The following is a 144,179-nucleotide window of genomic DNA, read 5'->3' as shown; positions in this document are numbered from 1 at the left end:
CTCACTAAACCCTAAGCTAACCTAGTTCTTGGCCTCAAAGAGTTAGTGTCCATCAGCAATAATACAAATAGGCTCCAGTGCTAGCTACTCATCTGACTCCACCAACAAAGCATTCTAATCTATAATTTCAGACTTGTCATAAATGTATCCTCTAAGTACAAAAACATGAAACACATCGTGGATGCATGACAGGCTAGGTCACAAAGCTAGACTGTATGCAACAAGTCCTATCCTCTCTAGGATCTCGAATGGTCCAATGAACTAAGGTGCCAACTTAGAGCCCTTTCCAAATTGAATCAAACTCTTGTACAGTCACATCCTCAAGAAGATTCTATCTCCAATTTGATATTCTTGATCTATCCTCTTCGCATTAGCATACTTCATCTGCCTATCTTGTGCTTCTTTCAGGCACTATCTAATCAAGGTCACCTGTTGTTCCATCTTTTTGACTATCTAAGGGCTAATAGATACTCAACCCTTGATTCTATCCCAACTCAAGGGCATTCTGCAAGGTCTCCCATACAAAGCCTCATAAGGAAACATACCTATGGATGAATGGTGCCCACTATTATAGGCAACTCAATAAGATGCAAGTATTCCTCCCATTTGACTTGATGGTACATTATGTACATATGCAACATGTCCTCCAATACCTGATTCACTTACTTGGTTTGACCATTGGTCTAAGGATGGTATGCTTTACTAAAATTGAGCCTAGTGCCCAATGTTTCCTACAACTCTCTCCAAAAGGATGAAGTGAACAACGAGTCCCTATCTAAGATAATCTTTCAGGGAATGCCATGAAGTCTGAAAATGTCTTAAAAAAACATCTCGACTATGTCTCATGTTGTGTAAGTAGTATGCATGAGTGAGAAGTGGGCAACCTTGGTCAACATGTCAACCATCACTAAAATAGCATCATGGTGGTGAGAAGACATGGAAAGACTAGTAATAAAATCCATAGATATAGCATCTCACTTCTACTCTACAATCTCACGAGGCTGAAGAAGCCCACTAGGATAATGGTGCTCTGCCTTCACCCTCTGACACTTGAGGCATCTCGCAATAATGCTAGCAATCTGCACTCTCATGCCTAGCCAATGATATAATTTCCTCCAATCTACATGTAACTTCTTAATACTAAGGTGCGCTGCATAAGGTTCTCTATGAGCCTCAAGTATAATGAGCTCATGCAAACCCCCAATGGAAGGTACATACATACATCCTCTATGATACAAGAGTCCATTGGACTCTAGGGAATACTTTGAAAACTTCCCTTCTAAGGGTCTCTAAGAGTGCACCGACTAACTTCTGCATAAAGCTCATCTGCTAGCAAATGTTGTAGAATGTTCTCTCTCAAATCGGTGCAAGTAGTCACAAATGAAAGCTCATGGTGCGTTCTACTTAAGGAATCTACAACCACATTCTCCTTTCCCTTGATGTAATGAATATCAAAATCATACTCATAGAGGAACTCCATCCACCTTCTTTGCCTTAAATTAAAGTTTGACTAAGTAAATATGTACTGCAAGCTCTAGTGGTAAGAATGAAGTTCAAATCTGTGACCTAGAAGGAAGTGTTTCCACCTCACTAAAGCATGAACAACTACTACAAGCTCTAGGTCATGAGTAGGGTAATTGAGTTCATGATTCTTCAACTTTCTAGACTCGAAGGAAATAGGTTGTCCATCTTTTATAAGGACTGACCCTATACCATCCAAAGAATCATCTGTGCACACCACAAAATCCATAGAAGGATCTGGCAGTACAAAAATTAGTGTGTTCATGAGGGCTCTCTTGAGCTCTTGAAAAGCTCTATCACACTTCTCTATCTACTCATATTTCTTCCTCTTTTTTTGAAGAGATGTGATTGGGTGTGCCAATTTAGAGAATCTCACAATAAAGTGTCAGTAATATCATGCTAATCCCATAAAGCTCCTCACTTCAGTGACACTAGTGGGTGTTGGCCAATCCATGATGGCCTTAGTCTTCGATGAATCTATTGAGACTCCATCACCTAATATAACATGACTCAAATAATGTATCTCAAGTCTATAGAACACACACTTCAACAAGCTGTTATGCAACTAATTCTCTCTCAACTTCTGAACACTGGTCTCAGGTGCTCTTCATGCTCCTTCTTGTTAGGAGAATAAATTAGAATATCATCAAGGAATATGACAAAAAACTTATCCAAAAAGGTACAGAATACTCCATTCATGAAGCTCATGAATATAGCTAGAGCATTTGTGAGGCCAAATGGTACTAGAGTGAACTTGTAGTGACCATATCTCATACGGAATGCAGTCTTGTGGATATCACTATCCACACTCCTCAACTGATGATAACCCAACTTTAAATCTAACTTCAAAAATACTTGAGCACCCTATAATTGATCAAAGAGATCATCAATCCTAGGAAACAAATATTAGTTCTTAGTGGTTACTTTGTTCAACTATTGATAATCAATACACAACCTAAGTGATTCATCCTTCTTCTTAATGAAGATTACTAGTGCACCCCAAGGTGACACACTATGTCGAATATTCCCTTTCTCTAAGAGTTCCTCCAACTGAGTCTTTAACTCACTGAGCTCATAAGTAGTCATCTTGTATGATGCTCTTGATAATGGCTTGGCTCCTGGTGCAAGATCTATGTGAAAATCCACTACTCTAGGTGGAGGCATACCAAGAAGCTCTGAAGGAAATACATCTGAAAACTTCTATAGGATTGAAAAATCATTGAGGGATGGCTCACCCTCTTAATCTTCCTCTCTATCACTAATGGTGATAATGAACAACTGACATCCCTTTTGCATGCACTATCTAAGTTGCATAACAGAAATCATATGAAGGGATACTGGTCTCTTCACTCTAAAGATCACTCTAGAGATCGAATATTCATCCACACATTCTACCCTCTTTTGTCAAAAAATCCATCTTGGAGCTATGGGCATAAATCCAATCCATGCCAAGGACAACATCATAAGAACCTAAAGGAATAATGCATAGATCAAATATCATGGTCATGTCTCCAATTTGAATCTAGCAATTATGCACCATGGAACTTGTTGGTTTGATTTTTTATAAAATAAATTTTGAAAAGTTCTAGCTGAAAATCAAATTTAATTTGGTGTCTTTCCTACTAGGGTTTTGGTTTTTTGCCTTTGCAAAAAAAAATTTTAAAAACCTTTGAAAAACCCTATCAAACCCTAAGTCTGGTGTTCCTTTTATATTGAATCGGGTGTGAAGCTTTTGAAATTTTGAATATTCCTTGACCCGTTTAAATTTTTTTCTATACCAAGTTCCTTTTACTCAATTGATTCCCACTATCTGATCTTTATAACATCTACAGCTATTGCGTCATCGCTATGGAGAAATGCAAGGTTTTTAATGATAGCGACATCACAACTATCATAAAATGGATTGGCGGTGTCGTAAATTGGAAGGTCGGTGCCAAAAAATTGCATTATTTTGAAAAGTTTGGTCATGTGCTTCATGTCAGAATTGTTAGTGTCAGAAAAGAAACCACTTGGAATGAGTTTGCAGTTGGTGTCACCGAAGTCTAATTTTTTCTGACAAGTCACTATGTCGTGATCAAAAAAAGAATGCGCCCTACCAATAGCAACATGGCAACTTAATAGAGAATAGAAGACAATGGTTTTTGAAAAAGATAGTGACAGTGAATTTCCCAAGTGGTATTATGGATGTGAACCTTTATTATTTTGTCTGAGGTATTAATTATGGTAATCATGATTGAAAAGAAGGTATCTTCTAGCACTGGATTTTAACAGTATTCATGAGGTCACCATGTCACGATCGAAAAAATAATAGATCTCACTGATAATGACAAAGAAACTTGACAGGAAGTGATTTTTGTGGTAGCAATTTTAGAAGGTGGGTCCCAATAACTGTCTCATCATAAATAAGCCACGTGATCTCCTGGACACAGTGGTATCCTGCTAGGAAACATGTATGCACCAAAAGTTTAAATAACACGAGAGGTCACTATGTCACAACCAAAAAATCCTTGTGCCTTATTGGTAGCAACATAGTGCCTAGCCTAAAAATGTGAAATGCGATGAGGTCCAAATTACATGATGTCACAATAGGGCTTAGGATATTAAATTATCTACCAGTTAGAAAGGACATTTCCACATAATTAGTAACATGGACCCACACCCAAGTCATAACTCAAATGAGAGATTGTGATCATCGAATTAAATCAGATTAACAATCATTGCCAAGCCATTATGGAAAATTGTAGGCTATTTACTCAATGCAACATGGTGACTAAGGGCCCCACTACAATTGCATGACTCTAATGCAATTTTCTCACCTTTAGATCAAGCTTAGATCTATAGTTGTCTTTTTGTCACTACAAAGAATTGCTCGAGTTTTAAGGATAGCGACATAGCGAGTAACACAAATGAATAGGGGGCCCACCATATTTGTATTAAATAATGAATCAAATGCCCATCATTCGATCAAGATGGAATCAATGGTTATCACTATATCGCATAGGTAACATGCTCTCTTTTTATGTATATCGATGTAGCAACTCAGTGACACGTGTCCTCAAGGACTAGTGGGTCTAATTAGTAACATCGGCATTGAAGGAGAAGCACAGGTAGAGAAATTTCATTGGATTGACTCCCAAAATGTCAAGTGGAAAATGAGTCATCCCTTTTTTCACTCCTGGATTGTCAGATTTTTTGAGATCAACAGCATGAAATTAAACATAGAAGGTGGTGCCACTCTGTTTCCCTTACAATTCATTTATGAGGAATGAAAGCTTCACATGTGAGCAAAAAATAGAGTATATTGCAAAAGATCTTGCCATTTCCACCCCACGTGAATAAGATTTCAAGCTTCCAAAGAAGAAAACATTAGCAAGAATTTGTGCTAGGCTTGATTGAAATGTGAAGCAATTTTGCTTTGTTCGCAAGACATTACAGAGCTACAGAGAAGAAAAAGTAACAAATCAAGTAATTCCTCATGTTTTATACCCTCTGTAATATTTTAGTTTTCTGCAAATTATATTCAATATGCCTCCCAAGAAATTTTTCTCTAGGTAGAAAGATTATTTGGCTACGAATATCCATGATGACCTTGAATTGCTCCCTAAGTCTACAAATGAAACTCTGAAAGTGAAAAAGTTAACCTCGTTAAACCCTAGGCTCAAAATCATAGATGGGTTATATGATAAGGGGAATTGGGTCAGGGATGCCAAACTTCTCAAACTGGTCTTTCTTTGTTTAAGAAATGGTTTTCAAAAAGGAATTTATTTTCCTTACATGCCAATATCTGGAACTTTGACTTAGGGAAGCTAGTAGTTCCAACTATTTTTATGGATTTTGACCTTTTGGAAGCTATTGCAAAAAATTATGATCAACCAATCAGAGTAGTAAGGAGAGTTGACGGTGTGTCTCTAGTCACAATTAGCCCTAAAGAGATTTGAGAGGTATTTGGTTTAGAGCCTCTAATAGACTATCATGTGCCTATTAACCTATAAGAATTAGAAAAAGAATATATGTCAAAGAAGGATGCAATTAGGCAAGGTGCAATAAGGGAACACATAGGCACAATTGGAAATTTTCCAATGATTACAACATCCTCTAGGGAACCCTTCAAAAAGGAATATTTCACTTCCTAGGCTGTAGAGGCATACAGGACTTTATGTTGAGTTTTTGGTGAAGATGAGTAGAATATTATGCCCATCATTTTTATGTACATGATCACTCAGATTGCCTCTTTTGGTGTGGATGTTATTTTTGATTTAGCCTCCTATATAGCAGAGGAAATTCATACTGGTCTAGTAGGAATTGCAAAAGGAAATGTAGAAAAAAAAATTGGTCATTATTCTTTGCTAATGCATATGTTTCTATTTAAAGGAGTAGCATATTTTGGTAAGGAAATGAAATTGAATAGAGAACAAGATGGAGAGGCACTACCAGTCTAGTTATGGAATGTAGATATGACCTGGGATGCTAAAAATGCTAGTTTTGTTAAGTTTGATAGTTACTTTGCCTCAAAATTGAGGTGCCTTTTATTAAGTGACAATCCCAAATTGCATAGGGAACTGATAAGTCTCATTAGGCCCATGGATAATCCTATTGGTTTGAAAGTTTCACATAATTGGGGAGACATAATCCCATACTTCATTTCTACTGTTATTAGGATTTATGGTTTTAAAGGAACCCCTAATGTATTGCCCTATTAGGTGCCATTAAAGGTAGGGGTAGCTGAATTTGTGTGGCTGTTAGAATGACTAGAGGAAAATTATCTGGTGAAAAGGGGTAGAGGCTCAATTTTTCCAACTTGTACTTTAGCTCACCAATTTGTGATGACAAAAGGGGGTTGGCTTTTTCTACATAAAATTTTAGACCAGTACAAGATGGTTGTCTCTCATCCCCATTTTTGTGACACTAAGGGATTCTATAACTTAGCCTTTACGCACAGAATCAAGCTTGGTAAACTAAAACATGAGTCATACTTTCCTGAAGACATAATAAGAAATGAGTTCTCCTTGCAAGAATAGGAAACCAAGAAAGGGAAATGGAGAGTGTTCTCAAGGATTTTGGATTGTATTCATTACTTTGATGAAGATTATAGTCCTCTAGGCAATGCCATCACAAAGGTAGATAGGATAAATAAGCTCATGATTACTTTCCCTGAAACAATGGAAATGTGAATGAGAAAAAATAATTGTTTATTAATACTTATCCAAATAAGGCCAAAGAGGTAATGAGGAGATTGGGATTTACTCCCAATCTAGGGGTAGGACAATTGATTTTCTAGAAAAGGCCAGGATATAATATAATTCAAAATAAGAAGGCGATTGTGGATAAGGGAAAATAAATAATCACATCCACTAATGTTGCCCTAGGGGAAAGACCTAATGAGCCCTCTCCTAAGAAGCAAAAATTAATGAAAGAACAAGGTCCTCATATTGAGGAGTATTCACCTACAAAATCCCCTTTGTGGATTAGAGAGGAACAATTTTTTGGAGAACAAATTGAACAACTGGGGTCCCAAGTTGGAATTTTTATCACCCAAGCAGAATTAGATGAGGGAAACCCCCAAGAGCCCCCTATGCCAAGCCTTGAGTTGACAGTTGAAAATTTCAAGGGAAAGGAATTGGACCCTATGATGGAGTAGGCCAGTCATCAATTTTTGTCAGATGACAATTTTGTTAATTCCAAAGCCTTCCACCAATTTGCATGGAGGAAAAACATAGGAAAATATGAGGAAAGATGCAATAAATTGAAGGTTGAGCATTCAAAGATTGAAGATGTAGCCATTTAGACACAAATAAAAGAGGAAATGACAAAGGAATTTTGAAGCTTGACCCCTGAGGAAGGGAGAGAAATGGTAAGAGCATTAGGTGTTTTATTGCTTCCCAATTGGGATATAGTAGATGCTCTAATTTTTAATTATGTTTCCAATAAATTAGAGATATTGGACCAAGATAAAAAGGAGATCTTAGGTGCTAAGTTTGGTATAGAACAAGCTGATTTGGTTATCTGGACCATTAGAAAGGCATCCAAAACAATGTCTCTACAATCAGATAATACTGGGTTGATTGGAAATTTTATTGTAAAAAGAGTAGAGGATACAACTTCTATAGAGGCAGCACATTTAAATGTTGAGAGATCTCAATTAACTTTGGCTTCTATGGAGAAAGGTGAGAATAAAATATTGGAATTGCAAGCCAAGTATGAGAATGTTTTGGAGGCATATAATAAAGAAGTTAAAAAAAGAATTGAACTTGAAACTAAGGTAATGGGGAGATCTTCTAGGCCAAGAATCACATATCCCCACCCTCTTGTGGAGCCTTTTAAATCCACTCCTCTCATTGAAATACTAGAGACTCCACAAAGGCCACAATACTATACGGTAGAAGATTTTGAGGAAGAAAAGAGAAAACTATGGACATTGCATGTAGAGTTGAATGTGCAATACGAAGAAAAATTAAGAAAGGCTCTCATGTATATGGTAGAAAAAATTGAATGGCTAGTGTTCTATGAGAAATTAGCTAGAGTTGTAAGCATATGGGGAGAAATTAAGGCCAATGAAGAGACTTTGAAACCCATTGTTAATAAGTGGGGTAAAAGAAGAAAAGAATTTACTTTTTCATGTTACTCTTGTAGACACCCAAAAATTGGAAAAGACTTAAATCATGCAATTCTGATCAGTCAAGTCCAAATTAAAGAGAAAATCAAAAGAAACACAACAGACTTTCAAATCAAATATCACATTAGGTCATTAATCACCTATCAAATTGACAAGACCTAAATCAACTTTAAAAGAGGAAGAAGAAAATTCAAATTCATAAAATAAAATTCAAAAAGGGAGGAAGGAAAAAGACAAAGTGTTGAAAATAAATCATTTATTAAATCAATAAAATCATTTTATCCTCACAAGATTGAAAATCTCCCTTTTACCATTTAAAAGAATTTGAAAAATTCTCATATTATCCTCAAAACCAAGTCTATTGGACTCTTCCTCCTAGCCTCTTATTGGATATTTTTACTTTCACTTTCACCCCCAGTCAAAAGTGAAAATCTTGGTTCTTACCCCAACCCCTTCCGAAATCCTATAAATAGGAGAGAAATCCAAGAGGCAAGGGACCAAAGTTTTTATGCATCTACACTATAGGCATATTTAGACTCATTGTTTTAGCATTTTCATTATAGCAAGTTCATAGCATTTTTAGCATCATTTTGTATCATTTAGTTTCATTTATTGCATATTTAGTTTGTAGCAGGATCATTTCAAGAGCATTTCTAGGAGTTGTATTTCACATATAATCCACATTTTAGTCATAGATCTTGCATTTTCATTGTAGATCTGCATTTTTAGCACAATCCCATTCTAGAACTGTCACTGAGATGTTGGTTTGAGAGCTATTTTAGCAGTTGTAGTTAGGGAGACATGAGACACTTGTACAGATTATATTCTAATGATGATATCTTGGATCTAGTATAGTTTTTCATCAATCCATTTGCCTTCTATGCTAAAGTTTCATGAATATGAATTCATACCATGTACAAAATGGCACCCACCATGGAGCTGAACTAATAGCCTCTCTATTTTCAAGTTTTTCAGTCTAATCTTTCATTTCTAATATAGATTTGTATTTTTTTTGGTTATTCTCTTGTGTAGATCTGATCAAATACAAGTTCTAGTACGTCTGGGAGACCTCATATCAGTAAGAATAGTATTCCAAAGTCTTCCCTGAGCATAGAAGGGGCGGATCCAAATCTTCTGACACTTTTGCACTCTGTTTCAACACTTCCAAGAGATATTATAATGCTTATGATTTATTTTTTTAATGCATTTAATCTTACTATAGTGCATACACATTATTCTTTAATGCATTTGCATAGTTCAGTAACTCATTTGGACAGTCTTGTAATGCATTTACATTGTTCTGTAACGCATTTGCATTGTCCTGTAAAGCATCTGCATATTCTTACAGTGCTTCTGAATATTTTTGTAATGCATTTAAAGCATCTTACAATGCATCTTATTTTCTTATAGCACTTTTGCATGATAGAATAGCACATTTGAGGTTTTCTGTGATGCATATGAGCATTTTTGTAGTGCATCTGATAAAAGTTGTAGTTTCCTGAATCTAACTTCCAAATCTGAATATCTTTTTCTTATAGGTCCCGTTTGCATTAATGAAAAAGCCTTCAGATTGGAAGTAGCATGCAACAAGAATGAAGACCCTTATAAATGTGCCTAGCCTTTGCTAGCTCTGAATCAGGTAGGTGGACCTCGGCTCTTGTTAATTAAAAGTGTGGCATTTCTAAGTTTTCAAACATAGCTTAATAAGAATGTTCAATCTCACTGATCTGATAAAGAATTAGGTCTATGCTCTCAACTCCTTTGAGTTGATTAGAATGCTTGACCTTCTATAAAGATCGGTCACAATTGAACGAGGAAAGAACCCACACATAGTTTAATTAGGAGCCCCCTTGTTTTCAGTAGCATAAGGGCTAGGAATTAAACCTTTGTCTCTGTCATGCTTGGGGAGCCAAAATAGCAGGGATATACTCTCACTCTTCTCAAGTGATCAAATTCCTAGACCTTTTTGTGACTTCCATTTCTCACTTTTCACTAGGTAGGATAATCTAGCCATAGAAGGGCTACCTCCCAAGTTTCCTTAGCAGGGCTAGTGAGAGGGATTGCCCCCCGATCTTGTATTTCTAATTGAATACAAGCCACCTATGTTTAGAACATAGTCTTCTTCTATTATTCCTACAAGGGATTTCACCAAACCTCCCTGGCATTGGTGGGAAGCTCTCTACCATAGGAGAGGTAAATCTGAACATGGTTGGAACACTAAGACCTACTAATCACTGACCTTAGATAACCTTAATAGGAAGCCATTTTTTTCATTTTCTAGGTGTGTGTGATTTTTCATTTTATTTTGATCTCACTACTATTGTGCTTGGAAGTGCTTTAAAATTTAATAATGAACACTAGTGCAGATCACAAACCTTCCAAAATGACAAACCTCAAACCAATATCCAAAAACCAAGTCTAAAATTAAGACATTGCTAAAAAAATCTTTAAAGTATCGCATATACTGCATAAAATAGCACTTTTGAACATTACTATAATGTTGTTGATCTCTATTATGATGCATACACCTATAGAACAGTGCATTTAGTGCATATGAAAGTTAAAATAGTGCATCTGAGCATTTAAATAGTGCATATGCAAAAAGAAACAGCACATTTGACCATTCCTGTGACTCATCTGAGAAAAAATACAAAATAGAGGCTATCTACAAACATGGTACTTGCAAACAAATAATAAATTTGGATATCGTTTTCCTTGCTGGTACTTTACAAAGTCTGAGAATTTTTGTGTCTAATCAAAAGTATCTTTTAAAACAAGAAAAGCTACATCATCATCAACCCAACAGTTACCATTACCTCACTTTACACATCAAACTAAGAACATTTAGAGACACACATCTATTCCTTTACCTAACTTTGTGAAAGTGAACCTTATCCTATCAACATTGGCAAACACCTTGTCCAATCTAGCTTGTTGCTACAAATAAATCATGGTCAACTAAAACTTTCACTTTTCAAAAAATGCCTAAAAACTAAAAGAATCCAACTCACCTTTCATGCCACCGTGCAAAATAGGTGTACCAAAAAAACCAAAATGGTCACCCATACAAGTGAGTGCTAGGATAGCAAGTAGAACCATCAAACGCACAGATCCTCTAAACCTCCTCAAATCTACTATAGCAACAGATTGTGCACAGAACTTAGTTACTCTAGAGTCACCCATATTCAATAAAAACTCAGAATCCTTGGCCACAATGGGCTTATTTCATACATGGGATGACAAAAGTATTGAATCTAAAATCGAATATTTTCAGAAAATTCCTAAACTTGTCGATATCATGGACAAGATACTGGAAAAACACAAAGAACACTACATACTCGCATTAGCACAACAAGGTGATAAATTTCCATCTAATTTTGATGTGACCAATCTGAAACAAGATGAAGAAGAGTCACCTTTAGATGTATTCACATAAAAATTACAAGACTTACAACTAGAAATAGAAAAGATGAAAAGAGGAAAAACACAACCTGCAAAGCTTAGCCTCGAAAAGGTGTGTCCCCTACCATTTGATAAAAACATTACCTTCGTACCTTTTCCTCGAAATGTGAAAATATAAAAATTTGATAAACATTTTAGCATGTCGGATCCACAAGATCACCTAAGGAAATTCTATATGTTAAGTATGGAATTTTTCCATAACACAACATACCTAATGCATCTATTTCCTAGGAGCCTAGAGGGGCAAGCCATGGAGTGGTTCTCCAAATTACCCTCCAATATTAAAACCTTTGATCAATTTTCCTCTGTCTTTATCATCCAATACTCTTATAACATTGAAAGAGAGGTTACAATGATTGATCTATGCAACACAAAACAACTCCCAGGTGAATCATTCAAGGCCTTCCTACAATAGTGGAGGCACATATTTGGTAAATATCAAAGAGACATACCGGATAAAGAGAAGATAGATATCCTCATCAACGGTCTCTCAAAACTAATGAATTATTGGCTCTAACTCCAAAGGCCTAAAGATTTTAAAACCACCTTAGAAAACACAACTAAGGTGGAAGAGAACTTGATAGACAATGACATAATTAAATTATCCAAAGATGGTAAAGGTTTCTCCAACAGTTCCACACAAATGCACAATTCATCTAATTGGTGTTCTGACAAATAGAAATTGTGGTAGAAAAGCAATAACAGAAACACCACAAATGATGGGGTAGTTGAAGACAATCATGTGAAAACCCAAACTCAACCTCCTTTAAATCAATCGGGTCCCATTGTCACACCTCAACAAAATAATGTCTTCCCATTTTATCAACATAACACAAAGACTCCCTCTACATCTAATCAACAAGTTGCTTACAATCAAGCTCTTTTTCCATGAAGATATCAGTCTTTTGATGTACCTAAGGAGTATACACCCATAGGGGTGTCCTATGAGAGTGCTTTACAAACACTCTTGGTTGATGACCTCATCATGTTACCCAAGGCTAAACCATATGAACCCCGAGTCAAGCTGAAATAGTGGAATGAGAAACACATTTGTGCCTATCATTGAAATCGGGGGCACTTAACAAACAATTGTTTTGCCCTCAAGGGGGTCATCCAAAAATTAATAAATGATGGAACCATTGAAGTAAACAATCTTAGTAATAATGAAGACCATACATCCTTCAAGAACCCCTTCCTGAGTCAAGAAAAGGGAGAGTCTTCCAAGGCCAATCAAAATGCACCTCCACAAACAATGGTTAATTATGTGCACCACTACAATAATACCATTGGCATGATTTATGGATTTAATGACACTGTAAATGTAATCATAATTAAAGATAAAAGAAAAAAATATTCCTCAAACAATGTCACCTGAGGTCAAGCCTCCAAAATTATCCTACCAGGACCTGTGACAAATCCTAACTGAGTAGTTCCAAGTTCCTTCATGCCCAAGTACAACCTAATTAACCAATTACTCAAGACTTTGGCCCACATCTCCATTTTTGAACTATTACAAATCTCCTTAGAGCATAAGGAGATACTCACCAAAGCCTTAGTGCCAAATGACCTAGATATGAGTAGATTTCAGAACATGGTTAGCAATTTAGTTGCCCGTCACTGCATGTCTTTTTTAGCTCAAGATGACATGTCTGTCATGCAACCACAAAATTCTCCTATGCACATAGAAGTATTCATCCATAGGAACCAAGTTAAGAGAGCATTGGTCGATGGTGGGGTTGGTCTCAATATTTTCTCACCTAGTTTAGTGAAAGCCCTTAGGTACGCAAAGGATGTTGTTGACCCAAGAAAAAAGATTACCATCAAGGCTTATGATGATGAAGAAAGATCCTCCAAAGGCATTGTCATATTACCAATCAAAGTAGGGTCGGTCATTAAAGAAACTATATGTTAGGTCTTAGACCTACAATTAACTTATAACATCCTTTTGGGAAGACAATGGATTCATGACATGCAAGCCATTCCCTCCACCTACCACTAGTGCCTTAAATTTCCATACATGGGTCAAGAGGTAACCATACCCAGAGATCAACACTTTGCCAAGTATTGTAACTCACTTGTCCCTCATAACTGAGAAGAAGCTAACACACTAACAAATGAAATCAGTCAGTCCATAGCTATAGGAACTTCACACTCCACTAACCAAATGAGCAACCACTTATCAACATCAACTAAGGGAAAAGAGAAATTGGTTTGTTTGGGTCCTTCCACTCCTTCACCGCCATCATCATCAAAAGATCCTAAACAACTACACTATGAGGAAATGGATAAACTAATTAAAGAATTTGATAGAAAGTGTAAGTTTCACCATAAAGGGGTAGGCAAGTACTCAGTCTCCCTATTTGATCCCCCACTTTCTCCGAGGTCTAATGGAAAACTGACTTCCACCAAACCATATCATGCACATTTTATCAAAGAAAGTGGCACACCTTTGAACCCAGTGGAAGACATCAGTCAATAGAACATTGACATCTCCTCCCACCTACATGGGAAAGGCTTTGACTTAATGAAAGAAATGGGATACACGAGAGATAGTCCCTTAGGGAAAGGGAAAGGAATCATCAAACCTTTGATGGCATAGTTCAAGTCCAATAAATCTAAAACAGGGGTAAGGTATGATGGACAAGACAAGGCACAAACCTCATCCGAAGCTTGCCCAAAGCATAATGATTCTTCCTCTTCTACCTTCGTGTGGGTACCCAAACAAAATGATAGTTATTCCCTGGCAACACCCGATATCATAAATGTGAATTTTTCTCTCTCAAATTCACATTCTATAGAAGAACCACCCATAAATACCTCCAATAATAAAGATGATGATGATTTCACTAAATGGGAATTTGAGTCATTATCTGAGGAATCTCTCCATGATAAAGAATGTGATGTTACCCACATACCCACCCCTGACAATTTGGCTATACCAAGAGCAACTCATGGTTCAAGATCCACTAGGGTGGTTTAGAAGATGAACATATTAAAGGGTTTTAATTTTAAACCTTATTCCATGACTTCTTTCCAGTAGAAGTTGAATATGATTACTACAAGCCTCTCACAAACTCTACTTTCCCTAACACTCTAGAAGAAGTCCATGTGACAGATCTGATGGATACATCGTATGAGCCATCTAATGAAGTTATGTCTTTAAACCCCGCTAAACCTTTCCCACACTATGAATCACTTTCCCTAGTCCATCCCAAACTCATTAACTAGGATACAACCGAACCCCATCACATCCCTCATTTTGACACTAACCATGAATTTTTCATCTACCTTAATGTGGTTGAGCCATCTCATCAATGAAGAATGGAAGAAGAGCATATAGTTAGGTTAAGTATCAATCATCTCAGTCACACTAGAATAGGGAAAACATCCCACAACCTTATTGACTGCCTCCAACTTGTGACTAATCTTGATTAAAAAAAAGGGAAACAAATAGAAGTGACGTATCCCAAGGTGAAAACCCAACTATGGCACCTGTAGATGGGGTAATTGATACCTTGCCTTAACATTTCAAATAGCAATCTTCTATCTTGATTGAGCAAACAAAACCGGTCAACATTGGCACAGAAAAAGAACCAAAGGTCATTTATTTGGCACAATCCTTGAGTCCAGAAGAAAGGAAGGAATTCATTGAATTCTTCAAAGAAAGATAAACTTTGCATGGTCTTATGTGAACATGCTTGGCTTAGACCCGACCTTAATCCTCCACCATCTTAACATCTCTCTAGAGGTCAAGCCAGTAAAACAAAAACTCAAATAGGATGCATTCCCATATAGCCCTAATAGTCAAGGCAGAATTGAAAAAATTAATCAGTACTAATTTCATCACACCATCATGGATCTCCAACATTGTCCCCATATCAAAGAAGAATGGTAGTATACACATCTATATCGACTTTCAGGATTTAAACAAAGCATGTCCTAAGGATGACTTTCCCCTCCCTAATATCGACACCATTGTCGATCTCATAGCAGGTCATTCCATGTTTTCACTCATGGATGGGTTTTTCGGGTATACTCAAATTAGAATAACACCAAAAGATCAAGAGAAAATAGCTTTTACTTGTACATGGGGCACATTTTGTTGGAATGTAATGCCCTTTGGGTTAATGAATGTTGGGGCTACCTATCAACGGGCCATGACCACTATCTTTCATGATATGATGCATATCTTCATGGAAGATTATGTTGATGACATTCTTGCCAAATCCCATAGTCAACAAGAACATTTTCCCATATTGGCCAAAATATTCACCCACTTAGAAGCGTTCAAGGTCAGGTTCAATCCCAAGAAATGTATTTTTGGCATCAAATCAAGCAAGCTCCTAGGATACATTGTCTCGGCCAAAGGGATATAAGTTGATCCTGAGAAGGTACAAACCATAATTAGTATGCAACCTCCAAAGAACCTGAATCAATTACACTCTCTTCAAGGTAGCCTTCAATTAGTTCACTAATTAATTTCTCACTTGGCAGAAAAGGGTATACCTTTCACACACTTTCTACATAAAGACATAAATTTTAAGCGAGATGATTAGTGTTAGAAGGCTTTTGAAACACTTAAAACCTATTTGATGAATCCACCAGTGTTGGTACCTCCAGTATCACACAAACCATTACTATTATATATTTCTATAACTAATAAGTCAATCGGAGGCCTCCTGGTGCAAGAAAATGACCAAGGAAAAGAACGAGTCATTTACTACATCAATCGTACCTTAGTCAACTATGAGCTTAATTACTCTTTCGTTGAAAAGGCTTTCCTAGCCATAGTTTTTTCTTCCCAAAAATTATGTCGTTATCTCCTAACACAAAAGTCAAGCTCATCTCCAAAATTAATCCTCTCAAATACTTTCTCAGCAAGATAGCATTAATGAGTAGACTGGTTAAATGGGTGATAATATTAAGTGAATTTGACATTGAGTATGTTGATAGGAAGGTGATTAAAGGACAGGTCATTGGTGATCAATTGGCAGATGTGCCTATAGAAAGTTCCAATCCTATCTTAGTTGACTTCCCTGATATGCACATCCTTCAAACAGAGCCAGTAACATGGAAATTTTATTTTGATGGTTCTTACACACACCATGGGTCGGGTGTTAGTATTTTGTTCATCATGCCACTTGGTATTACCATCCCTAAATCTTACAAACTACTCTCCCCTTGCACCAACAACATGGCCAAATATGAAGCTTTGGTCTTGGGTCTCAAGATGGCTTTGGAATGGAAAATGACAACCCTAGAAGTTTATGGAGACTCTCAGTTAATCACCAATCAAGTTATTGATACTTATCAGACAAAAGATGAAAAATTGTTGCCTTATAAACATATAGTTGATACACTCAAAGCATGTTTTATTTGCATAACTTTCGAACAAGTTCCCAAAGAAAGGAATAAAGTAGCATACACTATGGCCACCTCGGCCTCCTTACTTCAGTTCCCATGCATGAGCGGTATGAGTTCCTAGTGGAAGAGGTGGTTCAACCCACATTTACTCAACCCAATTCCCTTATCATTTGCCACCTAAATGCTCCTAATTCCCTTTGGTATAGTCCCATTATCACTTACCTCCATGATAACACCATTCTGTCTGACCTCTCACATAACCAAAAATGAAATTTCATTCGCCAAGTCTCTCGCTACACTTTGGTGGCTGATACGCTATATAGGAAAGGTCTTGATGGTACTTTATTTAGATGTCTTGAAAAGGATGAGTCTAGAATCACTATGTAAGAAGCCCATGCAGGGATTTGTGGGTCACACTCTAGTGGGTTCACATTAGCAAAGAAAATTCTTAGAATGGGCTATTTTTGGCCAACCATGGAAAAGGATTCTATTGATTTTGTCAAAACCTGCAAAAAATGTTAAATCCATGGTAACCTTGTTCACACACCAACCCAAGAGCTAAATCCTTTAGCCATGCCATGGCCTTTTTATCAGTGGGGTTTTGATTTGATTGGAGTCATCCATCCACCCTCCTCTAGTGGGCATAAATGGATTATCACTACCACCAAATACTTCACCAAGTGGGTCGAAGCAGAGCCACTTGCCGACTCTATGGGAAAACGGATCTCTTCTTTTATTCTCAACCATATCATTTGTCAATTTCGCATACCTCATGCCATTCTCACAGATAAAACCTTGTACTTTAAAAATCAAATAATTGATGAATTATGTGACAAATTTCACATTATACACCATTCTTTATCAATTTATTATCCCCAAGGCAATGGCCAAGTAGAGGCTACTAACAAAACTATCATCAACATCCTCAAAAGAACTATCAATGATACTGGTAAGGATTGGCATTTATAGTTAAACCCCACCCTTTGGGCCTACAGAATGAGTGTTAGGATGCCTACAGGTGTGACACCCTTCTCTTTGGTTTATGGTTGTGAAGTCATTCTCCCTTTAGAGGTTGAGATCCCATCCTTGAGAGTTACTCTTCAAGACGTCCTATCAGATGAGGACTACATAGTGGCCCATCTAGAATAGCTAAATTTGTTAGAAGAACATCAGCGTACATCACATGAACATCTCAAAGTGTATCAAAATAGATTATTAAGGCATTACAACAAAAAGATCAAACCTCAAGTCTTTCAGATTGGTGACCTAGTGCTCAGAGAAAACCCTAAGAACCAAGCAAAAGGGAAAAGAAAGGGAAATGGGAGGCCAACTAGATTGGTCCTTACCTTATCATAGAATCTTTTAGGACTGGTACCTACTGACTTTCAGATTGTGATGGTACAGAATTAGCAGAACCTATCAATAGCATCCATCTCAAACAATTTTATGTCTAAAAGCTTTGAGAAAAACATCAAAAATACCAAAAAAAATCAGAAAAAAAGAAACAAATTGGTACAAAAGAAGAGGGAACACCACCTCTGGTTTGAAAAGGGGCAAGAGATAGTGCTTTTGGACTTCCCTAAATATCACAAGTCCTTCAATGCTGAAAAATAGTCAAGACGGTCCTCAAGCAACTATCTTTGGACATATTTTTCTTGTTTCAAGTACCGCTGAATTGATTTCACACATACCCAATTGAGAAACACTTGTGGGTTACAGTTCTGAGGTCTTTGCCATCAAATTTGAATCATAGCCAGTATGATAGCAACAGTAGAGCAAGGGAAAGAAAGCTCATAATAGCAATAACAATAACAATAACAAGACCAAATCAAAGCCCTTTTCCTTGATCGAATGTGCATAGTAGTGGACACAGCTAATATGATAGCAACAATGGGGAGTACAACAAATTCAGCAAAATAGGGAGTTTGATTATGTATTGAGATACCATAGACATGAATTGCAGGAAAATCAATGCACATCCCTGCTATCCACCTTGGCCAATGATTTCCAATATTTATTTTAGCCCTCAATCAACCCACTTGGCATCATAAACTCTCTTCATTGCCTCTTTAGGTACCTCACATGGCCCTAGTTACCCCTGTCTTCCACCAAATCTCACTCACATCCTTTGTTTCACCCCCGCAAACCATAAAATCATCCAAAACTACTAAAAAAAATTAAAAATCATCCAAAACTATGAAAAAATTCAAATATCCCCCAAAAATGCCAAAAAAAATTCAAAAATTGCTTAAAATTACCAAAAAAATTCAAATATCCTCCAAAAAAATCAAAAAAAATTCAAAAATTACTTAAAATTATCAAAAAAATTCAAATATCCTCCAAAAATGCCAAAAAAATTCAAAAATGGCTTAAAACTATCAAAAAATTCAAAAATTGTCCAAAAATGCCAAAAAGAAAAAAAAAATGTCCAAAATTATCAAAAAAAAATCAAAAATCATCTAAAAATAGCAAAAAAATTCACGACTAGCCCAAAGCATTCAAAAAGGGGTCAATAATTGCTAAATATGGTCGAGAAAGCTTGAAATATTAACAACACCCCAAAATTCCTGTTAATTCTTACCTCATTTTAGCTTTAATTAGGCTATACAACAAGACATCAGATATTTGAACCCAACACACCCCGTTAATATTATGAAGAAGCATGGTAATGTCCTAAAACATTTCATGGGACTTTGGAAAATTTGGCACAACAAAGATGGTGTAAGAGGTGCCCCTGTTTCCCTCCTCTTGTCAAGAGCAACAATTCCCCATGGATCATTAGTCTTATTTAAGTTGCAATGGCCACAATTAGTCTAGCCCCCTTCAACAAATATTTCAATGCTATCTTGAAAGCCCATATATCTATCGGACTCTTTCATCCTCACTCAACTAGAGGTATAGAATAAGTAAGCATAAGCATGCGAGCTTGGCTCCCCCTTTTAGCGCCTTTTTAGGCCCCTCTAACACCTTTTTTAAGACCCACGTGTCCTTTTTGGACCCCTTTAGTGCCTTTTTAGGCCCAAAGCACCTTCTTAGGCACTTGTAGTGCCATTTTCAAGGCCCACACTTCCTTTTTGGACCCCTTTAGCACCTTTTTAGGCCCCTCTAGTGCCATTTTCAAGGCCCACACATCTTGTTTGGACCCCTCCAATGCCTTTTTAGGCCCCTCTAGTGCCTTTTTTAAGGCCCAAGTGTCCTTTTTGGACCCCTCCAATGCCTTTTTAGGCCCAAAGCACCTTTTTTAGGCCCCTCAAACGCCTTTTTTGGCCTGAATGCCTATTTATAAGCCCCATTTTCCCATTTTCCAAGACCCCTGATGTCTTTCGGGTCCCCAACATGCCTTTCTCGAGTTAAAGCACCTTTTCAAGGCCCTATTTTTCCTATTTGAGACCCAAGTATCCTCTTTTGGGCCCCAAACGCCTTTTCATAGGCCTTGAGAATGCCCATCTCATCACACACCTAGAGAAATGTCCCCACGTTGGCCTTATTATTGTCTATAATAGTTCTTCATATACACAAAGAAATTTTTGCTTACCAGTCACGGTTATGCTCACTCTACAGATGGTATTGTTACCATTTTTACAAGAGTCAAACCGTTCCAACATTTATCACAAAAACACAAAAACATTCAAATATTTACCAAACATTCCAAAAACATTTAAATACTTGACAAAACCAAAAAAAATCCAAATCTATTTTGAAAATACCAAAAATACGCATGACAATGCATTCCAATCAAACATTAGTTGCCACAATAGCAAACACAAACTTTTATTCTCCTATAACAGCATTAACTACATTACTTCCCAATAGTATCTAGAGGATTATTTATTCTAGCCTCCTGGGGGAGGTGGCACAATAGGGTGTCTGATTAATGGTGTCTCTTCTGGCCTAGCTCCAGACAAAGAAGCTCCTGGCGTCAACCCGCTACGTGTTCATACCACATCCATAGGAATTGGAAACCTTTTGTCACGTAATTGCATGTTTAACAAATGTGTAAATTCTTTATCTATAAACTGTGTCTCTCACTAGTCCTCATGCAGGAATACCTAATAATAACACCCCATCCAATAAGTGGCTTCTCAATGTACCTTTGTCATCCGGTGCATTTCCACAAACACATTCTCCACCAACTTGCTTACCCCATGTGCAATGATCATTCATTGGGCCACATCCTCCTCCTGTTGCATTTGATTAGTCATCATTCACCAATGCTCCATGTCTACTTTTGCCTCACCCAAATGCTGTTGCACATGCCTCACCTTCCCCTCACTTAATGTTAACTGCTCTTGCAACTTCAATGCCAAGGAGTTTGCCTTCACAATTGCTTCCCTAAATGACTCAGACTGTGACTGTAATAACACTAGCTCATTATGTACGCTCTCCAAGCCCACCTATGCCATCTTCATTGATTCTTCTAACCACTAAGATCTTGATCATTTGGCCCACATTCCTACATCGCTTCCCTCCACTCGTGCATGTTCCACATGCAACTACATCTCTAATGATTGCACTCATGCTCGTTTTGCATCTACCACCACCTATAGCCTTTTGCCTATGTTTATGCCCCATCCTCCTAAGCCTTCTCCATCAATCCTAGCAAAAATGTGACCTCATGTTCTACATTCTCCACTTGCACTCTCTCTATAGCCAACAGTTTATGTAATCCTTCCACATCCCATCATGATTGATTGCTATCTCCCACCTCTAGTTGTGGCTCCCCCACATTTAAAATTCTCGTTCTCCCTTCTGTTGAACCTCATCCCAGCATCCTGAGGCTAATCCACTATCGCCTCCTACTCATTACTTCACCACCATTAACACCCCATACATCCTTCACAATTTCTCCCACCGACTTTTCAGAAGACTTTATTTCCCCTGCTTCCTCCTCTACTCCTGACATGCTCTTCGTCTTCTCAAATAGACTATCCTCCACCTGTGTCATTGGCCTGTCATCTGCTACCCCCTGTAATGCCTATTGTGCTGCAATTCTAGATAACATCACTAAAGCTGACAAGGGCATTTCTTCTACCTCCATCCCCACCTCTTCGGGTTGCACTGGCCTTTGTCCTAGTAGGCTTGTCTCACCTAAACCCGTAGCTAATGCTTGGAGTTCTAATTGATCCACCCACTCCTTGAAATTTTGCCTAATTTTTTTCGCTCTCCACCCTTGCCTCATCCACCTTCCCTGGTTAGCATCACCCTCTCGTTGCGACTGATCTGGTGAGCCCAACATACTTTCACTTGCACAATTTTCACAACTTCTCACTGTCTCCAATAATCACGTTCTACTCCTCACTTCACCTTGATTCATTATCATACTATTCATCACCTTATAGCCATCATTCACCCAAGCCTCATTCTATACTAGTCTTCCACATATCCACTCTTTGCATCTTGTCGCATTGGTACCCAATACACTTGACCCTCGGCTTTGACATTCAATCACCCAAAATTTTGTTGATGCACACCGACCACCAAATTCTATTGTTAAATCACCGCTGACACATCCCATGCCTTCCCATCTTCCTAGTACAACAAGTTACTCCCTGGAAAACCTAAATAATAATTAAAGCACACAACTAGAAGCACGCCTAGTTCACACATAATGGTTTTCTATGCTATCATGCACTTTTAGTACCTCGATGATGTGCTTGACTAGAGGAATCGGGATGAAGTCATGATATTTTGTTGGTTTTTCACTTTTTAACTCATGTGATCCTTTAGTTTCACACATTACTGGTGTCCATTTATAAGAGCCTCCTCTCGGATGGAACACCATGTGTACCTCAACCAATTTTGTGCACTGCCTTAGGTGAGGTCTTTTATGTGACATGTGATGTGTTGGCGTGTCTATTTTATTATTATGTGGCTATAGCTTCTATTTCTTAGTGATTGTCATGTTTTTCTTGTACATTGTTCCTCTTTGCTGGTACTTCTCGATGTGACAAAGTATTCATATCACTATAGCTGAGCTAGTGGTGGTTTTACTTAGTCACCTTTATCACATGCTCTATGATGATAGATAGTTTGCATCTCTTTGAAAAATTGATAGTTAGTTGCACTCATCTAGTTTGCATTTTTCATCTTGGGTTCCTTGTGAAATAAATGGTTGGCACATAATTAGGGTATAATTCATCGACATTAATCAGAAATTTCACGACTAGTTATAAACAAACCAAACAACAACATCAACATCAACCTCAAAGCGAGCTTCTGAGCAATCAATTATCATGGACTTTTTTTCTTCATCCCATCCACATCAGCATTACATGTCATAAATTCACCATTTCATTCCCCTCATTGTGTTATGTGGTCTTTGACCCTTTGACGCTTTTTCGTCACTACCAGATTGCACCACCTCATGTGCTACCTTGAATGGCTTTTGAATCGCAAATAATTTCATCTAACCACCTTCAATTTCATCTAATTCATTGCATCATCTTTTCTCATCTTCCATCTCCTGCATTTCACCATTTCATCCATTCATTTCGTGGCTTTTGAATCTCAAAAGTTGGCTCTCCACCTCAAAGCCTTTGAATCTCAAACAATTTCCTTTCCTTCCATTTTTCACCTTCATTCACACCTCATGTGTCACATTCCTTTTTATCACATTTCCATTTATCTTTTCATCCCCTTTCATCCCACCCCCACACGTCGACATTTCTTTCCATTTCATCATTCCATGTTATAGTATTATATATCATTTTTTCCCTTGGACACTCCATTCCCTTTCATTGCCCATCTTGTTGCACTACATGTCCTATCATTTCATTTTCATCCTGATTACCTGTTTCAATCCATTACATATCATACTTCATTTCATTCTCTATTTCAATCCATCACTTCCCACTTATCATTCCATTTCATTTCATATCATATCATTTTGTTTCATTACATTTCCACTCATCATTACATTTTATTTCATCTTATATCATTTCATTACATTTTCTTATATCATTTCATTTCATTACATTTTCACTTATCATTCCATTTCATTACATTTTCACTCCATTTCACTACATTTCATATTGTTTCATTCCATTACTTTTTCATTTATCATTACATTTCATATCATTTCATTCCATTACATTTTCATTTTCATTTCATTTTATATTCCATTTCATTTTCTTTTCACATTTTCATTGTATTTCATTACATAATCCATTTCATTTTCCTTCCATATTCCATATCATTTCATTTTCATTTCATATTCCATATCATTTCATAATCCATTACATGTTCGTTTCATTCCTCATTCCATTACATAATCCATTTTATTTTCATTTCATTCCACTTCATTTCATTTAATTAACTATCATGTCCCTACTTATTATCTAATTTCATTTTATTTTCATCTGATTTCATTTCATTTCATATTCCATTGCATTTTCATTTCATTACATAATCCATTTTATTTTCATTTCATATTCCCTATCATTTCATTTTCATTTCATATTTCATATCATTTCATTTCATATTACATTTTATTTCACCTCATTACCCATTTCAGTTCATTTCGTTACATATTACATTTCATTTCACCTCATTACTCATTTCAATTCATTCTGTCACATATTACATTTCATTTCATTACATATTACATTTTAATTCATCTCATTTCTTTCATTTTTTTATATATTCCATTTTATTTCATTTCTCACTTTATTTCATTTTCATTACTCATTTCATTGTATTTTCATTACATTCCCTATTGCATTTTATTAAATCATGATTCACACATTTTTATCACATTTCATTCCATTACCATGACACTCACCTCATTACAATTCATTTCCCATCTCGTTCCATTGCATTGCATTACAAATCATTTTCATTACCTCATGTTATATCTCATCATATCACATTCTATTATTCCTTTTCATTTAATCTCATTACATCTCATTTCACTATTCATTTTGTTGCATTATATTACACATCATGTTATCACATCTTGTTTCATTTCATGTCATTACATTCATATTACCACATCACATTTTTATTGCATCATCAGTAACCTACCATATATTCTAAATTGTGATCTATCTAAATTAATCATTCACATATATATACACATCTACATCCACTACCACCATAATCATCAAACCCAACAATCACATGACAGCATAAGTCCATGATATAACAAGTGCGCACATCTAAAACATCAATAAGCTTGGATATCTCATAAAGAAACATGACAATCAGACAATCGATCAAAAGGCTAAAATCACATGAACAACAGATAAAATGCATCAACATGCACATCACATGATCATATTACATGAAAGAACATAAATTAAGGATCAACTAAGTACATCAATATAAATGTCCAGTTAACATCATGTGAATAATCATACATAATGAAGAAGGAGGCCATAGTACAATAATAAGCACTCATCCCTATGAGGGTGCCTGATCTGACAGTCCCTGCTCAATAGGGGCACATGTATCCTCTTGTCGTGCCTACTCTATCACATCTGTCAATGGTGCAACCAATCCAATCATAGCCATCTAACTCAAAGATGCCCCATCTGTCCTTGGTGGTGGTGGTGGTAGTGGTGGTCCTGGTGTCATCACTACTATGAATGTCTACAAGGTACTCAGCACCTCACCCATCTAAGCCTCTATGGCACTCATCCAAGCCTCCAAATTAGTTGATCCTCTAGACCTCTCTGGCAACTGTGCCTCTGGCAGTACTTGTGGCTATGCACCTAGTGGATCTTTGATAGGCCCATGCACTCATGGCCTCTGTCGATAGACAAACCGTACATCCTCTAGCAATCTTGCCCTCATCTACTCTACTCCATCACACTTCCCAACCATCCCTCCTCTCACCCGTGCACCACCTCGACCGCAAATACCTCTGACTCTCCCTACACCCATTGGTCCCTACACTGGGCCTCGTAACACTCCCCCTTGTGGTAACACCACGGCTACTCGACCTCGTCTCCCCTGTGCTCTGCCCACTCTAACCTTGGTGTGTCATCTCCCTTTGCCTCTACCTAGACCACCTTCATCATCATCCTCTCGCCCACTTGATGGCTCATCAATACCAGGCATCGGCTCGGTTAGATCTATGTATCTAGGGAAAGGATGATCCTGAAACCACCATGCATAATCCCTCTCCATCCCTGCATCTACTACCCCATCTCACAAGGTCCAAGATTGTGGTGTGTCTATCATCTATAAAAAGGCCTCTAGATAGGCCTCATACTCCAAGGTCGGCCCCCACACTGCTCTCTCTGACTAAACCCAGGCATAATGTGCAGTCCCCTATGGCATACCCTACTGCTGACCAAACTGCCTCACCACTCGCCTAAAGAAAAATTTCTCTATCACAATAGGAATCTGACCAAGAAAATACCTCGGGTTGAAGAAATACACCATCTCATCATTGTCCTCTGCCCATGGCTATGTAAACCTATAAGGTCTCCATATGACCTCATCAATATCATCTAGAATCTGGTGCCAGTACTCTATCTTGCCCAAATGGGGCTGCATGATTAGACCAGAATAAGTATACATATATGGCATGCCCTGAGGCCATTTTCATACACACTGGATGTGTAATGGATAGATGCTCCCATGTCCATACTTATAACAAAATGACCCCTGCTGATAATGAAGAGGCCCCAAAATATACAACCTAATGTAAATCATGATACAAATGGGCCAATATATAGCTACCCCATGCAAATCTCTGTGGCTCATCGATCATCTCCTAAATCAGTTGACCCCATCCAACCGAACACCCTCACCCTTGGCGATCTGACAACAAGAACCCTCCTAGCAATCTGGCCAATACTGTTGGTAATGCATCATACTACAACATCTGAAACCAGGACACACTATCATCACCAATATTGTCATCTCCAAACAAGTCTCAAAATGCAACCACACCCATAGTCTGATCATAATAAACCAAATCCCCTACAGTCAAGATCCAAAAAATCATGTACACATCCTTGGGAGTCACTATCATCTCCCCCATCAACAAATGGAATGTGTTGTGGTCTGAGTGCTACTGCTCAGCCACAACTATCAATAATCCCCTGTTCACTTGGAACTAGGGCATTTGTAACAAATATTTGAAGCCACACCTGTCTATCACCTACCTATCTGCGTTGGACAATCAGCCCACTGACTCTAATGGCCACGGATAGAGTCCTCGTACCATGAGCTTTCACCCATGCACTTGTTATTCATCAAACAAACACAATGCGTCAATTTTTCATCACAAAGTGATCATCAAAAATCAATCCCATAATTACACCTAGCCATCTAGCTACTAGTTCTATCTTGGACCTATTGTTCGTCTTTCTCTATCCTGAGTCAAACTGGCTTGTCTTCCCTACTCTATATCTTGGGTTGGGGCATTGCTTATCTTTTATCAGATTGATCCTACAAACATCACTTCACGAATACCAAACTACCAATGTTTACTTTTTATGCCCATCCCTGGTTGACAGACCAAGAATCTAATCTTTGGCATTATCTTATGCTCAACAGAGGACCTACACCCAGTTTTCAACCTTTGATAATCTTTTGTGCCATTTCCTCAGCCGCATACGCTAACTACTCTGTCAAATAAGTTACAAAATTCAAATGCCCTGCTACAACATTATGCCATCAGATCCCATATGCGCCATTACATTGTGCGGATGCACTATTTTATTCAAATGTGCTACAACATTATCTACATGTGGAAAAATAGCTCATGTATGCGCTATTTAATATATGCACTACAACATTGCTTATATGCGTTGTTCAATTCTCTAGATGTGCTATTATATTCAAATGTGCTAATACATTATGTGTATGCGCTATAGAATTATTGAATTGCACTATTTGGTTCATATGCGGTATTTTATTCCTCATATGCACTACAAGACTATCCAATGCACTACTATACCTGAAATCCAGGTTTTTCAAATGCACTAAAACTCCCTACGAATGTGCTAAATCACTACTCGCATGCACTAAATAAATGCAAATGCGCTAAAAAAGCCTTTAAATGTGTTGAATTACTAAAATCATCACATTCACCCTACAAATCCATGCAAAACTTTAAAAATATAGGTAAAAAGGCTAAATTGCAAACATAGAAGATCTCAATGACTTACCAGGGCACTGTAGTCTGCTAGACGCTCATACCGACAACCCCTTTTGAATCTATGCTTGCATAATGGAACCACCATCCTCGCTAAATTAGAGCTCCAAATCACCAAATGCAAAAGGAAAAAGTGAAAATGACAAGGGTAAAAGGTCTTTTGACCTATTTAACCCACACTCCCCCCCCCCCCCCCCCCCCACAAAGTGGCATTTATATCACCTTTTCAAATTATTTACCTCCCTATTGGCACCTTTTTGCTCACCACAGCTGACATGGGTATTGTATTAAACCAATCTAACTATATTTTCCACCAATCTCCCACCATGTCAAAAATTCAATTGGAGCCTACTCAACTTTTGCATTTTCATACTTTCTTCCAATTTTATTTCTGAGGGGGCAGTATATATGTATCAAATCAGGGTATCCAAGCTGGGGCATCAAATCAAATCAAAAGAAACACAATAGACTTTCAAATCAAAAATCATATCAGGTCATTAATCACCTATCAAATTGATAAGACCTAAATCAACTTTAAAAGAGGAAGAAAACAATTAAAATTCATAAAATGAAATTCAAAAAGGGAGGAAGGAAAAAGAAAAAGTGGTGAAAATAAATCATTTATTAAATCAATAAAATCATTTTATCCTCACAAGATTGAAAATCTCTCTTTTACCATTTAAAAGAATTTAAAAAATCCTCATATTATCCTCAAAACCAAGTCTGTTGGACTCTTCCTCCTGGCCTCTTATGAGATATTTTCACTTTCACTTTCACCCTCAGTCAAAAGTGAAAATCCTAGTTCTTACCCCAACCCCTTCCAAAATTCTATAAATAGAAGGGAAATCTAAGAGGCAAGGAACCCAAGTTTTTATGCATCTACACTATAGGCACATTTAGACTCATTGTTTTAGCATTTTCATTGTAGCAAGTTCATAGCATTTTTAGCATCATTTTGTATCATTTAGTTTCATTTATTGCATATTTAGTTCATAGTAGGATCATTTCAAGAGCTTTTCTAGGAGTTGTATTTCACATATAATCTGCATTTTAGTCATAGATCTTGCATTTTTCATTGTAGATCTGCATTTTTAGCACAATCTCATTCTAGAATTGTCACTAAGATGTTGGTCTAAGAGCTATTTTAGCAGTTTTAGTTAGGGAGATATGAAAGGCTTGTAGAAATTACATTCTGATGATAATATCTTGGGTCTAGTATAGTTTTTCATCAGTCCATTTGCCTTCTATGCTGAAGTTTCATGAATACGCATTCATACCGTGTACAACTATGTTATAAGGTCTTCTCATGATCATATTGAAAAAAAAATTGATGTTGCTAATGATCTCTCAAATTTTGATGATAGAAGAGTTGCATTATAGTTGAGAGTTGTTGCTTATCTGAGTAAGTATAAAAGTGAAAATTTTGATTTATTCCCTCATGCTTTAGATAGAAAAAATAAACTAAAGAATAAAGATGAATGAGCCAAGGAATTGGATGACCTGTTCTGTTTGAGAATGAATAAAATCATCAATGAAAAGGGCATGCATGGTGGGCTGCTACTACAAAGGAATTGGTGAAGGCCCAGTTATTTTTTGATTCTTTAAAACAAGATTTTTTTAATATTGACAAGAAGGTTGAGTATGTGCTTAAGAAACAACGTGACATATTGCACTTCAATTGGCCAGATGACACACTTTTTGACAAGTGGATGTCAGATATTGCTTCTAATGAACAATTTGAAGAAGCTAAAACTGATGATGATGAGGTGCAAGAAGATGAGGTGCATGTCATTGATACAACTGCACAAGATCAGAGGGAAGAAGAAGATAAAGGCAAGCAACCAATTTCAGTTGCAGGTCCAAAGGCCCAGGATGATGACATGATAGAGGAAGAGACAAGAATAAAAGTACTCTTATCAGTTCATGATGAAAATATTGAAAACCATCGAGTTGGGGTTGATTTGCAATTGCCAGAACAAACTTCATCATTCGCCAGTCTAGCAGCTGCATATACTGAAGATTCAGAATAGTAGTGGCCAATCAAAAAAATAAAAATAAAAATCAACATGTGAAGATGTAACAGAAATGGGACCTACCAAAGGAATACTTGATGTATTACCTTTCTATTACAAAAAATTTTGTCTTTTGCAAAATGTAAATATCTTTGTTCTAGAGGGACAACTATCAGTTCTCTATGCCTGAAGCTTGTTGCATCTCACACTATATAAATGAGATTCCAAGGCTAGAGAGGGGTCCAATTTCTAATACAATTTTAGTTTATATTGAATACGGTAGTGCAAAATTTATGATGTATTTTCTCAACAAATACTTGGGAATACATTGATGTTACAGGGGTCTAATATCTTTTCTAGTGTCATTCTAAGTTTTATTACAATTGTATTCAAATCTTCAAAGGAGATTGATACAAAACTGAACTGTCCTCATATATGCTCTTGTTGAATTTTGTCTCCATTGTTATTACCTAGTTATTTATGATATCGTGTGAGTAAAGCTTGTCCAATTGAATGCAATTCACCAAGATTGTATGTCAATTCATTATTGCTATTGATTCAATGAATTAAGTAAATGCTTTAGTGAATTGGATAGGGTTGCTATGGTAATAGAAAGGATGTTTGTAAAAATGAATTTCAGTAAGGATAGTTGATAGTATTGGTTGTAATGCAATCAATTAGATCTATAAATTGAAGTAGACTCTGAATCCCAATGGAAGATGCACTAATCTAGTTAATCCAATCTACAGATAGATAGATTATGAATAAGCACCAAACTAAAAATCAAAATCAACTTTATTTTACTGTTTGAAGAATTTCAAAGATGGTCAGCACTTATTTGCATGTAATCTCTCAGCCTTAGCTACTTTTGCTGGAAATATTTGCAAATCTAAGAAAAATTGTGACCAAATCTTCTTATAAGGGATGTATATCATCTGAAAAGGTCAAGGGATGGATAAACTATATATATGTCAGGGATAAAAGATGAGAATCAGAATGAAACTAATAAAATTCTCATATAACAGCATTCATTTGAATCATCCCCTAGGTATACCCACCTTGGTTCTGTAGAGCCCAAAGAGTAGGAAATAGTTGTTGGTTTTGTTGAAGTTGGATCCAAATAATATTATACACAATTGATAATGGGAAATAGCTAGTCTTTAGATTTGTGAGTACTATTATCTTATTATTGAGCTTTTGTTGTTCAGTAGTTGAAAAACGCCAATAGAACTAACTGACACTCTAGCTCCTGAGGCTAACTCTACTTCCCAATTGACATCCTGTCTAACTGCCACTAGCCCACAATGCTCCACTACATATGGAGATATAAAAGAGTCAGTAGCTTTGAAATCAAATGAAATAGCAACCATACTACCTTGTATTATACTTGTGGTCTTGATGATTGTGGCCTGATGCTCAACCTGGCGGTTGTCAACTACTACAAAAACTCTATATGATCTACCCATGTCACCAACTGTCACCTTTGAAATAGCCCCTCTCTAACCACTGGATGATTGTCCCTATAGACACTCTCTAGCCATATGACCCATGTCACCACAAGTTTAGCATGGTCCTCGAATATAAGACTGTACACGCTATGATCTGGACTGTTGTGGGCCTCCTGACCTGCTAGATCCACTGTATCCACCCCTAGAAGACTGTTGAGTCTTCACTGACTATGACTGTGGGGCCTATACCTTTTGATCTTGTTTGGGACCTTGTGATTACCACTGTTTGGGCTTGGAGCCCTGATAACCCTATGAGAGTTTTTTTTTCTGCTATTATGGTTTCTATTGCTGAGCCTATTGGCCCTTATAGGACCCTGCTATATAGTTTTGATTCCCTTTCCAAGGGGGTTTCTGCTGGGTAGAGTTTCAGTTCTAAGACCGATCCTGTGACTCTTGTCTACCCTGAGTATCCTCAGTAACTAATGCTATCTCAACTACCTATCTAAAAGTGGTAGGGAAGGCCAAACGGACTACACCCAAGAGTGAGAAGTTTAGGCCTATGATGAAATGATGTACTTGCAATTTCTCATCCTCCATGTATTTAACATATATAAGGAGCTCAAGAAACATGCTTTCATACTGAGCCACTGTGAGGCCCCTTTGATGTAGAGAATGAGATTCCTCTATCTACTTCTACTTGAAGTTCTCGAAAAGGTAGCTCTTTTAGAATTTAACCAAGAATGTCTCCCATGTGAGGGTATCCATCCTTATTGTTGGTGTAAATAAGTATTTACTATTTACACTTTACTTAATTTTACTTAGGTTAATGCATTATTTTATTATATTACATTGTTTTATTATTTATTTAGGTGAGGCACTTAGGAGTTTGCATACTCTCATGAGTTGTCATGTTGACAACACTGGAGTAAGCAACTCTAATTTAGCACATGGTGTCTACAACACTGGAGTTTGCATCATTAACTGAGTTGTCATGTAGACAATATAGTTATTGGAACTAATAATTTAGCACATGGTGTCTACAACATTATTTTGCATGCTACACCATTGTAGGCTTATCCTCTCATCATCGCACTTACTCCTTTGCTCAATGGAGGATAATCCATATCTGGTGGACATGTGCCTAGTTGTATAACTTATCATGTTGCTAATTCCTATGCATTTTAGAAGCTTTCCAAAGGCTTTTATATACAGGCACTCCTAGTGTACTTAAAATCAATATATTGAATGAATATATCATCATTTTGATCATACTCTCTTTGGTCTACTATTGTACTTGTGCTTGAGTTCCTTAGTCTTGGCTAAATTTTTTCCTAAAACAAATTCTTATATGGTATCAGAGATTAGGAAGATTCTCTACACATAATCATTCAAGACCATCATTGCTTTTGCACCTCAACTCAAATTCAGAGAATCTGCAAAAATTATGAGCATCTAGAGCCAAATCAAACCTCTCCATTGCGTCCAGAATGTCAATTCTGTGAAAATTGGCTATAAATTCACCTATGTTAGGCCAAAGTCGATTTTGAAGAAAAAAAATTGCAAACCGGCACCCGAAGGCTCAATTTGCAACTTGGGTATGGTCTTTTATTCAATCTATTAATCTATTGTTCAGATCTAAATTTTATTTAAATCTTTGCAATTATTTTTTTGGATTGGGTATTTCATAAATTTAAGAAAAAAAAAAATCAGCCCTACAGGCCCCTCTAGAGATTTTTTTTTTTACAGAACTGGGCAGTGATACCTCAGCCCTATAAGGAATATTTTTCTTTATTTCTGTAGAATATTCCTAATTAATCGGAAGGCTTTAATATCAATCTGGCATTGGACATCCAAATTCTAGCACACAAAGCAACCGAACCCCAACTTCAACCCCGACAAGCGAGCATATTCCACTTCCCAGGGGGCCGATTAATTTTACTATTCACAGGTTCCTTCTTTTAACTGCCTTTGTAGCTAAATTTCCCATTGATTTGGGATTATTCTACCACTTTCTGGTAGCCTAATCTCGGTGACCGCTGCATAAACCTTTCAGCACAGCTTTAAACCCCCGTCTACATGGCAGCAGTGAAAAAGGGCACCTGTCCACGTGGGCTTATCTGTCATCATCGCATGTTGCTTAGCTTATCCTTGTACAACGTCCAGCTAAGCAACATGCGACGATGATAGATAAGCCCATGCTACGTGACCCTGCTACCGTGTAGAGTCTACATTAGCCAGCTACCAGCTCAACTAACCTCTAACTTAGCTACCCAATCAACGTACAGTGACACGTCAGCAACCTCTATGGCAATTTGTATATCAAGTCAGTGACACATCAGATAGTTCGTACAGTCCATATGATTTTTTACAAGTTGACATCACGCTGATGTCATCACAAGGCATGGGTTTGTTGATGTCATCAAGTTCATGAGCCTAAATTTGACAATCATCTAACCATCATCCAAAGGAAAAATTGAACTGTTGTGATGGTTGTATGACTGTCAAATTTAATCCAGTCTTTTGCTGATCCAACCCCTCTCTAGATTTATTTTTGATTTTGCGAGGCCATATCTCAATCATTCGGACTCCAAATCAGTTGCAATTTTTTATTGTGGGTAGAATTTCCTAAACTTTTTAGTGGTGCAATTCTTTTCTAGTTTTGGTGCACGGATTTGTCAAAAATTACGTCTTTTGGTGATTGTACCTGTCTAATCTTGTATTTTGCAACTTCAAATGCTCCATACAAGCTCATCTGGACATGAAAAAAGGTTCTTTTTTTTTCAAGTGCGTTATTTTTCATCTACTTTCCAAATCTATGATTAGATTATAGGGTTGTGTGGACAAAAGTGTCACTTTCATAACTAGGTCTTTTTTGCATTGTAATACTTTGATATATCTTCAAAATTGTTGTATATCTTAGATACATTGTAATGTTCTAATTTTGAATTCCATAACGAGGTTGTAAAAAGAAAAATTAGAAGTCCACTAAGGCCAAAATTGGAAAGTGGCCATTGTAAACGCACTACATATAAAGTGCTAAAAGCATCTTTTTTTGGGGGGGGAGGGTTTCTTGATTGTATGAAAGGGGGGGGGGTGTTCTTGGTGTTGCGTTCCTCTTTTCTTGTTGTTTTTCTTTTATTTTTTGCATCATGGGAAATTTTAAGTTTCCAAAATTAACTCCACATAACTATCCTACATGGTCCATTAAAATGTGGTGTGATTTAATGCATAAAGGAGTTTCTCAATATGTAGATGGTACCCTTCCTAAACCAATAGGTGATCAAGTATCTGTCAGTGAAATCACTGATTAGCAAACAATGGATAGGAAAGCCATAGGTGATATTTGTTTGGGGGTTGAAGACAATATCATATATTAGATTCAGAAGTCTCATACATCCAAGGAAGCTTGGGATACCCTCCAAAACCTATAAGGTAAAGTGCCTGAGGAAGATATTTTCAAAATTGAAGATGAGCTTGTCTCCTTAGATCCAAAGACATTTGATTCCATACAGGATTTTATCATAAAGGTGAATGAATTAAGAACAAAGCTTGATGGTTATGGGAGCCCTATTAAAGATGACAAGTTAATCTATCTCATTCATAATAAGTTGCCATCTGAGTACTCCACATTTGTTTCTACTTATAACACCTCAAAGACTACATTAGGGTCTACCTATCAGAAAGTCTCTTTTAATCATTATGTTGAACTGTTGGATAAAGAAGAAAAGAAGTTGAAATCAATGGGGATTCTCAATTCACCTAAGTCTAAGGCATTGGTGGAAAATAATTAGGGTTCTCAAAATTTAGCTAGTTAATCTTCAAATAAAGGAAAGAGCAAGAATAAGAAATGGAAGAATAACAAATCAAAGGATGTAGAAAAGGCAACACCACAATCAAATCAACAAGGCAAGTCTTCGAATTCAAATAAGAAGGGAGACAATAATAAGGACAAGAAAAAGTGTGCTTATTGCAAAAAAATGGGTCATGAAGAGCATGAGTATTATCATAAGAAAATTGATGAGTTGATGACCTATCATGAAGAAAAATAATGTTCCACTGCCTAATGCTTATAAGGAGAAAGGGTCTTCTTCAAATTCAAAGGGCAAAGGGCAAGCATGCATGGAAAATTCAAGTTCTTCAAAGGAATGGATTCTTGACTTAGGTGCCTCATATCATATGGGTTCTCAAAAGGAGATTTTTCTTCATTGAAGCAGTCTAAGGTACCACACATCTTTGTAGGAGATGATAGAATAATGGAAGTTGAAGGGAAAGGAAATGTGGAGATGGAAAATGGAGAATTCAAAGATGTTCTCTATGTTCCATACCTAAGTTCTAATCTCCTCTCGACTTTACCAAATCACTCACCTTGGAGATGGTCATAAAGTTGAGTTCCTTCTTGACTCAGTAAAGGTGCGCAGTCTAGAAGAGGATTCAGTGGTTGCAGTGGGGAAAGTTAATCATGACAAAAGGTTGTATTCTTTCTCCCACTTTGTGCCCAAGTCTCCTTCACAAGCCTTGTTGACACAATCCAATTCTCAAACCAAATTATGGCACGAGCGGTATGGCCATCTTGCCTTCTGTTATCTTCAGAAAATTTGCTCAAACATAATGGTCAACGGAATCAACTTTTCCCAAGGTGACTATTCAATGGGTTTAGTGGACATGCATCTAGAGGAGAAGTTACATAAAGAAAGTCTTCAAGAGCACTAGTTGTTCTTCATTTGGTTCACATGGTACTAGTAGGTCCTTTTGTAGTGACATCAGTCAGCCAGGGTCGCTACATACTTTCATTGATGACTTTTCATGCTACACTTGGGTCTACTTTCTTCATCACAAGAATAAAGTGTTGGAAAAGTTTCTAACCTTCAAGACTCATGTTGAACAGAAATCAAGGAAATACCTCAAAGTTCTATAGATCGACAATGAAAGCAGATATGTGACTAAAAGACTTAAAGACTTTTGCAAACTTGAGGGTATTGATCTTCAGAATCACCAGCATTTCAGTCCGCACAAAACAGATGTTGCGGCATTGAGGATTTGAACTCTTAAGTCCATGGCAAGTTGCATAATACAAGCCAAGTCTCTAGATCCATCACTTGAAGTCGATGCAATCAGTAGTGCCAATCACATACCGAATAGGTCTCCTCATCCTGCCTTACATGGCAAAACTCCTTTTGAGACATGGTGTAGCAGAAAACTAGTTGTGACACACTTCAGAGTCTTCGATTGTCCAGCATGGGCAAACATATCTTCTAGCCGATGCACAACACTATCACCTAAGCCTTGTACTTTCATTGGATATGACAACGGTGTGAAGGCATACAGACTTATGGATCTTGAGACACATGAGATTTTTGTGGAGAAGGATGTACACTTTGAGGAAAGTTCACCCAGCTTATCCTTTAATCCTCTCCGCACATCATACATTGTGGAAACTAATAATGACACTAGCGATAGTGCTTCAATAGATTCTAATATGTGGGGTTCTATCGATAGTTGCAGCAAGAGGTCACATCATCAACACATTCCACATGCATATATTGCCACAGTGATAGGTCCAACACAATAGGGTACACCTAGTCTTCCAGCTCCAACAACAGAGGATGACTACATGGCAGACATTTCAGGTTTGTTTGTAGAGTCATACATCGCAGATTTGGAAGACATCATTGATGATATACATCTTCTCTTTGATGGAGAAGATCGTTCTTTAGTTGTTGCGAGGGCTTACTCTGACCCTCATGTTCATTCTCTACATGATCAATCTTCACAGGTTGATGTGATTGTGGATACTTATGTACAGTAGTTGCTTAAGGTCTCTTTATCAATTGAGTAGATAGTAGGTTCTTTGAGATAGGTTCTACATTCATCCTTCACTGGGACAATTGAACAAGTTTTAGAGGCATCAATGATCATTGAGATTCTTTCCATACACAATGGAAGCATCACATTGGTACCTATGGTATTATTTCTTCCAAAGGGGAGGAACACTATTCAGCATTCCTGGATCAACTTCTACATCGGAGCATCTATCACTGATCGACACTCTTCCTTTAGTGGGGGAAACTACATTGTCTCTCTTCTTCTTCTCTCTTATGGGGGGGACCTTTTCCTCTTTTGGGATAGTGTTCTTCCCACATTTTTCTATTGTATATACTTGATGTATGTTGTGATGGGGGGGTCTTGATTACTCCATCCATCCACGCATCTAGTTTTTTCATCTCTCTTTTTGGGGGAGGGTTTTTCCCATGAGGTTTTCCCTCTTTCTCTAGTTTATGAGAGATTGCATTTCATTATGTACCTAGGTACCTAACATGGCCTAGTAGTTGAGACCCATTATGCATTTCATCCTAGTTCTTGTGAACTTAAGTGCATTTCTCTAAGTTGCGCTTTAAGGGGGGGTGTTGATGTGAATAAGTATTTACTATTTACACTTAAGTTTACTTAGTTTAATGCATTATTTTATTATTTATTCAAGTGAGACACTTAGGATTTTGCATACTCTCATCAGTTGTCATGTTGACAACATTAGAGTAAACAACTCTAATTCAGCACATGGTGTCTACAACACTAGAGTTTGCATCATTAACTGAGTTTTTAGGTAGACAACAAAATTATTTGCACTCCTATTTTAGTACATGGTGTCTACAACATTATTTTGTGTGCTACACCATTGTAGGCTTATCCTCTGATCATCGCACTTACTCCTTTGCTCAATGGAGGATAACCCATATCTGATGGACATGTGCTTGGTTGTATGACTTATCATATTGTTGATTCCTATGCATTCTAGAAGCTTTCCAGAGGCCTTTATATACAGGCACTCCTAGTTTACTTAAAATCAATATATTGAATGAATATATTGTCGTTATGATCATACTCTCTTTGGTCTATTGTTGTGCTTATGTTTGAGTTCCTTGATCTTGGGTGAATTTTGCCCTAAGACAAATTCTTACACTCACTCCTCCTATAGTTTCCTCCTAATGCTATTGATTGGGAGCATCTCCCCTCAACTGATGGACTACCGGACGTGCCTTAAGATTACTCCCATAAGGACATAATCCAAAAGACCAATGTAGAATCTGTAACTAGGCATCTGCTACTACTCCATTAGTGGAACCGATAAACAATGGTGGCTAGAGTCATATCAACTCCCTAATCTCATCTCCTACATGTTCAGGAGGTCTATCGAGTGGTGGTTCTAACTAATGTATCGACTCACCCTCATGATCACCCTGTCTCTCAACCTGCCACAATGGGGGACTCCTACTCCTCTCTCTACCGCTAGCCTCACCTCCTATGGGTCCCTGTGCTTCCTCTTTGGAAATTTTTTGCCCTAACTGTACTACGGGTAATAGCTTTTGTTGGACTACTCCAATCAGTGTCTGGTGGACGTCCAAAATATCCTGATTTGGGTTTGATTATGGTGGTGGTGGCGGAGGTGGTGGTCCATCCTCATGTTTTGCACTACCACCTCTCGCCCTATGACCTCAACCTTGCCGGTTGCTTCATGTGACGGGAGGCATCCTACAAAGTTTAAAGTTTAGATTAAGTTGAAGCATAATGGTTTTAGGTTCCTAGTGTCAAAACATGAGCTCTAATACCAAAATGTCATGCCCAAAATACAGGGCAAAAACACACATTATTATTTTTTAAGTTAATTAAATCTACCATGTAATACCTGTTGACTACAGTTTACATGACACATAGGGTTTGAAAAAATTTGATAAGTTTGTTTCATAAGTTAAACTATAGGTATGTCAAGAGATAGGGATAGTTACCCTTAACGATACCTTCACTTTATTTCAGTGGTTTTAATAATTCATGTAGGATTCAATCATTGTATTCACATATTCATTATTTAATCAATTTCGACATTTGTTTGAAATTATATTAGACCCTAATTTAACACTCCCACTAACTAACTTTAGTAACTAATTCATCTTTTAAAATCAATCTAAATTTTCACTATAATAATATTAATAAAATTAATGTTGTCAATTGCATCCTACACATTACTAATATTAATTGAGTCTTTCATGACAAAATAATATACAATTTAGTTAAATTAAATTAATCTAAGGAAATATATTATTTTTATTTACCTTTCTATATTCCATACATAAATCGACAATACATTTAAATCTATTAAAACTAATAATACTAAAGAACTTTTTAAAACACTAACATTATCTAACATTTAGCATATTCAATTACTAATTTAAATCACTTAAATTAAAACTAACTTTATAATTTAAATCTTACTCGATTCCTAATACCCCTTTTAAAAATAAATAACAATTTCTAAAAAAAACTAACATATCCTAACACTAAAACTTAACTAAAATATTAAAACAAATTTATAAACTAATCAACCACATCTAACTTTAATTATACTAAACTAACCACGAACTATATTCTACACTAATTACTAACATCTAACATTAATTACTGAACTAACACTAACTAACCCCTTCTAACACCTAATTATAACTAACTTCCTTACCACTAACATTACCCTAGCCGCCCACTTCCCTACCTAACTACCCCACACCCTAACTCCCCTTTCATTACCATGCATTAAGCATGGCGCCCAACTTAATCTAACCCCCCAACCGCCTAACAAAATGCATGGCCCAAGACAAGGTGCCCCCCTCCCCCTAAGATCCCTCACGTGGATCATGACAAACAAGTATGCATGGGGGAATGAAGGAATGCAGGCCTGGCAGCATTAAAGGCTTCCTCCAATCACATGGAAGGTGGAAACTTCCATGACAGTCCTAATCGCATGCGGATACATAGCAAAACAACTCATCCCATTTAATGTGCCTTTGGTCAAATATGCTTGTGCCCAGGGTGTTGAGGGTTAATGGTTATAAAGTTTAGTGGTTGATTTTTTTACGATAAGGTAGAGTAGTTAGGTATTATATGTATTTATTTTTTTTGTCTTTTGTTTGTTTTAATTTTATGATATTAATTAAATTCAAACAAAGGATTTTAAAAGAGGGTCTAAAGAGAATATTCCCTATTACCACAAAGGGGTTTAATTTTTTCTTCATACAAAAGACAGGGAGTTTTTACTCTTAGGGTGTTAAAAAAAATTCTAAGTTCCTTATTACTATTTTTTTGGTCTATATTTTTTTAAATAAGGCATTAGATTTCAAATTAATTTTACATAACAAAGGGGACATTTTTTTTCTTTCTCATTGGATTATAACATAGGGTTAAAATGTGTTGTTGATACAATAATGTACGATTATTTCCCCTTCCAATCAAATATGAAAATGCGAGATAAGATTTCATTCATGTAACTTTAAGTTTACTTAACATAATTTGAATTTAAATTGCATAACTTAATATATACCATCATTTCATCTAATTACAATTTAATCCATGAATACAAATTTGAAGTATAAAAATGCCACAGTAAAAGTAAGACTTCATTACATCCATTTTCAACAAACATATGCACATAAATTTAATCACACAAAAAATCATATGAACGAAAAGTATTCCATTTTTTTATTCATTCATCTAATTCAAGGACTCCCTCGAGAAGAACAAAGGAAGAAAATCCAAGATCATAATCGTTTCAAATTTAAGTTTATCAATAACATTTTTACAATAGGATCTTAATCCCGAGGAGAAATCTCCCAACACATTTGAATTCAAATAACTCAGAATTTCCTGCTTCACTCCACAACAAGGTAGCCATTACGAAAATCTACAAACACATCAAGGTTACCATGGAGAGAACGAAACTGACCAACAATTTAACATGAAGACAAAATCAAACATTTACTCCCATCCAAGTTTGCACAATAGGTCCGTCATTGAACCATACTAGGGAGAAGGTGGATTTTTTCAGACAGAAGACACTAGTCACAACACCATAACAAGTGTCGTTTTAGAGCCATAATCACAAAAACTTCTATTCTTCCATTTCTCAACTTCCAAAACACAAAACATGGTTTGTATTGATAAGTAGGGGCTCATAACACTCTACTCTTTCCCTCTCCTCATCATGAGGATAGACGCTGCACTGTCGGAGTCCAACTAAAGCCCTCCTCTCGTATATGGCCACTTCTGCCCTATCTAAAGGTGAGTAATGCCAATACAACCCTTATAATCCCCTCAAAATTCAAATGAAAAAAAAAAAAAAAAAAAGGAAGAAAAAACATTTAAAGAAAACCGATTACAATCTCGTCTCAAACATATTCATCAAACACACAAACACACATGCAAAAACCTACTTATAAAATGAAACACTGCATGAACAAAATGAGCTTGAAGGATTCCTACCTTCACAATACTGTTATGGCAATTGAAACTTGAGAATAGTTATCCTTCCTTCTTCTTCAATCCTGACTTTTCTCTCTAAAACTAAAGGTTGGGTGAACACTCTTCCTCTCTCAAATCTGCCACTAAATAGGATCCCAACTCAACCACCTACAAAAATGTCATATTTCTCACACTTTCCTAAAGGCTTCTAAAGTGTTCTAACTCAATCATGTCATTAAGGCTAACCTCAAGGTGGAGTTTAACTAATCAAACTCATGGTAAAACTTCAATTTTCATAATAAAGCAAAAATGGGATATTTGGGTGATCACAAAAGTCAACAAAAGGGGCCTCTAGGACTATTTAGGGACCTATAAAAAAAATTTAAAATTTTGGACTTTCTAACAACCCTCAAAATGCAAATTTATCAATAATCCTGATTAGAGTAATTAATCTTGATTACTAACTGATTAGTATTAGGTCACTAACCTAGTCCAACTCAAATCTTTAGGTTACTTGGTTAACCCTAACTATCATGTTGAAATGCATATAAGAATCACAAGTGTCAAGCAACACTATAAAATCATTGTTACAAAACATTAACACTTAATGATTACAAAATGATACGCACATTCAACTTTACTATACAAAAGAATTACAAAGCAACAAGGTCTGCATCTTTCACTAGATTCAACCCTAGTTTTCACAAATTGTACATAGAGTCCAATTCTAATTCTCCATTAGATTTCTCGGCTAATAAATCTTACACACTCATTTCACACATCAGTAGCTCAATAAAATCACATATATATATATATATATATATATATATATATATATATATATATATATATATATATATATATATCGCATTTTTGCTCATATACTTAACCATTAAAAATTGCATAATCAAAGTGTTAAGCAGTCATAATTCTGCATTCATCATCAGTATATATGTTCATAAAATATTAAATAACATAATTAAACATCTCAAGGTAAAACATCACACGATATAAAATGACATAATAATGCCCAGTACATCTGACAATCTCTCGACATATCAAGTCATGAGTATCAAAATAATAATGTATCAACTATGCTATGATGGGTTGGGGCGAGGCCTCACATAGCTAGCATCACAACTACACTATTTAACATATTCTCAACCATATCACCTAGTCGCAATCTGAAAATTGGATACTTATCTTAACTGCATGACCAAGCGAACAAACACCCCTTTGGACTTCATAATTGTTTTCGCTAGGTCACAGTTCATTCAACCTCTTATGACCTAACTTCCTCAACCGCACGACTGATGGTAATTTTGAATGCTTTAAAACTTAGTCGCTCCTTTGCACTCAAATCTTGTAACCATCTTGTCACCCCTATGACCATGTGAACAAATATTCTTTATGTGCTTCTAACCAATTTCACACAATTGCAATCATCTTTCAGTGTTTCTCTTCTCAAGTCCCGACTATGTGAACATAACATTTCACCCAGTCATCGTGAAGGTTTAACATACTTCTCTCATTCAAGTGACTGTGTAACTGAGGCTATAATGACTACTTCACTCAATCGTGGTATAAAAGGAAGTTGAGCAGCTATGACTCAGGGATCAAAGGAAACTTCCTTGCTTCATCGAGTCGCACCGTAAAATACTACTATCTTGTGATATGCTTTGATTGTGCGATTAACTTGATCTCCTAGTCACTCACTTAAAAACTTTATGAGCTCACATCAAAATGCCAAAAATTTTAAAACAAGACATAACTATTTGAAATTTTTAAAATTTCAATCACTCAAAAAGGTCGTGGACTTAAACCAAGGGTTTTTTTGCTAGGGAAAAAAAAATTATGACACTCAGGTAAACCCTAAGTGCTATTGAATGGGAAAAATTACTAGGTTTATGGTTTTCATCAAAAGATTGAAAATAGAATATAGAAAACCATAGCTGCACAATAGAATTTCAAGACATTTTCACATATAAAAAATTAGAATTTAGGCATAGTAAAAATGAGGGGTAACAGGATCAAAGTAATGATCAAATGAAATAAATGATGCTAGATGAATGACATGAAATGATGACTTGTCAAGGACACAAGACAAGAGTTGATGATGTTGATAAGGCATTGAAGGATGTGACAACACCTAGGATCGAACTTATAAAATGATGACATGCCAAGGATGCATGACATATATTAATAAATGTTGATAAGGTATTGAAGGATGTAACAATTCCAAGTATTTAATGATGAAATGATGATATGCCAAAGACATATGACATATATTAATGAATGTTGATAAGGCGCTAAGGGACATAACTATGCCTAAAGGGTCAATGATGATCAAACAAAAAATTGTTCCTCTTATTCAAACCATATTACTAATATTATATCTATAAGAATTTTCCTAAGGTAATGAACGTAATGCCAAGATCTAGAAGCTCAAGAGATACCAAAAGAGAGATAAGCAAAATGATCAATTGATTAAGTCAATAATAATCAACAGCACAATTCCCATGCCTAATTCAGATTTTCAGATGAATACATCATAGATGTGCCTAACTATATAGGCAATGCAAGATAACTAAGAGCCATGCAAATGATAAGCATAACAACTAAGCACATGTCGACCAAAGGTGGATTACCCTCCATTAAGCATGAAAGTATGTGCAACAATGAGAGGATAAGAACACAAAAGTGTATCACACAAAGCGAGGTGTGACACAACATATGCTCAAATAGAATATAAACTCCAAGTGTCTGCATGACAACTAATATAATAATGCATATCCTAAGTAAACTTAAGCAAAGTGTAATTAGTAATATTTAGTTACACCAACAATATCTACTAGCTATGTTAAGAAGCCTTGTTCTTGTACCTCAACCAGAGGTCAAGAGTACAAATCATATTACATAGGTATTCACCACTAAGGGCTTGGTTCATCCTTTGATTGTAGATAGTATCAACAATATAGTGACATTGTCAAGGCAAATTTCAATACTCATGGAATCATATCCTCTCAATAGAAGCAAGGAACCTCCCCATACTTCCTCCCTCTAAATTTCACTACAACCCATTATCAAAAACTAAAATGACAATAAATGTGTCTTTATTAAATTGCTTAAGCCTACGCCCTTGCATTTAGAATAGAATTTAAAACAAGAACATCATCAAAACTCAATGCATAACAACCAAAAATAATATTAACCAAGACAAAATAAAGTTCACAAAATTTATATATAGAAATGCTTTTGTATTCCATGCACCCTTTTTTAAGTCATAGACTATTTAAGCCAATTTATAGGAACTCAAGCTTTGATACTATAGGAGAATTCTTACTATGACTCTCTTACATGACAGGATAACAAAAACCAAATTATTACAAAAACATATGTAAATAAACTAACTAACCTACCTATCACTTGATATTTTAATAGTAAAATATTGATTGAATAATCCTAACAAACATGTGAACACTAGCAATAGTTTTCCCTGCAATCCTGTTAATGCGAACATTGGAGTGTAGGTACATCGCATGAATTGGAAATGGAATCATATGTGAAAGCAGATTTTTTAAGTTTACATATTGTTATTTGAATTTTGCAGCCCATGATCACCTACACACAAGAGCTTGGGCCGCTTTTACTTTCAGTTACCTCATCACACCAGCTAATCACACTTTGAAGGAGTCAAATAGTTAGAATATATTTGTAGTCAACTATACAACTTTTGCCAAAATCAATGATGTCCATGTTCTCCTTTCAAACTTCAAAAATTTCAGCTATAGTACACCCAATTTCTGGGTCATGAATTTAATGCATACAAAAAGCACATCTTGTCAACCTTGTCCATTTACCACAACCCTAGACACAAATAAGAATGCACTCATTTATTTACCTTGTGGTTTTATGGATTTCCAATAGCCATTTCAAAATCCATGAATTGTGTTACACTAGTGTTTTGTTCAATACAACACTTCACACCAAGAGATTGCATATGAAAAATAAGACACGTGAATAGAAATAGCCAATGTTATTGTGCTACTCTATTAACAAATAGGAAATTGTCAGTCACACAACAACAAACAAAACACCACCAAAGTTGATAAGAAGCCCTGTCAATGATTGACAAAAGAATGTTAAGCGTCCTCCCTCCATTGCCTCTTGCCTCCAATTAGATATTCTACTTCGAAATTTTCACTTTGAAACTCAATTTTGAAATGACCCCCCGTTGAGATGGACCTTTTATACAAACGATAATGCATCCAATTAAAATTGAGCCAACTTTAATTGGTTATAGTTTTTGACACACAAAAAAGAATGCATACTAAACAAAAGAATACAACTTGAATATGAAAAAAATATTTCCTTAAAAATTGACAATAATTAAACAATGCTATCAAAACAACTTCAATTTTTAATATAACTAGAAGTTGTTCCCAACTTGGACTTCACCACATCTTTTTTCATCTACATCTTGGCATAGATCAGTGTCCCCTTCATTCTCGGAGTTCTTTGTTGAATTATACAAAGATCAAGTTCCAAATTTTCATAAACTTCTAATGCCATTGCCACTTGTATTTCCAATTAGAAGAGCTAGTGGAAGAAGACTAGTGGTTACGTTTGATTAGCTTTCCTTCTTCAATTATGAACTCCACTACCATATTTGTCTTGACCAACATATACACATCCTATCTTTCTACTCATCAATTGTAGAATCTCATTTTCCAAGCTAAAAGGATTGCAACCAAGCCAACACACAAACCCAGAGGATGAGAAACAAAACAAAGATTGGACAAAGAACCAATAAAATTTGCACTTGTATAATGTACAAAAATGATAAATAGGAGGTATACTCAAATTGTGATACTACTATCAAGATTCATAATGTACTTTTGGAGTCACTCATTGACCCATGCTTCATGAGTGATGGTACACAAGAACCCATCTTTCATAAGAATGAATAGAACACTGAGCACTCATTGCATCTAGGTGATGATCATAGGAGTGAAGCACTAGGCCTTCGTGGGAGGTCATTCATCCCAGTATTGCTCCAACTCAAGCATGCTTAACCATTGGAGTTTCCTCCAAGGTTAACTCCACTTAGCTTGCTACTTGCTACCCTATTTGCAGTTCAAGAAATCTTTAAAACATCAAGCAGTAATATTACCCTCCTAAAAGAATGTAAGGAAAATAAAGGAGAATAATAGTTGTGCTACCATGCCAAAGCTTTTTGGATACTATCTTGAGTGGTTTTCAGTTAATTTTTTCTTTGTTGATGATGATGAATTGCTTGCCCTTCATAACACAAGTCACGGAGGAAACACTAGTTCCGCACAAGGAAAGAGTCCCAAGAAAGAGAGTAGTCACGCCTGATGCTCCTCACCTTTTCGCCTGCAAGTGTCTTTTCCACATGTCGTCTTGTACAGGTAATGACCCCCCAATAGAATATACAGCATACAACTTCACTTGCCCCATAGTTACCCTCATGCTTAGATGCACCTTTTTATTCAATTTGAGTGAACATATACAGCACAAAAAATAGAAGTGTTATGAATCTTATAAACTTACAAACTAGAAAATCAATGCAAGATGGCCATGATGCCATAATCAGAAATTCAGGCGGAGTTATAGAATTTTCCAGAGATTTATACATAGAAATGTTGACACACTCATTGAATCAATTACATATGTCAATTTCTAGGAATTGGATCTCTGATATTATAGAACTATAATGACTTCGTTACATGACAGGATAACAAATACATACGTAAATAAACAAAATCCTAACCAACCAACCAACCTATAAAATGATATTGTAATATTAATAAATACTGATGTAATAATCCCAACAAACATTTGAACAGTAACAATAGTTTTCCCAACCAAAAAAAACCCACCTCTTGTCAGTAGAGAATCCTAGTGTCCTTTTGTGTTTGAAATCTGATAACTATGTTACCAAATTGGACCTTCTGATGGTTCACTGATATTAATTGTAGCCATTCCCCAGATTTAATAGTATTCAAAGTATTTCCTTTTTAGACAAACAAGGAAGCACCATGGGGAAATATACATTTACACTAGTCTTCTAATTTAAAGTGAACAAGCATGAAAAAAGAGATGCATTAATATAATAGCAGCTTTATCCATGTAGTCAAATATCATTTTGACTGAAACGATTTAACCAGATATGCATTGGTGTACTCTTGTAGGCCATGTGCATAATTCATGCCTTGTAATTAGGTGACCAACCCATCAAAAGTTGAACTTTCGTATTTGCATCTGTACTAAAAAACCCAACCTTGTTACTGTGTCAAGAATGACCAACTGAATATTGAACATAGTGCCTCTAGTTGAACCAGCAATTGTATTTAACTTGTGCTCAAAGCAATAAAGAATGACATTTCTCATTATAGATAGGCTTTATAGCTTGATGTTAGCAACTTAGAGATTGTAGATACAAATCAAGAATCTCATATTCTGGGAAAGCAACCACAATTAATCTAAATCTTGAAACCAGCCTACACTCGTACATTTAGTAAGTAAACATAGAGCAAGAACATCATATTTTTGAGATCAGCTGTTATATCACACAAATCTATATGGTATAGTTAAATAACTATGTGTTAAATAACTATATGTAACAAATAGAATGAACTTTGTAGGAACTTCTCATATTATAGTTTGAATTGCACAGATGGTAAAGTGATATGTGACCAGGAGAACTTCAAAATATTTATGTACAAACTAATCAGTAATAACTAACATGACAATAGACAAATGCTTGCGTGAATCTTGGATTGGCACATGCAAGACTAAAGACTCAAAAGAAAATTTCCCTTCGAGCTAACATGCTTTCAGAATATCATAAAGCCAAATTATTTGTGACCCGAAAATAATTACATTCAGATCTCCCTTGCATGGAAAAAATTTGCAAGCTTTGGCATCGTAATTTAAACATGACCAACCAATTCATCAAAGCATTGCCTGGGTTCTTATACAATGTTTATTCTTGCATGCGGTTTGTTTCCGTCTCCACTGCTACAGCAGAAGATGACGCCCTATCCACTCTTTCTGGAGAAGGTGTATGTGGCTGCACAGTAGGAGGGTGTGGAGGCTGTACCTTCTTCAATGATGTTGGCATACCTGAGAGTTCCTGTATACAATAATCCTAAGTCCCAATTGAATATTTGATAGCTTAAAATGGGAAAAATTATGTTGCTTTTTGTAACAGTTCAGCATACGGGTATAGAAAACATATTTCCTTATGTACACTCAAATGTAGAACACACTGAAGAATGGTTCCATGACCAATATTCTGATTTGTCAAATCTATGTTACGCCCAGAGAGAAAATTACCCAAGTCACTCTACTATATAGCAATAATCAACATTGATAAGAATCTCTGATATGGTCCAACTGTAGTATGTACAAGGTAAGTAATCTAGCCACTATCCAATTTTCTGCCTGTATCTATCCTTTAACCTCTTGAAAAGTTAACTGGGTTGTCTCTAACTCTGGTAATTTTATTTTCACATTCAGGTTTTATTGTTAAAAGAGTCATAATACAGGATTAAGAAATAACTGCAATCATCAGACATAAATGAGCTGAATCGGAAGATGTGTGTTTTGACTTGGAATCCATTTCAATGATGCAAGATTGAAACCTAAATCTTTGCATGGAAATTGATATATGACAACATTATAATCCTCTGTAGCAATGAGTGCACGATTGAAAAATTCTCACAAAAGCTTTTAACCTTTCCTAACACTCGTCATGACACCAAAATTTCTCTCCTATGGCCTACACGGTCTTCCATGGTATAAATACCAGAAAAAACATATAGAACATTTAATAATGCAAGGGCACCCAGGCATGCCCATGGACATTTAGTACTAACATTAGGACAAATAGATCAACACAAGTGTGATGGGTATAAGGTCATTTCATTTCAAAATGGCTAAAGTTTTTAACTTTTTTATGATGTGTACACTTACATTGAAATAAACTGGCAATCCAGTAGAAGTTACAGTAACATCGTCTCCTTCTAGTAGTTTGATCCCTACAATACCTCTAACTGTAGTCTAACTATTATATGTGTTATTGTTCTTAGAGGATACGAACAAAATAACATGTCCTAGATTTCTATTGTCAGTATATGAAAAAATTAATAAAAGCCTATCCCATGTCTCTGAGGTTGGTCCAAAACATTGCAATGCCATAATTAAGTTCAAATCTTCTAAGGTTATAATATGTCCATGAGCTCCTTGTCATATAAGTAAAATATCTGTCTTATTTCTATTGTCTCAAAAAAGCAACATGATCTTGCCCTCTCTTGCTACCTAAATTCAAAGAACAAAATTGTGGCCTGTCTATAAATCAATGTTGGTAAAGTTAATGCAAAGAAGAAGATTGGAACCGGCCTCAACAGCAAGACATATAATTACCATAAGACATCACTTGCCTTCATCAGATGAATCCTTAATTCATGTGGTCGTACACCCTCTCCAACACATGCCATGACAAATTGTGAATATTGGAACAAGACATCTGCTGCTGCCTGCTTCTTTTCTTCAATCTGAAACAGTACAAAGCACATGAAGATGATAAGGAACTTACTCATAAAACAACTAGCTCCCTTGTATTAATGACTTTAAATCTCATACAGACAGTAACTGGACAGAAGTATGTTAGCTGGTCCTTGAAAATTAGAACTCGAAATTTCTCTTTACATTTAGGACTGAATCGTTGTTTGATTAAGATTCAATACTTAAAAAAGTAATAGAATAGCTTTTTCACTGTAATCACAATTCAATTAAAAAATAATAGGATTCCACTGATATTATCTAAATCATATAGAAATAAACAATTATTGACAACTGTAGAGGTAAGCAAATTTGTATTTCTAGATCTGAAGCCAGAAATTGAACTGAACAAAATTCAAAAAGATGGTCATCAACCTTGACTGAAACACAATTTCCAAAGCTATGACTTGCAGCGTTAAATTATGTTAGGTCCCTAATACTCTAGATAATGATATGACCCTAATATCATATACTGCTAATTATATATTATTTTGGAGTAAATGAGTTCCCATTTACACATGCTTAAATTTGCTTAAGCATATTATTAGATTTTAATTATTAATGCATATAGTTTAGGTGGTTGGTTGCTGGTTATCCACATACATTATTTCTGCATCTCAATACAATTTGTCGTCTTCTTGGTGAAATATCTCTCTGTGGGAAGCTTCTCTTGCCAGTTGTGGTCCTAGCAATGAAGGTTGTACAACATGGTATCAAAGCACACTTGTAGTGTCTCCTTCTGCGCTTGAGAGCATTCATTAGTCATTTTGGGGTCGATTATTTTATGGACAGACGGCATTTGATTGATGATTATTTTGTCATTATCATTCAGCAAATATCTTTTTCTACTACCAGGGTTATTGCTCAGTTTTTCTACTGGCAGAATTCTCTGTATTGATTTGCTTTGGGGTTAATGACTTGTTGAGCAGATTGGGTTTTTCTCTCTGCATGGAACAGGCTGAGGGTCTAATGGGCTGTGTGCTGTCACAAGAGCACATTTGGAAATTCTCCTGTTTTTTATAGTGGCTGGCATTGTGTTGTTTTGTGCATTCTATTGACCAGCCAGCCTGTACACCATTTTGTAGCTGTGCAGTGGTATCTTCAGATCAGGCTTCCTCTATCATTGATTGCAGAGTGATTTCTTGTATTCATTGGACCGTGCAATTTCTGTTTTGCAGCCAGACTGGGTTTCCTTTCTTTAGTCTTATGATTTTGGAGTTTTCAACATTTTCAATTTGCTTTGTCTTCATCGTATATTAGCCAAGGCCTTATCCACATGTTTTCAACATTTTCAATTTGCTTTGTCTTCATCGTATATTAGCCAAGGCCTTATCCACATTGTATTTGTGATCTGCATGGGTTCTTCCTATTGGAGTATAGTTTGGTTCGTGAAGCCTGTGCAGGAACCTTGTCTACAGATAGCTTCAAAGTTCTTGAGGTTAGCTTGAAAGTACTTTATTGAGGCGGCTTTTGATGAGTTAGGCACTTAGTTGCCGATTCAAGATACGAATCCGACTGGGGGACGTGAATCGGATTCGTGAGGGGGTGTGTGTGTGTGTGTGTGTGTGTATTCCAAGTTTGGCCTGTGGGTCCTTGGGGATTCATGTGGATTTGTGTTGGATTAGTGAGGATCCGCGTGGATTTGTGACGGATCCTTGTTTTGGACTATGGATTCATCCGGATTAGCGGTCCACGGATCCATTATATATATATATTCCAAGTTTGGCATGTGGGTCCTTGGGGAATCATGAAGGATTCATGTGGATTTGTGTTGGATTAGTGAAGATCCACATGGATTCGTGACGGATCTTTGTTTTGGACTATGGATTCATCCAGATTAGTGGTCCACAAATCCACAATCCAAAACAAGGATTTTTCCTAAATCTGGACGAATCCCGAAATGAATCCGGATCTGGCCTCCTGGGCATGAATCCGGTAACTAAGGTCAGGCGCTCTCAAAAAAGATTGCATTTCCATTGATTGTCTGTGTGCTACTCTCTCAAGCAATTTAGTGCTCCAATTTCTCACAAGCCTTTTGCAGAAATTTTTTCTCATTGAAATGCCCACTTAGATGGTAGAAATTGAAAGATTTAAGCAAATATTTACATTTGCATAAAGTTTCAATTAGAACCCTTAACTGGGCTAGGTTTTCGGTGTGTGCAATGTTCTCATGTGGCTCATGTTTGGAAGAGCGGTAATTTTTTTAAGATCTCTTAAAGGCTGCACAAGAAGTTTAGAGATTTTCATATAGCCCAGAGCCCACAAGTAGATTGTGAACCCACTCTCATGTGCACTTGTGGTGAGTTGACTTGACCAGTGCTTGGTGATTATTATTTGCATTGGCTTGGCCCTTGCTTGTCATCTTGTTGGCACATCTAACCACCAATAGTATTGTTCATTGCCCCTAAGGAGCCCTTTTCTTACCAAGGTTCTTTCTCCTGGTCAAATACAGAATTGTGGGCTTAGCAGTTTTTAGACCCTTGGTGCTTTGAAAATCCATGTTATAGGTCTTTTATTTAACTTGCACAACTTTTAAAAAGTAATTGTTTTAGGCAAAACCATATATCATTCAAAAGCTCTTTTTGCCAACTTCACTATTGTTAAAGTTCTGAGGATCGCTGCAAATGTGATCCCACTGCCATAATGTTTGGTATGTGTTTTCCAAATGGAAGCGACCTCTTATTTAAATTGTGAACAAGTGATGAAGAGACATGTCCCTTACGAGATATTTCTATTCATTAATTAGATAATTAATAGAATAAAACTTAATTATATATATAATATTAATTTCTCTTATTGAATCTTATATCTCATATATGATGAACACTTATATATAAATTATATCTCATATATAATTATATATAAATTTACCTGACAGAAGCTACCAGACATCAACACTCCCTCGTAGCTAGAGAGGACAAACACAAGACATTTTACACCATTAGTAATATTAGTGTTGTGAGGTTTTCACACCATCGCCCCAAAACCTTGGGGACCACCTTTTTTTTAGTTGCCTTAGCGAATGTTTTTCGAAGTTGTCCAATTTCATCCTTAGGCCAGACAAATTTCAAAGAGCAACACTTGGCAGGATAAAATTGTAAAATTTGTACTTAGACGATTTCTTTTGAAAATTTGGATATAACTGTGTAAATTTAGATAATTTTCAAAAAAGTGAAATTTTGTTAGAGTTAGAGTTTTTGGAAAATCTTGAATTTCTTTGGTGAAAAAAAAAATTTCTTTTATGAAGATGAAATCAAATTGCAAAATTGATTTTAGGCTCTAAAGAAATGATTTTATTTGTGTTCAAAAGAAAAAATTAAAATTAAAATGGCATAACAAAATTGATTTGAATTGAATGGCAAAGATTGGCATTAAATGGATTAAATTTGCCTTGAAAATTTTTAAGCCTTTATTGAAATTGGTAATTTAATATTGAAAAATGGCTTCTGGCTAACCAAAATCCGATTTTAATGACATATTAATTACTAAATCATCATTAAATGGAAACATTTAGCATCTCCAAAGCATTATTTACTTTCTTTTTGCAATTTTGGTCTTATTGGCAATTTTTTAAAGTAAATTTCATCTTGGCAAAGTTAATTTTTGGCTAAGCATTTAATTGGGGGCCATGTCTTGTGTTCTAATTAATTTATTTTTTCTCCCAGGGTCCCAGTCGGCCAGCTAGGGAGGATGAGCAAGTAGGGTATACGAGGTAACTCTTTCCCCTCATTTCCTCATTGCTCACTCCTCCTCTTTGGTGTTTAGGTGATTTTTGACTAAGGGCAGATTTTCTCCTCCTCTAAGAGATTTTGAAAGGGCAGATTGGCATTCTTTTTGGTGATTTTTCTTCATGGTAAAGATCTCCTATGCTTGGCGATTTTCTTTGTGGAGTAGATCTGCACTTTATATTGGCGATTTTTCATGATTAAAGGGCAAAGTTCTCATGCATGGCGGCTTCTCTAGAGCAGATCTGAAACTTTCCATTGCTAGGCGATTTTTTGTAAGATCTGATTTTGCTAAAGAGCTGTGTTTTCTGTCCTAATTTGGGTGATTTTATTTAGAGGTTTTTGTGATCAAAGGTCTGATTTTTTCGGGCACATGCATGGACAATTCCGAGAGCACTAAATTCTGATTTTTCCAACTAGGGCATCAAGGTTTGCAAAGGATTTGAAATTCTCAAGTCTGATCCTAAATTCCAAGAAGAAGACCCAGTTATTGGTAAAGGTAATTTCAAATCATTTAGAGTTGAAAGGGGTCCTTAAGCAGATTTCTCTCTTTCGTTCTTGTCTAAAGATTTTCTCCCTTGGTTCTTCTCACATTCATCATCCACCACTTCACCATCCCATCATAGGTTGACAAGATGGTAGATGTTAATGCAAGCAAGAACCCTAAGAGAACAAACACTAAGAAAGACAAAGAGGATATGATGCCCAAAACAACTTTCTTCTCAAAAATGAGGCGAATAACCGATACCAATCTCGATACAATAAACATGATACAGGTAAAGGATAGACTAAAAAAAGGACAATCCCCCTTGGCAAAGAAAATATACAGAAGCGGAATTGTATGCGCAGCAGCTTTTCCTCCTACATTGTTGTGTCAAGAATTGGTTATGGAGTGTGCATCCAGGTTTGATCTGATAAGTAAATGCATCATTTTTGATGAAGGGAAGAGGGTGTTGGCCATATTAGCGGACAAGCGATCGAAGAAGCATTTAACATTCCCCAGTATAAGAGCATGACAGTAGTGATGATGGATCAGGCGGCTAAATCATTTTAGGATAACCAGGAGGCCTATTTCATACATCTAAAGCAGGATTGGCTACACAAGGGAAAGAAGGGCATAACTAAGTCATCAGAGCTTACAATGGCAAATATCAAATCAGAATATGGAGATCTCATTGTGCTTCTCAGTTGTATCATGGGCCTAGCTCAAGGTACGCAATTTGAAAATTGGATGTACTTCTTTATTGATGAAATTGAAAAAGGAAAAAGAAGATTTGATTGGGCTAGGATCATAAGTGAGAATCTAGAGTTGCAACTCAAAACGGTACAAAACCAAAAGCAATTCTATATGGGATCCTATCTGTTTTACCTAATTGCTAGATTGTATAAAAGTCCAGGGCTTAAGGCTTTAGGAGAAGTTGGCAATGGGCCAGGGCAATATTTGGTGCATGAATGCTACCCACAGCTTCATTTGCATAACAACAAAGACTATAAGATATTTTATGATGCATTTGCCATGAAGACAATAAGGGTACTACAAGGGACACCTACTAGGAGACTTTCACCGGAAGCAGAAGCAAAGATAAAGTATGGGAGTTGGTTCATCCAATTTTCGCAATTCACATACATTAGAGTAGCAGGAAGCACAGTTTGTCCCAAGAGACTTCCAAGATACCCACCCAACAAAGTAGTTTTGATGGAATTGGCTAGGAAACTTGAGCACTATGATAGACTAATGAGAAACGAAGATAAAACAAGGATTACCTTCTCATTCGGAATTGGCAATGATAGTTGCCCTAATCATCCTGCCTTTGCAGGTGCGGAGAAGGAATTGGAATGGTATCATCTAGGATGGTATAGAGCAAGGCAAGGATTCAATCCTAAAGGTCTTATCAAGGCATCTCATGGAAATACATTCAAACATGTTCCCACTATAGAAGACTTTTGAGCTAATGCCAAAGATGACTTTCATGTGAGAAAGCTAGCTTTCTCAAGATTGTCGATGAACATGATGAGAGAAATCAGATGGAGAGGCCTTGATATTCCTCATCAACTAGAAGATGATGGGGATGTGCTGAGAGAAGATTATGATACAGTAGAAGGAACAAAGTTGAATCCAGTAAATTGGGATGATCATCAGGATCCTTCCTTGGAGGTAGTCACAAGGATAGTAGATTTGCATACCGAGTCATGGTATAATGGAAAGTTAAGGAAACTACAAAGTCAGAGGGTACACCTTACTTATGAGAGGATGAAGCCAAAGGAGGCTCCAGCAGAATCAGTCGGACAGAAGGGTGAAGGAAGTAATCGGCAATAAGAAATAGTTAGAAGCAAGAAAAGGGCTTTGGAGGTTGAGAAGAGCAAAGGACATCCAAAACCTCCAGCCAAGAGACAGCATACAACTCCGTCAAGAGAAAGCATAATTGAGGCTAGGAGCCAAGAAGTCAATTCAAGTGATAAAAAGGCCGCAGTAGAAGTGAGCTCTAATTCAGAATCAAGTGGTTACAGTGAGAGCACCGAGTACTCCCCTCTCTCAAAAAACCAACAAGAAGACAATATGGCAGTAACTAGTGGAGAAGAAGATGGACCGATTGACATTGAGGCAATAAGTTAGGCACCCGAAGCCGTTGGTGATGCTTTGTTAGTCGAACCAAATCCAGATTTGGGGAGATGCACCGCACCACTATGGTTAAGGAAAATGCTTATGCCAAAAGGCGAGGTAGTAACTGCCCAAACAGTGGAAGACATCCAAGGACTAATAGAAAAGGGTGATAGTGAGAACCAGAAACAAATGGCAAAGACAGTGGCAAAGGTAATCAGGAGTGACAATGATGGTCACCGAAAGGTTCAAATTGCTATACCAACAGTCAACAAGGTAGTAGATGAGATTGCGGCCAAAGAATATGAGATAATGGAACACAACTTGGGAAGGAACACGGATGATATGGAATGTGAAGAGATCCAGGAGGGTATAGCTTCAATCAGAGAAAGGTTGAGGAAGGCAAATGAAAGGATTGTAAAGTTGGAAGCCGAGAACAAATATTGAAGAGATTGCCAGCCTATCCAACAGTAGCACTAGGCAGCCCTTCCTCAAGATAGTGAGAGCAACCTAGAAGAGATTTCAGCTCAGCTACATGAAGTCAAGGATTGGATCCATGATACAATCCAAGATGAGCGAAATTTCTTGCCTTCCTTTATCTTGACATTCCGGTCATTAGTGATCGTTAGAAACAAATTCAGAGTATTTGAAGAGGAGTGGAAGGATTTCCTTCTAGTCAAGGATTTGGCTATTCCCAGGCTACAGGTGTTCATCAAGTTTCTAGAGGCATATTTGGAAAGGGGCAAGTTGGTTGATGAAAGAGGATTGTGTACGGTTGAGTCTTGGTTTGTTGCCTTGACTACCAGATTGAGAACACTAGAAGAGATACAGAAAGCAGTTGCACAGCACAGTCCAAACGTCGACACTTCCATTTCAACCATGATGAGGGACATTGGAGTGGCACTTGATTTTGAAGACATCAGAAAAGAGGACATTGATGAGACAAGACTTGGATCAAGATTGGATGAGTTGGGAAAGATTGCTATCAAGAAGAAACATTTGGGCACCCTTTCCTCTCTCAATGCCTTTATCGGATTTGCAAAAGAGTATGAGAAGGACCATGAGAAGACACTACAAGCAGCAAGCAGCATGATGAAAACGGCGGAGCTCAAGATAAAGCATACACCTTGTCCTCCCATGGAAGAAGTCAACGAAAGGCTAGCTAGGTTCCTTGCCTTAGCTAAAAGAGTGAAAGAAAAAGGGAGATCTATATTAGAAGATCATTTGATGTAAGCCCAAGTGGCAATTTTCTCTTTCTTCTAGGATAGGACAAGTGTCTAATTCCGATTGGCCACCATTTTGGCGCCTTCTCATTGGTTGCCACTTTTTTCATTGATCCATTGACGAGGTGGCGTCTTCTCATTGGTCGATGAGGTGGCAACCCTAATTAGGGTTTCTAGGATTCAATCTGGATCGTCGATTTTGCTTCTTTATCTCTATCGTCAGTTGTACGTTTTGGCCTCTATATAAGGCCATTTGCTCTTATTTGTAATGGTCAAAGAAAATTGTTGCAAAGAAAATTGTTGTGACTTGCATGGTGATTAAGAGCCTTTGGTGTTATTGCGTGGTTTCTACTTCCAAATAGTTAGAGAAAAATTTCCTTTCAAGTTGTTAAAGTTGGTTCATTTCAAGTTGTTAAGTAAGATCAAGAGTAGATGGATAGTTGCATGGTAGCATTAGTAGATGCTTGATAGGGATCACTACTAGACCACTAGCATCCTAGCGGCTTGTTAGGAAGCCTTGTGTGGAAAACTAGTTTATTTTTCCTTTGAATCATTGCATCTATAGAGGTGAAGCCACTGGTTAACTTTCATTAGATTCGATCCCAGTCCATTTGCTAGTCTTCCATCCATAGACGTAGGATAGCAAGTAGTTTAGGACTTAGAATTTAGAAGGAGAGAGTTAGAAAGATAGCACTCATAAGAACCATTCACCCTCCACCGCCATCACTTTCCCACCAACATCATCTAGCATTCACACCGAACCATCTCCATCATCCCACCAAAACCGAAGTCATCCTCAACAATTTGTGTAAGGCCGCTTATGTGATTACCAGCGAATCACATCGATAAAACTGAGTTAGTATCCATAAGTGTAAAAAACATTGAAGTTATTCTCATATCCCATGAGCATTAACTTTTAAAGAGAGGAATTGTGTGTTTGATATTTCGTATCAAGTGTTCAATTGCTAATATGTTATGTGATATAAAAACTAGCATCAACAATTAGGCATGACATATTTTCAAGATATCTTTGATCAGAAGATATCCACCATTTTTTATATCATTAGTATTGGCCTTCAGAATATATAATATTCACCGAATACTCTAAGTAATGGTCTCCAGAATATCACACTTAATACTCGTCATGTACTCAATAAGGTAATGGTCTGCAAAATATCAACATATGATATTCACCATTTTGATATGACATTTGAGTATTGGTCTACAGAATATCAACATCTGATATTCACCAAATACTCTTTGAGTAATGGCCTCCAAAATGTTCAAATGCAAGATATTCACCAAGTATTGTGAGTGATGGTCTCCAGAACATCAAGTTGCATGATATTCACCAACTACTCAATGTAATGGCCTTCTAGAACATCAAGTTGCATAACATTCACCATTTACTCAAAAATGTTTAGGAGATAATGTGCACACACATTCTCATAATGCTTACCATATAAACATTCAACATGCAAAAGTATAATCTATCATGATCTACATAGATATCATAAGTTATCCATCATAGCAGAAAATTAAGTTATTGTAAAGTCGTCACCTTTCAATAACTTCTGCACATACAAGTGACATCATTTGGAAGTCATCACTTCCTCGTGATGTACACAAGGGGTAGGCCCATTAAAATCACATAGTCACGAGGTATATTGATGAATCACAGACCTCTTGATTGGTACAATTTATTGATCACTAGAGAATCCATCTCAACATGTTTTACTCCCTCTGAATCAATATGATTGTGACCACCGAAGGTTGATTGAATCATATTCTCTATTTCTCATTCTCTTTCAAGGTTGCCTCAAATGAAATATCAATCTCCCTCTTTTCCCTGCAGTAACATTCTCAGAGGAAAATATCAAGGCACAGAGCTGTTGTAAATAATAAAAAATAGGAGAGAGACTACAATAATAAATAGTTTGTATAATGATATAAGATCATTTCAATAACATAGATAAGTATATATATATTTATATTCAATATTTTAATCTATGTTTCTTATTTATTATTTTCTCATTACTAAATATATGTCATTGATTCTTTCTCAATATACCAATATTCATTAAAAAAATATTTTACTTTATATAATGTTTTTTGCCACATATATTTTTGTTTATACTATCTCACATAACATAACTACAAAATAATTATTAATAATGACACATACTTAGACTTATCACATTGGTGCCCGATGTCTCTTTCTCCCCTTACATATTAATAATGCAAGAAATTTAAACAATGAAACGAAAGTCATATTCCACCATATATGACTTTCCACTCTCTCTAAGCTAGGTCCTGATTATTCAGTATTTGTTTTCGCATTCTATGCTACTATGGACGCTCTAGGTAATGCACACACAATGCCTTCTTTTGATGGTTTTGCAGATCACCTCCCCAGGGAACAAGCAGAGTTGGCACAAATGGACACATTGACATCTTTGAGGTCTCAAGCACTTCTTGCAACACATCCATATCCTAAGGTTTCAAGTGGCAAGGGCAAGAAATAGAATTAGAATTCTAAGTTTGAAGAGCAAATCAAGGAATCTCAATCACAGCCCACTCTTGAGTCCAAGACCTCTTCTAAAGAGGAATCATCACAAATAAATAAGATAAAATGTTTTTATAAATTAGGACATGATGAGCATAGGTGTTATCCAAAGAATATTGACGAACTTCTATACCTTCTTCAAAAGCACCACATCTTGCTGCCCTCATCAGTATCTCTGTCTTCTTTTACAGCTTCACAATCAGCAACATCTTCATCTAAACAGTCAGGAACTGTAGGATTTGTAAATGGGATGAAAGGTAAAGCACTCATGGGTACCACAATTCCTAAGAATGGTAGATGTCTATTGAAACACTCTTATCCACTGAGAGTGAAATAAAACCTGACAACGATACCCACACAAAAAGATTTACTAAGAGATAGAAATCACACAGAAGTCACCATAACCAAGTTTACGTGGGAAACCCTTGAAGGGCAGAACCATGGTGAGACATGCTGCTGAAACCTTCTGTCTGAATCCAGCCTCACCAATGTAGAAACAATGATTGCATAATCACATCATTTTAACAATTTAGGGTACCAACCCTAAGGAGTACTAGCCCCTAGTTTTAAAAGCACGAATTTCAAGGAAATGCCAACTCCCTATCTAAGAACCAACTTAGTACATATGAACAGCAATCCAAGTATGGATAATACACAAAGCATCAAGTCTGTTAATCTTTAGCATCACTGTGCACAGTTACAAATATATTCTGCAACACTCATACAACACTGTCCCTCTTTCTATCTTAACAATTATTTCTGTATACACATTATGTAATCTTCTTTTATACCATGTAAATTCAATTGCATTAGCATTCTATAATGACCAATCCTTCAATGCTCCGCCTCTTGAACCTAACATCTCTCTTCACCTACAATCTCCTACACTGCCTTCCAAATCTTAGTATTTATATTCAACAGCAATCTACATAGGGTTCAAATGCATATTCTCCTTCATCAAATGTATATCCACCTAAACTCAATAGAAAAGGAATCTCCCAACAATCACTTTATCATACTTATAGCTGCCACTGTTGGCATCAACCAACATTTATCACAACTGATAACCGACTAAACTACCAAAAAAATTAACTTAGGCTCAAATAAATGAAGGAGAAAACATGTAATATCGAGGAATCCCATGAATGTCACAAGCATGAAAAAACATTGAATGTCAATCATATTAATATATCCCTATTGCAAACATGAAAACATCGATCTAAATCATATAGCTGCCTTCCAAATCTTAATATTTATATTCAACAGCAATCTGCATAGGGTTCAAATGCATATTCTCCTTCATCAAATGTATATCCACCTAAACTCGATAGAAAAGGAATCTCCCAACAATCACTTTATCATACATATAGCTGCCACTGTTGGCATCAACCAACATTTATCACAACTGATAACCGACTAAACTAACAAAAAAATTAACTTAGGCTCAAATAAATGAAGGAGAAAACATGTAATATCGAGGAATCCCATGAATGTCAAAAGCATGAAAAAACATTGAATGTCAATCATATTAATATATCCCTGTTGCAAACATGAAAACATCGATCTAAACCATATAGCTGCCTTCCAAATCTTAGTATTTATATTCAACAGCAATCTACATAGGGTTCAAATGCATATTCTCCTTCATCAAATGTATATCCACCTAAACTCGATAGAAAAGGAATCTCCCAAAAATCACTTTATCATACATATAGCTGCCACTGTTGGCATCAACCAACATTTATCACAACTGATAACCGACTAAACTAACAAAAAATTAACTTAGGCTCAACTAAATGAAGAAGAAAACATGTAATATCGAGGAATCCCATGAAAGTCAAAAGCGTTAAAAAAATTGAATGTCAATCATATTAATATATCCTGTTGCAAACATGAAAACATCGATCTAAACCATCATCCCTACCACAAACATGAAAATGTCGATGTCAATCATTGACTTGCAAAAAAAAAGTGATTGTGTCCAACACAAAACACGACACTAAATCTCAAAGGCATCAACTTAAAACCCAAAGTCATGATATAGAAGCACCATTCTGTGTCTCAAATATATATAATAGAATTCCAAAGAACGCATCAACTTAAATCCCAAGGAATGATAAGCCATTAAATGTCTCAAATATATGGAATTGAATTCAAAAGCCATGATGCACAAGAATCGTTCTATGTCTTTGAATATATGGAATCACTTGAGCTCCATTGTCATAAGTTCATAACAGCACATCTAGTTGATGAATGACAACTTGGATTCCATAGACATGCCCACGTATCCACTGTGTCCATTTAATTGGTGATTTGAAATCCATGTAAATATCACAAACATAGATGAATAGCAACAAATTATCAAATGAATGATCCCATGTAGCCAAACCTTGATTCATATGACACCAAATGATCAACTGAATGATCCAAGCTAACATTAAAACCCTGATTCGTCCCACTTGTCCAACAATCATGTTGACATAGATGACAACAAAGCCTTCCAACAGTGACTTCATGATTTAGGTGCATCACATTATGTGGTATCTTCTATGGGTGAAGGATCTTTCAATGATGTTCTTTACCCTACATGATTACTAGGCTCCTTTTAGTTTGTCATATTACTCATGGTGCATAAGGTAAGATAGTGGAGTTCTCTTAATTAGGTATATCAATTGCTACATGTGTGGTGGATCGTGCATCTAGATTGAATTCCTTTTCTGATTTTGTTCTTAATGATGATGATGATGTCAGCCTTCAACCAAGGGATAAATCATGTTTGTGAGAAGCTTGTTCATTTGAAACTTGGTGTTCTTGAGATTGGTGTTGGTATCCTCCACCACTACCTGCTTCTTCCATTCTTTGAAGATTGCTTTGACTCAGCAATTTGATCATGCCAATCCATATCTTGCTATGTGGGATGAGTATTTGGCAGGTATTTCAGATTTGTTTGTTGAGTCTCATCTTGCAGATTTGGGAGACATGTTTGAGGGGTTTTCTCTCTGATGATATTTTGGACACTATTGTTGATACACCTTTGGAGATTGAACAAGTTTCCTCTTCCACTTGTTTTGTCACATTCCTCAGTTGAGTTTGATCATGAGCACATTGTGACTTTTTTGTGCTTGGACACTTCTAATCAATTTTCAAACATTCCTATTTGGAGACTTGCTTCCTCCTTTTAGTTTGACACGATGTGGCTTCCTCATCTTTTAGTGGACTGGTTTCTTCCTAAGGGGAGATGTGTGTTGTTGGAAAATTATATATTATAGCCAATGGGTAGAATTGTATTCAAAAGGGTGCATGACAGTTGAGTCACCCCTTTGGGAAAGTATATGTACACCATCCAAAAGGGACTTTGGATCATTGTCATAATCATTGTAATCATAATGTAAGCATTGGAGTGCATATTGCATATATGAATAGAGTATCTGTCTTGTGTTATATCTTGCTATACTACATGCGATAAGTATCCTTTTACCCTATACGGTAAACATTTGGCGTCGTTGCCAATCAAACCTAGAACGAAGGAAGTGTTATGAAGATTAATGCCAAATCCGCTTAACAAAGATAGGAATAAGATAAAAGATAAGGATGAAATACGCACAGCATAGGTCCTTTTAATTTTAGCACAACAGGCAGAGCGCAGAGAAAAGCTTCAACAGATTACCGACGGGCACCGAGGGGGTGAAGGAGCACAAACAAAGGGAGTGCATTCACCTAGTAGACCGAGAAGTGTCGAGGAATTGCTAGAAGAGACTCAACAATGATTGAATTTGGTGGAAGAGACAAAGGAGGAGTTCCTTTGTATACGTCGAGGGTAGAGAATCCAAACAGAAGGGAAGTAACTCACATGGCTCAAAGTGTCGAAGGAGGACAAGCGTGGAGTAAACTCTTCGTTCCCAATACACCCAACGAACAGATATAGGCAGAGAATCGAACAACTTCGCTTGAGGAAGATCTTTTCTCACCGGGTAACACGGTTGTTGGAAGTAGGGCGATTGTCCAAAGCAGTGCAGTTGTGCAAAACAACGCAAGTGCTCAGAGCAACGTGGGTGCTCAAAATAGCATAAGTACTAAGAACAACGCAGGTACTTAGAATAACATAGGTGCGCAGCAAGCACCAACACTTCAGAAGAAAGTAGTAATGGCAGGACCAAAGGAAAAATTGTCAAAGTTCAATGGTGACAAGACGATAGATCTGATCAGACACTACAAAACATGTGAAACAATATGGACGGTGAATGGTGTAATGGACCGAAATGACTAGGTTTGACAGTTTCCGGCAACCCTACGGGGTGTAGCGATTCATTGGTTTGTGGATGCCAATCCTCAAAAATTAACTACATCGGCAGACGTTAAGGAGTTCATAGCAGAGTTCTGACTGCTAAGGGACGATAACGAAATTGTAGCAGAAATATATAGTACAAAGCAGGGAAAGAATGAAACGATCTGTGTATATGCAAGAAGGCTGAAAGAGTTGGTGGGGAAGATGGAGAGCCCACTGGCTGACAAATTAAAGAAACGATGGTTTGTTGAAGGGCTACAGTTGGCACTAAAGAAGAAAATGAAGATTGTACCTCCAGCATCATATGCAAATTCGTATAATCGGGCAATGGATCTAGAGAGTGAGCAAAAAACAAGCAAGAAGAAGCACAAATCGTCGAACTCAAACAATTCATCGTCCAAAAGTAGTAGCAGCGAGAAAGAATCAAATAAGAAAGTTTAAGCATTGCAAAAGGATATGCTACGGATGATGAAGGAATTTAAAAATCTAAAAAAGAATGCTGACTCGGTGAAGGGGGAATTGTGGTGTACGAACTATAAGGAGAAGGGCCACACAAAGGGCTCTTGCTCGAAAAAACAATTTTGCGATATCTATCAGATTGCGAGACATTCCACAAAGGAATGCCTGTTCAATATGAAGATGAAGGGACACCAGAAGTGTTACTGATACAGGAAGTATCCACCTCAGGAGCAAGAATGAACACGAACAACGACGCAACCTCAAGAGGATACCGTAACAATAACTAGGGCAAACGAGGCGGTAACAATAACAATAATAACAATGGAGGCCGAAGTCGAATACAGTACAACTTAAGTGGACGGTCAATGATACAATGTTGTGTTTGCAACCTCTTTGGGCACTTTGCCAAAGATTGTACCACAAAGGAGATGCCGTAGCTATTATGCAAATGATGTGGTCCGGGAGACCACAAGGATTCAAAATGCCCTAAGCAAGGGGTGGACTTGTTAAGCATCGAAGCATGTGATGAGAAGATACTAGCCATCACTCGCAGACAAGCAAAGAAGGCAATGCACCCAGATGCAGAGGAAGAAAAGAAGAGGTTGCAGCAAGCACGCACGGAGTTGGAAAAACAGATGGAAACAGGAAAGCTGCAAGCAAAAGACACTGCTAATACCTCGAGGAGGAACCTGGTTGAACAAAACATGATAAGGCAGGTAATGCAAATAGAAGTTCCTATAAAACTAAATGACCTTACAATGCCTCAATTATGGACGGCAATTTTGAATATGACACCACTCCCAAAAGCAACGAAGGAAACAAGAAAGGATGGTGGTGGAATGACTACAGTAGACCCAATGCTACTGGCACTCACAACGGGAAGACATCCAGCAATAGTAGAGATGGGTATCCTAGGAACAATACTCATGGACACAATCGTCGACGAAGTGTTAGGAGTAAACGTACTGCCGGAGGATATATGGAGAAAGTTGAGACAACCTACATTGTGGCCACCTGCATTTCAATTACTCATTGTGGATCAGCACAGAATCAAGCCGTTGGGGACTTTGATGGCACAACCTGTAACCATCGGAACGCTACCATTTCTATTGGATTTCATGGTCATTCCATTAAAAAGAAAAGGGTATGATGCTATCCTTGGATGGGGTTGGTTAGTGCAAGCGAAAGTGAAACATGATTGGAAACGAAATATCCTATCCATGGAATGCGGAGGCTGAAGATTTGTAATCGAATTACACATGCAGATGATAGGTGAGGAAGCAGTGTTGCCAGATTCCGAGGGTGAAGGTGAAGGGGATGACGAAAGGAAGAAGAGAATGGAACCTGATGAAGAGGGAGTATTGAGACTGGAACGAGGGTCTAACGATGATGACTTGGACTCGATGAACGACCTACTCCATTGGCAGATGGAGGACTACAAGCTCTTTTCGAGCTATAATATATTAAGGGTCGACAAAGGTAATAAAGGAGAGGAAAATGAATGTCCAGAGGAATACAGAGAAGTAAGCAAGGCAGTTACAACTAAAGCTGAAGGAAAGAACATACTATATGGCCAGTGCAAGAGGAAGAACATACCGTATGAACCCAGAAAAAAGGAAAGACTCCACCGTATGGTACACAGTGAATGAATTGCGTGGAAAGAAAAGGTTACACTGCACCACGAATTTAGTAGAAAGGTACTGACAGCAAGGAAAACACATCATACGGTTTGCACAAGAAACAAAGAGGAAGGGCTTAATAATAACTTCAGCAGTATAGAGTGAAGGTTCTAGAATCAAGAATGCAGTTATTGATGGCAAAGAGTGGCAGCCGACGGAATTCATGGTACCAACTTTAAGGATCGCGACCGAGAACAAACTGCGAGATATGGAAAGTCTGAGGGAGAGATTATATAACTTAAATAAACTGGACAAGTGACGATTGCAAGCATAATGGGCCACGAAAATTACACAAAATAGGCGTAAGGTATGGCATGACAAGCAGTTAAAATTGAATAAATTTCAACTGAGCTAGTTAGTTTTGAAGTATAATGGGCGAAATGAGATCAAACCAGCAAAGTTCAAAGTAAAGTGGGTAGGACCATACAAAATCTGCAAAGTCGGCTATAATGGAGCAATCAAATTATGGATGCTCGACGGGAAAGAAGTGCCCGATGTAGTGAATGGGTCGAAGTTGAAAATCTATCGCGAAAGTAATAACGTGCCCCTGCAAATGAACTGAGAGAGTATAAAATTAGTAATTATTAATGTGTATATATAAAGGAAATGTAAATAATAATAAAGAATGTGAAATTGTACTATGTTAGTAGAGCAGTGATAAAAGAGTAGACTGAAGGCCATATAATGCACCGTACAGTCGAAAGACTTGTCTGCAAGAGATAACAGTATTGTACGGCTTCAATAAATCACATGTATTGAGTGCAGGAAAAGAAGATCACACTGTACGGCTATGAGTTGGAAGGAATAGACCACCATACGGCCCATACAAGCTCAAGGAGGACAGCATACGGTCAAGGGGACACCAATCGTGTAATCTAAAGAAGATGACCGTACAACTTAGTGGTTCACTAAGCGTACAGCCTACATAGCAAACATCGTACAGCTGTACAGACATGAAGTGGAGCAAACTCGTACGACTACAAATACCATACTATCGTACAACCAACTAGGAAGCATAAAACAAAAGTATATGTATTGTATGGACTTGGGGAGTGCAGGAAGAGAGTCACCGTACGACCGGTTTAGTAGACCGTATAGCCTTGGAAGGAGCAATTAGTAGGCTATATAAGATCTACCGTATGGCTAGTTGAGGTGGTCGTACGGCCTAGGGAAAGTACGGCCAACAAAGAGCAAAAGATAGAGAAAAGCATCGTACGCTAAAGAGGAAGCATACAAGAGGCAGAGACATCACAGTACGACCTTTTGATAGAAGGGGACAGGAAGCTTTGTACGGCCTTCTTTGTACGGCCTTTTAATAGAAGGGGACAAGAAGCTTTGAAGGAGGCAACATGTCCATACGGGGTGACAAAACTCAAGTGGAAGTGCACCATACGGAGTGTTGTACGACCCTACAGCAAATGGCAAAGTGGAGGTTCTAAAAAAAACAATTCATAATGAATAACGTATGGTGCCGAAGATAAAGACATAAACAGGTAGTGATGAAAACATAAGTAGTTGGCAGAAAGAGTATGGGATCAGAAGAAAATCACAAAAATGGTGTGTTCCATGGACTTTTGTGTGGGTTTGAGGATGCTAATTTGGTCTTCATGGTGGGGGCTGCCCCTCGACCCCGCCTTGTATCGCAATAAGGAGCGCACCTAGGGCTCTACCCCAGGACCCTCGACCCCACTAGGGGCGTTGTCCCTAGACCCCCAGTCAGTTCAGTTATCAGTCTTGGGAAGTGTGACTAGTTGATGAGACCTGGAGCTACTACAAGCATAGAGTGTTCGTATGCCAAAGGTGGAGAGGGCACTGGAGAAGCCTTTCAAAAGGGGTGCTACGCTTTGAGGCACTCGGAGTACGTATTGGACATGAGGCTATCTGGGTGGATGCATAGAGAGCTCGGGAGGAGCTGATCATCTAGTTAGAGGTAGTAGAGCAACACTTGGCTCAATGTACCTAGGAGTTGGAAGCAAAGAAGGCGACACAAGTGGCTATCAAGGTCAGATTGGCCACAGAGACAATATTGTGTTAGTAGAGGCTACAAATACAACGTGGTTTTGGAGACCAGTTTGGTGCAAGCATAGGAGGAATGTGAATGTGATGTGAAGGAAAAAGATCTATCCTCTTATAGTTAGTCACAATTAATGCATTTCATTTTGTTAATCTGTCTTGGTAATTTTGTAATTGTCGTCCAAAGACAACTTTACTTTTTGGGCGGGATGACGGTAAATTCTATATTGTAGCCGACAGGTAGAATTGTATCTGAAAGGGCACGTGACGGTTGAGTCACCCCTTTGGAAAAGTATATGTACACCGTCGGGAAGGGACTTTGGATCATTGTCATAATCATTGTAATCATTCTAATCATATTGTAAGCATTGGAGTGCATATTGTGTATATGAATAAAGTATCTGTTATGTACTACATGCGATAAGTATTTTTTTACCCTGTACAGTAAACAATGTGTTGCTTGTAGGCATTTAATCATCTTTTATTTTCAGGCATTCATAATCAACAATGGAACTTCATCATTATGGGGGGGGGAGGGGGCACATCTCCCTCTCTTTCCTTCTTATGAGGGGGTATTTGATTCATGATGTAGTTCTTGGGAGGTATGATTGAGTCTTCCATGCATCATCTTGTTTTCTTCTCTCTTTTGGAGAGGATTCTTCCGTGTGCTTCCCTCTATTTCTCCTTTTGTGAGAGATTTCACTCCATTTGCATTGTACAAGGGTGCCTAAAATAGTTGTGTAGCTAGGACCCATATTACAAATTTGAGGGTAAGTTATCTACCAGATCTCCCTCCTTGCCTCTGTAAGCAAGGCATGTGTACATTATTTTTGGATCTCAATACATTTTTTTGTAAGAGTAATAAAGTATTTTCTTATTAATTAAATCATATTGATTCAATTATTAAGTTACTTATTATCTCTAGTTTACTTAAGCTAAACTTTGGGCATATAATAATTAATTCTTTTATTAATTATTATCATGCAACCTAGGTTAATTACCTGTTAGGATATTAATCTCCTTTATAAGGACGATCTCTCTTTGTAATTAATTGATTCACTTTTGATAATAGCAATCTCTTTTTTGCTCGTTAAGAATGTCTCATCTGTGGATCTGAGAATTTCAGCCTCCGTAGCTTTTGCTTCTCTCTTTCTATGACAGATGTTTGCATGCTAGTGATTCTTGGGAGTTGTGAGGTTGATCTTTCATCAACTTCGACATAGTATCTGAGCTCCAAACCTTCATGCCCCAGTTCTATTTATGAGAGATTTGAATTGGCTTACATTGTTTTTTTTCTTTCAGAGGGTTTCATTTTCAGAGTTTTTTAGTATTAGATCTAGGGTGTCACTGATTTTTGGGTCACTTTGAGCCCAAACAAACATCACCATTGAGCTCAGAGCGCCCAAAAAAACCCTATTTTCATATAAAATTTGTCCAATTTGGACACAATTGGAATTTGAGGCAAAAAAACATTGCTCCTAGTTTGGGCACATTTCTCGAGGCAGCAAATTTGTAATTTTGACCCCAAAAATGAGATTTTTGGCATGAAAAATCGATATTATTGGTTACACAAATCGAGATTTTTTTTGCAAAATCGAGGCAATTTGGTACCGAAATTAAATTGTTTTTGGCATGAATCCCGAGGTAATTTTTGGTACTTGTGGGCACTCTTCCCAAAGTATTCTAGCACGGATCCGAGGCGGTGATTTTTTGCCCTTCTAACGCTTTTTGATCTACATGTGGTTTTTTCGCCGTAACTTGCTTATCCAAACTCTGTTTTTCGCAAACGAGATATCACCATAAAGCTAATTGTGACCCCGTCGTGATGGTGCAATTTGTTTGGACTTTTGATGTTGTTGGGTTGCCAATTTATGCAATCAAAGTCAAAGGTCCTATTTTGTACTCCAAGAGACATATCTTAAGACATTCTATTTCCCAGATTCTGCTCCAGGTACATCTCATTCAGTTCTTTGTTTTTTTGCATTTTGGTGGATATCTTGGTTGTTTCAGGTCCAGGGATCGATTTTGTTGCTTCAAATGATTTTTCATAGGTTGAATTATCGCTTGTATCAGCCTAATGTCTCTTTTGATCTTTATTGACATCCTTTTGTAATATTTTTGCAAACGCACTGAGATAAAGTGTCACTCTATTGCATTTTGGGATCGAGGACATCTTTGTGTTTTATTGTACTCATACTACATTATAAAGTGCCTTGGGGGGTTTCATGTTGGCCATATTCGGCATATTCTTTTGTCAAGTGAGTGTTCCTTCCACAACATTAGCCTCATGATGTGTCGATGACACGTGTTATTATAGGTGTTTGTATTTCTTTTGCGCTCTCAATGTTCCTAGTTCTTCTTTCTACAGGAGATATTGCATTCAATTTCGGTGTTCATGTCTTACCTCTTAGAACTATAGGGGGGTTATGTTGGTTCATTACTTTCTTGGTTCAATGGAGTGAGGTATGTCTTCAGTATTTGATCCTATGTACTAGGTGATTGCACTGGCTGAATACCTATGCATTTTGGTGAGATGGATCATTTACCATATAGACATCCTTTCATTCCTATTTTTGGAGGCCATAAAGATACCATCCATCTTCGATTGATCAACTCTTCAAACTTAGTCTTCTCTACCTGGTCATGTTCTATACAGTGGAGGTTTTTCAGATCAGCAGTTTGGCAATGCTTGCAACTTCATGCTTCAATGGTGTTCTTCGTGATCATCTTTTGCTCCTATCTTCAGGGACATTCCCTAGTTTGGAGGCTTCTTCAGTCCTTCACTACTTCTTTCAACATTATTTTCATCTCTTTTTGGAGTAGGGTTTTTTCCATGTGGTTTTCTCTATTTCTCCTTTTTTCAGAGATTTGGTTGTGCTTGGGTACCTCGTCAAGCCTTGCTATTGGGACCCAAATTTACTTTCGATAGTAGTTTCTAAGTTTTTAGCTACTCCCTAAGTTTATCTTAAGGGGGGTGTTAGAGTAATAAAGTATTTTCTTATTAATTTAATTATTAAGTCACTTATTATCTCTAGTTTACTTAAGCTAAACTTTAGACATATAATAATTAATTATTATCATGCAACCTAGGTTAGTTACCTGTTAGGGTTTTGATCTCCTTTATAGGGACGATCTCTCTTTGTAATTAAACTCGTTCACTTTTGATAATAGCAATCTCTTTGTTGCTCATCAAGAATGTCTCATCTGTGGATCTGGGAATTCCAACCTCCATAGATTTTGCTTCTCTCTTTCTGTGACAAGTGTTTGCATGTAGATGATTCTTGGGAGCTGTGGGGTTGATCTTTCATCAACTTTAACATTTTCATCTTCCTAGAAAATTTTATTTTTCTCTCAATGAAAGTTCTCTTGGTGGTTGTGGTCTAGGTAGTGGAGTTTATACTCCAACATACCATACATTCCTAAGTATAATAAGTTGAGTACTTGTAGCATGTTAAAACCTTAATTAGAAACACCTTAACCTTAAAATTTCAAATATGTTGAATGGCCAAAAATTGTCAAAAGTATTACGTTATAAAAAAATTAATGTTAGATAATCAACTCTTTGATAAATGTTGGATAAACAAAACTGACTTCTCATACCAATACGACTTCAAATTGTTATATTTAACCTGCCTAGATATGAACATTATGATATGATTCTCGAAGACAATTACATAATTTCATAATAGTCATCAATTAGCAACTAGCTATTGTATCCGCTATCCAACATCACATGAAAATTCAAGTTTTTTGTAATCCATATGTATTAAGGAATCAAATTTAATGGAAATCCTTGACTCGTCATTTTTTAGTCTTGTTTAATACATTTCTTTAATTGAATATTGCAACAGTAAAATGAGAAATTTTAGAAATTTTCAAGTTGTCAATTTTTTGCAGAGTCAAAATATTTGGGCTTACCAAGCACTCTCTGAATCCAAGTCTACAAAGTATGGTTTGAAGATTGGTTCCGAGTGTGGATAGCTGCTGCAAGATCCAAGTCGCTCCAACTGTCTTTCATTAGATAGAGCTTGCCTCCATTATAAACATGTTTTGACTTCTACTTTCAGTCTTCACAATAAGTGGGAAACTGTATTTGTCATCAACTATCTGTATTTCAATAGTGAATAACAACTTCTAAGTTCTAAACTTTACATAATCCACCAAGAAGGTTTTCTTTAAAGCTAATACCAACTTCTAATTAATTTATTTGATTCCTTTTTTAACTTCGATTCTCATCATTTTCTAGTAATTTACTTTTCTCCATCTTATACCTACCACTAAGCCTTTTTTCAACTCCAATTCCCATTATTTTCTAATAAATTTTCCCAATCCCCAGCAATTTACCTCTGAGCATATTCTTTAATCCAATTAAGTGCCAGGATTTTTAAAGCTGTTCACTCCACTCTGAAAACTGCAAAGATCTCCAAAATAGTGGCTACTGCAATAGAGTTGCTTTCAAATCAACAAACCCAATCTCTTCATATCATCTTATTCAAATGGATTAGTTTTCTCTCAGGAGCACATCTCCAGGACAGAATGTCCCCTGCTTCCAAAACAGGGTTAGGGAGTTATGGCCATCCCATGTGAACGTTTCATAGTTCATTGCATATAGAAATGAACCTCTGAAATTAACCAGTCACAAAAAAATACTGCCGCTGACATGACCTAGGAAAGAATATCATATAACGCATGATTTCAGGATGTCAGAAATAAAGTAGAATTCTATTGCATTTACAATAAATATGCAATAAGATGGTGTAACATAATACACATTAATATTATAAACTTAGGATAAAGATTGCTGCATGAGTGATATTTTTTCAAGTGAATCCCATGTCCAAGCAGCTAGATGTAGTCACTGATTTATTGAGTATTTACAACCCAGTGCTGCAGTTTACACATTATAAGGCCTCAGATGACTATTTACACAGCTAAATGCTTCATATTTTATTGCTTATACATATATATATACACACGCGCGCACACGCAAACACACATACATTAAATACTTTCCTGCCAAAGCTCTGTAATCTGTAGCGTCCATGACATTTAGTCTTCCCTCTTGGCCCAACACCTTGCAGCCACTATCACTTCCATTGCTTGACATTCATGCCTAGCCATTGTCCTGTGTAGCAACTTAGCCTTTCTGCAGATTCCCAAGAATGCTCGGAATCTGTGTAGTGCCTCTCCCATTTGATTTCTGTAAGTCATCATAATGGATGCAACCTTGATGATCTTGCTTTGTGATTGATCATGATTGGGACCTGTGAGTGGTCTACACCCTTGGGTTGATTTGACTTATATTGTTGCTTTAGCTAGTTGATTATGCTCTCTGCCTAATTATGATGTATATGATGGTTTTATTGAGCTTGTGCCAGTGGTAACTTGGACTTATATGGTATCACAATGTTGTCCCATGATTACCTGAGATGTGTGCAATGATTGCATGGTGTTTTATTTACCCTGTTGCAGTTGACAAGGTTCCTGCAGCACTGTTTACTCATGTGTTTGACCATGTTGACTTATGTGTTTAAATTGTGTTTATGTTGTTGGGTAATTGTAATTAATTCCATTATTGAATGCTTAAATAACTAGAAAATGAGCTATCCACATTAGATTCATGAAATTATGTGCTACGGATATTTGTCTTGTTCGTTTCAGTAATTTATGCAGATGGGTTATTTAAATGAATTTAACTAGATGTTTCAAATACGTGATTTCGCGTAAATGTTGCTTCGGCTATTATTATTGTGCATGTACACTTGATTGTGTTGGTTTATTGCGCAAGACATATATCCCCGACAGTGTCACATGGAGTTAGTGATCAGACCTTTCATGTTGAGCTAATATCGTCCCTGTATGGGTGATGTATCTTTATTGTTTTTTAACCCTCCAATAATTGGTAAATCCGAATTCATTATGCATGTGTCTAGACCCGTGGGCATGCCTGTGCATTTAGGAATCCACAATGGTCATGGAAGTTATTTAATGGCTTAGAGGGATTTTATTTATTTTATCTTATTTTCCTAGCTAATTTATCGTAGAGGAATTCTAATTCAATTGGAATTGCTTAATTTAATTTGGAAAAAGGGGGCAAATAGATTATTAAGTGAATTAATAATCTATTTTATAAGTCAATTGATAAAGTGCTTATATTATGCCAAAAAGGGAGTTTCTATACTCACTTTTCTATTTTTAATTTTTTGAGAAATGAAGAATTTCCTCCAAAACCCTCTTGGAGAAATTCCTTCATTTGCTCGTTGTAATAGATCTGTTTGGCAGATTCGAGCATGGAGTGGCTCATTGGATTCGTGTTAGAATTGCTCCACTTCCTTGATGGTTTCGTCCAATTTGGCGGCCCGTTTATTTTACTGGGGTTTTTCTCATTTTGCCCACTTGGCTACGATGTAGGGCTTTCCCATTTAATTGTTTTGGCTTCGTTTTAGTTCCCATTTTTTATAGCAATTTGATTGGAGGTTGAGAACGTGCCCCCCTCCGTTTTGGTATGCTAGTTCTACCTAGTTGGGCAGGTATGAACAATTTAGTGTTTTCAAGGATTTTAATTTGAAGTTTCATGTCGTTATGCTGGCCATTTTTTCATACGAGCTTGGAACTCGATTTTTATTTGATTTTTGAGAGTTTGGAAACCATTTGGATATTGGGTTATAGTTTCGTTGCTTTTCGACCAAACTAATTTTCGGATGATTTTCACATTGCCTTGTTTTGCATGCCACCCAATTTTCTTGGGTGTTTCTTGGCATTTGTTTTGGTTGTGGATTTGGAATGTATTTTAGCTGTCCAATCTAACCATAGTTTCACTTGCATCATTGGGATTTGTGTAGAATCCATATTCCCGGATTTAGGCTGGTTGAGTAAGTTCATGATGTTGGGTGTTTTGTTGCCTCTTTGGGATTCATGTCAAATCCGCACTCTTGGGTATAGACCAATTGAGTGAGATTGTTTTGCTTGTTTCTTTTGTTGCATTTCTCATATCCGACCCTTGCATTGGTTTTACTTGATTATTTTGTGCAGTTGGTTGTGCCCACACATGAGCACGTGCATGTGCATTTGATGGGTTCTTGCGAGACACAAACTCCTAGATATAGGTTGGTTGAGGGATTGTTAATTTGGGAGTTGGGTTGGGAACTTGCATTGCCTTTGGGCACTCATTGTGTGATGAGCATGGGTATGTAGGTAGACGTATGGAGTGGCTTCTCTCGATACCCCAGACTAGGACCGACAAGGTATTGTGAAGAGGTTTAAATAAGTGATGACCAAATTAACTAATGAGTAATAAAACTTAATTAAGATAAGGGCACACCTGAACGTTCTTCAATGAGTCAATGCGAGGGTGTGTGGTGTTTGTACCTTTTGCAGTCTTCTACGGAAGCTATTGTGAGGGCACGGTGTTCCAACCTCCTAAGGGAGATGATTTTGCACCACATTTAGCTTGGGCTTTCCAATACCAAGCGACCTACACTCCACTAGAGTCCCTACATAGTTATCTTATAGTGGATCTGACCAGTGACCTGATGTACTGCATTGTATTCATGAGCATATAGATGTTGGTATCATACTTGATTGGCGTGTGTGTTAGTCATGGGTGATTGTCTTTGTGATTGTGGTCAAGTCATTAATCTCCATCAGCACAGCAGGTATGGGCCTATAGCTACCACGTGGTTCGAAGGCATAGCGACCTATACCATTGTTGGGGACCGATATAGAGAGATGACCTACTTCTAGTTTGAGGCTACTGTTAGATATTCACTTGGTACTTCGATGTATCCAAAGTATGTTCTCTTGTGATTTTACTTTGGATGCCTTTGATATCATGTTTTAGATGATTCTTAGTGTGTTTACTCGATGCATTCTTTATCATGATGTTAGATCTTATTGCTTAGATGATGTTTCTTACCACTGCTACGGATTAGCAATGCTATTGGTAGACTAGCATGTTAGATGTACTTGTACATGTGATGTTATTGATGATTTATTGGTAAGAAAGATCTCATAAGACAACTCCAACAATCTTGTTGGCAAGTTGAGATTCACACTCGAGGGTATGGTTAGGATACTCGAGATCTCATGATGCCATTATGGTAGGGAGGAAACGAGCACGATTGTTTTAGTTCGGTTGAATCTTATGTTTAATCTTTCCTTTCATTGCAATGTTGCTTATGTTCGTGTTTTCCTATTGAGGATGTTGATTAGATAGATGTATGTTATTGCAATGTGTATTTTAGCTTTATTCAAGTTCTTCGATCTACTTTTATGTGCTTGAGTGATCATTACTCGATTTGCATAGATCTGGTACTCCCCGGTGTAGAGGTTTCATACTTTAGTGTGTTTGTCCTTGCATTGTGATTTTGTTGTCAAGTTTTGTTGCCTGGGAGGAGCATTCTCTCGCGTGACTAAGGAGAGTCTCACGCGAGTATGTGCTTTCTCGCATGGCAACGCAAAGTCTCGTGCAAGTGTGTACTTACTCGCGTGGCAAAGCGAAATCTCGCATGAGCTTGGTGTGGACTATCGCCTAGTTCATGGAGGATTCTCACACGATAGCCAATCCTGCTCATGCGAGCATTAGTGCTTTTGTCTCGAATGGTAAATAGTGAGGGTGCACACATTTCAAGAGGATGTGAATTATAGTTTTGAGTACCCTTTTGGGTCGTACATCTTCCCATTGGAATGCAGATCAGTTATAGGTTGTATAAAATATATCGTTTAAGTATATATTTTAATATATGTGACGATTCATTTGAGATAGGTTTCGGACCTCTACGAGATAAGGATTCTAGAAAATTTCAGTACTTCAAGATTTCGGACTTAGCCAAAAGGTTTCAAGATTTCACATTAAGCCAAATTTTAGGATTCAGCATTTGCCTTTCAGCATAGTGTCTAGTTGTTTACCGTACAGGGTAAAGACACTCAACGCATGTAGTATAGCATGATACAACACAGAATAGATACTTTATTCATATATGCAATATGCACTCAATGCTTACAATCCGAATACAATGATTATAACAATGATCCAAAGTCCATTTCAAACGATGTACATATACCTCCCTGAAGGGGTGACTCAAGCATCACACGCCCGTTCAGATATTATTCTACCCGTCGGCTACACTATAGATTTTACCGGCAACATCATCCCCCCCAAAAGAAAAGTCGTCTCCGGAAGACAATACAACAAAACTCAAAAAATAACCCACTAGTACATCAATGCATAAATACTAAACAAAGGGGTGTGTCCCTGGCCTAGTGGTTGTCCGCGCCCTCAACTCGTTCAGCTTCGCCCGTAGCTTGTAGACTTGCTCTTTCCTAACCTTCAGTTCTACTTCTGCCTCCATCTGAAGCTCTAAAGCTAATTGCATCATCCCTGCAATCTCTCCCAACTCTTTCTCCTTCTCTGCTACTACTTGTTCCTTTTCCGCTGCCAACTTTTGTAGCTAACTCTGTTTGTCTAATAGGGCTGCCCTCTCGAATTCCCAGGCTGCCCTCTCTGTGGCTAACCTAGCAATTGACTCCTCCCGAGCCCTCTCAGCTGCTACTTGATCTACCTGGCTCCTTTGAAGAGTGCAATACGCCTCCTTGTATAACTTCACTATCTCGTGAGTCAAAGCCTCTACTTGGCTCTCCATACCAAGATCTCTCGTCGTGGCCCAATCCTACCGCATCTCTGCAGACTCCACATCTGGCCATCTTTGCTCCTCAAAACAAACAATAAAGGTTGTCGGGCATCCGAATCTCATAAAGGATATCACTCCCTCCAGCTCCTTCACTACTAAGTCCACTGCTTGAGTCTCTGCAGAAGCTAACACCTAGCGAGCTCGAGTCGCTAGAGCTGCTACATCAGCAAGGAATGCCTCTCTCATCCCTACTTCTCGTGCTACTAGATGTTCCTACTGCACACCCATAGCCCTCTCTACTGCTTCTGCCATACACTCAACAGCGCTATGCGGTAATCCCTCTACCTGTCTGCCCAACCTCCTGTGTCTACAATGGGTTCTCCTCCGAGACTGCTTCCTGCATGGGTGTTGGCAGGTACGTCACTCAATGTGTCGGGGTTCGGTGGAACTGCGTACTCAGGTAAGCACTCAACTTCTGAGTTCGGCTCTCTCTATCTCTCTCAGGTAATGCTAGCAATGTCATATATACCATAACCATTGCATCAGAACCCACTACATCCAATTGAACACCTGATGCCCCCAACTCCTCGCCTGTCGGTACCTCCATTACCCCTATCTCTGTGTCCATCTCAATATCAAGGACCAGTGTCTCATCTCCAACCTCTAGTAAAGTCTCACGAGCCGGCTCCATCGTTACCTCTGGAGCGGCTATCTCCGTTGATGACGGATGTGCCTCCGCTACTGCCTCCGAAATAGCTCGTGTCTATGGCAAGCTGCGTCGCAGCCAAAACTGGTGTCATCACTACTAGCTGCCTAAACTGACCAAAACTTGGAATGCCATGTATGCCAACAGGAGCCAAATGTGTTGTAGCTGAAAGTGCAAGCCACGGAAATCTCAATGGCGTAGCTATAATCACCTCTACCTCCTAGTCCTCTTTCTCTTCCCCATCGGTCCCACTTTCCTTGGAAGAAGTCTCCTCTCGACCACTGTCTATGTTTCCACCGTTTGGCGCCGGTCATTTTATCCAATGGTTTTGGTGCCAAAGTATCCAAATGCCTCCACTGCATAATCAGTGGTTCGCCAGGCGCGAGTGGTTGTAACTTTGCACCCTCGTCTTGTGCATGGCTGTTTGATGGTCTCTACTTATATTTCTTGATTATGTTATGGTTAGTTGGAAGTGGACTTGTATGTTTAATCATGCTAGGAACTTTTACTTTGGGTTTAAAAAGAACATCTCCTTGTTATATTCTCTTGATTCGTGTGATCTTGGATTATAAGTTATGGTTCAGTTGATGACAGGCCACACCACCCGTACCAACTCACAACCAAAAATGCAATAATATGGAGACAAGAGAGATGCCAAAATGCTTCATAAAAATTCCATTAATACTTGAAATTTATTAGAAGAGATTACATACAAAGAGCTTTACTACAAGAGCTTACACTTGAGCTTCTATTTCTCCAACTTCCTTTAGAAGAGCTTCCATTCCTTGAACTTGATTACAAATGATAATAAGCTTTGCTTAAATAGGCACTTCTAACCCAAGACATTACAAACACAACCAATGTGGGATAAAAGGTAAATACAACTACCTTTAAATAAATATTAAATTCCCACCCAAATACAACTAAGCACCCAACAAATATTAAATGCATGATTTAAGGAACTTTCCACAAACTTCTAAGATGCCACCTACACACCTCGATTAATGGAATGACAACTATTTTTATTATTTTCTATTTATGCCACCCATGCACCTTGAAAATAGAGATTCCTCTTTTCTCCACTTTTCCTATTTTCTATTTTTAATTATTTTCCTTCCATTTTCGTCACTTTCTCTCTCCTCCACAAATTTTTTTTTTTTTTTTTTTTTTTTTCCTTCTTTTTTTCTCTTTTTTTTTTTTTTTTTTTCTAATAATTTAATTTTTCCATGCAAGATGCTCCTGCATCATTAGTGCTTGGGGATCTTTGGAAATATTTGTAAGACTTCCGTTGGTGTAAATGAACATGTGAGTTTAGCCATGTTCCCTATTCCTATTACCTTGTTTAGATGTTTCTTTCTTGCACCTGGTTACTTTATGTTGCTGTTAAGTAACTTATCTTAAGAAGAAGAAAATTTATTCACTACATGTTTTATCCTTGTGTTCCAAGGATCCCCAGACAAGGCATTACAATCTGTAGCTTTGGTTCTTATCAAATTGAATGACTTGCCATGCAAAAAAGATGCATGAATGAGATAGATGAGGAATGCACTTAATCTAGTATAGAATTTTGTTGATTGAACATATGAGATTATGATTTTATAGAAAATTTATTCACTGCATGTTTTATCCTTGCGTTCCAAGGATCTCCACGCAAGGCACTACAATCTGTAGCTTTGGTTCTTATCAAATCGAATGACTTGCCATGCAAAAAAGATGCATGAATGAGATACATAAGGAATGCACTTAATCTAGTATAGAATTTTGTTGATTGAACATATGAGATTATGATTTTATAGTAGCAATATATCCTTTTCCGCTGCATCTAGATACATTAAGAGGGGAAATTTTGAAGTGGTGATCCATAATATGTATTAATAACATAGCCCCTATATCACAAGGTAATATTCCATGCCAATACGAGGCTCAATTTGTCAATTCTATGAGATTGGCATGTTACCAGACGTGGCAATTTTTCTCTTCAATGTTAGACCTGAAGAAGCTAAACAGACATGCTCTTATTCTAAGAGATACATTATAAAATAACTCTTTACCTCCCTTCTGTATAGCCATTCCTTTCCATTCAGGCACGTTGGAATACGGTGTTATATGATGACATAATATATCACCATATGATAATTCACATGATGTGTCATATTAAGCAATATGTATATAGTATATTCTGACATTTTTATAATACGTTATATTTAATACAGGGAAAATGTCAAAATAGAAAATAAAGAGTTCAAATGAAGCATATAACCAGACACGGGATATTTCGAGTTTTATTCTGCTTAGATTTGGCAAAAATATTATGTAACACTGATCTCAGAGACCCCAGACACCAATGACCTTTGGAGACACGTGGTGGAAAAGAGAAACCATCTGGACATATCCAATCTTGTATTGCCATAATTGGACTACTCTTTCAAATGTGCAGTGGGCATTAGGGGAGCTCTAAGGATAGGATGGAATTGTCAGAAGTTGGAAACGTCACAAGAAATATGGATTAGACCATCGTTACTGTAGTCATAAATTATTTATTAAATTAGAAATTTAGCAGGATGGATTTTCTCGTCAAAACATTCATCAATATGAGTCTGCACTACTTCCAGGCCAGGTAGTAGCAGCCATGGCTGACAAACATCGTAGAACAGTTTAAGGTGAACCAATATATAGTAGCAGCAGTCATGGCTAACCAACTTTGTGGAGCAATTACAATGTACATTTATGTTCCAAGAAGAGATTGTTTATAATATATGTTACAAATCCCTGACCTCAGAGATACTAAATATCAGCCCAAGACAACAACGACATTTGAATGCACTGATGGAAAAAGAAATCAAGTGGGGATATCTGGTCATATATTAGGTACATGATGGAATTGTCAAGAGCAATACGGGTTAGACTATTGTCACTGTAATCACAAATATAGTCATTCTTTAACCAGCAATTTAATAGGATGGGTTCTCTGGTCAAAAAATCCATCAAGGTGAGTCTATACCACTTACAGTAGAGGTCAGTTGCTGTCATGGCTAACAAAGATTATAGGAAAGGTTACAGCATACTGTTGTGAGGGTTTCACCCCATCGCCCCATTGCAAATGGGGACACCCTTTTTTGCTTTAGCTGTCAGTAGGTGTTAGAATATATTGGAAACATTTTGGGAGTTTGAACCCTGGCCAATGTGGGGTTAGAGCTCAGAAAGAGAAAAGGTAAAATGGAAGTTGATCCTGAGCAGGAGGATAAATAGGGTCAAGCCCGAGAGAGCTTGACAATTTCAAAATCAGATTCCATATTGATCTAAGTGTTCTCAAGACCTGCGAAATTTTGATGTGTAAGTAATCTAGGAGAAGAATGAGGTTTGTGGTAATCAACAATGAAAAGATGTTAATTTTTTGTGGGAATGACCAGTTTGGGCACGAAGAACTTGACAATTCAAGTTTAACAGTGAAAATCAGATTCAAATCAATACAAGCAGTTTCAAGTTGAAGTGGTATGGAATTCTGCCTTATTTGGTCTTGATTTCCACTTCATGTTGTGGAGTTTTTCTTTACTCGGACTTAATTTTCACTTCATGTTGTGGACTTTTGCTTTGCTTGGTCTTGATTTCCACATCATGTTGTGAAGGTTTTCCTTATTTGATCTTGATTTCCACTTCATGTCCTTTGCATTTGCCATATTTACCTTGAATATTCACTCGACCTTGTTTTCACCTGCCTTGTTTGAGTTGAATTTCCACTTTATTTTGGATAGTTTGGCCTTATTTGTTGTAAGTTTCTACCCGTCACTTGGACTTTTGCCCTATTTGCCTGGGATTTCCACTTCATCTTGCCTTATTTGGTGGCATTTTCCACCTTGCATTTACAATTTCACCTTATTCATCCCTGATTTCCACCAATTGTTGTTTTCACTTGCCTTATTTAGATCAAGTTACCACCTTTTGGTTGAGAATGTGTCTTGTTTCATGTGGATTTCCACCTTGTGATTTCATGAGTTCGCCTTCTTCCACCGTGATTCTCACATTCTCATTCAACGCTTGCCCTATTTGGTCTTTGATTTCCAGTTCAGCTTGTGGACTTTGCCTTATTTGCCTTCAATTTCCACTTTATGCTTTTTGTACTGCCTAATCTCAGTCTGCCTTCTGCTGTACTTTAGGCAGTTTCTCTTATTTGGAAATTTTCCCCCACCTATAATATACAGCGCCTTATTTGGTTTTATTTCCACTACTCCACTTTGAAATGGAACCTTATTGATGTGTGATTTCCACTCTATGTATATATGCAAAGATCAGTGCGTTATTTTCTCATGAATTTCCCCCAGTAAAAACAAATTTAATAAGTCTCATTGGGAAATGAGATAATGAGAAGGTGGTAATCAAATACATTGGGGGAAGCAATTCAAATTTAAGGCATGAATTTAATTTAAAGAGGCACGATTTAATGCAAAAAAGTTCAATCTAATTACAAGAGGATGATATTAAATGATGGGGATTGAATTTATGCTGGGTCCTGATGGGTGTGAAGTTAATCCAAGAGTCATGAATTTAATATGAGCAAATCAATATTTAAAAGATAGGCATGGGATTCAATATATGGATTGATCCACATTGAGGAAGCAAAGCATTAAATGCCATCAGGTCAAATTTGATGATGGGCCAAAATGATAAAGGGTTTCAATCTCATTTAAAGAATTGAAAGCCATAAAATTAATAAACGGAAAGGCCAGGTCAGCCCTTCTGAAGGGCGGTATCCGTTCATGGTGAAACCTATATATTGGGGGTTGATTTTACTTCAACACCCAGTCAATAAAACACTCCTCTCAAACGCAATTCATAGCAGACATTAAATGCAGATTGAGTCATTACAAACTGCAGATATTGGAGTGTGAATTATACAGGATCAAACCATACAAGGTGCAGATCAAAATTCATGTGAAATCGTAGTCAAGTATTTGAAAATCAGTCCATTTTAAGCTCATGTAAGAGCAGTGAACATCAATATTATACAGTGAATTCACCTAGATTTTTGAAAAAAACCAGTCTTGTTTAAGATTGAATATCTCCAGGCCTGACCATTTAGCTTCAGCAAGGTATGTAATACCATGTGTTGGGTGTTGTGTAATGAAATAAGAGGTTTGAATACTTAATTTCGATGACAATTTGAAATGAAAATTTTGCATGGTTAGAGTTTGAGTTTTTAATTTCACATAATAATGATCACACAGTCAAGATTAGAAGTTCGATAATGCATGTTGGATTTGGGAAAATTCGACTGAGGCTGTTGTTTAAAAAAAAAATTGTCCAAAAGTGGGGAAGTTGGTTTTACTTTGTTTATTAGAGACGTGGTCATCATGAACTTGTTATTGCTAACCATATCATGGTTTGAAATGAAAATTCAAGATGTGAAAATCTAATAGATGACATTGTGTGGCAGGTCAGAGGATGGCAGAAGCTAGTGAAGGTGAAAGTTTATAATCAGGGATAAAAGGTGGCCAGGACCTGGATGGTTCAAGTGTAAATGAGGTGCTCCCCAACTAAAGTCAAGATGCGAGATGAAGTTCAAGATGTCAAAGTAGAATTCACTGAGTTGGTACAACACCGTGATTAAGTCCACAAGTAAAGGAGAATTATAATCAACTTGAATTCCCTTCGGGTATCCAAGTTCAATTGAATCGAGACCAATAAACCAAGTACATGAGCCACCTCATCACTTCAAGAAGATCAAGGGCAAGAGATCAATAATTCAAGGACAAGCAAATTCAAGTCATGTCAATGAGAAGGTTTTAAGGTGGAGCGATTCAAAGGATAAAGAAGACTTCATGAAGATGAAGTAACTTGGGAGTATGTCATCGCAATGGATCGAGGACTTCATATTGTTAAATATCAGGAGATATTTTCTCACCTTCCAGAGATGTTTATGAAGTGTATAAGATAAGCATGTCGAGGTGGTGCCCATCCATCTTCAACCAAGAAAATCATGCCAAGTGTCTGAATAGAAGAGCTCAACAACATTATGTCCAAATTCATTGAATTTACCAAAAGGAAGTCAAAGAAAATTACTTTTTGAAAAATAGATTTATTGTAATCCCATGACATTTTATCATTGGCCCACTGATTGATACCTTCTTCTATCAGCCTCTACCTAACCAAGTTTCTTATTGGCCCACAAAGTTGTGCCTTCATGTAATTTGCCCAGCATTTAATGCTTATAATTGTTTGTTAGATTAAGGGTTTGTCGGAATAATCCTAACCCTTGATCTTGAATTGATCATGGCCCTTCATTGTATTGAAACTAGTCATTTGTAAGGGGAGAGAGTTGGAGAAATTGATGTGATACTATTATCGAAGTAATTGCTAATTCATTGTTGGTCTTCACGGTGGATTACTTGTGTTGCTTTGGAGGATTTCATGTTTTCTACATTTCCTCACTGAGAGTGGGATTTATTTCATGTTTGATTAGAAACTGTGTTTAGTTGAATGGAAAACATTTTTTATGCATCTTTGGTGAACTTATTTAGACCAAACCACTAGCTTCTTGCAGATTCAAAGTTTGCCTTGCATGATGGAATACCATATTTATGAGCTTCACTTCAATTATTGCTTGCACATTGATATGCGTCGATGGATGGTGCCAATGGAATTGTAATAGTTTGAATATCTTACACTTACATTATGAGATTGCACTAGCCTAGTTGACGTCAATGGCGAAACTAAGTCTAATAGACTCACAAAGGTATTCATGATTTCTTACATTGTGGAATTAGATTAGCTTCCTAAACCCATTTCCTTAACAGGTTCGTTTGGTTGGAGGTGGTTGAAATAGTTGATATTTATTGAATAAACGCAAGTCCTTTTGTGATACTAGCAAGTCGCATCATTATAATTCAAAGTTGCATGGATACAGATACAGTATTGGGTACGGATACGACCATTTTTTGAGACCTGCAATATGGATAAGACTGGACACGACATTAATAAATAACACATACATATAAATACAGCTTTGTAAGTTACCATAGGAGATATTCATTAATTTAAAAGCAGTATTGACACATAAATATTTATAATTTAATTTAAAACTTGATTAACACAAATGCTATATAAATTAAATTTAAGAACATTTTGGTCAAATCTTTTAAAAAATCAAATCCCATAGTATATAGCACGGTTGGAAAATCAAGATTTTTAGGCAAACATGTGTACAATATTTGACGTGTATCCGGGCAGTATCGAATACATTTCCAAATTGGATACGAGAATACACATGCCCAAGGAGGGACAGAGGAGTTTCCGGCAACTCCGTTACAATTGAGTGAGAGTGCACAATAAGAAGGATGCTTGGGGTAATCTCATTTGTTCACACAATCCATACATTGCTTAGCATATGAGCATCTTTGTTTAAGAGAACATTGGAAATTTGGTACTTCTTCTCAAAATATTAAGTATTTTATTCTGCATGTTATAGTGGCATAAAACTCACATCAAACAGAGACCAAATATATTATAGCAGCCATGGCTAATCAACTTTGTAGATGGTGGGCAGTTACATCTATATTTTAAGTGGTTCCTAAACAAGATTGAGTTCTGCAGATTCATTTTTTATGACATAAATATAAGCCCAAGACACCAATGCCATTTGAACACAAATGGTAGTGAAGAGAAACAAGGTGGATGTATCCAATCTTGCATCATCATGCCAGAACTGCACATTCAAATGTACACAGGGCATAAGGAATTATCTTGGAACATGATTGAATTATCAGAAATTGGAAATTCAAAAGCATTATGAGTTAGACTTTTGTCACTGTAATCACAAAATTCATCATTTATATCACTGATTATTTAGCAGGATGGTTTGTTGGTCATAAATCCATCAAGATGAGTCTGTACTACTTCCAGGCTAGGTTAGTTGCAAGTAATATTGATGGAACCATGGTTGTAAAACTTGTCGAGATCTTTTGCATGGCAAGTATTTCTGTCATAAACTCGCAAACTTTACCCACCAAGTTTTTGGCAACAAGTCAATAGAAAAAGAATATGATTCATGGGATGCAAAAAAACTCATTCTAATACTGATTTATTTTTCTCCTCCAGTGGAAAAACACCCTTCCAACCTTCGATGAGGCCATTTGCAGCAATTTTCTACCAAAGAGTGAAGATTCATAGTTGATCCAATTGTAAGTGCAAATGGAGCTTGTTTGAGGCCATCCACGTCATGAAGAGGAATAAATTAGCTCGGAAATGTTTCAATGACCTTATCTTTTTGCAATATAATCTTGGGTTGCACACAAGGGAAGTAGAGGGCATATTAGGTGGTCCGATATAGGTCCTACAATGATTGGACAATGTAGGAGCAACCTCCTTTGTTTACCCAGGATAACATCTATGATTTGCAGAAGCAAGCTATGGAGGACGGGAGTGGATTTAAATTCATATTATGACATAGAGGAGGATGAGGAGGTTGAGGATAATGCAGAGTCATTACTAGTGCCAACAGCATCTGCACCTAGGGTATGGAGGTTGAGCCACAATGTGTCATGCCAAGCAAGGAGATGTAGCCACAGTAAGCTCCTAAGACTACACCCTTGAATTCTACCTCTCCCCTAGCTTTTACAAAGGGGGGAAGAGGAAGATGTACAATGTAAAATGTTTTGATAATATATTTACTTTTAGCTTTACAAAAACAATTTGCTTTTTAAATTTTTATTCAAACTATCAGGCTACCAGCCATCAGCATTCCACATGAGGATGTCATTTTGTACCCAATTTGCATTTAAATCAATCAAATACATCAGACTTAGCTTGTTTCTTTTATCGACTCATTTGATGACTCATTGGATGCATCTTCTCATTGAGTTTTGCAAAACAAGAATGCATTTTTATTTAATCTAAGCATTATAAGTTGTCAAGTTTGTTTTTTATCTAGCCTGGGCAAGTTTTTGCTTTTGGCAAGCTTTTTCAGCTATGGATGGAATCTCCTACACCAGGATGGCCGAGTTCTCTCAATTCCATTGTCATATTAGTACAAAACCTAGTTCATTGAATGAGCAGGGATTCCTTTTTGCAGTTTCAGGTCATTTGATTGAAGATTTATCAACACAAACAACAGAGAAGTGTATGATTTTTGTGGTAGCTATATGGAGTGAAACTACAACAATTATTTACTCGGTGGGAAAGTTAACCTTGTTTCTGTAATTCTTTTGAAGCTTGAAGAAATAAGAGGCATGGCCATCTTCCTTAGTGTACTTAGTTCTGTAACTGGTTTCTCCATGGTGAACATAATGTGAAATAAATGTTCTGGTGTTGTGCAATTTTCCTATCACTTATTTTATTTCATTTTTTTTGTAACTTTAATAATTATCAACTGGAGCATGATTTCAGTCAATTTCCATTGCAGACCAAGCATAAATTCTTATCATAGAATCTGACAGAATAATTTATGCTCTCTTTGAAAATGGTCTCTTGTGGTGCGTTATCTAATATCTTGAGCAATGGTAAGTCATATTAGTATTAAAGCCACATTATTTTTTGGTTTCTATGGTAAAACTGCAGATTAATGCCCTTAACCTGGCTGGGAAGCAAATGGTGTAAACGTAAGTCTATAGGACGTAAATCCAGTCTGGGAACCCCTTTGAACATAGATGCATCCACCCACCATTAACAACGTTGGTTAACCATAGCTGCTATTATATTTTCATTTCATTTTGGTGGTCTGTAAGCTGTTCCATAATGTGTGTTAGTCATGTTGGCCTGGTTTTTCACATCCAGAAATTTGTTGTGTTTCACACTAAAAACCCAGTTGGTCCATGATTTTAGAGGTAGTGTGTGTTAAGAACTGGTTTGCCCTAGATAAGATAAGCTAAGATAAGATAAGATAATGATATTAATGTCCAACAAAAGACCAAAATAGGTCTATGGGACTGAAAGATTACAATAGTGAGGCAAACACCAGACACAAAGGTGTCCGAAAATAAATGACGAAAACCAAAGCAACAACAACAGTGAAAGAAAGAGACAGAAAAAACAATAAGAGAGACTAGGTGTCATTCTTGGGCGAAAAGAAATCAATCACTAAATGATACACATGCCAATGTGTAGAAGCACTATACTGTCTCTGGCCACTCGCAAAGGAATGTCGCTGGTGCAAGTAACCGGAACGCGATCTAACACATCTAGATAGCTCGGGAGATCTAATAGAGCTAGAAGGCCTTTTCACACCATGCAAAGGAGATAATGGTGTCAAAAAGGCAGTAATGAGCTGAGTAGACGAGTGCCAGTGTGGAAGCAGTGACTGGATCATGCTATCACGGAGCGTAGTGGCCTCACGAAGATAAAGTGCAAGACATTTCTAATCATAATAGCTGAAAAGGTCATAGAGAGAGAAGCATTCCCGAAACAGACAGAAGAATCTCCCTCTGATCTCATAGTATATAGGGCATCGAAAAAGGACATAAGCCTCAGTCTCCACCTCCCCTAAAGTACAGAGCATACAGATCTGCTCCCCACTATCAATATGATGATCAATCTGAGCCCAAAGACAGTCAAATCCAACTTTGAAAGAACCTAAGGAGATCCCCAGGGCATGAGACCACCATCGGGAAAGATAGCTAGGGCGGACAATAATCCCATCAGAAATTTCCAAAAAGTGCTCCGCATAAAAGGACATCCGCGAGCATCACCCACCAAATGGGTTAACCTAGGTAGTGGCAATGTAACGTCTATAGATGTCAAGCCGAACATGCTCATTCAACTCCTGTCGAGAGGGGAGAAGATGAGCGGGGGCATCCAATGAGAACTCAAAAGAGGGGAGACGATCAATATCAATCCCAATCAAACCCAACAAAGAAGAAGCCTGTGCATACCAACAGTGAGCACGAGAACCAGAAACAGCCTTTGTAGTAGAAATAGACAAACAATAAGCTAAATAGGAGTATCGATCACGGTTCCCAACATTATCCACAAACCCACGGAGGCGATGGAGGAACCAAACCAAATCAAATATGGTCGCGAGACTGAAGGGATGAGCACCACACTCAGTCAAAATGACATTGTGAGGAGTAAACTTGTGACATCTGATGATGTGCCTCAAGAACAAAGTTTGAACCCACTCTATCGAAGCCCAATCTGAGCTGAGAAGAGAAAGGCCCCAAACCACAAATCCATAAAGAACAATCGGCCGCACAAGAGAGTCTAAGAGAGATAGCTTAGACAAGGTATCCTAGCACTGATGTCTAAAACAATGTTTCTCAAGCAAAGCAAGAGAATCCATACCCTTATTAACTTTGGGTTGAATAGCTAGTCTCATATTGAAACGTGGACCAAAAAACATAACCCCCAGATAAGTGTAGGATGAAGTGATCTCAATCTCCTGACCCTGAAAATGAAGTGGAGATGAGAGGTCTTTAATCAATTAAAGACCATGACCCGAGTCTTACCCAAGTTAACCACAAGTTGTCGCTGATCATAAAATGAAGCCAACCCATCAAGAAGTCTCTATAACTTGTCTTGAGAGGAAGCAAGGAGAACCACATCATCCGCAAAAAGAAGGATGGAGATAAGAACCTGATGAAGATAACATCCATCCCCAGGGAGCAAAGATAAAAGCCTTAAGTTTCGTGAAACCCTTACTTTTATGCCCTAGTTGCCAAAAAATAGGAGAGCATTGGTTTATTTTGAAAGTGCGCGGGAAGCTTTTCGTTGTAGAAAATCTTTTTCCTTTTTATCCGTTTATTTTTGAAATACTTTCCCGAAAATATTTTACCATTAACCCCTGTTTGAACCGTGATTTTAACCTCAAGTTGACTTGCCAGTGTTCTTTTGAAGATGTTTTAACCCTGATAAGGTGTATCTTGTTAAACCACTGATCAAAGTAAGATCAATGGCAGGTGCTTTACCAAAACATGAAAGTGAACAAACTTTATGGAATGTGGGGAAGCGCCTACAAGACACGTAGTGCAGATGATGTCAGTTCCTTCATAAGCCGCAAAAGATAGACTTGTCAAAATGTAAGGAAACTCAGGTGCAGAAGCAGCTTCCTACACTAATCGCTTAAGGAATGCAAATTCCTATTAAATCCTTACAATTTCATATTCAATATTATGTAAACAATAATATTGCAGTCAACCATGAATATAGAAAACAAATAGAGGAAAAAAACACATAAACACAAAGATATACCGGTGGGTAAAAATCCTTTCGATAAAACAACCCCACCCCTCCAAAACCTGCACAATGTATTATCTTCAACACAAAGGTTACAACACACTTGCAATGCAAGTTCTTTCAGGACACGGAAGACTAATCCAGTAGCAACCAACAATAGACTTTCACACTCTTATCTGCAACCCCTAAAAATGCTTATATCATGTGCTTTCCATTTTTAGGGCAACTTCTAAAGAACAACCGTATTAGGGTTTTACCATTCTCAGGAAAAGTAGGAACTCAAAAGAATTTTGAACCCCGCGTGCTAGATGGATACTCAAGTGTACAGTACTCAATGATCAATTTCACGTCTTCACCCATCATCATATCTTCCAATGATAGCTCTTACACGTCATAGGAATCCGTCATAACCGTTTCAGTCATGATCTCCTTACACACAATTCAAGATGCCAACACATGCAAGTGGAGTGACACATCAACATGCCAACTACACATGTACACTCACAATTATATTATTTGCAAAAAATACATTTACAAAACAAATAATAAGAATAGGAATTATCCAGGGTTGAGACACCTTATTCCTAACACAGATCAATTCAGGGGTGTCAAATTGTGTCAATACACGGTGGAGAGTTTGAGTTATTTCATTGGATGAATTTGGCGACTAAGTCTATTTTTAAAAGATTTTGCTACAGCGTCGATCGTTCAAACCTTTCTCGCTTTGTGAAGATGAGTGCACTTTGGCGAATGCAATGAAGCGTCTCACTGACACGTGTAATTGCTAAGGTCATCTCTATTATGGGCCGCCAAGTTGGAAAGGTGTCAAAATATTCGAAAAAGTGTCAGAACACATGACAGGTTAACTCAATGTCATTGGATTTTGTTGATGACTAGTTTCAAACAAAGTAAATCTTGTGGAACTGTCGATCATTTGAAGATTGACGATGAGCGCTTTCCCACTTTGTGAAGATGTTCGATTTTTAAAGAAAGCAAGGTTGTGCCTTGATGACACGTGGCCAGGTGGGGTCAGTCGTTCCAAAAGTTGACTAGTAATGCTGAGTTGGGACACATGCCAAATGTCTTATGCTGATTTGCTGACAAGTCTACGTGTTTAATGAGTTGGAGGGTAACTATGTAAGTGGGCCCGAAATATTAAAGGCAAGTGTAGTAATTCCAAAGGTTTTTCATGATCGTCGATCTTGCAAAGATCGATGATTGGCGCTTTCCTGCAATTTGAAATTGCTCGAACTTTAGCAAATGCGGGGAAGCGCCTTGTTGACGTGTGGAAAATTTCACTAAAGGGTAATGTAGTCATTTGGTTTTAAAGCTAAGTCGTCCGATGTGTGAAGATCGATGGTTGAATTTTAAATTCCACGATGCGACATGAAATATGACTGTTGGGGCATTAATTTTGATCAATGTCGTTTCATGTGAGATCAATTTTGCAATAAGGGTTTTGAATTTTTATTAGTGAACACTAAAGTTGCAGAATTCTCACAAAGCAAAGATATTCAGAGCTAAAGGTGTATTTTCTGAGGTTTTCAAGAAGTTGTTAACGAATTTGAAAGATATAAAACAAGAAAATTGGGTAAGTATCTGAATCTCTGGGCAATTAAGAAATATATTCTCAGTAATGCAATTGTTCAGAATGCCTCCACGAAGGGATTTCTCAAGGAAAGTAGATTACCTAAAAAGGGTAATGCATGATGATTTTTTAGAGCAAATGCCACAATCCATAAACGAACTTTCTAGAGGAAAAGAATTCATACCAAAGAACCCTAGGTTATTGATCAATGGGGGTTTTTATGATAAAGCAAATTGGTTAGGAGATGTTGAAGTATCTATCGGGGGTTTAGAGCTTTTTCATAAATGGTTTGCAGAAAGAAGACTTGAAACTCCTCTAATAATGTATGGGAATTTGACATTGGCAAGTTAATTATCCCAGGGGTTTTCTTTGATGATGATCTGCTTGCAGTAATGTCAAAGAAATATGATCCAATAACCAGGATATTGAAGAATCACGTTGGTGATAATCTCTTTAGTTTTTCATCAAAATTGATCAGAGAGGTTTTCAAATTAAACCCTAACCATGCAGTTCATGAGAAGGTAGATATGGAAGACCTCTAGCCTAGGTATGGTACGCAGAGAGTATTTTTAGGGGGGGGGGGGGAACCACTACAAGAACATTTTGTCAAGATAGGACAATTACCCTTGGTTACTCCAAATACTCTAGAGTCATTGTTGAGAAAGTATTTCAACCCTAGAGCACAAGCATTGTATTTCTCTCTCTGCAAGATATTTGACATGGATGAACAAGACCACGTCTCAGGTTCTATTTTTTCATCATTGCCCAAACCCTTCAAGAATGGTATGAGATCTATTTTCGATTTCGCTACTCTCTTGGCAGAAGAGATTCATACTAGGTTAATGGGTATTGCAAAGACTAAAGTTGATAAGCCTTTCTATTGGTACTCCATGTTAATGTACATATGCTTGTATAAGGGAGTTACCTTTTTCTCTAAAGAAATGAAATTGGAATTGGAAGGAGATGGAGAAAAGCTCCCTATCCAATTATGGAGTGCAGATATGACATGGGAGGTGACTGATGCAAGCTTTGTCAGATTTGATAGGTACTTTGCCTCCTGGCTTAGAATGTTACTGGTTGGAGATAGCCCCAGGATACCTCAATCACTATTAGAGTTGATCAGACCAAAGGACCATGCAAAAGGATTGAAGGAAAGCCACAATTGGGGAGATATCATCACATATGCAGTGTCTACTGTATTCAGAGTTTTTTCTTGGAACACCGCGTGTTACCCTATCAAGTGTCTTTAAAGTGGGAATTGTTGAGCTTTTGTGGCAAATAAGATCAATGGAAGAGAGAGATTTGTTGGGAAAATCTAATGGTACTTTCTTTCCCCAAATTATTATTGTGCATAATTTTGTTTTTGTCAAAAAGGGATGGAGGCACTTAGAAAAGTTTCTAGACAAATATTAGATGGCTCAATCCCATTCTCATTTTATAGATCCAAAGGGATTTTATGAATTATGTAGAGAAAGAACAAAAGCCAAAGCCCAGAGGCACATTGTATATTTTCCTGAGGATATAGTTAGAAACAGATTTTCATTACAAAAACAGGAAGTTAGGAAAGAGAAATGGAAAGTATATAGCAAGGTTCTTGATTTTATAAATGCTTTTGAGCCAGACTATGATCCCCTTGCTGATAAAAAGTACTAGGGTGCAAAAATAGATATATTGATGGATAATTTTATTGGATTCATGCAAACTTTGAATGAGAAGAAAGAAATCTTGACCCAAGCACATCCTGATAAGGCCATTGAGGTGGAGAAAGGATGGGCAAGTAAAATGATTTTGAACCCAGGGCAACATACATTACAAAGAAAAGCTGACTATGTAGTGGCAAAGAGTGTACAACTTGTGCTTCAATACAAAAGACAACTTCTTGAAAGCCCACCTATTGTACCTGCTCCTAAGAAACAAAAATTGGAACAAGGATCCTCTTCTAAGGTTGAAGAATATTCCCCTACCCAAACCCCACTCTAAATAAATGATGAAGTATCTTTGAGAGAACAACTGAGACAAACGGGAGAGGAGAGGGATATTGTAATTACAACAGCAGATATAGGAGTGCCTGAGGAGCCTCTTATGCCAACATTAGCTCTCATTGTGGGAGACTACAGAGGTAAGGAAATATATCCTGTAGTTGCACAACCATCCCAGAAATTTATTGATAATGAGAGTTTTGTGAAGTCAAAAGCATTTGCTCATTTTTTGTGGAGAGAAAGTATAAGCAATTTTGAGGAGAAATGCAAAAGACTTAAAACAAAGCAACCTAGCAGGCAAGAGTCTGAGATTGAGGAAGAGATTAAGGCTAGTTTTATTGAAGAATTTGCCCAAATAACTCCTAAAGGGGGTAGGCAGACGCTGAAGGATTCTAGAGTTTTGTTATTACCAGAATGGGATATTGCAAATGCCATAATTTTTGATACAGTAAAGAAATCAAAGGACACTCAGTTTAGAACAGAGGAGGAATGTGGTCTATCCAAAAAAGAGACAAAAGGCAGAATGCAAGAAATTTCAGACTCTTAACACACAGGTAGCCTTATTGTTTACCAGACAGATGAAGTGGAGAGTGAGAAGGTATCGCAGATGACCAAAGAAATGGTGGATTTTGGAATTGTTGCGAAGGACAAGAACAAGTTCTTGGAACTTAATGCTAAATTTGAAGAGGTGCTAAAGGCCTATGAGGAAAGAGGAAATAGAATACATCAATTGGAAGCTCAAATAAACAAGCAACTGGGAAAGAGAAAAGTGGGAGAATCCAGCCAGCCCAGGATTACTTATCCTTATCCTCCAGTTGAACCTTTCAACTCAACTCCCCTTATAAAAATACTAGATACCCCACCGAGACCTCAATTCTATATAGCCGAAGAGTTTGAAGAAGAAAAGGACAAACTATGGGCACTGCATGTGGGATTGGATATTCAGTATGAGGACAAAATAAGAAAAACAATTATGTATCTGGTAAACAAGATTGGCTAGCCTACATTTTATGAACAATTGTCAAGGTTAATGAATATATGGAATGAGCTGAAAAGTAATGAGATTGCTTTGAAGCCAATTGTGAATAAATGGAATAATAGGGACAAGGATGTCACTCTTCTATGTTTCTCAGTCATTAGTCTGTCTTGTGAGCAAATAGAAAAAACCTTTGACATGACTAATGACCTCTTTGATTTTGATGATAAAAGAATTGCATTGCAAAAGAGAATCATAAATTATTTCTCAAAGTACCTTGATAAAAACTTTGAGCTTTTCCCTCATGCACTCAAGAAAATAGATAGATTGAGAGACAAGTAAGAATGGGCCCAAGAATAGGATGATTTGATATGCCTTAGATTCAATGGGGTCATAAATGAAAAGGGGCATGCATGGTTGGCAAAAACAACTAAGGAAGTTGTTAAAGTTCAAATATTCTTTGATTCTGTCAAAGAGGAGTTTGTTGAAATAAATAAACTAGGAGAATATGTTCTAAAGAAGCTGCACGACATATTGAATTTTAATTGGCCAAAGGACACACTTTTCAACAAGTGGATGTAAAATCTTGTGCAATCAAAACAATTAGTAGTCGATGAAAATGATGAAGATGAGGTGTGTTGGTGTTTTAAACTACTAAGCAATAAAATACTTGATACCAAGATGGTGAAGAACAACTTAGTCTAAGGGTTAGCTATTTCCTATGTTCAACTAAGAAGTCCTCAAATCTGGACCCAACTTCAAGAAATCCACAAGGATTTTCAAATCTTTAGGTTTTGCAAAACCAAGGTGGGTGCTCCTGGGGATAAAAGGATTCGAAACTAAATATTATCTTCAGACTTCATTCATTTACTGATATTCTTTTACAAAACTTATCTCTTATAGCAGATATTTGGTCACAAGTCTTCTCAGATTTATAGATAATTCCAAGTAACAACTAACCATAACACAGAAATTATATGCAAACAAGTGTTAACCAACAATTAAATTCTCCATACATGAAAAGTAAATTTGATTTTGAATTTTGAATCTATGCTTCATGCAATTGTATGATCCCTTCTCATGCAAACTGACCAAAATGATCAGTGCCTCATCCATTGGGGATCAAAGTCTACCCAGCACATTTTTTGATCTAATTAATTGCATTGCAATCAATATTATCAGCAATTCACCCTAAACCTCATTCTTGTGCATATGCTTCTTATTGACTAGAAATCCTATCACCTCACTGAAGCATTCACTTAATTCATTGAATTAAAAGCAATAGCAAACTAATATACAACATATCCTAGTTGCACTAAATTGAATAAGCTTTGCTCACACAACCTCAAGATAACTATTAATAATAATGGAGACAAGATTCAAAGAAAACATATATGGTGGTAACTCTCCTTTGTATTAATTTTCTTTGAAAATCACACAACACTGATGTAAAACTCAGCACAACTTAAGATAAGACAACATGATCCTTCAATGTTAATTTTACTCTTAAATTTGTAGAGAAAAATACATCACAAAATTAACATCAAGAATACTAGAGCGAATCTAAGCCTAGCAAAAACTACAAGTTACATAAGAGTTTGGCATCTTTCTCTAGCCTTGGGATCTCATTTATATAGCATGAGATGCAACAAGCTTCAGGCTTAGAGAAGAATGGCAGCTGTCCATAAGACAAAAAGATATTACAAAAAGGTTACTGTCATAAAAGACAAAATTTAGTGCAACAGAATGTTTGCATCATGAAAATTCCTTTTGTGGGACCACTTCTGCTGTAGCTTCTTATTGTTGAGGAGCTCCACTTAATAATTGGCCTTGATGCAATTGTCATTCCTCAGATTGTGTGACCATTGGATTTACCTATGATGGACCAGGTTCTGATATTTGAAAGTTGAGTCTAACTCATGGTTCTCCATCCAGGTCATCATGTACTAACAAACCCACAGTTACACTTGATTCTTTTTCTGCCGAGTCATTAGTTTGAACTTTTATATTTGTTACTGCAGTTGATTGTTTATCTTTTTCCTCTTCTACTTTAATTGATGCATCAATTATTTGTAATTCATCTTGGTCCACCTCATCTTCATTAATTTCAATGAATACTAATTGTTTTGAATGTACAAGATCTGCCATCCACTTGTTGAAAAGTGTGTCATTTCGCCAATTAAAATTCAATATTCCTGCTGCTTCTGTAGAACATATTCTCCTAGTTTATTTATGTTACATCCCAATTTTTGACCTTATTTAAAATATAGCCGTTGTGGTTCACATGAAGTCAGTTGACAATTAAACTTGTTATAATCTTGTGAAATGGTAAGATGGTTAGTTGTTATGATTTAATTGAAGATAACATACTAATTGATTATTTATCATGAATTCATGAAATTAAAAAGGTGGTTAGCCATTATGATTATTTATGATAATAACTTGTTATGGTAATATGATTTGACTGCGGAGAATTTCCTTGTAGAAGCATGTCAAAGGGGTGGAAGCATTGTCAGAAAAGAATTAGACACAGGAGCATCACCATCACTAGGCAAATGAGTTGAGGACCTAGTGACTTGAACATCAGGATACAATCAATGAAACCACATGAGCTATTAACTAAATAATTTAAAACGTAACATAATTTAATTAAATTATAAAACGTACCTCAAACGATTTTAAATGATCTTTCACCATATTATTATAAAATATATGTATATATGTACATATAGATATAAAAATGAAATGGCACCATTATATTATAATAATTTAATAAAGTGATGTCACCCCATTAATATATTTACATGTAGATATATAAATATAAAATTATAATAATATTAAAAAATATAATAACATTCAAATTATAATAATATTTGAATTATAACCTTCCAACTCTTTTTCCATCTTTAGTCTTTTCTTATTTATAACCGATTAAACACTTGGCGTATTAAATTGACAAGTATTCTTTAAGTTACGGAAGCCAAAGAGTCTTTTTAAGACCCTTTTATATCTTGAGTCGGGGGAGACAAAGGACGCAAGAACTCTCATTCCCATTTCTTTTTAAATCGCAATCCTTCCTTGTTATTGGTGGCTCCATTCCTTATCAATACTCTACTACATATCTGTCGAATATTTGTAAGACCATTGAAGCCCTTTCCCCATTTCATAATAGGGCCATTCCAATACCTGCTGTATATGTTTTGTTCATGCCGAGGATCTAAGTCTTCATTGCACTTTGGTTACGTCTACAACAACTGAAGAAGAGTTGATTGCCAATTGATTTACAAGACTTCATTCGGTTCCAAATATATCTCAGGTCATGTGATAATCATTTCCAGTTAATGTTATTCCAATATTTTTATTACAAATCGATTTCTATATCTACAGTTGTAGGTTATCCTCAATTATAACTAAATAACTCTAGGGAATTGCTTACCAATAAGCATAGTGAAGTGTCCATAATATAGAATGATAAGTTATCTTTGCCAATAGACTTTGGAATCGGATGATATTTAATTCTGCAAGTTTTAAAGAATATAATCTCTCAAATCATAGGTTGTGAATAGCTGGAAGTATATAATCAATCATGCTCCAAGCATAGTTGTATACTCCTTATCATTTCTTACTAGTTTCCGATTTCCGTAACAACTAAATTGTAGTTATAATCATCGGATAGAACCTCTTGAGAAAGAGTTATTGAAGATGCAATAAAATCATGATTTAAATATACAATTTGGAAATAAGAATCAATGGTATTTCTGCTAGTTTTTAAGAATGTATTCTTTCAAGTCACAATTTGTGATAAGCTGGAAACTTATAATATTCTTTTACCAGTTAAGGATCAATAGAAAGAGCGGGTTGCTCTAAGATTCCAACACCTGGGACTTACCTAGCTGTTTAGCCAAGGAAAAGGGTGAAGAGGCAAGAGAAAGGAATCTGCATTAACATGAAACTGAATCAGATGTGGTATAGCAATGTTTATTACTTATAAAAGGAATCATTTAATAGCTCATGCTTGATCACATTTTTTGAATTCTCCTGCCGTCAAGTCAAGTGATGTGATTAGAAACCAAGATGCTCAGTGGATGAAAAGGTGTTCCATGTCTATTCTGGATAGGGAGGGCCTTTCTCGTTAGAGATTGTGAAGGGATAAGTTATGGTCCGAAGTTGGATGGTTAAGCCCCTGACAATGTTTCACCTCTCCACAAGTTGTCGGACATGCAACTAACAAAGATAAGCTATGCATTCAAATGTATATCGAAAATAGGTATTTGTACTTTATGATGTATATTCAAGTAGAAGGTAAGATAATCTGAGTTGTATCATCGTTACAGTTATTTCTTAAATGAAAGCAATTATTATCGTCAATATAATTGGCAACCAATTAGATCGGTTGATCTTCTAATTGAATATGAAATGTATCTATAGGATCATTATTCGGTTTTTTATTCAATATATATGAATAATGATTATATCTTCTAATCTTATGTTAATGCCACAATTTAGCAAATCGAAAGGAAAGGATGATACGGTGGTATGTGAAGCCCTAAATGATACGGTGGTATCTGAAGCCCTAAGTGATACGGTGGTATTTGATGCCCTAAATGATTCAATGGTAATCGATGCCCTAAGTGATACAGTGGTATGTGATGCCCTAATTGATATAGTGGGATTTAATGGTAATCGTCATTCTATTTTTGATATAGCTGTATTGGATGGTAGTTGTCATTTGCTAAGTTGCCGATTCGGGTTCGGGGACGGGTTCGGGTTCGGGGTTCGGTTCGTGGGTTCGGGCAATTTTTTTTTCCCCATTTGGGTTCGTGGGTGGGTTCGTTAGTGTGTGTATATATATATATATATATATGCAAAAAAAATATAAACTCATATAGTTGTAAAAGTAAAACTAAGTCATTCCATAGTATGAATATATCAATGTTACTTGATTATTGATCAATGCCAAATGTCAAAGATAAACATTAAATACTCACTCATTAATCTATGCTAATGTTGTAAATAAAATCATACATTGAATTACTAAAATGCAAAATGGAATTTCAAAACATAGACTACTTCATCAGATTGATAGATAATAAATTATGACTTAATAAAGTTTGAAACTGTGAAACATAGTGATAAATCATAAATGACTCAATGAGTCAATGACAAATGTTTAAACATAGTTTATCAAAGATGCAAATGCCCTTCAAGGGTCAAATGGGTCATCAAAATATGAGGGATCAATGGCTTCATCCTCATCTATATCATTGACATTTTCCACATCATTGGAACCCAAACCGGTTCCACTAGCCCCAGATGCAGCCACATCCTCCTCCTCGTCCTCCTCAACATCTAGCAAGGCAATTCTAGATATATCTTGGACAGTCATATCCAAGTTAGAAGTCTCAGGTAGTACATCCCACAACTTCTCTGGTCCCTTCTTATATCCTGGATCCTTGCGTGATAAGAGGCGCCAGTTGTTGTGAATAAATACCAAGTCCTCTGCTTTCTTTGAACCCAACCGGTTACGCTTCACTGAGTGGATAAAGGAGTATGTACTCCAATTCCGCTCAGCAGCAGAAGAGCTTGCAACCTAGAGAGACAACCAACAAATTTTAAAAAATTAGCTAAGTAATTTTACAATACAATAGGAATTTAAGAGTGCTAATTCGACAAGCTAAGTAGCCATAAGAAAAGGAAAAAAAACTTAAATACATACTTGTGACAAGATCTTAATGGCAAGAGGTTGGAGGTACAGGTAACTTTCCCCATGTAAGTACCACCATCCAATGGCATCCAATTTACTTTGGTCATTGATTGCATCAGGCTCTGCATTTTTGCTTGAGACAAAATCAACAAACTCTCTCCTAACATTTGATGCCACATCAGGATCACTAAAGAGCCTGTTAAGTGCCCTCTTATACCCAGCAGCAACTTCAGGATCTCTATATGGTGCCACTCTACCAGGAATCGCAAGTATCTCACTGCTATAATATCTAGGAGAAAGTGCATATGCCAAGAGGTGCAAAGGTGTAGTCATCTTGTTCCAACGATGTAGAACAATTTTCTCCACCTTAGTGTACAAGGTATCAGGATCCTGCTCTCTCCTCTGAATGACCTGGGATGTCAAATGATGTACATGTAAGTTATCTTGATGTAGTGTTAATAACTTAATTAAAATCAAAAATCAAAATCTCTCAATAAACAAGGATAAAGTATTGTATAAAAATTTAAACTTACTGATTTCATTCTTTCTAGCATAGAGTCCATGGCATCATATATGTTTCCCAAACAAGGCTCATCCGTGTCGGCATACCGAAGCATAGACATGATGGGCTCGGTGAGTTCTAATGCATATTCCACCCTATTCCAAAAATTATCACTCAAGATCAAATCCTTTACAGTTTTGGCCTTTTCTGTATCAGCTTGCTTCCATCCACCCCATTTGTTGCTAATAACCATTTGACCCAATGCCTCTTTCACCCTCACAAGTCGTCTAAGGACGATTGTGTGTGAAGCAAACCTTGTTTCAGCAACCTATTACCATGTTAATTCAAATTGTAAGTTAATATGATAAGTTGATAACACAAAAATTTAAGAATATGTATTAAATTTTGTAAAGTATGACACAAAAATTAATATGATAAATGAAGCTAAATAAAGTTTAAAATTTACCTTCAATAATTCCAAGCGGGAGAAAGTTCTGAAAATTGCTTGTGACATATGGTGGTTTGTCACAAACATTTGGATCTGCTCACCCTCCTCATACACATTTTTCATCCATTCAATTTGGCTGCCCATTGTTTTCATCACCAAGTTCAAGGTGTGGACAGTGCATGGTGTCCAAAAGATATGCTCATATCGTGCTTCTACCAAAGCACCTGCAGCCTTACAAACTTTAGCATTGTCCGTTATTACTTGGACAACATTGTCAACTCCCACGGACTCTATGGATTCAATGAGAAGTTGGGCAATAAAATTTGCATCCTTTACTTGCCCTTCACAATCAACCGCCTTCAAAAACATTGCCCCCTTGGGGCAAACAGCAATCACATTTATTAAAGGACGGTTTTTGCAATCTTTCCATCCATCAGAGACAATGCTCACCCCCGTTTGGATCCAAGAATCTCTTATTGGTTTGAGGAGGTTTTCTACATTCTTTCTCTCCTTATGCAATATGGTGGTTCTCAACTTTTCATATCCAGGGGATTGGTAACCATGAGGTGCATCATTTATTGCTTTCACCATCTCTCTCCAATAAGGGGATCTCACTAGATTGAATGAAACACCATTTGTAATGAGGCAACGCCCAACCTTTATATCAGCAATTTCTCTCTTGTCATTTTCAAATGCCGTATCTAATGGGCCTCTCTTGCGGGATGCGGGTGTTTCTATTTCATCTTCATCCATAGATGGGGTAGGTAGGAAGGGATGTGGTTTACTAATTGTTTGAGAGGGTGGTGTTGGTGGTATTTGCTTTGACTTATCTTTTTTTACCTTTGACACTAACCTATCAGCCTCTTCTTGTTCTTTTAACATGCCTGCTATTTGAGGAGCTGACAACCCTTTTTTACCTCCCTCTGGGGGCCCCTCACACATGGAAATCCCTTGACCTGGTGGACCTATCAAATGATGTTTAACCCGGAAATAGGAGCTTCTATATTGGTTTTGGCAAAAATTGCATTTCCATATATACCCTCCCCCACCAGCACATTGCTCAATTCTTGTTGTATACTTCCACAAAGGAGAGCCTTTATCAATTTTAAATCTTTGGGATCCCACCCCACCCACTGAACCCTGACTACTCATTCTTGGATTCTTGCAATCTATAAAAACAAATTTAAAAAAATATTTCAAAACTTATACAAAACTTGATAAAAATTTAGAACAATAAATATAAAAAATTTAAAAAACTAAAAACAAACTATGAAAGAAGCAAAAGGAAGGATCAAATGCATACCTGGAACACTCAACACTGATTATTTGAAGGATTTGAAACTCCACAAATAATCTCTACAACCTTCTCTTCAAACTTGCAAAATGGCCACACCAAAATGAGAGAGCAAAATGACAAAGCAAATGAGAGATTAGATGAATGAAATGCATCTAATAGGCCTTACTTTAGGGTTTGGCAAAAAAAATAATGAAAAAAACATTATTTTATTGCTTTTTTGGGCCACTTTTTGGCCCCACCTGCCGCGGGTCCGCCCGGATTCGCCCGGGTCCGCGACCGGTCCGGGCAGGGTCCGCATTTTGGCCTGCGGGTCCTCCCGGGTCCGTGCTTGCACGGACCCGGGAGGACCCGCAGGCCAAAATGCGGACCCTGCCCGGACCGGTCGCGGACCCGGGCTCGGATCCGGACCCGAATGAATCCGGACCCGGACCCGAGCTCCAGGGTGCGAATCCGGTAACTTAGGTCATTTGATATTGTTATAGTGGTATTTGCGAGCTAACCTAGTGGTTGCAGAAGCATCCCTAGATTGATTTCGGTCTCGAATTCCATGGTATGTAGTTTTTAATTTCCATAGAAAATTCATTTATGGTGTTTTAAATTTATAGTTAAGAAATTTTGTTTAGCTAATTTTAACTATTAACCTCATTCATATGAATGAAACTAATTTAACCGTTTTCCCTATGAAATGAAGTAATATCTACAATTTTTGGATATGTTAGTTGTTAATTAAAACCCGGGAAAAGTGGATGTTACAATTTATTTCAACAAACTCCTTTTTAAAATAATCAAAGAATATTTGAACTTTGACAACTTCCTCAGTTGTTTTTGCCAACCATGCATGTAACTTTTCATTTATGACCCTATTGAATCTAAGGCATATCAAATCATCCAATTCTTGGGCCCATTCTTCCTTGTCTTTCAATTTATCCATTTTCTTGAGCGCATGAGGGAAAAGCTCAAAAGTTTTTATCAAGGTACTTTGAGAAATAATTTATGATTCTCTTCTACAATGCAATTCTTTTATCATCAAAATCAAAGAGGCCATTAGTCATGTCAAAGGTTTTTTCTATTTGCTCACAAGATAGACTAGTGACTGAGAAACATAGAATAGTGACATCCCTATCCCTATTATTCCATTTATTCACAATTGGCTTCAAAGAAGCCTCATTACTTTTCAGCTCATTCCATAAATTCATTAACCTTGATAATTATTCATAAAATTTAGGCCAGCCAATCTTGTCTACCAAATACATAATTGTTTTTCTTATTTTGTCCTCATCTTGGATATCCAATTTCACATGTAGTGCCCATAATTTGTTCTTCTCTTCAAAATCCTCGACTATATAAAATTGAGGTCTTTGTGGAGTATCTGGTAGCTCTATGAGGGGAGTTGACTTGAAAGGTCCAATTGGAGGATGAGGAGGATAAATGATCTTGGGTTGGCTAGATTCTCCCACTATTCTTTTTCCAAATTGCTTGTCCATTTGAGCCATCTGAGCCTCCAATTGATGTATCCTATTTCCTCTTTCCTCATAGGCCTCTAGCATCTCTTCAAATCTAGCATTGAGCTCCAACAATTTATTCTTGTCCTTTGCAGCAACAACTCCAAAATCCACCATTTCTTTGGTCATTTGGGACACCTTTTCACTATCTACCTCCTTTGCCCTGCAAACCATGAGGCTGCTTGTATGTTCAACATCTAAGGCTTCTTGCGCCCTGGTTTTATCCTTTTTCTGAATAGACCATATCACTAAGGCTTGATGATCATTACTGTATTTCAATCCCTTATGTGCCTGCAAGACTTCTTCTTCAGTTTTGAACTGAGTGTCTATCACTTTTCTCACAGTGTCAAAAACCATGGCATTTGCAATATCCCATTCAGGTAATATCAAGATTCCTAAATCCTTTAACAATTGTCTTCCCCCTTCAAGGGTTACCTGTGCAAACTCCTCCATGAAACTAGCTTTAACTTCTTCAATTTCAGAGTCCTTTTTGCCAGGTTGCTCTACTTTAATCATTTTACACTTGGCCTCAAAATTGTTAATATTTCTTCTACACAAAAATTGAGCAAATGCTCTCAACTTGATAAAACTCTCATCATCAATAAATTTCTTAAATGCATGTGCTATTATAGGATCTATTTCCTTACCTTTGTAATCTCCCACAGTGAGAGCTAGTGTGGCATAGGAGGTTCCTCAGGCACTCCTTCTATATCTATTGTTGTGACTACAATATACCTCTCCCCTCCCATTTGTCTCAATTGCTCTCTCAAGGATACTTCATCATCTATCCAGAGTGGGGTCTGGGTAGGGGAGTATTCTTCAACCTTAGAAGATGATCCCTGCTCCAATTTTTATTTCAGGTGCAACAGGTGGGCTTTCAAAGCACGGTCTTTTGTATTGAGGAACAAGTTGTACGCTCTTGGCCACTATATACCTGGCTTTCTTCTACAATGTGTACTACCCTGGGTTCAAAATCATCTTACTTGCCAATCTCTTCTCCACATCAATGGCCTTATCAAAGTGTGCTTGGGTCAGAATTTCCTTCTTCTCATTCAAAGTTTGCATAAACCCAGCAAAGTTATCCATCAACATATCTATTTTCACACCCTAGTATTTTCTATCAGCAAGGGGATCATAGTTTGGCTCAAAAGCATTTATAAAATCCAGAACCTTGCTATATACTTTCCATTTCCCTTTCCTAACTTCCGGCTCTTGTAATGAGAACTTGTTCCTAACTATATCTTCTGGAAAGTACACCATGTGTTTATGAGCTTTGGCTTTAATTCTCTCTAAATAATTCATAAAATTCCTCCAAGTCTATAAAGCAAACATGGGATTGAGCCATTTGATATTTATCTAAAAACTTCTCCAAGTGCCTCCATCCCTTTTTGACAAAAAAAAAAATTGTGCACAATACTAACTTGGGGAAAGAAAGTACCTTTGGATTTTCCCAACAATTCTCTTTCTTCCACTAATCCTATCTGCCACAAGAGCTCAGCAATTCCTACTTTCAAAGGCACTTGATAGGTTGGCACATGTGATTTTCCAAGAAAACCATAAACTTTAAATACAGTAGACACTACATATGGGATGATGTCTCCCCAATTGTGACTTACCATCAACCCTTTGGCATGATCTTTCGATCTGATTAATTCTAGTAAAGATTGAGGTATCCTAGGGCTATCCCTTACAACATTCTAAGCCTGGAGGCAAAGTACATGTCAAATCTAACAAAGCTTGCATCAATCACCTCCCATGTCATATCTGCACTCCACAATTAGACAAGCAGCTTTTCTCCATCTCTTTCCAAATCCAATTTCATTTCCTTAGAGAAAAAGGTAACTCTCTTATACAAACATATGTACATTAACATGGAGTACCAATAGAAAGGCTTATCAACTTTAGCCTTTGGAATACCCATTAACCCAGTATGAATCTCTTCTACCAAGAGAGTAGCAAAATCAAAAATAGAACTCATACCATACTAAAGGGTTTGAGAAATGATGAAAACAATAGAACCAAGGATGTGGTCTTGTTCATCCATGCCAAAAATCTTGCAAAGAGAGAAATACAGCACTTGTGCTCCAGGGTTGAAATATTTTTTCAACAATGGTTCTAGAGTATTTAGTGTAACCAAGGGTAATGGTCCTATCTTGACAAAATGTTCTTGTAGTGGTCCTCCCCTTAAATATACCCTCTGTGCATCATACCTAGCCTGGAGGTCTTCCATATCTATCTTCTCATGAACTGCACGGTTAGGATTTAATTTGAAAACCTCTCTGATCAATTCAGGTGAAACCCTAAAAAGATTATCACCAGCATGATTCTTCAATATCCTAGTTATTGGATCATATTTCTTTGACATTACTACAAGTAGATCATCATCGAAGAAAACTCTTGGGATAATTAATTTTTCGATGTCAAATTCCCATACATTATTCAGAGGAGTATCAAGTCTTCTTTCTGCAAACCATTTACGAAACAGCTCTAAACCCCCGATAGATACTGTAGCATCTCTTAACCAGTTTGCTTTGTCATAAAAACCCTCATTGACCAATAACCTAGGGTTCTTTGGAATGAATTCTTTTCCCTTAGAAAATTCATTCATGGATTGTGGCATTTGCTCTAAAAAATCATCATGCACAACCCTTTTCAAGTAATCTACTTTCCCTGAGAAAATTCCCTCGTGGAGCATGTTTAATAATTATCTTACTGTGAATATACTTTCTCAATTTCCCAGAAATCCAAAATACTCACCTGATTTTCTTGTATTCTCCTTGAAAATCGTTAATAGCAACTCCAAACCCTTAGAAAAGTACGCCTTTAGCTCTGAAAATCTTCACTTTGTGAGAATTTTGCAACTTTAGTGCTCAATAATGAAAATTCAAAACCCTTATTGCAAAATTGATCTCACACGAAACAGCATTGATCAAAATTAATGCCCCAACAATCATTTTATGTTGGGCTGCGAAATTTGAAATTTAATCATTGATTTTTACAAATCGAATGATTTAGCTTAAAAAATCAAATGAATACGTTACCCATTTTTGCAACTGGCTACGTGTCATGTAGATGCTTCCTCGCATTCCATAAAGTTCGAGCATTTTCAAAGTGCGGGAAAGCACCGATCTTCGCAAGATCGACGGTCAAGAAAAACCTCTGGAAGTATTACACTTGCCTTTAATAATTCGGGCCCACTTATTAGACGCGTAGACTTCTCAGCAAATCAGCATAAGATATTTGGCATGTGTCCCACCTCAGCATTACCAGGCAACTTTTTGAATGACTAACCCCACCTAGTGTTGTGAGGTTTTCACACCATCGCCCCAAAATTTTGGGGATCCCCCCTTTTTTTATCACCTCGACAAATTTTGGATTGTCCAACAATTTTGAGAATTTTGAGCCTTGGACACTTTCGGGCCAGCAAGAGAAAGGTTAGATTTATTTTCACCTAGTTTCAACTTGATTTTCCAAAGCCACCAATTCTATCCTTAGGCCGAACAAATTTCAAAGTTAATTTCAACTTGGCAAGATAAAATTGTGAATTTTGTACTTAGACATTTTCTTTTGAAAATTTGGATATAATTGTATAAATTTGGATAATTTTCAAAAAATAAAATTTTTGTTAAATTTGGTCTTTTGGAAAATCTTAATTATTTTTTTTGGTGGAGAAAATTAATTTTTGTGATGGTGAAATAAAATTGCAAAATCGATTTTAGGCTCTAAAGAAATAATTTTATTTGTGTTAAAAAGCTAAAATTGCTTAGCTAAATCGATTTGAATTAAAATTGCAAAAATTGGTTTTAAATGGATTAATTTGCCTTGAAAACTTTTAGCCTTTAATGAAATTAGTAATTTAATATTGAAAAATGGCTTTTGGCTAGCCAAAATCTAATTTTAATGACGTATTAATTACTAAATCTTCATTAAATGGAAATATTTAACCAAGGCATTATTTATTTTCTTTTTGCAATTTTGGTCCAAATGGCAATTTAAAAAGTTAATTTTCATCATGGCAAAATTAATTTTAGCTAAGTATTTCATTGTAAGCCATAATTTTGCTTTAATTATTTGTTTTTCTTTCTCCCAGGGTCCAAGTCGGCCAGCTTGGAGGAAATTAGAAAGTTGGGTATAAGAGGAGGCCTCTCTCCCATTTCTTCCTCACTTCTCACTTCTCCTTCTCAAGGCGTTGGTGATTTTGCAAGAGCAGATCTGCACTCTTCTTGCTTGGCAAAATTTGTGGGAGCCAAATTTTGTGGAAGGCGAAATTTGTGGAGGCCGAATTTTGTGGAGGGCGAAATTTGTGAGAGCCGAAATTTGTGGGAGTCAAAATTTGTGGAAGATAAAATTCTGATTTTTTCAAGAGGCTGTGATTTTTGCCCTAGGTTGGGTAATTTTATTTGGAGGTGAATTGCATGATAAATTTCTGATTTGCAAGGGATTTGAAGTTCTTAAGGTCAAGTCCTAATTCCGAAAAGTCGCTGTAAGATTATTGGTTAAGGTGAATTTTCATCATCTAGAGTTGCAAGGGGTCCTTAAGCTGACATCCTTCTTTCATTCTAGTCTAAGGATTGCTCCTCTTAGTTCTTCTTGCCTTCTGGTCCACCACTCTACCATCCCGTAATAGGGTGACGAGCATGGAGGATGTTAGTGCAAGTATGAATCCCAAGCGGGCAAACACTAAGAAAGACAAAGAGGACATGATGCCCAAAACTCCCTTCTTCTCGAAAATGAAGAGAATAACCGACACCAATATCGGTACAGTGGACATGATACGGATGAGGGAAAGACTGAAGGATGGACGATCCCCCTTGGCAAAGAGGATATCAATGAGACAGATTTTGGATCAAGATTGGATGAGCTGGTAAAGGTCGCCATCAGGAAGAAGCATTTGGGCACCCTTTCCTCTCTCAATGCTTTTATTGGATTTGAGAAAGAATATGAGAAGGATCACGAAAGAATACTACAAGCAACAAGTGGCATGGCGAAGTCAACGAAACTCAGAGCGAAGCACACACCTTGTTCTCCTATGGAAGAAGTTAACGAAAGGCTAGCTAAGTTCATTGCCTTAGCTAAGAAGATGAAAGAAAAGGGAAGATTTATATTAGAAGATCATTTGATGTAAGCCCAAGTGGCAATTTCCTTTTCTTCTAGAATAGGACAAGTGTCTATTTCTGATTGGCCACCATTTTGGTGCCTTCTCATTGGTTGCCACTTTTTGCACTTTTTTCATTGGTCCATTGATGAGGTGGCGACTTCTCATTGGCTGATGGGGTGGCAAACCTAATTAGGGTTTTGAGGATCCAATCTGGATCGTTGATCTTGTTTTGATCTCCACCGTTCGTTGTATTTCTGGCCCCTATAGAAGGCCATTTGCTCTCATTTGTAAAGGAGTTGGAGAAATTGTTGCAAAGATAATACCAAAATTGCTCTCTTTTTCATTGTTGTGATTTGCATGTTGATTAAGAACATTGGGTATTATTGCATGTTTTCTACTCCCACTTAGTTAGATTTCCTTTCAAGTTGTTAAAGTTGGTTTCATTTCAAGTTGCTAAGTAGGAGTGAAGTAGATGGATAGTTGTATGGTAGCATTGGTAGATGTTTGATAGGGATCAATACTAGACCACTAGCATCCTAGCGGCTGGTTGGGAAGCCTTGTGTGGTACACTAGTTCATTATTCCTTCGAATCATTGCACCTATGGAAGTGAGGCCACTGGTCAGCTCTCATTAGGTTCGATCCCCGTCCATTTGCTAACCTTCCATTCGTAGGAGTAGGAGTAGAATAGTGAGTAGTTGGGTAGTCGAAGCTTAGAGAAGCAAGTTAGAGGAGTAGGTCAAGCATTAGAATACATCCATTCACCTTCCACCACCATCACTTTCCATCAACATCATTTAGCTTTCACAAACCCATCACAATCATTCCACCAAAGTCCAAGTCATCCTTGAATGAATAGCGTAAGGCCGCCTACGTGATTACCAGCAAATCACATCAATAAAACTGAGCGAGTATCCAACGGTGTAAGGAACATTGGAGTTATACTCATGTCTCATGAGCATTAGCTTTTCAAGAGAGGAGTTGCATGTTTGACATCCCATATCGAATATTCAAATCCTAATATGTTATGTAAGTGATACAAAACTCGCATCAACACCTAGCTACGTGTCATGTAGGCACTTACCCACATTCTTTAAACCTCAAACATCTTCATAAAGCGGGAAAGCGCTCTCCGTCAATCTTCAAATGATCAACGGTTCCATAAGATTTACTTTGTTTGAAACCAGTCAGCAACAACATCCAAGGAAATTGAGTTAACCTGTCATGTGTTCTGACATTTTTCCAATTGTTGCGACACTTTTTCTTCCTAGCGGCCCATAACAAAAATGACTTCATCAAGTACACATGTCATCAAGGCGCTTCCTCGCATTCATTAAAGTTTGCACATCTTCAAACTGAGGGAAAGCGTCGATCGTCGATCCTCAGATGATCTACGGTGCAACGTTACATTGTTTAAAGTAGTCCCAATCACCCAATTCATCCAATGAAATGGCTCAAGCTTTCCAGCGTCTCTTGACAGCAATCTGACAACCCTAAATTGTTTTGATAGGTTCAACTTTTGCGGCTCATTAAGGAACTGACATCATCAAGGGCTACGTGTCATCAAGGCGCTTCCCCGCATTTGCTGAAACTCGAACACTTTCATATTGCAGGAAAGCGCACATCGTTGATCTTACTTTGATCAATGGTTTGTAAAAGTAGACCATACCGCAGTTAAAACACTTTTAAAGAACACTAGTGAGTCAACATGAGGTCAAAATCATGGTTTAAAACAAAGGTTCATAGCAAAATGATTTTCAGGGAAAGTATTTTAAAAATAAACACGGAGAAAAATTAAAAAAAATTCTAAAGTGAAAAGCTTCCCACATATTTTCAAAATAAACCAATACTCTCCTTTTTTTGAAAACTAGGTCATAAACAATAAGGGTTTCATGAAACTTAAGGTTTTTATCTAGGGCTTTTAATACACACTACCTCTAAATTTACGAATCCACTAGGTTTTCATCGTGAAATGCAACAAAATTATTGAATGTGAAAACCCAGGCCAACAAGGTGGACCAAGATGAACTACAAATAATTGATGCATCCATTAAAGCAGAAGAGGAAAAAGATAAACAATCAACTGCACTAACAAATATAAAAGTTCAAACTAATGACTCGACAACAAAAGAATCAAGTATAACTGTGGGTTTGTCAGTACATGATGACCTGGATGGAGAACCACGAGTTAGACTCAGCTTTCAAATATCAGAACCTGGTCCATCACAAGTAAATCCAATGGTCATACAATCCGAGAAATGACAATTGCATCAAGGCCAATTATCAAGTGAAGCTCCTCAACAATAAGAAGCTGGAGCAAAAGTGGTCCCACAAAAGGAATATTCATGATGTAAGTATTCTATTGCACTAAATGTTGTCTTTTATGATAGTAACCTTTTTGTAATATCTTTCTGTCTTGAGGACAGTTGTCATTCTTCTCTAAGCCTGAAGCTTGTTGCATCTCATGCTATATAAATGAGATCCCAAGGCTAGAGAAAGGGTCCGAACTCTTATGTAACGTTTAATTTTTTGCTAGGCTTAGATTCAGTCCAATATTCTTGATGTTAATTTTGTGATGTATTTTCTCTACAAATTTGACAGTATATTAACATTTAAGGATCATGTCGTCTTGTCTTGAGTTGTTCTGAGTCTCACATCAGTGTTGTGTGATTTTCAAAGAAAATTAATACAAAGGAGAGTTACCACCATATTTGTTTTCTCTGAATCTTGTCTGCATTGTTATTAACTGGTTATCTTGAGGTTGTATGAGCAAAGCTTATTCAATTTAATGCAACTAGGATAGGTTGTATATCAGTTTACTATTGCTTTTAATTCAATGAATTAAGTAAATGCTTCAGCGAGGTGATAGGATTTCCAATCAATAAGAAGGATATGCATAAGAATGATGTTTAGGGTAAATTGCAGATAATATTGATTGTAATGCAATTGATTAGATCAAAAAAATTATTGGGTAGAAACTGATACCCAATAAATGAGGCACTAATCATCTTGGTTAGTTTGCATGAGAAGGGATCATAGAGTTGCATGAAGCATAGATTCAAAATTCAAAATCAAATTTACTTTTCATGTATGAAGAATATAATAGCTGGTCAATACTTGGTTGCATTGAATTTCTGTGTTATGGTTAGCTGCTATGACTCAGAATTATATGTAAATCTGAGAAGAATAGTGACCAAATATCTGCTATAGGGGATAAGTGTTGTAAAAGAATTTGAGTAAATGAATGAGGTGTGAAGATAATATCTAGTATTGAGCCATTTTATCCCTCAAGTGCACCCCTCTTGGTTTTGCAGAACCTAATGAGTATAAAATCCTTGTGGTTTTGTTGAAGTTGGGTCCAGAACTAAGGACTTCTTAGTTGAACATAGGAAATAGCTAACCTTTAGACTAAGTTGTTCTTCACCATCTAGGTATCAAGTATTTTGTTGCTTGGTAGTTTAAAACACCAACAAGTCATAGGTACAAACTCATTCATCTTGATGGATTTTCTGACCAGTGAACCCATCCTGGTAAAATTCTGGATAAATACATGACTATTTCAGTGATTTATGATTACAGTGACAATTGCCAAACCCCTACTGCTCACAACATTTCAACCTTTTGATAATTGAAATTCTATTAGAGTTCTTCCAATGCCCAATGCACATTTGAATCAGGCACTTCAGGTATGATGATAGAGGAGTTGATATGTCAAGCTGGTTTCACTTCTTCGCTGTGTATCTTCAAATGCAATTGGCTTCTTGGCCCGATATTAAATCTCCCTGAGATCAGTGCTGTCATATAAACATTGATAATTGATATGTAGATCTTAATCTAGTCCACAAAATCCTTGGAACATAGATGTAACAATCCACCATTCATGAAGTTAGTTTGAACTTTGCCATGGCCACTAATATATATTGGTTGGCTGTGAATTGATCTATAATGTTTCTTTGCCCTAACCAAATGGATCATATTGGTAAAGCCAAATTGATTTCTTTTACCCTGAAATGATACCAATCTGAATACAGTTTCAAGGCAAAAAATCCATTGTAGCTGACCATGAATTGTAAGACCTAGAAACCTCAATAAAACGCTCTAAAGTCTAAAGCAAGGTGGCCAATTTGAAATTATCCATTTTTTCAGAAATCTTTCACTACCATATATTATAATGATTTTGCTTGCAAACTCCTTGCTGTTTTTTGGATTCCAACTTTCCATAAGCCTTCTCTGTCCTAGAATCTTATATACAAGACTTCGTTTCTCATCTGCATTGAGTACATAGAGAGAGTCCTAAAGCAAAAGGCATCAAGCTTATGCAGGTCCTGCAGAACCTTTATTTCAAATGAGGTCAAACCATGAAAGATAAAGTATATGTAGGACACATTTTAATCATTAGCATGTTCTATCTAAATTTCTATTTTTATCAAAAGTAGCAGAAACTGCACAGAAAAGGTATTTTTAGTAAACAAGATCCTCAGCAGTTTATAAATTTATATCACAGTTATCAACAAAATATTGAATGGTGTGCAACTGAAAAGCAAAAAGGATCACTAAATCTTTAAAAACAGAGGAACTACTAGATAATGGGTTAATCTCAACTTAATCAGCATGTAACTGATTATGAATGCATGAATGTAAGTCACTTCAGACAAAGACGATTCTTGGTTTTACAGCACTGGTAACAAGCAGAATGGTAATGTGTATAACTAAGTTGCCGATTCGGGTTCGGGGACGGGTTCGGGTTCGGGGTTCGGTTCGTGGGTTCGGGCAATTTTTTTTTCCCCATTTGGGTTCGTGGGTGGGTTCGTTAGTGTGTGTATATATATATATATATATATGCAAAAAAAATATAAACTCATATAGTTGTAAAAGTAAAACTAAGTCATTCCATAGTATGAATATATCAATGTTACTTGATTATTGATCAATGCCAAATGTCAAAGATAAACATTAAATACTCACTCATTAATCTATGCTAATGTTGTAAATAAAATCATACATTGAATTACTAAAATGCAAAATGGAATTTCAAAACATAGACTACTTCATCAGATTGATAGATAATAAATTATGACTTAATAAAGTTTGAAACTGTGAAACATAGTGATAAATCATAAATGACTCAATGAGTCAATGACAAATGTTTAAACATAGTTTATCAAAGATGCAAATGCCCTTCAAGGGTCAAATGGGTCATCAAAATATGAGGGATCAATGGCTTCATCCTCATCTATATCATTGACATTTTCCACATCATTGGAACCCAAACCGGTTCCACTAGCCCCAGATGCAGCCACATCCTCCTCCTCGTCCTCCTCAACATCTAGCAAGGCAATTCTAGATATATCTTGGACAGTCATATCCAAGTTAGAAGTCTCAGGTAGTACATCCCACAACTTCTCTGGTCCCTTCTTATATCCTGGATCCTTGCGTGATAAGAGGCGCCAGTTGTTGTGAATAAATACCAAGTCCTCTGCTTTCTTTGAACCCAACCGGTTACGCTTCACTGAGTGGATAAAGGAGTATGTACTCCAATTCCGCTCAGCAGCAGAAGAGCTTGCAACCTAGAGAGACAACCAACAAATTTTAAAAAATTAGCTAAGTAATTTTACAATACAATAGGAATTTAAGAGTGCTAATTCGACAAGCTAAGTAGCCATAAGAAAAGGAAAAAAAACTTAAATACATACTTGTGACAAGATCTTAATGGCAAGAGGTTGGAGGTACAGGTAACTTTCCCCATGTAAGTACCACCATCCAATGGCATCCAATTTACTTTGGTCATTGATTGCATCAGGCTCTGCATTTTTGCTTGAGACAAAATCAACAAACTCTCTCCTAACATTTGATGCCACATCAGGATCACTAAAGAGCCTGTTAAGTGCCCTCTTATACCCAGCAGCAACTTCAGGATCTCTATATGGTGCCACTCTACCAGGAATCGCAAGTATCTCACTGCTATAATATCTAGGAGAAAGTGCATATGCCAAGAGGTGCAAAGGTGTAGTCATCTTGTTCCAACGATGTAGAACAATTTTCTCCACCTTAGTGTACAAGGTATCAGGATCCTGCTCTCTCCTCTGAATGACCTGGGATGTCAAATGATGTACATGTAAGTTATCTTGATGTAGTGTTAATAACTTAATTAAAATCAAAAATCAAAATCTCTCAATAAACAAGGATAAAGTATTGTATAAAAATTTAAACTTACTGATTTCATTCTTTCTAGCATAGAGTCCATGGCATCATATATGTTTCCCAAACAAGGCTCATCCGTGTCGGCATACCGAAGCATAGACATGATGGGCTCGGTGAGTTCTAATGCATATTCCACCCTATTCCAAAAATTATCACTCAAGATCAAATCCTTTACAGTTTTGGCCTTTTCTGTATCAGCTTGCTTCCATCCACCCCATTTGTTGCTAATAACCATTTGACCCAATGCCTCTTTCACCCTCACAAGTCGTCTAAGGACGATTGTGTGTGAAGCAAACCTTGTTTCAGCAACCTATTACCATGTTAATTCAAATTGTAAGTTAATATGATAAGTTGATAACACAAAAATTTAAGAATATGTATTAAATTTTGTAAAGTATGACACAAAAATTAATATGATAAATGAAGCTAAATAAAGTTTAAAATTTACCTTCAATAATTCCAAGCGGGAGAAAGTTCTGAAAATTGCTTGTGACATATGGTGGTTTGTCACAAACATTTGGATCTGCTCACCCTCCTCATACACATTTTTCATCCATTCAATTTGGCTGCCCATTGTTTTCATCACCAAGTTCAAGGTGTGGACAGTGCATGGTGTCCAAAAGATATGCTCATATCGTGCTTCTACCAAAGCACCTGCAGCCTTACAAACTTTAGCATTGTCCGTTATTACTTGGACAACATTGTCAACTCCCACGGACTCTATGGATTCAATGAGAAGTTGGGCAATAAAATTTGCATCCTTTACTTGCCCTTCACAATCAACCGCCTTCAAAAACATTGCCCCCTTGGGGCAAACAGCAATCACATTTATTAAAGGACGGTTTTTGCAATCTTTCCATCCATCAGAGACAATGCTCACCCCCGTTTGGATCCAAGAATCTCTTATTGGTTTGAGGAGGTTTTCTACATTCTTTCTCTCCTTATGCAATATGGTGGTTCTCAACTTTTCATATCCAGGGGATTGGTAACCATGAGGTGCATCATTTATTGCTTTCACCATCTCTCTCCAATAAGGGGATCTCACTAGATTGAATGAAACACCATTTGTAATGAGGCAACGCCCAACCTTTATATCAGCAATTTCTCTCTTGTCATTTTCAAATGCCGTATCTAATGGGCCTCTCTTGCGGGATGCGGGTGTTTCTATTTCATCTTCATCCATAGATGGGGTAGGTAGGAAGGGATGTGGTTTACTAATTGTTTGAGAGGGTGGTGTTGGTGGTATTTGCTTTGACTTATCTTTTTTTACCTTTGACACTAACCTATCAGCCTCTTCTTGTTCTTTTAACATGCCTGCTATTTGAGGAGCTGACAACCCTTTTTTACCTCCCTCTGGGGGCCCCTCACACATGGAAATCCCTTGACCTGGTGGACCTATCAAATGATGTTTAACCCGGAAATAGGAGCTTCTATATTGGTTTTGGCAAAAATTGCATTTCCATATATACCCTCCCCCACCAGCACATTGCTCAATTCTTGTTGTATACTTCCACAAAGGAGAGCCTTTATCAATTTTAAATCTTTGGGATCCCACCCCACCCACTGAACCCTGACTACTCATTCTTGGATTCTTGCAATCTATAAAAACAAATTTAAAAAAATATTTCAAAACTTATACAAAACTTGATAAAAATTTAGAACAATAAATATAAAAAATTTAAAAAACTAAAAACAAACTATGAAAGAAGCAAAAGGAAGGATCAAATGCATACCTGGAACACTCAACACTGATTATTTGAAGGATTTGAAACTCCACAAATAATCTCTACAACCTTCTCTTCAAACTTGCAAAATGGCCACACCAAAATGAGAGAGCAAAATGACAAAGCAAATGAGAGATTAGATGAATGAAATGCATCTAATAGGCCTTACTTTAGGGTTTGGCAAAAAAAATAATGAAAAAAACATTATTTTATTGCTTTTTTGGGCCACTTTTTGGCCCCACCTGCCGCGGGTCCGCCCGGATTCGCCCGGGTCCGCGACCGGTCCGGGCAGGGTCCGCATTTTGGCCTGCGGGTCCTCCCGGGTCCGTGCTCGGATCCGGACCCGAATGAATCCGGACCCGGACCCGAGCTCCAGGGTGCGAATCCGGTAACTTAGGTGTATAAGGTTTTGCAATATTGCAATTTATTTGTAATATTAAGAGATTAGGCATAATATCATTAGGGCCTTCTCTATGAGTATAATTTCTCTGCAATTGTTGAATCGAATTTGTTTTGAATTTCAACTAATCTTGTTAACATCTCTACAACCAAAAAAAACCATAAACTTCAATAACTGTCGTGACAGATATGCTTGAATAGTTTAGCCCATCCAAAGTGCTTATGCTGAATGTCTCTTCCAGTACTCTCTACAGAAAAAAAACAAAGACCAACACCATGTGAAAATGGGAGCAGAATATGGTTTGGAGAAGTATCAGAGACAGATTAACTAATTGTTCCACACTGAAAGGAGCGAATTCTCTGTAGAACATCTATTATTAAAAGAAATAATGTTTATCATCTTCTCCAATAGAGTTTTCTTCCCCGGGAGAATTGCTCAAAGATTTTGTGTATTTATGGCATGTTTTGTACATTGTTCTTTGTTTTTTGCATCCTATCTTAATTGTTGTGCTGCATAAATCAGAAATAGAAGTTGGTATAAATAAAGATAACTATGGAATGAGTTAGAAAGCAGAATTGCACATGGGAGGCGAGAATCCTGAAGATGAAAAAGGTTTTCTAATTTCAATTGATAGTTTTCAGACATTGAGCTGTTGTAACTAACTATATTCATTTTCACTGCAAAAACTACCATTGGCACAATTTCCTACAGTATAGAGAAAAGTAAGGATAAGCAGGGCAGCGTGGGAGATGATTCTATGAAAGATCAGGGGCAGATTTACAATTTAAACATGTTACAGATTTTACTTTTTCAATATTTTTACCAGAAAATTGGATGTATCATTGTCAACAAGATGATGACGAGTGCTTAACACACACGCTCAATGTGTGTGTGTGTGTGTGTGGGGGGGGGGTGGGTGGGTTTAGTTATGAAGAGAGGGATAGGTGTGTGGGGGAGGGGGGGAGAGGGTGGAGGAACTACTTACAATGCCTAATCATATTATGCTCGTCAATAGCGGTTTGAAAATGCACTTTGGTGCACAGTGGTGAATGCATATGGAAGCAGTCAGTAGCATATTGTATAGAGAAATAAGTTACTGGAGTGTTGAATTTGGATACTAAGATGTATTGGGCATGGTCACACCGCCCTGGGGGACAGCGGACAGAGGAACAGGGGTACAGGGGGACAGAGGAGCCTTAATTTCGGGAAGCTAGGGGCGACGACGGGGCACGGGAGGGGTTGTATATACTATACATATGGTACTTAAAATGCTAGTTATGAAAAGATGTATTGCAGTATAAGATATAACGATGTAAAGGATTAAATACTTGAACATTGCATTGAATTGGAACATGGAGCATTCAACATAAATAGTCAAATCAGTAAATAGTCAACAACGGGACATCCCCCCATCCTCGGCGGTGGTGGCAGAATTTGGTGGTGCCGCTGGGGATGGGGGGAGGGAGTCCCCAAGTCCCTGGTGCATCTCCGTCTCCAGGACGTGGGGCAAAAAGAGGGGAGGGCATCCCCATGTTATTATGGCATAGGGTAAACAGGTTTGCAGTTTCCAATGCATTATAGTGGAGCATATGTAAGCAGCCACTACAGCATATTGTACATTTGATTCAAGTAAATGAAATGCTGAATTTATAAGAAGAATTCGTTATATGTACTTTTTGTTATTGGTAATAGCTGTCAGTCTTTGTGTATAAGCTGCTGTGTTTCTGATCTCTACAGCTTTAAATTTGTGTTGATTAAAATGATTTTGGAGCTATAGTCCTGCTTATTTTGGTTAAATCTTAAAGGACTGTAGAGGAAACGCAGCCTTATTACTAGAAAATTAAAGTTTGCATAAACTACTTGAACAAATACTCTTGAATAGTTTAGCCCGTCCAAAGTGCTTATGCTGAATGTCTCTTCCAGTGCTCTCTACAGAAAAAGAACAAAGACCAGCACCAGGTGAAAGTGGGAGCAGAATATGGTTCTGAGAAGTATCAGAGACAGATTAACTAATTGTTCCACACTGGAAGGAGCGAATTCTCTGTAGAACATCTATTATTAAAACTAAAAGAAATAATGCTTTCATCTTCTCCAATAGAGTTTTCTTCCCCGGGAGAATCGCTCAAATATTTTGTGTCTTTTTGGCATGTTTTGTACATTGTTCTTTGTGTTTTTGCATCCTATTTTAATTGTTGTGCTGCATAAATCAGAAATGAAAATTGGAATAAATAAAGATAACTATAGAATGAGTTAGAAAGCAGAATTGCACATGGGATGCGAGAAGCCTGAAGATGAAAAAGGTTTTCTAATTTCAATTGATAGTTTTCAAACATTGAGCTGTTGTCACTAACTATATTCATTTTCACTGCAAAAAATACCATTGGCACAGTTTCCTGCAGTATAGAGAAAACTGAGTAAGGATAAGCCTGGCAGTGTGGGAGATGATTCTATGAAAGGTCAGGGGCAGATTTACACTTCAAACATGTTACAGATTTTACTTTTTCAATATTTTTACCAGAAAATTGGATGTATCATTATCAACAAGATGACAACGAGTACTTAACACACATGCACAATGTGTGTGTGTGTGTGTGGGTTGGGGGGGGGGGGGGGGGGTGCGGGTGGTGTGGAACTACTTGCAATGCCTAATCATATTATGCACCTCAATAGCAGTTTGAAAATGCACTTTTGGTGCACAATGGTGAATGCATATGGAAGCAGTCAGTAGCATATTGTATAGAGAAATAAGTTACTGGAGTGTTGAATTTAGATACTAAGATGTATTGGGCATAGTTACACCACCTTGGGGGAATTTTCTGGAACAGGGGGACAAAGGATCCTTAATTTGGGGAAGCTGGAGGGGGACAGCGGGGGACAAAGGCAGGGGAAAGGAGGGGTTGTATATACTATACATATGGTACTTAAAATGCTAGTTATAAAAAGATGTATTGCAATATTAGCTATAAGGATGTAAAGGTTTAAATACGTGAACATTGCATGAATTGGAACATAGAGCATCCAACATAAATAGTCAAATCAGCAAATAGTCAACACTGGGACGTCCATCCATCCTTGGCGATGGTGGCGGAATTTGGTGGCGCCGCTGGGGACGGGAAGGGAGTCCCCAAGTCCCCGGTGTGCCCCCATCTCCAGGACGTGGGGCAAAAAGGTGGGGGGACACATCCCCGTGTTACTATGGTATCAGGTAAACAGGTTTGCAGTTTCCAGTACATTATAGTGGAGCATATGTAAGCAGCCACTACAGCATATTGTACACTTGATTCAAGTAAATGAAATGCTGAATTTACAAGAAGAATTGGTTATATGTACTTTTTGTTATTGGTAAAAGCTGCCAGTCTTTGTGTATAAGCTGCTATGTTTCTGATCTCTAAAGATTTAAATTTCTGTTGATTAAAATGATTTTGGAGCTATAGTCCTGCTTATTTTGATTAAATCTTAAAGAACTGTAGAGGAATGCAGCCTTATTACTAGAAAATTTAAGTTTGTATAAACTCCTTGATTTTAACTGGCAGAGCTCAGAACTTTAAGGTAGTGCACTGTTAATTTTGGATGTGTACATAAAGACTTGTTAAACTTTGAAATCTTAAAGGAATTCAGAGAGAAAATATGTAGAACGCTGATCTTTGTCTTAGAAATCAATACTGTAGTTTATATTACAAAAAGCACTGGAACCCTTGGTCAATTGGTCAAATGAGTATAATATGCGGTACACTGTATGGAGACAAACACAAGATAAAAGATTAAAACATGTCTATTCTATGGATATTCATATATATACATTAAATGGATGACTTGCAGCTGAATGGATTGCTATTCTAAACATTGCTAATAGGACCATGTTATATGATAATATACAAACAGCTTAAACTAGTGTTTGTTCTGTTTTCTACTACTGTGGAAGATAAATTTCAACATTGAGTACATTTGAACTATGTTCTTAGTTCAGTATGCAACTGCAAGGCAATCTTCCAAGTTTATCATTTTTCTTTGTACATAGATTAATCCACTTTTGTGCTTTAGTGTTGCCCTGTTTCACTGCAATCAGCAGATTGAAAATGTTCTTTAGCGAACTACGAAGCATCTAATTGTATTACATAGGCAAGGCCAGGATGAGCCCCCAAGGCATAAGTCTGACCCCTATGCCTTGCTCTTCTGAGAAATTCTTTGAGATATTTATGATTATTGCATTTGACACAGGGACTAATTGTTTGTCTAGTTTTACACACATCTTACAGCTACAGGTTATTGGGGAGAAATGGGTTGCTAAAAGTGGGACGTAATATGAGGAGAAAAATGGTAAGAGATGATCCATTTTTCATCCTTCTTATTTGCTTAAAGATTGGTGAATCCTATGGTGATATCTTCTATTTAATAGGTGTATTTTTAGTTAATCTTGGAGTGCTATAAAGAAATTATACATTATATTCTGTGAACTGGAATGACATAATGGGTTATTGTTTTAAATTGATCCATTATCATTCTCTCTGGTTAAATGATACAATCAATTATTGTTACTTTCAAAGAAAAAAATTGTAAGCTACTTGGGCTTTTATGGATGGTATCTGTGTTTTGTGTTGTGTTTATTTTGGGCATTACAATTATTGCAGGTATATAATGCATTGTTAAGCATGTTGGTCCAACAATGTATACACTAAATGCAAATACACTAAATGCAATTAAGATCCTCATTCAAGCCTCATATTTACCCTTGACTTAATTAGAATTATTTTAATATCATAGGTTCTAGCTATATTTCGCCTGTTCTTCTAAGACCTCAATTAGTCCTTAATTAATGGTCATTTAGGCTTTACTCTTAGTTTGCTCTTTCAGTTCTATTTATAGACATTGTCTTTATAAGACAACCTTGCTTTTTTGTTCACACTATAATTAGCGACTGTCAACTCTATTTAAGAGTTCATTGTTAAGGTAATATTCAATAAGCTTACTCCATTCAGTTAGTCTTTAACAATTTCCAATTTCATGTTATTACTACAACTTGTTATACTCTGGATTGCATTTTTTATGTCATTTTAAATATCCAAACATACCAACTAGCATTTGTGGATTTGTATTCTACCCCAATCTTAACAGTATTGAAAAATTAAAATTGAATATTTTTATGTCTCTTTTGTACCCTAAGGTTTAGTACATTGGGATAACATGTGTTAAACCACATGGATGATTATGCTACGCCTCCCACCCCATGTTAAAGACCATCCAATAAATAAGCATGGAAAGGTTGCTCAAGCAACCCCTTCCTCCTTGAAAGAGGTTCATGGATGAGGATAGCCCATGTTGGTGCACATGCAAGGGCATTCGTTACATTTATGAATTGTAAAAGAGTAGCTTGAGCTTGTGGTTGTGCAGACTTACATTTATGCATATTAAAAGGAAAAAAGGGTCAGTGATTAAATCCACATTATTCATTAAGTCGTCATGCTTAGTGAGTAGTTGACCCACTTTTGATTCGTTTGTTGAACAAAATTCTTTAATGTGTTCTCTTGGGATTAACACATTGGTGTTACAGTAAATTGATAATGTAAAGCTCCTTATATAGATTTACAAAGATGATGTTTCTAAAAGAAACAATCATGGACTAGAGACAATATAGAAACTACTTAATAAACTAAAGACTAACTAATTGGACTATTAAAGAAACATTACAATATCTAATACCCTCACTTAACGGACAAGATCTAACTACCATTCAAAATATTGTACATGTCTTATGGACTAACTAATTGGACTATTAAAGAAACATTACAATATCTAATCTTAATGGTCAAGATCTAACTACCATTAAGAATATCATACATGTCTTGTGGTCATAAATTCTTCAAACTATTTTGTTGTTGTTGAAACCCTCCTTGGATTTGCAAAATTTTAATGATCAAGGGTAGACGAAATCCGTCCAAAGAAAAAAGAGAAGGTTGCCCCCTTCTTCAAAATGCACTGCAACAATAGACAAGAGTTTGCCAATGAGATTAGTCTGCCACTACCTCCAAGAATTTGCAAAACTTCTCATCAGAAATCAATACAAAATGTCCAACCTAATGTTGGATAAAAGAACTAGCCTTCCTTGTAGAAAGAGACACACATTAAGAACAACTAGCACAATTTTGAGGAAAAGTCAACAAACCCTCCAAACTATTCCAGATAAACAGGATGCCCCAAAACAAACTACAAGATACCATTATTTGAAGTTAACAAAGCATCATTTTTTGGGGAAACAAAAAAGTAAAAACCCTAAAAAAAGATCCCCTAACAAAAAATCTCATGCAAACATCACAAATTACAAAAACCAAAAATGATTTTGAGGATAAAAATCAGAAAAAACAAACATGATTTTTCAAGTGAAAAACCAATTAAGTCTAGAAAACAATTTTCGTTCTTAAGGAAAAAACAATACTACCCAACAAATAATTTGAGGGAAAATTTACAACCCAACAAATAATTTTTGGAGGAAAACACTATGAACACCAATCAAAAAACATTTAAGGGAAAAAACTATGAAAACCCAACAAAAAAATTATGAAAACTCATGAATGAAACCTTCATGCACCAAAACACAAGACTTCGTGTGGTAAACTACATATGCAAGCAACATGCAACTCACAAAAACACATGCAAGTACTAGAACCCTTGAAGAGACCTTTGCTCGTACCAGAAAATCACACAATCAAAACCCTCACCTGGGCTCACGATCTTTAGCAAAAAACTTCAAACATGAACCATGTAAAAAATCAAAACAATTTCAAAAAAAATTCAGATCAAGAAGGCTCAAATATTTCTTTAAAAATCGCCATAATTTTGTGAAATCCCATCAACCTACTCTAATGGCACATTACGATACATCAATGTTGTATTAAATAGAGGAGATGAAAGCTACTTATATTGATTTACAAAGATGATGTTTCTTAAAAACAATCATTAACTAAAGAAAAAAATAGAAACTACCTAATAAACTAAAGACTAGCTAAGATGACCATTAAAGAAACATTACAATAATCTATTACTTGGAGGGTTTATCCCCTTAAATGAATGAACGAAAGAACTTTAGTGGCGTCCACGAGACCAAGCAGTCCAAGAGACCAAGCAACACCAAATTAACACAGTTTCAAATTCTTTCCAATATTGGTGCATCTACCATTTTTCATGAGTAATTAACTCATGATTTTTTTGAAGCCTTGCCTCAAATAGTTGATTTTGACTACACAACTTCAAGTTGTTATCAAACTAATTGCAAATATCTTCATATGTTGCACACTCCATGATGAAGTGTCACTCAATTTCAACCATTCCTTCACTGCAAAAAAATGCAATTCCTTCCTTTCCAATCTTCCTTGGGTACTGTCCATCTTCCTAATTCACATCTATGATGATCAGAACTAGTTTGCAATTGTGCAATTAAAATTTTGGCCTTTCCTTTAATTGCAAACCTCAAATAAACCTTTTTTCATCATGATTCCACATGAGTTAAATTATTTGACATAATATGCTTTCTCGGCCTATCCATTTTTTCCACAAGGCAATCTTGAATTTTTCTAGCACTTATTTTTATCTCCTCATAAGCATTAGGACATTCATGCAAAATTAATTCCCCACTTTTCCACCAAGTTGATATTCAAATTATTCCAAGTCTTCTTCCTACAACTTAATTCCTCTTCAACAACTATTTTGAGCCCGCGATGCTTATCCTTTTTTTCAACTTATTTTAATTATCTTAACAAACAAATTAGCATCGATGCCCCTCTATTAGGATCATACTAGCCAAAATGATCAAATATGGAATCGTTGATTTGACTTTGAGACTACTTGTGAATAGATTGCTTTAGAATTCTTTTTACTACTCCTCCAAACTTCACAACCATATAGGACAACGAGCACAACCAACAAACTGTAAAGGGTTTTCTCGGTCTTCTAATCTAACAATTCCACTTTTTCTAGACCAACTATATTCATCCTACTGTGAAAATCAATTCCTAAGTATTTTTATTCATCTAGTATCTCCAAAGAACTTCGCTCACCGATAAAGTTAACCCGGTTGCTTCTTCCTTTTCAAAAGAAAGACCATGACTTTGGTCTTGTTGGTGTTCACTTGCATCTCAACATCTTTACAAGAGAGGTCTAGAGTCTTCAAATGTTCTCTCAAACCCTGGGCAAATTTTATAATTAGAATAAGATTAGTAGGTATCAATTTTCCACAATCCATGAGTTTTTTTTAATCTTTTGGATCACATTGTGTATCTTTTTAGATCAACATTTCAGATCACACACAGTGATCCATCACCATGAGGAAGAAAAATGATTGATAGGATTGCAGATATAACCTAATAAAGTGTGAGAGAATTAAGAAGTAAGAAATATCAATAAAAAATGAATATAAGAAGGAAACCTAAAAAGAAGACTTGGGGCAAAAAATGATAAGCAAGAGAAATAGAAAAATTACAAAATAAAGAACTAAAAGAAACAAGAAACCAGAAAAAAAGACAAAAAGGAGACCAAAATAAAGAGCAAGAAAAGAGCAATAAGAGGCAGAAAGTAAAATGGTAAAAACAGGAAAATACTAGGAGAAGAAAATAAAAAGCAACCAACTAGATGAAAATCCAAAAAAACACTGACAAAAGAATCCAAAAAGAAATTAAAACCAAGCAATATTTGAACAAGTACATAAAAAGAAAAAAGAAAACCAAAAAGAGCTAAGACAAAAAATTTAAATAAATAAAAACAACAAACAATAAAATAATCATATCAAACAAAACACCATATATGTGTGTGTGTAACCCACCAATCATATACCCTCTCCAATGGTCTTGTTTAACCATTCTTCAAGATTACCAATATATAAACAAAACAACTGACTCCAATGTCTATATCAAAGCACTTAGACACACCCTCTTTAGCTCTGTCTTTTAGCTCTATCTTGTTCATAAATCTTATAGACAACTGCTCTAAACTCATTTGAGATCTCGAGATCTTCCATTTTGTACCAAAGCTCGTCCCTAAAAACGGTGTCAAAATCTTTTGTCAAATCAACAAAGCAACATAAAGCCTCTCCAACCTTGGGTGTCCAAATCTTTTTAATGAAGTGCCTTAAAGCAATGTGGTGATCAATGGCAAAGTATCTTCACCTAAAGCCAAACCTGTCCCTTTGCTCTTTTTCCCTCTTTTCCTACCTAATTGTTAATTTTGCATTTCAAAAGGAATGTAAAAAGTTCTCCAAGAGAGGATCGACCATTATAGTATGATAGTTAGAAGGCTTATTGATTTGTCCACTTTTATAAAGAGGGATAATGACACCAATTGTCCACTAAAGGGCAAAGTTGCTTTATGAAACATAATTAGAGATCCTTTTGATGTGTGGGTGTAAGAAATCAACTCTCCATTTTAAACATTATGCCTGCAACCCATTAATGTCTTGAGATTTAACACTTGCTAAATTCTATATACCTTGTTTGACATCTTCTACTCGAAAAAGCTTGGTCGAGTGCCAATTATGGTAGGGTTCCTTTTCTCATATGCATTTTCATACAAGAGCTTCACATAATCTAACCACTAGTCATCCATGATATTATTTTCTATTTGTTTTCTCTTTTGTTGTAGCTCCCTCCAAAAACTTTTGGGGTTGAATTTCCCCAAAGGAATCGGTTCCTTCTTGAAATCACATATCTCTCTTTTTTAATATTATCAAGTTTTTGTATTTTATCTTGTTGTCTTTGCTTGAATCACTCTTTTTAAAGGATCTTTTAGCAACCTCGCACTCTTCGTCATACCATGGATTAATTGTGAAATTATTTGAAACCCTCTTCAAAGGTCGAGATTTCTTACAAGCCTTTAAAGCCATATGGATTGAAAGGATCGACATATTGCTGCAAATAGTCACTATATCCCTTTTCCCTGCATTCTATGCTATTTAGTATTTTACCAATTAAAGGCACTGTTTAACCACAGTACTCTTTATTTTCTTGATTCACATCAATTTTACCTTGTGTATTAACTTTCTTGAGTGTATGTTGGCTCTGCTCTCCGTTAAGTCATTCATATTTATGTCAAAGTACAGAGGGGCATATGGTCAGATTTCAACTCCATAGAACAACCTCAAATATTAAAATTTAACGACATTGAAATAGAGCCCTAAGAGCATATCACATAGTCCGCTATGCCTTTCCCATTATATATTTTGCAAGTGATACATCAAATCTTGGCCATGTTTTCATGCCATTACAGATGACCATGCTATATAAGCTACAAAGACCTAACAACTCTGCTCCAAAGTGAGAAACAATCATTCTCATCCTACAATAAACTTTACCAGAGGTGATACTCTCATTTTTTCCCCAGCCATAAAAGGTTGTTCTTCTCTCCTACATTGCTGCCCAACTAAATAGACTGATTGTTTGCTGTCCTGGCACTGAAATCGCCATCAAGGACTATTTCTCCTGAAGTGCTGAAAGCAGAGATTTCTTTTTTAAATACAGTAAGGGCCTCGTTATCTTTGTTATCAAGATTTTTCCTCTTGTAGAACTTCCAGCTTTTTGGGGCAAAGTAACAAACTGCTGCCCTAATCATCACTTCATAGTCTGCTATTTTCAGCCATATGAACAGTTTGTTTGGGTCCTCTTTTTCAGCAGGGTACTCTAGAAGAGTGGTCATCATGAGCATAACACCAGTTGTACCATGACGTGACTACTCTAAAAGAATGATCATCATTAGGATACCACCTTCCTCGGAAATCAAGGACACTAACACCATTTGCACCCAAGAAGTTTCAAGATGTAGATCGTGCCACACTGTGATGGGTGCTACCTTTCCATGCATTCTTTCTGTGCATTCCCTTTCTCGTGCATATTGTCAACATGTACCTTTCATCTGTGTTCAGTTTCATGTGATGTGGCAGATGGCTATTCTGTGCATGATTGTTGCATTGCCACTGAGAATTGTTTTTGCATTAAAAAAAAACGTTGGTTGGAATTTGGCCATCACAATGTTTTATTTTTAGGAAGTGACAAAATTTAACTAATCAACAAACAAGGTATGTGCAACACTAATCTAAGATTGCACAAACAGTTGCGGCGTATTGAACATTGAGGGCATTCGTAGCATTGTGACATAGGTTAAAAATTCTCTCGTCTCAACACAACATCATAGCCAATTATCCATTACCATATCATGACCTAAATTACGTACTTCAGAAAAGCGGTCTTAGCTAAGCACATACAGCTTTAAAGGTTGCCTGTAACCTAACCCAAGGTTTGCCCAGACAAAAGAAATTTAACTGAAAGACTATCTGCAATTGAATGTTCCTAAGCAAATTCCATTGCGTCCAAATGTTATATTAACCATGAAGTTGAGCAGCAACTGAAATAAATCATACACAATATAAGAACACCTCTAATACAACAATAGATCGATTGATTGCTCTTTTCGACCGTATACCGTGCGGAACTGGAATCGAGTTTACAAAGACATAAAAAGTAAAGTAGCATCTTACCTCGTAATCTTCCATGGGAATTTTTCTGCAGAAGGCTCCTACAAATAAGTACAATTGATCGGTTACTTCTGAGCGAAATAATTCTGTCGCTTGCAGCTGTTCCTGAGATTCATGCCAAACAGCGGTTATAATTAAAACTAACCACTCCAGATGTGTCCGCCATGGTCCTATGGGAGCCGCTTCGGTTCTATTTTAGCGGAGAGGTAGTTCTATGATAAATAAATACTAGTGGGTATGAAAACTCTTGCACCGCACATCACTGAAATTTTTAACAAAATTTGCCAAGAAGGGTTTCCGAAAGATTGGACAATCAGCCTTGCAATACCACTTTTTAAGAGTGGTGATGTTAACAATCCCTCCAACTACAGGACTATAATGATCAATCCCCTCCTTGCTAAACTTTTTTGCAGCATGATAGAAACTAGGATCAGCAAATGGGCAGAAGAAAACCATAAACGTGCTAAAGGGCAAGCTAGTTTTAGGCCAAAGCACTCGACAGTGGATCACTGTGTCACTTTGAGACACATTATTGAAAAAGAATGGGAGAAAAAGGAAGAGGTATTTTGTTGCTTTGTCGACTTTAAAAAGGCTTTTGACACCGTCCCGAGAGACAAGCTTTGGTTTAGGATGGAAGAATTGGGGATTCCTATGCATCTCAGAGCTGTTGTTCATAGGATGTACGAAAAGGTGAAAGTTAAAATCAGAACTTCAGATGGCATTTCAGAATGTTTTAGGAGCGATATCGGGGTCAAACAGGGCTGCCCTTTATCTTCTACTTTGTTTGGTTTATATATTGACAAACTGGAAGAGTGGTTAAACATGCAAAAGGGTGAAGGCATTCAGCTAGGTGAATTTGTTATAAAGTTGCTCCTATATGCGGACGATCTCATTTTAATTGCCAAATCTGCCTATGGTTTGCAAGATCATCTATCTTCTCTTGAGCGCTTTTGCGGAATGGTGGGAATGCAGGTCAATATCAGCAAGACTAAGGTTATGATTTTCTCTAATAATAAAAAACGACACCAACATGAATTTTATTACAATGGAAGTGTTCTTGAAGAAGTTGCGGAGTATAAATACCTTGGCATCGATTTCAACAAAAAACTAAGCTGGTCTAGCTGCAGGTATAAAAGGATATTAGGTGGGTGGAAGGCTTTTTATGCTCTTCAGAATAGGTGTCGTGAAGCAGAGTTGTGGGATTGAAAAACTATTCAAACTTTGTTCGGTCTTTTTGTGCTGCCAGTTGTTCTTTACGGGTGTGAATTATGGGCCAACAACACTACCATAGCACAATGGAAACAAATCGAAGGAATCCAAAAGCGCTTGATCACAAGCAAGTTTAAAATCAAAAGCACTATTCCATATGATATCATGCTAAGTGAAATGGGGGCTGCTCCTATTGAGGCACTTGCTATGGTTCGCCTTCTAAGTTATCTAAAAATAATCGAAAAAATGGAAGAGGATAGATGGCTTAAAGTGGTCTTTAGTGACACACTATGTCAGCGAAAAAGGACATGGATGCAACAAAAACATCAAATGGATGAGTAAATGGAATATTCAATTCAATATGTGCCCCACAAATAATAAAGAAATAAAGGTCTTTGTCATGGAGAAATTCTACAAGAGAAATTGGAGAAGCGAGATCGGAAGAAAGAAATTATATTATATAAATGAGTTCAACCCCGCTTGTGATCAACTCCAAAAAGCATACATAGAAGCCAACATTTCTTGGAGGGCTAAAATTCTTATTGCTCAGCTAAGAACCAACTCTCACCAACTTCGTTGTGAGACCGGACGTTGGAAGAGGCCAAAGGAGGCTTGGGAAGAAAGAATTTGCAGATTTTGCAATTCTGAGAAAGTGGAAACTGAACAGCACTTTATTTTAGAATGTGAAGCCTACAAGAGTAGTAGAGATAAATTTGCGGACACTATATATGACAGTTCTTGGCATAACTTATTCAACGAAGAGTACATTGAGCAATTGGGTGGACTCATCATCATCCTACACAAGCAACGAACATTGTTACTTAAGTCTGCTTGAGTTGTCTTGCTGTCCCATAGGCTATTTTTAGCCTCGTGGACGTTAAAATTTTATCTATCTATCTAGCAGTTGCACGTTTATGTACGTGCAACGATTAGCCGATAGGAATGATTTGTGTAATTGAATGAAAGGAAATAAAGAATTATTATGGTTAAATTTAGAATTATAATTAGATTAAGTTTTCAATTTAACATAATATTTAATTAGGGTTAGCGTTAAGTTTGAGGTTATGTTTCAAGTTGGACAAGGTTAGAGTTAAGATTATGATTCGAATATATCTTAAATTTTTAATATCACTTGGGATTAAGGCTATGGTACACAAACATTTCTTAAAATTAATTACATAGTGTAGGATTAGGGTTAACTTGTTTATGTTTCAAATATATTATGATTCAATTTGGTTCGGTGTAAGTATTAGAGTTACCTAGGTTCAAAGTTTAATGTATTGGAGAAGATTTTGGAAAGTATCAAAAACTCATTTTTTTAAGGGTAAGGGTTCAATTTCTAAGTATGATTTAATAAAGTTTAATGATAGGTAAATGGTTAATTTATTAAGATAGATGGATTTATATTTTTAGTAGGTGAATACAATTTTCAATCCATAGACAAAATTGAATTAAGTTGGAATTAACATTATGTTTAAGGTTCAAGCCATAGTTAATGTCACATTGTAGCTACATGATTAAAGTTTGGATTAAGGTTTAGCCTAGGGTTAAGGGTCTAGGAAAATGATTATGGTTTAGTTAGGATTGAGATTATGGTTATAGTTAAGATTTACATAATGGATAGTTCTAAAAGTTGTGAAATATAATGATCCCAGAATACATTATTAAAATATAGGTAAATAAATGTTTATATTATGTATTATGTTGGAATTAAAATAAATTTATTTATTTTAAACGAATAAATAATTATGAATTTTTTTAAATAAAAAGAAATATAAATTAATTTACATATATGACAAACATTTCTAAATTTTAAATCTTTTTTATTTTAAAAAATTAAATTATAAAATTAAACTATAATTATAAAACTAAAACCTAGATACAAATAAAATCTCTCTATTTATAAAAGGTATGTAAATAATATTTAATTTCATGCATTTCATTTTTATCTTAATACTTACTAAATTTTAAAAAAAAATAGAAATAAGTTTGTATAACATATATTTTAATTTTTCTTCTTGTTTGTAAATCATTTCAAATTTTAAAATTATACAAAGTTCTATTTCTATTTTTCAAAATGAATCAACATAAATTGAAAACTGAAAAACTGAAATCTAGACTTAATTGTTAACTTTCTATATTTATTCAAAAAAATAAGAAGTATTCCTATTTTATTTTAAGTTTTTGCATACATATCATTTCAAAGTATAATAGATATGAAGACAATTATTCTATATTTTTACTTTAAACAACATTTGTATTAGAATTTTTTCAAAATGGTACAAACTAATCTATTTATATAACAAAGTTTTCTAAATTTATCAACCTTTTGTCTACTGGTCTCCCTATTTTTAATTTATTAGCTTTCTTCAATAAAAAAAATAAAAATAGTTTTCTAAATTTGAAATCATTTTTATGTAAAAAATCAAATGATAACATTAAACTATAAATTTAAAACTAAAATCTACTTACAAAGGAAATCTATCTATATCTATTGAAGATATGTAATCTACCAATTTTTTGTACCTTTTTTATTTTTATCTTAATAATTACTAAATTTCAAATATGTGCGTGTGTGTGCGCGCGCTAGATATATATTTTATTTTTTCTTCTTACTTATATATTATTTAAAAATTGAAAATTATATTTAATTATATTTTCAATTTTCTAAAATGAATCAACTTAAATTTAAAACCAAAAAACTAAAAATCTAGACTTAATGTGAACTTTCTATTTTTTTTTTAAATATAAGTATCTTATTCTATTTTATATTTTTGCAAGCATATAATTTCAAATTGTAATTAATATGAAAACAATTTTTCTATATTTTTTCTATAATCAACTTTTCTAAAAATAAAATCTAGATACAAATGCAATCTTTTTATTTTATTTTTTATTTTTAATATTCTATTGACTTTTTGCATTTGAAATTATAATTTAAGATAGTTTAATTTTTTAATTCTAAAATCAAAATGTATATATAAATTGACTATCATTATTATTTTTAAGATTTATAAAAAAGACATGAATCATTGTCAACATATTTGATAATAAAAATAATATAATTTCAATGTCTTTCATAAACAACAAAGATATATGAGTACATATATTTGCAGAGAGATGGATAAATTTGCAAATCAAATTCAAGCTATCAAAAATGATTTGAACAATAAATTGAAACATGCCTACAATTATAAAATTAAGAAAATTTTATAACTAATATGATTTAGTCGTATGCATATTTTTTGTGGTCATGCATGTATTACCATTTCTATTTGTTTCCTCAACTTTTCTATAATCTATATGCATGCATTCTGTAACTACTCACTATGTATTTATTATTATATTAAACTTGTGAAACAATTCAAACAATTATATAATCTTGCTATGATCTATATGTATGCATTTTGTAACTACTCACTACGTACTTATTATTGTGTTAAACTTATCAAGAAATTCAAATCAGTATATAAACTTGTGGCATTACAATACCTGCATATATGAAAAAAAATGAACATGCACAAGAAGGAAAAATCACCAAAATTGTTGATAGGAAAAATCCCATAGAGCCTACACAATGTGAGAAATGGGAGAAAAACATAGGTTAGTTGATAAACATGTAAGTTAAATAGAAGAAAAAATAGAAACTTTTGAAGGAGAAATAAAAGTTAGAAACTTTCCTACAAAATTGACAATGATAAAGGAAATTTCAATTTTTTTAAATGAGTTTTTACATCAACCGAGGAGTCTTACAACATTTATGTTCAATCTTACAACATTTCCGTACAAAAAAAGAAAATTGGGGAGCAAAGCTCCCACAATAAGCCTATCGGCTTAAAAATTGGGGTTAAAAGGTTTATTTTGGAATCTTTTTCTACAAATAGGATCTTCGACCTTTTAGCCCTCTTAATTTGAGTGAAGTGGAGTGGGGCTGGAATTAGCTCTACCAAGAGATTTTTCTGCCACATGTCAACAATCTATTTATTTTATTTTTAAAAAAATTATGATAGTAATAAATCAATGACATCATAAATTTAAAATCTTATATTGACTTTCATGAGACTAGCTTCTATAAATTTAAGAGCTTAAATTTTAAAGATGAGACAAACTAAAGAAATTCATGAGACCACTCAACTTTAAATAGTCCTAAAAACTCTTAGCAGCACCTACTCTATTTTTAAGGAAGGCCCCCACCATGGGAGCCCAACCTTAGGGTTCCTACTATTAGCCAGATGATAATCGTTGAAATCAAAAAATGCAAACGTAGTGAGATCAGGTTTGTGTGGGTTGCCTCGTAGACCATAGATATATTTTTGGCCATAGATACCTCATCATGTGTTAAAGACGTAATTGGTTGAAGATAGGTACAGGGAGGCATCGGCCACCAGGTTGTCATTTTTCCGCGTTGATAAGGAGATTTGCAGTGACCAAGGTGAACATGGGAGTTTTGTCATGTATGGAGATTAGGGTGGTTGCATGGCATTTTGTAACTGTGTCACTTATATCCAACATTCTTGCCACCAATATTTCATATGATCGCTTTATACTGTAACATATAGTTGCATTTACTACATGTCAAGTTACCTTAATTTCACTTAAGGAGACACCATTTACCATCACAAGTCCATTCCATGTGACTTCTATGTGAATGAAGACATTTGGTATTCATTTCACTCTCGCTCATTCTTGAGTATCGTGTCAATTGGGAGCTAAGACATTCTTGGTAAATAACCCTACAAATAGAAAATGTTGTCATTATTTACTTGCCCATGGAACACCTTGCACTTCGACTTTGCAAGTACTTTCTTGTTTGATTCCTTTTTTGTTCTTTCCTTTTTCTTTATTTTTCCTTATTTTCTCACTTTGGTCTTTTGTGGTTGCAAAAAATTATTGTCTTTCTACAAGATGTTCAAGATTTTGAGGTAAAGGATGTAGAGAATGACGACGAGTTGTGGGAGGAGATGTGGGAGTGCATTTACCCTCTGGTCTTTGATGGAGATGAGAATATCTCTCCCCACTAAGGCCATCTCTCACTATTGAGCCCAATTAACTTTTTCTTATTTTCTATTCTTTTTGTTTTGCTAACACAAACCTTCATTACCTAATTTTTTGAATGTCTTTGGTTTTAAACTATTATTGTCTGTCGCTTTGTGTTTATGAACATGACTGACTTACACTATTAGCCTCGAGGAAATCATACTCTTGTATTATAATATCACAGACATGTTCATAGAGAAGAAATCTAGATTTGTTTTGGGTTGTCAAGCATCCATGTTCATAGTCTGCCTCCTAGTATCACTAGTACATTTCGGCAAATATGTGACTAAAAGTTTTAGTCACGTGACTAAAACTAATCACATTCCACTATTTCTTTGCACTTTACAAGTGACTAATTTTGTCACTAGGTAAAATTACAAGATCAACCAAATAGAAATTACTAAATAAATTACCAAATAAATGACTAAATAAGTGATTGGATAATTAGTCACTAATAATTAGTCACCTAAAAAATAAGTGACTAAATAAACTACCGAATAAATGATTAAAAAAGTGATTGTATAATTAGTAATCTATACTTTCTATCTTAAAGACTCCTCATAACAGTAACCCATGCTTTTAGATTTTTATGGTTCATGCTTCCAATGACACACATCACTATATTCTTTTCTATTTCTTTACCACTATCTTCAATATAAGTAGCGATTGATTCTTAATTAACATCAAGTATTTCTTCTCATGATTATGTTTTATTGTATAATTCATTGTCGGATACTGATTCACTATGATACCATTATCTTTTCTTTCTTTGATATGTTTTATTTTGCTAATGTTGTATTATGGTTGATGAAAAAAGCATTTATGCTACTATTATTTATATTGCTCTAAGTACATTGGTCACCTTTGATTTTTAACATCCCATTGTAATCAATCTTCAGGCCCATTGCAATGTTAATTTGTATCTAGAATGAGTTTTATTTAGTTATATTGACGAGAGAAATTAAAATGATAAAATATTATCTCTTTTATCATAAAATGTAAATAAGCAACAATGACAAAAAAACTCAAGGTGTTTTTCCAATATTGTTAAACTCATTCTCGTTTTTTAATTGTTGTTGATTCAAAAAAAAATTGTAGAAATGAAGTGGATTTATGAATTCATTATATAATTATTCTAGAACTTTGAAATGCAATATTATATTGTTAAAGGAAAAAATGTCATATATGATAATAACATTGTTTATTAAAAACTTATTTTATCATAACAATTGCATATAGTGTATACACATCTAGAACATCTACCATCATAACAATAGTGGAAATTTTGCTAATAGATTTATATCTAACATTGTAATCACATAAGTTTAATATATTTTAATAATTATTTATAATTCATATTCCTTGTTATATTTTATATAGAAATTTAAATATATAGAGATGATATTTAACCTATAGACATTGCTCACCCAATTAAAGTAAATATCCTCATGCAAATAGACAATATGGTAGGTTTATTTTTGCCATTGGATTTTGGTCTATAAATCTCCCACGAACTTTGTAGATGCAAGTTGAACCATGGCAGACTGGGTTACCATTACCCATGCTCGATAGGAGGTTCAAATCTAACATTGACGTTATACATGGTATGCAAGTTAGGCTACTAGTGTTTTTGAAGGGTTTTTCATCATTTCTCAGTGCTTTGTTGTAGTGCATTTGTAGGGTTTTGATCCATATTCACTAGAGCATAGTTTCCAATTCTAGAGGAGGAATTTTTTTTTTTTGGCCATAGATGATAATTTTTTTAGAACTTTTTCAAATTGGTGTTGATTTTAAACCAAAAAAATGGTAGATATGTATGCAAAATGTGGAAGCATAGATAGAGCCTTCAAATTTTTTTACAAAATTCCTAAAAGAAAGTAGTTCTTGTGGATGTAATGATTGCAACATATTCAAAAACTGGACTTTTTGAAAAGGTTTTACAAACATTACATATCATTAAATTCGAAGGTGTAAAGTCAAATTCCACAACCTTTGCTAGCGTTCTCCCCACATCTGCAAAATGGGAATTTTGGAATAGGGTATAAACATCTATCAAAACTTAAATATTAGAGGAATTTTATCAGAGGTTTAGTTAGAACTGCTTTATTAGAGATGTATGGGAAATGCAGAACCATAGACAAAGAATATGTCCTATTTGATAAAATGAAATGTTATCTTATTAACTGTAACTATAGGACTGCAATGGTGATTATATACATACAAATTCCATTTTTTGCATATCCTACAATCATTGTATTATAAGAAATATCTCCTTTTGGAATTCCACCAAAAAGTTCTCATGTTCTGTCCATGCTTCCACATTTGACAAAGGACACTAATGCCTTCTTCTAGTGTTTCTTACATGCTTTGATTTTATTCTTTAGGAATTACAACATTTGAAATGCTTCCACAACCAAGCTGGCTTGTAACTTTGTCTGTAACACAAGAAAGGAAAAATATCAAAGGAAGCATACTTGATATTACTACAAATTCTTCCAAAATAGCTTTAGTATCTTGTCATCTATTATGTTGAGGTCAAAAACCCTATATACTGGAGATTAGAGTATGAAAACCATTTGATTTCTAAACACTAAAATGGTGAACAAAAACCCTCATCAAACTTGGGGCAATCTCATCAAAGACTGCATTGGAGCTTTATATTGACAAACAATTGAAATTCATAATGAAATCATTATGAGCTTTATCTTGATTGTTGAGTTTGTATTGATATTACCTATCATATCACTAATATTTAGAGGGCTACTTGGTGTGGTCAACATGGTTGACTCATGGGTAGATTTTGTGGCTAGACTATAAAGGTTATCATTGGCAATAAGTTAGTCATGAAATTCAGTTGCTATCAGTAGACCTACTTGACATTACCCTTGAAAAGAGGTACAACTAAGAAGACTGGCACAAACAAGGCCTTCCAAACCTACTTAGATCTGCCATGGTTATCATCTTCATATTCATTATCCACCTCTGCATTTCCAAGCTATGAAAATCTTTGGCCATTCATATTCTAGTCTTCATTTCCATTAAGGATTGTAAAGAATCATAAAGTTGACTCTAGTGTTTGAAAATTGTTACTTCAGAATACTAAACTATGGATGATATCCACATGCATGTCTATTGATGAAAGAAGCGCTCAAAAAACTACCCATAGATTTCATTTGAGAAATCAATACCATAATCTACTAACTAGTGTTGAAATGGACAGTTTGAACCCAAGTAGCACTTTGATGCACTAGTAGTTTATTTTAATGTCCAAAAATTGACGAGTTTAGGATCATGATAGACCTGTCAATTGGGTAACTTGCTACAGGCACAATAAGAAATTATTGGAACACCCTATGTGTGCCTCCAACAATATTTATAGGTGATGTAAGAGTGTCCCCTCTTTGAGGCTTATAATTGATTACTTAATAAATCAAACATAAGCGTGTCGAGTGATTAAAGTGAACACAACAGAGGAATTAATGTTAGATGTTTAAGGACCACCAATAATAATATTAATCAACAGGAGTTTTGAGATGTTAATATAAAATAATATTCTCGAGATAAATGTTTCAAACATGTGCTTAATGCTAATCTATCTATATGAGATATGAGATATAAGATATGGGACAAAGAACCTTTGATGCCTCTTTGCTTCATTAAAATTGAAACTTCTTAAATATGATATAATACCTCTTAAATATCTCCACCGAGTCCTCATACTTTGGTGATGAAACTTCTCCTTCCTGTAAATGTAATTTATTAATCTCTAAAAAATAATAATGTTTCTTCAACATATATCTGGTCCTATCACTCTTATCAAAATCTCATGACATATATTACTTTACACCTGTGAAGTTTTAAAAATTGTAGCACTTTTGAAATAAGTGACCAACCATGAACTATTTTTGAAACAATGGTTTTGAAACCTCACACACCTAGGAAGACGGTCATCTCTGATACGAAATCAATGTTTTATGTTAGAATTAAAGATAATAGGGGGAAAAAACAAAGATAATACACAATAAGACAATGAATAATCTTGGGCAAACCTTCCAACTTGAGGGAGAATAATCCAACCACAAGAAAAAATCACTTCTATTTAATGAAAGAGAAGAAATCAGATTTACAATTTAGCCAAACACTTGGCCAAACTTTCCATCCCTCATGATAGAACCTCTCCAGATATAAATATGCAGACAATCAAAGAATATCAATCTATTGTCATGCGGATTCCCTTGGAAGAATATGTGAAATTATCTTGACCCTCCATTGCCTTGTTGTTACAAAGTGAAGACCTTTTGTTGTCTTGAATCTTCACTTCCTTGTCATTACAAAGAAGATGATGATATATGTTCAATTGGATTCCACAATATGTACATTTATTTTGAATACAAGAGAGAAGATCTCGTAGCTATAACATCAACAATCTTCCATCAAAATGTTTCCACGATCCTTGCAACATTGCACTTGTCTCAACTAACACTAGGTTACCATTGGATGCCCCAAGAACATTTATCTTGAAAAATACTTCTAGGGTGGATGGGTGAGAGTTTTCGCCAAGCTTTTTTTACCTTAAGAGCTACTTGTGTTTTGTCAGTTTTGGAGTGTACCCACAAAATCTTTCTTTGCTGGTTTAAATTACATATATTTATTGTGTCAAATATTATATGCTTCATGCATGAATTTCAAAGACTAAATTTGCTACAATAATTTATAATTAATTGTTATGTTCTTTGTCTTTTTAGGTTTGGGTTCTTGTGATGGATATTGCAATAATAGAGGAAGAAATAAGCAGATGGATGGATGCTACTAAACATGAAGCAATAACTGGAAAAGATGTTATGGAGGAGTTCCAAGAAGAGGTATGATTGCATTCTTATATTTGTTGGCTTTACGCATCCCTTGACTACAAGAGAGGTCTCTGTGTTTCAAGATATGTCTCTTGCATACACCCCTGTTCCCAACTCAAGCACCTATCTCTAAAACTGTAATCTATCTTAGTTGATCCTGTGATGGTTTTGTCTACACCATGAGGTCTCATTGGTGGAATAAAATTTATGAGAACGTTACCCAACAAATGGGATTCCTACATGCCTCGACTTCGCATCATCTTCTTTTTCAAATCATATTTTTCAAATGCCTTGCTATAAATCATGCTTGATATATACATGCTACCCCTTCAATTTTTAAATTTGTTACTTCTTCCAAAGAATCTTCTACTATAACACTTTGTTTCTTTGGTTCAAAAACTTACAAAGCTATAGAATTTGGCTTTATGAAAATTCATCAATTTAAAAGTTTGCGTACCCTATTCAACAAATCCCATTTTTACGCAGGCAAGGAGGATGCTGGAAATGTTATGGGATCTCCCTTTATACTTGTTGATTGTATTTTATTGAATAATTTTAATTCAAATAATCCATTTTGTTTCTAACATACAATCAATGTAGTCCACGAGCAATAGATTATCTTGCCATGGTCGTTGTAATACATTGCTAAGCTCAGTGATATACAGATAATTGCAATGCTTCATAATAGACATAGCTATTGACTCAAAAGCATAAAGATAGAAACAAAAAAATAATTATCTTGATTGTGGTGCTAAAACAAGCAAATATATAATATATATCAGTTTTTGCACTAATGAGATTCAGTTTGTGCTCCATCAAAATGAAAAATAATTTATTAAGGTTCAGACTGTGCCATCAAATAAGACTCTTATGGATCCTCTACATCCCCACTTCTAAAGGTTAACTAGTGCAACATTTACTGAAGTTGCAGACAACACAACATTGGAGTAGTAAAGCATATTCCACTAAAGTAACATTAAAATTCTCATTGGAAGCCACTTTCTTTTTAAAAACTCACATTTAAGGCATTTGAGGGATATGATGTAACTGCATATTCTGAATGATCAGAGGTTTCTCTATTATTTCATCATAAAACTACTGTTCTCTCTGGCAGCTTTCCTATTTCAAGCATAATACAAATAAAGTTCCAATTTTTAAATATATTATTTCTATTAATTCTAGACTACCTCATATATGTAAACAACTTTTATACTACTTGGTTTGCTTGAATATCACAAATAAGTCTATCTCTAAAAGGAGCAATCAAACAAGAATTAATTGTTTGACCTACTTAACTTCTTCTTGAATGATTCATCAATAGTTTTGCCTGAGCTTATAATCTTTTGGCTCAATTAACCTCATGTAACCCTTACTCTACAATTGTATCTGAGCTTTGAACCTCATTCCAACTTACATATCATGATTTAATTTTTTCCCTTTCATGCTTAGATTCACACTATGTTCCAATTTCCACTTCTGCATTTTATGTAATGCAAATCATATTCCCAGAAAGATGAAAATAAAAACCATAAAAAGTAAACATGAAAAACTTAAGACATCACTAAACAATTTTCAACATGTAAAGTCAGTGTAATTGAACAACAAGCATATAATACATATAATCCACTTGAAATTAAAAAATAGTTTAGGGTAAATTACTAACAAAAATATGTTGGTCTTCAAACAAATAGAAACTCAAGCTCTCTATGAGGAAAGGGAATGAGTATGATCACAACTACCCATGCATTAGGCAAAAATAAAAATAAAACTACTTTCCTCAACATTGACCAAAAAAAATTGGTTTCCACGATCTCACTACAGGGAAAAATGAGAGATATATTGTCATATCCCCAATTCTAACTCTTAGTAGTCTTTTCCTTAGACTTCTAAATCTTCAACACCTTCTTAACAATCATGAAAAACTTGAACAATAGGCTAGAATGAAGCAAATTTGTTGGTAAAGCTCAATTTTGAGATTTAGTTTTTCAGAATCTTGTCTCTCACCTATACAACTACCTTTTAAAAGGTTTAAATATGCTTTTTGAGATCATGGTAGTGGTTGGCATGGTAGTCAACCAAAGCATCCTTGACACTACCACAATCTATGATAGAAAGAACAAAGAAGCCTCACAAAAAATAGTTATCTTCTTATTCATATGGTCAATATAGACTCAACAAAGAATCTAATTTGAAATGATGATATTGAAAAGTGTAGTCCTAATTTATTTTTGAAATGTTTTACAAGTTTGAAAGCCAATGTAAGTGATGGTTTTTTATTGAAACTATTTTTAGATTTCATTCATTCATTTTATTAATTTTGCATAACACATCACATAGAGATTTGTAAGAAAAAAATATCCAACTTCCATTGAACCTGAAAATTAGCACTTAAACATCGCTTGTAAATAACATGTTACAATATCTCTCTTTATTTCTTTCTAGGTATAAGCAATTTTGGAACATATTTTAAAAATAGTACTATCAACAAAACTACACATACCATACTCTCTATAAGTTTTGAAGTTGTATCCTTTCTTTTAAATAAATTACTTATCAGATTCTGAAAATTGCAATATTCCTTACAAGTAGAATCGCTACCAAACATCTTAGCTCTTGGCTAATCTCTAATTTCCTACCAATGCCTCCCTCTCATTATTACCTTATCCTCATTCTAAAATATCTGACATCTTTTCCCACTATATTTTTAGAGATAA

The 144,179-nt window shown here is 36.3% G+C and overlaps 3 protein-coding genes across 4 annotated transcripts; all 3 read right to left on the bottom strand.

Moving 5' to 3' along the window:
• Nucleotides 1-45,687: 45,687 nt before the first annotated feature.
• Nucleotides 45,688-130,626, bottom strand: LOC149549892 (uncharacterized). Of its 2 annotated transcripts, none has more exons than XM_089793110.1 (3): nucleotides 130,373-130,580; nucleotides 50,263-50,393; nucleotides 45,688-46,056 (listed from the first exon to the last, which is right to left on the bottom strand). In XM_089793110.1, exons 1-3 carry the CDS (start codon nucleotides 130,385-130,387, stop codon nucleotides 45,954-45,956), a joined length of 249 nt encoding a protein of 82 aa, XP_089649236.1. In that variant the 5' UTR covers nucleotides 130,388-130,580; the 3' UTR covers nucleotides 45,688-45,953. The 2 variants fall into 2 exon arrangements, with proteins under 2 accessions (XP_089649236.1, XP_089649235.1); XM_089793109.1 differs by lacking the exon at nucleotides 45,688-46,056 and adding an exon at nucleotides 48,454-48,970 and having other exon boundaries at nucleotides 50,280-50,393; nucleotides 130,373-130,626.
• Nucleotides 101,066-103,863, bottom strand: LOC149549894 (uncharacterized). The gene is made up of 4 exons (XM_089793108.1): nucleotides 102,659-103,863; nucleotides 102,224-102,520; nucleotides 101,703-102,101; nucleotides 101,066-101,576 (listed from the first exon to the last, which is right to left on the bottom strand). The coding sequence occupies exons 1-4, from the start codon at nucleotides 103,790-103,792 to the stop codon at nucleotides 101,190-101,192; spliced, it is 2,217 nt and encodes a 738-aa protein (XP_089649234.1). The 5' UTR covers nucleotides 103,793-103,863; the 3' UTR covers nucleotides 101,066-101,189.
• Nucleotides 115,592-118,389, bottom strand: LOC149549893 (uncharacterized). The gene is made up of 4 exons (XM_089793107.1): nucleotides 117,185-118,389; nucleotides 116,750-117,046; nucleotides 116,229-116,627; nucleotides 115,592-116,102 (listed from the first exon to the last, which is right to left on the bottom strand). The coding sequence occupies exons 1-4, from the start codon at nucleotides 118,316-118,318 to the stop codon at nucleotides 115,716-115,718; spliced, it is 2,217 nt and encodes a 738-aa protein (XP_089649233.1). The 5' UTR covers nucleotides 118,319-118,389; the 3' UTR covers nucleotides 115,592-115,715.
• Nucleotides 130,627-144,179: the final 13,553 nt, after the last annotated feature.

This window comes from Cupressus sempervirens, chromosome 7 (genome assembly GCF_028749045.1).
Source record: "Cupressus sempervirens isolate cs-2001-9-10 chromosome 7, ASM2874904v1, whole genome shotgun sequence".
NCBI classification, from domain to species: domain Eukaryota; kingdom Viridiplantae; phylum Streptophyta; class Pinopsida; order Cupressales; family Cupressaceae; genus Cupressus; species Cupressus sempervirens.
The sequence above is the reverse complement of the archived record's forward strand: the minus strand, read 5'-3'. Positions and strand labels throughout refer to the sequence as shown.

Excerpts from the sequence above, each read along its gene's own strand:
- LOC149549894 (XM_089793108.1), bottom strand. The coding sequence starts at position 103,792 with ATGAGTAGTCAGGGTTCAGTGGGTGGGGTGGGATCCCAAAGATTTAAA. Across the intron at positions 102,521-102,658 it reads CCCGCTTGGAATTATTGAAG|GTTGCTGAAACAAGGTTTGC; the intron begins GTAAATTTTAAA and ends ACATGGTAATAG. Across the intron at positions 101,577-101,702 it reads CCATTAAGATCTTGTCACAA|GTTGCAAGCTCTTCTGCTGC; the intron begins GTATGTATTTAA and ends TTGTCTCTCTAG.
- LOC149549893 (XM_089793107.1), bottom strand. The coding sequence starts at position 118,318 with ATGAGTAGTCAGGGTTCAGTGGGTGGGGTGGGATCCCAAAGATTTAAA. Across the intron at positions 116,628-116,749 it reads TGCTAGAAAGAATGAAATCA|GTCATTCAGAGGAGAGAGCA; the intron begins GTAAGTTTAAAT and ends TTGACATCCCAG. Across the intron at positions 116,103-116,228 it reads CCATTAAGATCTTGTCACAA|GTTGCAAGCTCTTCTGCTGC; the intron begins GTATGTATTTAA and ends TTGTCTCTCTAG.
- LOC149549892 (XM_089793109.1), bottom strand. Across the intron at positions 48,971-50,279 it reads TAAGGATTCATCTGATGAAG|GAACTCTCAGGTATGCCAAC; the intron begins GCAAGTGATGTC and ends TATTGTATACAG.